Source organism: Seriola dumerili, unplaced genomic scaffold (genome assembly GCF_002260705.1).
Source record: "Seriola dumerili isolate Sdu_G_001 unplaced genomic scaffold, Sdu_1.0 BDQW01000025.1, whole genome shotgun sequence".
NCBI lineage: Eukaryota > Metazoa > Chordata > Actinopteri > Carangiformes > Carangidae > Seriola > Seriola dumerili.
Window position 1 is genome coordinate 8,339,711 of NW_019174280.1, and position 108,487 is coordinate 8,448,197.

General features: G+C 41.7%; 6 protein-coding genes across 11 annotated transcripts; 4 read left to right on the top strand and 2 right to left on the bottom strand.

Moving 5' to 3' along the window:
* Window positions 1–5,392: 5,392 nt before the first annotated feature.
* On the bottom strand, window positions 5,393–6,550 carry LOC111236578 (T-box-containing protein TBX6L-like). The gene has a single exon (XM_022765371.1). It carries the CDS (start codon window positions 6,548–6,550, stop codon window positions 5,393–5,395), a length of 1,158 nt encoding a protein of 385 aa, XP_022621092.1.
* Window positions 6,551–12,654: 6,104 nt separating this feature from the next.
* LOC111236587 (2-oxoglutarate receptor 1-like) lies at window positions 12,655–13,581 on the bottom strand. The gene has a single exon (XM_022765384.1). The coding sequence runs from the start codon at window positions 13,579–13,581 to the stop codon at window positions 12,655–12,657; it is 927 nt and encodes a 308-aa protein (XP_022621105.1).
* Window positions 13,582–26,278: 12,697 nt separating this feature from the next.
* On the top strand, window positions 26,279–37,678 carry LOC111216300 (bromo adjacent homology domain-containing 1 protein-like). The gene is made up of 7 exons (XM_022737787.1): window positions 26,279–26,327; window positions 31,686–33,482; window positions 34,307–34,665; window positions 34,981–35,140; window positions 35,270–35,349; window positions 36,898–36,989; window positions 37,406–37,678. Exons 2-7 carry the CDS (start codon window positions 31,706–31,708, stop codon window positions 37,593–37,595), a joined length of 2,658 nt encoding a protein of 885 aa, XP_022593508.1. The 5' UTR covers window positions 26,279–26,327; window positions 31,686–31,705; the 3' UTR covers window positions 37,596–37,678.
* Window positions 37,679–45,237: 7,559 nt separating this feature from the next.
* LOC111240432 (echinoderm microtubule-associated protein-like 1) lies at window positions 45,238–54,609 on the top strand. 3 transcript variants are annotated; one of them, XM_022770444.1, is made up of 7 exons: window positions 45,238–45,416; window positions 49,676–49,864; window positions 50,516–50,645; window positions 52,513–52,614; window positions 53,150–53,181; window positions 53,407–53,433; window positions 53,714–54,609. In XM_022770444.1, exons 1-7 carry the CDS (start codon window positions 45,257–45,259, stop codon window positions 53,986–53,988), a joined length of 915 nt encoding a protein of 304 aa, XP_022626165.1. In that variant the 5' UTR covers window positions 45,238–45,256; the 3' UTR covers window positions 53,989–54,609. The 3 variants fall into 3 exon arrangements, with proteins under 3 accessions (XP_022626165.1, XP_022626166.1, XP_022626167.1); XM_022770445.1 differs by having other exon boundaries at window positions 53,153–53,181; XM_022770446.1 differs by having other exon boundaries at window positions 52,516–52,614.
* Window positions 54,610–57,499: 2,890 nt separating this feature from the next.
* LOC111238372 (ena/VASP-like protein) lies at window positions 57,500–100,175 on the top strand. 3 transcript variants are annotated; one of them, XM_022767855.1, is made up of 13 exons: window positions 57,500–57,716; window positions 85,931–86,099; window positions 87,831–88,008; window positions 93,921–93,987; window positions 96,359–96,426; window positions 96,608–96,855; window positions 97,028–97,125; window positions 97,330–97,369; window positions 97,607–97,658; window positions 98,171–98,228; window positions 98,320–98,380; window positions 98,602–98,659; window positions 99,514–100,175. In XM_022767855.1, exons 1-13 carry the CDS (start codon window positions 57,712–57,714, stop codon window positions 99,549–99,551), a joined length of 1,140 nt encoding a protein of 379 aa, XP_022623576.1. In that variant the 5' UTR covers window positions 57,500–57,711; the 3' UTR covers window positions 99,552–100,175. The 3 variants fall into 3 exon arrangements, with proteins under 3 accessions (XP_022623576.1, XP_022623560.1, XP_022623569.1); XM_022767839.1 differs by lacking the exon at window positions 57,500–57,716 and adding an exon at window positions 68,319–69,018; XM_022767848.1 differs by lacking the exon at window positions 57,500–57,716 and adding an exon at window positions 68,319–69,018 and having other exon boundaries at window positions 97,333–97,369.
* Window positions 100,176–102,236: 2,061 nt separating this feature from the next.
* LOC111238390 (transcriptional repressor protein YY1-like) lies at window positions 102,237–108,256 on the top strand. Of its 2 annotated transcripts, none has more exons than XM_022767868.1 (5): window positions 102,237–102,952; window positions 104,337–104,499; window positions 105,431–105,491; window positions 105,969–106,127; window positions 107,172–108,256. In XM_022767868.1, the coding sequence occupies exons 1-5, from the start codon at window positions 102,412–102,414 to the stop codon at window positions 107,352–107,354; spliced, it is 1,107 nt and encodes a 368-aa protein (XP_022623589.1). In that variant the 5' UTR covers window positions 102,237–102,411; the 3' UTR covers window positions 107,355–108,256. The 2 variants fall into 2 exon arrangements, with proteins under 2 accessions (XP_022623589.1, XP_022623597.1); XM_022767876.1 differs by having other exon boundaries at window positions 104,349–104,499.
* The last annotated feature ends 231 nt before the right edge of the window (window positions 108,257–108,487 follow it).

The following is a 108,487-nucleotide window of genomic DNA, read 5'->3' on the forward strand; positions in this document are numbered from 1 at the left end:
CTCTGTCAAAGATCAAATGAATTCACTGCCCTACACGGTGAAATCATTATTGGAGAGAAATCGAACAACATACATTGATTATGTAAAAATAACTTAAATCTTACAGTAAACAGGTTGGATCTGTTCCTGCCTCTCCCCCATAGAAATCTGCTTGGTGATCTTGCGTTTGAAGCAGGCGCATCCAAACATGCATTCAGGCCGACGGCAGTGGAGTGGACCTCTGTTCAGATGCTGGAGACTGGAGCACACACAACCCAGTCTGCAGAACTCCTGACCACATTCAGGTCCCCCAACTTTATACTTTAGATACTTGGGAGATTTCAAGACCTGACCAGGCAACGTCTGAATAAAAGGAAAGGAGAAGAGGGACAACACTTCTGATATCCGAATTACTCTCAAAGTATTTTCAATCACAATGGACACAATCCATCATTAATATCAAATGACACTGTACATGATACACAGACACACACAGATTACTTGCACAGTATGTTGCATACCTGTTTTGTCAGGATTACAGATAGAGCCGCTGACAGCCTGTCTGGAGTCAGGTGTGTTCTGCTCACACCCTGGCTCAGGGCTGCAATCTCCATCTGCAACAGTTTGAACTGGACCTTAGTGAGGCCTGTGGGTCTGTGTGCCATCCCTTGGTTCTGCCCATAGTTCATCGCTGGTCTCTGGCCGACCCCTGGCTGGTATGTAGATGATCTGAAGAGAGAGAGGGGAAGAAATTAGCAGATTAGTGTTGTACATTTTTAATTAATCTGTTTGTATCATGTGCTTCTTCATAACCACAAAGCTCATGTTGTCCAGAACTTCCTAGGTGGACTAAAACAAAAATACTGTAGCTGCAGATTTGAAAAAAACCAAAGTCCAAAGCTTATATTTAGTGCAAAGTAGTCTGTGGCCAAACATGCCCCGTCAATTCTGTGTTTTGGTCTGATGTGTGGGTTGTAGTTGAGTGGTAAAACAAGGGGTTATAAGGCTGGGAGAATGAAGCAGGGAAGTTTACATGGAAAGATGTTTTTATTATGTAAAAAGAATGTGCTACTTGAGAAAGACTGGGTTCTTAAAATGCATAATGTGTGAGTCTCTTCAAAGTAAGCATGTTCAAATTGTCCTGCAATCAGTGGCATCATGTCCACATAAAATTCAGACACAAGTGGTAAAATCAAGACATTAACTCTGGTAACCATTTCCCAAAATTACAGATTGGGCCTTTGAAAATAACAAAATACACACAGGAAAAGCAAGGCAATTACAAGAAAAAGTAATATGTGGAAACTAACTGTGCTTAACTAAAAGTGTAAATATTTTTTTTGAGTTGTTATTTGGGATTAAGTTTCCCTTTCCTCTAGCCATTGCTATAATATCTCTGTGCGATTACCAAGAAATATATAATGTGATCAATTATTTACTTTGACTCTTTAAGGAAAAGAACTAAATAAAAAATAAAAAAAACTAGAAAAACTCTGAGGTCTAAAAAGTTGACAATCTAAAAATGAAGATGTTACTAACATGCTCTTGTTTACCTCTGTGAATCAGCATTTTCACCAACTGACATCAGAGCTCCTGGCTGTGTATGTGAAGATGTTGATTGCTGTATGGACTGAACTCCTGCTCGAACAGGTGTTGCAGGGCTGGCCAGAGGAGGAGCCGGTGACGTCAGGGCAGAGTAAAGGAGGGGCTTGTGGGAAAGGGGACATGGTCTGTTGGCCCCCACTGGGAATCTGGAAGCAGCATTTCGGTGCTTAAGTGCACTGTCCAGGGTCTTTACGTAGCTGGAGCTTTTAGCAGGCAGCTGATAGGCCACTGAGCCCTCTGGGTGTGTGGAGAAGGCAGCAGCCCGTTCACTAATTTGCTGAGCTTCGCTTTCCAAGTACTCATCCAACATATTGCTGCAGAAGGCAGATAGGTTCCTTTGTAATCCTTTTGGAGAGGAAGAATAAAGGGACTTTAATTTATCAACAGGGAATAATGAATCAGACACAAATATATTCCACTGGTTTCAGTTCAGTTCAGTTAATCTTTTGGTAATTAGAATGACTATACTAATCCCACTGCATGATAAAAGGGACATTACAGATAGTGCAACAAGATGAGCAAATCTCACCATCACAGTCGGAAGGAGATGCTTCTTTGCTTTTTATGAACTTGTTTTTCCATCCTTTTATTTTTGTCATGTCACTTGTCTTTCCTGTCCTGGACATGAAGGGTAATCTCTTATCTGTGAAGGAAACATACTGTGTCAGCCTCCAGTTTAAGGACACAGCACACTAATACTCACAGTGATGGTTTAAATGTTATTGTAGAAACAGATATGATCACCATTTTATTCTCATTGTTAACGAGAAAACTATTTTCATTGAAGAATACAGTGTATTGACTGGTAGAGGGCGTCAGTAGAATAGGCGGCCCTTCAATGTGGCCGCGGAAGCATTTGTGCTCAAACTGCTGAAAGAACGTGGTCTGAGTGATCGGATCTCAAGTGTGTCCTCAAAACTTAGAGCTGTCCACCATGGATGATAATACCAGGTCTGGCCCACGTGTTTAAAAACACAAGCAGTCCATTTTACAACCATTTCTAGGGCATATTCTTAAACTAAGGACACTTTACAGGCTTGTCTTGTGTCATGCATCTCGAAAGCATACAAGGCTCTAATCTGGCACGACTGACACACTACAGATGAGGCTTGCAGGAAGTAGGTAATTTATTATCTTATGTCTATTGTAATTTATCCTTCTAAATACATAAGGCTATCTTGCAAATGTGCTTATTTTAGGAAAAGAGAGGGGGAGACATAATTCTACTGTGAGAGTTTTAAAAAAAAATTGTTATATAAATATGTAAATAAATACTAAAATAATAAATAAATAAAATCGAAATCCTGATTTCATGGCAAAACACCAGATTTTTTTCTACAAATGCACTCAAGATTACTCGTTTTTTTATTTTATTTTTTAAATCGCCGCTATCCCTATGCACCCTTCTTCCATAGGGATCAGTTTTTGAGCAATGACCCTACAGTTAGGGGTGCAACACTAGTCAAGAAGTTGAGCCTGAGGTTGCGAAGGGGGCACTCTTTGACCCCTACGTCCACAAACAGTAAGAGTTTAGATCAGCGGTCACCAGCCTTTTTGCGCCATGGACCGGTTTCGAAAAGACAAATTTCTCATGGCCCGGTTTGCCCAGGAGGGGGACAATAAACGAAAAAAGTTCAATCTTAGGGTTTATTGCTCATTTCCTTATTTTGACAACACTGCCACAAATTTACAAATTAAAATTACAAATTAAATGTACAAGATTATACCTTCAATAAAGCATGCACAAACTGTCAAAGATCAGTCTAACTTACCGCCAAGAGACAGAGCCGTGGCATCACCTTGATCTGGTAGTTTGATTGGAGGCAGTGGCAGATGAACCCCGAGATACTGCAGGTCAATGGACTTAGTGGGGTCTATGGAGCTCAACTTCAAGCCCACTACAAAGCAAACAAAAAATGAGTCAAAGAGAGATCATATTCACATTACATTACTTGGTATAGCCAACTCAACCACTGTGTGTTTGTATGAACTCACCTTCCTGCAGCACGGGATGGATGACCTGTCTGTGTTTGAGAACTCTGAGGTCCTGCAGCAGGATAGCCTCCAATTGGGCTATCTTCTCCTCAACAGTCTCTGGGATCACCTCCACTGAAACACCACAGAAATGTTTACAAGGTGACATTTGTGTCATTACTAGGCGAGTAAAATAAAACTAAGTTACAACAGAACAATACAGGTTAAACATCCAAAATAAATTAAAATCTCTGCACTGCTTACATGTTTGCGTGAGTTGCTTCTGAGTCTTTGGGGAAACTGGAGACACTGGTGCTGAGCTACTGGCTGGCTTGTTCTTGACATGAACCTCAAGAGCTTCCTGTGTAACAAAAGAACATTACAGTCAACATACTTTATAAGACTTTTACCACAGTGCCCTGAAAGTCATTCTGTTACACAACAAATGCCATTTCAGGAATTCAGTGAAAACTCAACACGCATATCTGAGATGAGATGGATCACTGGAAGAGGTACCACACATGGATTATATGGAAATAAACCCTGTAGAGACATGCTGATATGTGCAGAGCATTCCTTGCAGTAATTTGCAGTGTTATACCTTTGAGGTGAATGACACAAACAGCAGGCCTTCTACATCATCCAGCTCTGGTTGCAAAGCCACAGTCAGTGATGGGCTGTGGACTACCGTGGGAGAGGCAGCAGCAGTTTTCCACTCTTTTCCTCTGGAATTCGCCCAGCGTCTGTTGATCTTCTTCCTTCTTCTGCGGCTCCAAGGTGATGCTCTTGGGGTAGACGTTGAGGAGGTAGGAGTCATGGATATGGCTTTAGGCGTTTTGTTTTCTTCCTTGGGTTCCACAAGTGAACTTTTTTGGACAAGCACAAGCTCACCAAGGGCATGCTTGCCTCTTATACAGGGGACATATGGTTCATCCTTACTGGCAGGGGTAGACATTATCGGCTTCAGGACCAGTCTAGTCTCTTGCACGTTTGAGAGAGGAGCAGGGACGATATGATTCTTCATGCTGTAAGACACATAAAAGGGAATAGTTTATAAGATACTTAACACATAAAAAGTGAAAAGGATTTAATGATGATCTCATTCAAAAATATATTAAATTTGTAATGGCACAGCATGTGGTGATGATATTTTAATAAGCTAATTCCAGCAATTTAATTGACACATATTTCCCTACTTATGTCCATGTACTTATCATTGCATAACATGCTAAAATTTTTATATATGTGCCTCCCAATCCTACACCTCATCCTAAAGTCTCATTTGGGTTCTAAGACAGTAGTAAAACTCCCCACATCGTAATGTAATTCAATACAACAGGCTTGCAATAAATACTGATTTTGGTTATGTGGATATTGAATTGCATAGATGTAATTCTTAGTTTTAGTCAAGACTGTGGTCATGTTTTAGCTGAAATTATTTATTTTTAAATACTTTAAACGGATGTGTTATTTTGTCCACATTCTGTATATATTGTTGCTTCTTTAAGTGACCTGGCAGAATTTATTTATTTACATACATTTTTTCAATTTAATGTTTAAGTTCATGTGATGACTTTGATTATCTTTATTATAAAAGCTTTCCTGACTTATTATTGCGATTTATTAGTTAAGAGAGGTGAATCTGCAAACATTTTTAACACCAATATAACAAAACAAAAATATAACATCAATATGCATAATGAACATATGTTTCAATTGATAATAACAGAAGTTCATTGAATTCAAGCATTCCAACTGGTCTCACATAAAAAATTGTCATCTGTAAGATAGTGTGTTGCAAAGTAACCAAATAAGACAAGAAAACATCCCAAACTTACCTCAGATCAACAGCCCCCTCTTTGCTTTCATTTTGTTCTATAACACAGGACTGAGTGTCTGTCTTGACCAGAGGTCGAGCCTCTGTGGTGACCCTGTTTAGGCGGGGGTTGTTCCCGTCCTCCCTGAAGCCTTTTGCAAACGGATTGTGATTAATTTTGAGCTGCGTGATCCGAAAGTTCTGATAAGTGGTCACAGCCATGAATTCAGTCTGTGGGAAAGTAAAGGTCATGCTCTCTGGTCCCATAACCACCGGCTGATCAGGTGTGGGTACGACCCCATCTGGGACAGGTATCACATGTAGCCTAGGAATGTAGCGATGCATGGAGTGTAGGATTATATGGCCCTCCTGGTCTTGGGTATTATTGGTCAGTTTGAGTTTGTAGAAAGATACCAAGCTACCCATCCAGTCTGAGCCTTTGCAGGATGAGTAATGGTGGGCAAAGGCCCGGACAAGGCCCTGGGCCTGGTGTTCCGCTGGTCCGGTGACCTCCCATTTGGATTTGTTCCAGCGGTACTTGTACTGGTCAGATGGAACTATGGACAGTACCAGACTGTACTGGCGCTCAGGATCTAGGCCAGCCAGGCGATATCGGCAGTAAGGGAACATGCGGCGCCCCTGTTTAGTGAGAATCATCTCAGTTCCACAGCTGTAGAACTGCCTCCACACACTGTTATTCTCCAGAGACACCGTGACGCCTTTGAAGGTCAGTGCAGGAGAAAAGTCATTTTCCAGGTCTGAACTGCCAAATGTGGTAGATGGCAACTCAGACAACAATGGTAGTGATTCTGAAATGTTGACAAGGCTTGTCCCTGTGCATTTTAAGGAGTCTGACGCTGATGCAATGTGTGAGGTAGCTGGGCTTGTTTCAACAGCCCCTTCAAATGTAGTGGGTGATGTTACAGCAGGCTTGGCTGGGCTGGCTTCAGCAGGTGAAGAGAGAGCCGAGCTGCAGTCATTACTTGCCATGGAGACAGCTCTGTTCTCAATCACTGTCTCACCAGTGAAATTAGCTATAGTGGTAGGGAAAGGAGGCGTTGAAGCAGGGATGGTCGTAGGAGGAGCTGAGGAGGGGACGTTAGTCAAGCTCCCCTTCTCATCCTCCACTGCATGGGGTTCCTCCATGGATGTGAGTTCAGAGTCTGTAACCGGCATCATCAACGGCTGCCGCTGTTCCACGTCATTTGATGCCTAACAGAAAATGATACAATAATAACAATAGTGTTATGCAGTACAATGATGTTCAATAGGTACAACATACATCACAGAGATACTGATCTAATCAAACAAGACATAAAAATCACAACCAATCAAAAATGTCGACAAAAGTAAATAGAAACAATTAATGCTTATTCAAGAGCAAACACTGACAGAAAAGAACAGCCACAAGAGAAGAATCAAGAAATGTAAACAATCTCTACAACCTACAATGTGCAGCTCAAATGACAATTTCTTCTAATTATTTTTTGGTCTTTGGTCTTCTTAGTTTTCCGTTAAAACACACATTTACCTAAGGTACACAGGTTCAATACATTATTTGAAAAGAAAAATACACTTCAAGGAGCTACCGAGAGGTTGGCAACTTGCAAATTTACAGCTAGTCGTCACATCAGCAGTGTTGCAGCATTAGTTGCTACAAATGACAGATCTAGGATATACTAATAATGCTAATAAACATGGTCTTAATTTAAGGTGCGACAATATTTTCTGTGAAATCAACGGAAGAAATGAGATGACTTAAGTCAATATCACAGCATTGTTTTTATATCATACAAAATTAAAGGGCATCCAACCATTGGTCTCTCAGGTTGCTGGCTGTGTGAATGTTTTGTAAGCTGAAGAGCACCTGGGCCATATTTCAGGATATCTGATCTGCATGATTCATAGAACAGCTCTTTGTGTCCAACAGGAATTCCAATAAGAATCAAACCATTGCAGAGCAGTTTTAGGATAGGCCATACCCTCCTGAAAAATAAATTAGCTACTAATGGAGAAATGATCATTTATTTACAACCCTGGGCCATATGTGGTCCTTCAAACAGCTGGTGATTACTTGTTCTAACATGTATGGATATGCAAAACATGCGTTTATAAAATATATCTAACCCAGCCGGATATATAAAAAGCCTGCTTTTTCACTGGGATTATGCAAGGAGTTGAGGAAACTTTTTCTAAAATTAGACTTAAAACGTGGCATCATACAAAGAGTAGGATGTTTTGTTGTGATAACATAATCTGTAATAGTACAAAATAATATTTTTTAAAAAGATGAAACCACCCATGCTGAGCCCCTGGAGAAAACACTACACCTCCACCACCTAGAATCATCATTATATCATATGTGAACGATTCTACTTCTGTTATCACATGCACAAAATTACGTCTGTCTTAAGTATTTTTCAGTTCAACAGTTTCTCTAGTCAGTCTGAGAAATGCGGACTTTGCCTTCTTGAAGTGGGCTGCGAGACCCCTTTGGTGTGACTGACCAATAGCCTGTCTGATATCACCTAGTTGAGGACATGGCTGAAATGCTCGGACAGGCCTTTATTTTAAGTACAGATAACTGATTCTAAACGGTCGGTCTGTACATCGTTTGCACCTTTCAAGTCAAATTGAATTCATTTTTGTCGACGACAGAGAACAAGCGAAATAGGTAACCTGTATTCTCGTTGTCCTGCCCCCCGGTTAATTTACTAATCACACAGTCACACCAACACACAGATGCAGATCTAAAAGGTGTTAATCGGCCGAACGACGCCTGAAATGAATTATTACCGGCGTGTTTACGACACAAACTCCCAACTATTCTCCGTGTAACTATTTTCCTCCTAAAATACGAAGCCAAGTCAAGAATTTAAGTTGTTTGACAACAGCTTTCTTCCTCACACACCGCAGAGGAAGGAAGGCCGCCCGCTCCACCACTCACCAAGTTGGAAAAGTTGCAGGTTTCACTAACGCCTCACCTTTCAGTGTCGGTTGAATACCTCGTGGCCTACCAGAGAGAAACAATAATAACGTTCACGGTGAAACTCCAACTGTTGCACGTCGTCGTCGCCGTTGAAAGGGCCTCGCTGAATCCTTCGAACATAAACACAAACTGGCAAATGGAGGCCGAGAGCCACGCCAGTGTGCTCGTATCGACCGACCCGAGCGTGCACGCTGTAGAGCCAAAGCGCATGCACAATATCACCCCCCTTCAATGGCGCGTGATTCCCGGGCCGCGAGGGAAGCGGGAGTCCACCATCCCGAAGATTTTTTTTTTCGTTTGTTCCCACCTCGAGCTGAGTCCGCGCGCCGGTAAGGACAACTCTCAGCAAGTTTGCGTGAATATGTTTCGGATGTGTAAATCCTGCGCTGAGAGCAAAGACCTGAGACTTTCTCTTCCTTCCTTTGTATTTCCTTCACTTCTTTTACCTTGTCGATTACATTTCCATTCTCACCCTCCGTGGAGCACACACACTCTCCTCTCTGCCCCTCTCTCTCACACACACATACACACACATCCGTGCTCTCGGGCTGTGACGTCACACGTTCACCATGGCGGTTGAGCTCCAGTAGCCAATGCGCAAGCTCCCTGCGGAGGATTTTACCGGCCAGCTTTTTCATCATGGTGTCAGTGGCCTGAAAAAAATGACCAAAACACACCGTCGATGAAAAAAAGTTTGTTTGTAACACGGAACCACCAGCGTGGCTTCCTCGTTCAAACTGCACTGAGACTATCAAAACTGACCTGTACTGTCTAAATCAATAACTTACTTTACCTTTTCTACAGTATGATGCAGACAGCGGTGACAACTGTTTCTCTGATAAAGATGGCAGCGAGACGTTGTAGTTACAATAATGGAATATTTGTCCAAATAAAACTCTCTTGCATATTAATTAAACAAAACAGCTATTTCTAAATTATAGTTGTCCTATCGTCATGTTTACACAAATATTGTTGCACAGGAAGTTGGAGCATGGCGATTGTTGGATAGTGGCTATTTACTGGGTTGCTGTTACCTTTTGGTTTTGAAGCCCAAGACTTCAGATGTAGACTTTAAAAGAAAATACTCAGTAAGTTCTGTTTAGCCTAAACGTGGCCCAGCCTTATATCACAGAGATTTCATTAAAAATAGAACATACTGACTGATGTAACTAAATGCCTGCACTGTTATTAATCCACAACAATCCAATCTTTAGCAAATTTATACACCCTCTAATTAAATGTATGGCACAGCGAGTGGCCTGCACTGTGTTTTAAAACATGCACTTTCAAGTAACCGTATCACCCCAAAAATGTTGTCTGTCCTTGCGTGATGTTCTAAATATGGCGAGCAAAACATCTTGCTGGAGACAAAATTAACCAACCAAACAAACCATGACATTCTGACTGCAGCTCGAGCTTGGACTCGACATGAAATGCATTATCATCTCATTTGTTTGTGAGATTTCTTTTAAAAACCATTTGCAGTGTAAGGAAGATGGCTCTGTGTTCACCACAGCTCTGTTGGTGGGAGGGGGTGGGGTTATGGCCAATTGTTTCATGATCTAAATAATTCAATAGGCTAAATAAACCAATAAATGAATAAATGTGGCGAGGATGTATTACAACTGCCAGGTGTGGTTGTAGACATGGATTTAACTCCAAATTACAATTTTGACTGAGTAAGAAATGTCATCTTAGGCGTTTTATATTTCTCACTTGTGACATTAAAATAAACAAACAACACGATTTTTCTTAAAACGTTAGGCTCCAGTGTAGGTTTAATAATCCAGCCTATTCAAATAAAAAGAAGAAATTACTACAATATCAAAAGTACATGTTACTGAGTCAACAAGGCGGGGTCTAACCGGGACTAGGAAGTGGGAAATTGCCCCCATGAACCATCGGTTGTTTTCCACGTGGAGATCTCGTGGTGATGCGCTGCATCCCGTCCCTGCTGGGCTGCCCCTCATCCTCAGTTCGTCCTAGTTGTGTAAATTAATAATAAAACTAATTAAACCAGTGCAGTCAAATTATGAACTAAATGTATCTAGTCGTGAGGGATGGACTCTGAAAGGCTATTACAGTATGCACGTTTCACATAAGACAGTGCGTAATTAATCTGCACAAAGCAACATGTATGTGTAGAATCTCCCATAACATCATTTGAATACGGCTTTAATCCTGCAGGCACTTTTCAACTATCCCAGTGACAGATGAACAGATGGATTGTTATGCATTAAACATAAATGTATTCATAGTGCAATTTAAATATTGTATTTAAAATTGTAGAAAAAACTATCCCAGGAGGTTACAATTGTACTCTTACACACAAATACACACAAATACACACAAATACACACACACACACACACACACACACACACACACACACACACACACACAGCTGCAACACTAGAAAGGGATGGATTTTTATAATACACTTATTGAGTAAAAATTTTAAAATCAAATGCAAATGACTTATTTTTCATATATAGGGATGCTACAATAAAACCAAAAACTAAAATTTTTACCATTTAACCAAACTTAAAGTTTGTTGCCCTCCTCTTGTGACACAATTCTTAAGTGTGTCATCGTCCCCTTTATTCTTAATTTGTAGATTGTGCAAGTTGCATTAAATATCTCTGTAAAGGTACCAGTGCAAGAACTCTTCCTCTTTGTTGTTTTACTTACATAACATACATTACAGTATGTACTGACAGCTACCAAAATGTGATGTCACTGAAGCAAAATGAGCAGTGGCAGCACAGACAATGAGTAGTGCATGGGCTTTGTATGGCCTTTGTGAGTTCTGTCACAACTGTCAAACCAAGTTTAAAATTACCACAAGCAGGCATAATATTTAATCTATCACCACCATTTTAAAACCAGTGTTAGTAAGGAACAGCTTAAGCATTTAGACAGTGGACATGATATATTGGTTAACATGTTGACAGTGATCTATATTTTATCAGAGTTATACTCAAGGCCCAAATTAAGATGTCAAGAAACAGAAAAATAATGACCCACAGTCACATGCAGCACGGGTCTCCTTGGTTTATCAGAGACACTCATGCCTCACTATGACCTCAACAGCTTTTTATTTGGTTTGTAGTGTAATTTCTTGCAGCAAAAGGGCAAAACAGGCTGTTTTAGAGTTTGCTGTAGTGTATGTAGAGTGGTGTAAAGTTCACCTATTTGGTGTAGATATATTTATCACTAACAATTTAAGTGGCACATTTAACCCCGGATTAACAGAGCTTTGACGTGAACCTGCTATCATCCAGATCTCAATAAACCTAACTAAATTTGTCACAAACAGACTCAGTGAGTCACCATGACTCATATGTGGCCTGTGATAATTTTCACTTTCAACAGGAGCCAGAGTCTTTTCACTGAAGTTACGAAGCCTAACCACAGCCTTTATCCTGTTCCTGAGTCATGTCAAAACAGATCAAGGTCAAAGGTCTCAATGCCTGACCTGTCATAGGACAAACCTTTCATGGATGAGAGTGGATGGCAATAAATGATCAGTTGAGTGTTTAGCGGTAGATCTATGCATGCAGCTTCAAGTCTTATCCACAGTTGTAAGGTATCTGTATTTACATTCAAATAAGAGCAGCAGAGGTTAGTGAAAGGTGACTGGGCCAAGTTATGAATCTGCTTTTTGAGGGTGTGTGAAGAACAGCACTGCTTCTTTACTCAGCTTACTGCACTGTAAATACAGGTCGTGCACAAGAGTGTAATATTGTGTAGATAATTGCATTGGAAAAACGAAGGCAATGTGTGAGTCTGCATTTATCAGAGGGAAGCAGAGACTTGTTATGTCTTTAGTGTTTATTTATAGGTTACACTGCAGCACATGAGATTCACTTGCCCTCCTCCCATTGAAAGGCTGTAAGACATGGAAACATTTTGTTTTTCAAGTTATGACAGTCCTTTAATGCTTTTGTCAATCAAAAGAGGCATTTGCTATGTGGCTGATTTAAAATATATATATAAAACTTTTGGACTGAAAACTTTTGTACCAAAGGAACCTTTTCATTTCATATTAGATGGAAATAAAAGTAATACAAAGCTGTAATCTGTTTACTGAAGAGAAAAAGATTACCTGCTCAAAAAAGTGTTAACTTCTGCTTCCTCAAACTAATACAGAACGTTTAGTAATTAAAAAAGCATTTTTATTGATAAACTTAAAAACTTGTTTCTGCTTAATATTTCATCATCAACACAATTTCAAATGATATTTTCTGTTTAAAAATCTGACAAGTCAGGCCCGAAGAAAAGATCTAAATTACCTTTTTATACAGTTCTTGAGATTGAACAGGTTATTCCCTATCCCGTACACATATGGACTGATGGATGTGTAGGAAATTGAGATAAAGAACTCCATTTCAGCCCAAAAAGGAAGGTCAGTGGGGCTGAAACTCAGATGGAAGATCAGGTAGAGAGTCCAGTCTACCTGGAACAACCCCATGGCAGCCAGTACAGCTACCGTGCTTCGCTGAAACCCCAGACCTTTACTCTTCCTGCTGGACTGGCTCGACCCACTCACGTTCACCCCTGGTGTCACAGTCTTCCTCTGGCTCAGCAGCACATTGATGATGAGGCAGCCGGTGGCTGTGACGATGATCAGAGGCAGCAGGTTGCATATCATGAGGAACACATACTTGTAGAAGCGGTTGAGTTTGGGACAATGATTTCTACTACACTGAAAGAAGTCTGGGGGGCAGCCGACTGTGTTTCTTGTGTTGTTTCCCGCTGGGCTTTGCAGGTGCATGACTAAAATGGGGAGACTGAATAGCACGGAGAATATCACACAAACCCCGCTCACCATCAAGGCTGACCTGATGCTGTCCATGCAGATTGGGAGGTTGACCCTCGTACTGGCGTCTCTCAGCTTCTGGTAGCGGAAGATGCTGATGAGGACAGTGAAGAGGATGCTGGTAGTTTCACCAAACACAGTCAGGAACTTGAATGAGCGACACATCCAAGTGTCGGCGATGGAGGAGGAAATCTCATGGATGACAATATCATAGATGTTCACGATGAGAATTTCCTCCAAGTTGGCCGCAGCCAGTCCCAGTAGAAACAATTCAAAGGACTTCACTCTGGAGAACTTGGTCTGAATGGTGGAAAGGATTAGAAATACATTACCCACAAGTCCTATGCAAGAAATGATGACTCTTAAGACCATGAGATTGACAGAAAAATCCTCCATTATTAAAAAGGAGCTAAACCACACAAAAAGTCACATCTGTGTTCTTGTCACAGAAGAAGGAAGAGATATGATTTCCCGTATCACTGACCAGCCAGCCTTGTTATCAAGTTCTCTAAGGTGGCAAGAATCTCGAATGGTGATTGGCTGTGCTCATTATAGAGAAAGCAAAACAAGAGGATGCTGGAAACATCGAAGGGTGGGAGTCATTAAAGTTTTACCTCTGAGCTTTTCGAAGCTTCATCTTGAGACCAGGCACCGTGTCTGGTTTAAAGCAGTGACATGTTTTTCCACTGGCTGACATCAACAAACGTAATTCCTGCAAGAGCAAATTTATATCCTTTGACGCTTGTTCTCCACCCCATTTTTTATTATTTTGTGGTTTGATATTTTGATTTACAATACACAACTGTGACATTCCAACAAATCAACTTAATGACATCTTTGTTAACATCTCCCCTATTACCCATTCATAAGCAGTGAACCCAGGAATGTTTCAGGGAATTAAAAGACATATATTTGATACTATGGAGATAGATGATTGCCTGATTAGAGCAAGAGTGGTAATACAAATAGGTTGACCTTGAGAAAGTCAGCAGTGGTACCATAACTGATGTAAATAGCCAATATACAGTATATATATAGCTCACTGTTATTTACAGGGTGATACTTCCTGTTTTACACAATAGAGTATGAGAGAAGAAGAACTGCACATCTTCGCAAATGTGATCACTTAGGCAAACCAGTATGATGAGGCTTGGATAAAGCACAGTGTGCTTTACTAGCTAATCTCTTTCTCATAAGGACAGCAGATAAGTTAAGCAGTTACTTTTTCATGTAGAGAAATAAAAAAAGAAAAACAACGTGAATGGGTGTGTCAATATGTCTTTGTGTGTGTGTGTGTGTGTGTGTGTGTGTGTGTGTGTGTGTGTGTGTGTGTGTGACTAGTGGACAAACAGAGGAAAAGACGTCAAAGAAAAGGGGCTTGTGGACCCTGCTGTTGACACAGGAACATTTCATGTTCCAGCTTGCCTCCTTTTCTCTTTTCATGCACCGTCTAGTTAGCAGTCGTTCTCTTTAGCCATCCTACATCCTGATTCAGCTTAATTGTGAATCCCACAGTGTGTGTGTGTGTGTGTATGTGTGTGTCTGTGTGTGTGTGTGTGTAATTAAGGATAAGCCTACACTGGCAGTAAATGGGTAAACTAAGTGTTACGTAATGAGCCTGGACAGCTTAGGAAGTTGTAGTCCTTTTTCACCATTCAATAATTATCAATCAGAGACCTGATCAAATTGCATGTACTGGTTCCATTGCTTCATCCCAATAAGGTGGACCATTAATTGATTGCTTTCAAGCGTTTGCTTTATATATGCTGCAGGCTCAGTAGTCTCAACCCCATGCAAAAACCATTGTTATTTCAGTCTAATACCAAGACCTATAGTTGGGGTTTTCCATTATTCACAATCTGTTGTCTTCCTTGTTTTGTAATCACACACTGAACTGTGTTTTTCGTGGAAAACACCAACTACACCCCCTTATTAGACTGAAAAAACAGATTTTTGCTTTAGGTTGGCACAACTTAAAATGATTTTAGGCATTACTACATAAATAAGTCTGCAGCCATGCTAGTGGATCTGTAAGGCTGTACTTAGGCACAGTGGCACTTTGGGATAATGTCAGCATGCGAACATGCTCATAATGACAATGCTAATATGCTGATGTTATATAATGTTTTACTATGCTCACAATTTTATGTTAGCATGTTAGCATGCTAACATTTGACAGCTGAGGTTGATGTTAATGTCATTAGTCTTATAGGTAGTGGGTCATAAACCAAATACTGAACAAATTTAGATGAAAGGTTACAATTTATCCTGAGGGGGACATGATTGTCAGCTCCAAATTTTACGGCTCTCCACTCCATTATCATTGAGACACAAATCCACAAATGTCAACCTCATGCTGGCGCCAGAGGAAAAGTTAGGGCATCACCAAAATATACTTAATCCTCTGGGTACCAGAGTGTTTTCACTTATTTTGCCTGATTACATCCCTTTGCTTGCTGTGCTTTCTATTAGTGTTGGTGCACCTGATAAGGCGGGAGAGTTACGCTTCTATCATTCTCATTGGTTTCACATAGTTTGGTGACCTCATGTAATCCAGCATACGTAGCTCTGCCCACCTTCAACCTGAGCAGCTGTCTAATCAGAACAAGTGAAAACACCTGTGTGAGAGCGCAGAGCCTTTAAAAGTTGCAATAATTTGTTATTTTGGAGATTAATTAATCAGCCCCAACAATATTCAAATATTTCCTGTATGTGCTGTAAAATACAAACAAAGATACCCACTGTTATTCGATTCATCAGAAATCACATTGTAACCTGTGTTTTTCTACAACTGAGGCAGCAGAGGTGGGATGAGTGAGTCCTCACTCACAGCTCCATGGGCTCCCACTCCTGTCCTCAGGTTTGATTGGTTGTGTCACAGTTGATTGTGTTCATGCGTTACATTAAAGACTAATATGGATGAGGGGTTTTAATGTCTTTTAATTTAAAGTGTCACAGTGTGGTGGTAACATCAACTGTCACAAATATATCTCTTTGGGAAAATGTCGCTTTTTTGTCTTTATCTGGTCTTTTTTTCACTGAGGACATTTTTGTTAATTGTTTATGTTGTTATAAACACCTATGGTATGTCTATTATGACAAGTCAGAATATTTGCTGTGAAACAGACCTACATTTCTTAGCTTGGACTTGAGCGATGGCACCTCAGCTACAATGCTGCATAAAATGTTATCAAATGTTAATACGCAGGAGCTGCAGCAATGGAGGAATTCACTTGCCAATCACCTTGTTAAGATGGTATTCAAGAATTATATTGCTTGGTGGAGGAATTACATTTAATTATCAGCTAATGAAAATAATACATGGTTGACTATTGTGGCAAAGTCTCAGCTGTTCCCTTGTCTGATGAGTTAATTAAGAGCACAAGTTTCTCTCTATGAAGTTTATAGAGACACAAAAACAAAATGTGTGACTGATTTGAAAATTCAAGAATGAGGAAATGCATCTTACATTTGCTGTTTCAGACCTCAATATTTTACCGCTCAAAAGCTGTAATTCCACAACAGACTGAACTTTGTTGGCAAAATGAAAATCTTCAGTTCAGATGCATTTTTCAAATCCTTCTTTGATAATAATCAATTTTGATATAACTTGATAATTATAGAAAGATTTGTCAATTCAAAATCTCACAAGCACTGCGGGAGGCCATGTGACACCACCTCTCAACTGGACAGTCTGGATTCAAGCTCCAGCATCAGAAAGCATCTGCATTAAAATGTCTTAGAGCAGATCACTAAATCTCTGCCAGCTGCAGCTTTGCAGCCGAGTTGATGCTCTGACCACTCACAGAACATAAGCAATGGAAAGATTCATTTTCAGTGGGGGTCAATGAAGACATTACATCATTACAATGTGATCACCATCCACAGGCAAACAAGCATGGTCGGATTAAGTAGTTTGCGGGTCTCACTAACCTGTACTTGTACACTACTTGCTGAAAGTGATCTGGTCCCAGGGCGTCTGTGTGGCAGTTTGATAAAAGACAGCTTTATGAACAGATATATTAGATTTTGAAAAAGGACCCTGCAACAAAATGCATGGACATAAGATTAATGCAGGACCCTCCTTTGTTAAATGTGTATATTTATGGTGCATATACCTGGAATTTGGCAATTAATAGAATTATATTTATCTAATTGACCAACAGTGAATCTGGTTGTTTTGGGACCTAACCTGGTAACCTCTGGTCAATGAATTAACCCTTCCATATAAACGTTAATGATTATTACCATATTTGCCTCAGCTAAATATTAACCCACTTTTGAAATGCATAATGCAACAAGCATAAACAGTCAATATCCATGACTTGTTAAAAGCATCCATACATTTCTGGCTTGTTGCTTCAGGGGTAATGTATGTTTACGCAGAAAAATGAATAGAAAATGGCCTCAAGTTTGTTGGAAATATAGCCCCCAAATTTGGGTTTCACTCATAGCTACTTGCAATCCTTGGCATGGGGCCCCTGCAAGCAGCACAGGAGAGGTTTTCTTGGCTAAAACCCCACTTCGAGACACGCTGTATTTGAATACAGGTGCTTCCAGGCTGCATGACAGTCATCACCATGTCCAATTAATGCCACAGCGAATCCCTCCAAGAAAGTTAACGGGGTGGGTCCAATGAGGCAACCCCTGCCTGCAGTTACGCGTGGCTACGCCTTTAAAAGCCTCACCATGTTGCCATCACATGCTTCAGCACAGAAGTGGGATGAGGATGTTCTTGTTGTTGTTATGTAAAACACATTTGTTACTTATATTTCAAAAGGAGCTCGGAGGAGACTTTGCGGAGGATTTCTTCACTTTGCATGGAAGGAGGGGGCCCAGCCCTCCCGTCTGTCAGCGCTGCAGTCAGTCAGTCAGTCAGTCATGTTGTGCTGCTAGTTGTTGTTCAGTAGCAACACACCGACTGGTGCGCAAACTGAAAGCTGCGTTCAGTGTTAATGCCAAGTGACGGATATAAGCGACGTGTGTGCGGGCTACTGACTCTGTCTCCAGCAGCAGCACTCGGGGTTTTCAGCCGTGCTGGCGTTAGAAGAGTGGATGGGCTAGAAAAAAAAAAAAACAGCCTGAGCAAACCCTGCTCGTGTCGGAGAGGAGTGTTACCTCTTCTTGCGAGAACAGAGTTGTTTGCTCCGTCTCTTCTCTCCTCTCGTCGATATTCAAAGGGGTTCCCTCGAGCTGAGTGGTGAAACATCGGCGACGTTCGCGTTTATTTCCTCGAGTTGAGCTGCGTCGGTTAACCAGTCGGACGAGGCTGACTTGCCTTACCTAGCCATTTGGAAAACAAGGTGCCCTGACTGGCTCCTCACACCACTGAAAACCAGACGAGATAGTGCCAGCCACAGAGAGCTACGTTACGGTAAGTGGCCGCTGCTCCACATTATCTTTTCTTTTTTTTTTCTTTTTTTTTATTCAGGCGGAGCAGGGGTTGCGTGGCCAGCTTTCCCCTTTTTGTGAATGTGTTTGTTATTCATGTCTGGGGGACGTTGCAGAGGCAGATAATGGCCATGATCATGAAGGAGATTCCCAGGGAGTGGTACTCTGTCGGACTGGCCGTACAATGTGTGTTATCATAGCCCCCCCCGCCCCCCCTTCTCCTCCACCACCACCACCACCACCACCAGCACCGGCAGCAGCCACCAAAGTGTAATGCCAAAGGGATAATAGTGCTCTGTCCGCGGAATAGACTGAAACAAGGTCAATGATAGGGGACACAGTAGCCCGTGAGCTTACTAATATTATTATTGGCTGAATGGATGCGCTTTGTGTTCACCTGGATATCAGTCCCACTGTGTGTGTGTGTGTGTGTGTGTGTGTGTGTGTGTGTGTGTGTGTGTGTGTGTGTGTGTGTGTGTGTGTGTGTGTAGGCTGTATCTGTGCGCACGCATGAGTGGCTACAAACTTCATGGTAGTGACCGCCTGTGGCATTTCTTGGGGGTATGATCTGCTGTTTGTGTGTGATTCATATTGGGCCTTTAACGGGCCAGCCGCTGTAAACTGAGAGAGGGGATGACAGTTACTCTGCTCAGGTACTAAATGAAGAGGCTTCACAAATGACAAAGCAATTAGCCCACATCACAGTTTGCCAATTAGGTCATAAAGGCAATGAGCTCATAAAGGATGATGCTATTATGACATCATAGATACCCCCAACCCCCATCCCACCCCCTGAGGAATAAGGTTGACAGTAAATGATACTGGGCACATAACACTATTGAGAACTGTGTGAGGGGAAAAGTGGTCAAAGAAGCAGAAGTGCTTTGCTGAAAACAGATTTTTTTTTTTTTCATCAGTTCCTTTTGTCAGAGTGTGTGCAAATAAAACCCAGATCAAAGTAAAACATGCAGTAAAGAGTTCATATGATATCAGTGTAAATATTTAAGCGCTTCTTTCATAGTGGTCTACTAACCTCCACAGTTGATCAGGCTTTGCAGAAGGAGTGCCTGTGTGATGACAGTTTGCACAGATATTTAATCTGACTGGATTGTGGAAAACTCTACTAAAACGGCATAATTATTTAATTCCAAATCCTAAATCTTTATTTGAACTCAGTGCATTGATTATACAATATATAAGCCCTTTTTTTTTTTTAAATGTTTGATCCATCAAAAAAAACATTGTTCAAATATCTGATCAGCAGTGGTGGAAGAAGTATATTTAGATCATTAACTGGCATACCAATACAGCAATGTGAAGATAGTCCTTTTAGAAGTAAAAGTCCTGCATTAAAACTTCTACTTAAGTAAAAGTAGAAAGAAGTATTAATATGCAAACTTTACAAAAAGTAAAAAAAAAATCAAAAGTAAAAGTGCATTCAACTAAAATGGGCCTCAGGACTGACATATGATTATATAAGACATTATTGGATAGTATGATACATCAGTGCTAATAGCATTTTATTCCAGTGGTTACGAGCCTACGGATCAGGTCCCCGCAAAGGGTCACAAGATGAACCTTGGGGGTGGTAAGATGATCAGTTACCTAGAAAGAAGTTCTGCCTCTATTCATTAATTGGATTTAGGATTGAATTGTTTCTTTAATGTGAAATATAGGATAATAAAACCTCTCTGGGCCTCAGACGGTTATTTAAATGAAATCATGTGTGAAGTTTAGAGGGGAGATTTGTCTTTGGTGGAACTGCTGACAATTCATAGACATGCAAAACATGACAAACTAGATGTTGAATTTTTTTTTGGAAAGGATCACAAGCCAAAAACATCTACATTTTGTAAGCCCGTCATATGTTTTTATGTAAAATCTTAATTTGAAAAGCATCTAGTAATTACAACAGTCAAATAAATGTAGCTGAGTAAAAGCTGAAATGTAGCATAGATTGTAGGTACTTGAGTGAATGTTCTTACCATCCTCCACAGCTGATCAGTCGCCAAACTAAATAACAAAAGGCTGGCTTAATGACAGAGGAAGTGTAGATTTTAGTGGTTCAATTAAAGGAGAAGTTCCTCAGCCAGTTAAATGTAGACCTTGCTGTTTCCATATGTTTCATTTAACAATATTAACCAACAGTCACCTTTAGCCTGGATGTAGTCACTATCATAACTGATTGCCACGGGGTTATCCTGCACTGTAAATGTAAAAACTGATCTGCCAGGCCACTCTTTGACACACTAGTTTATTGTAGTTGAACATTAATCTTTTGGAGTTTCCTCAGCAGACTTAGACTTCACCATACAGTGCTCCTTCCACCATATTTCCCTTTTGAGCCAAGAGACTGCACCCCTGCACCTAAACCATCGTAAATATCATAAAACTAAAATATAAAAGTGTTTTAATGACTCACACCTAGACCTGTCATTAAATAGCCATGCAGGACTAATAACTGAGCCATTACTGTAAAGGCAATTCACTGTGAATTAGCAATGGACTTCTGCCAACATACAAATCTAATGCTTAAATCATCAGGGAAAGATGGGCCTTTAGAAACGTTTCTGGATTAGTAGCCTGGTTTGGATATTATAAACATAATATAAACAAAATTATTTTCATTAATTTTATACCAGCGCTGTGTATCATCATTTAATCATTTACAATACTTTGGCCTTAATTTTACTTTCTGCAATGTTCAACAGAAATACCACAGCACTAGTTATTGGGAAGGTGCATTTCTACAAACTGCCAAATTGCTGTCATTTGTCCAGTTATGTGTAATGTACAGTGTAGCGTTATTTAGCTGATATTTTTAACAAAATCATTTCGTTTTTTATCGAGTGATTCAACCTAACACTACTGCATAACACTACTAACTTTACTAATCATTTACTACTAACTAACGTGGTTTTTCCCTCTCCTCTAATGCCACAGAGATACACAGCAAAACACCATTTAAAGTACCTGAAATCTGCGCCTAAAGTCTTCGGTCGTGGACCTATTTGAGTGACTATAAATTTAATTTCATGTGGGTGTTAACACTTAAATATCTTGCGCATCCATGTGTGTTTACATTTGCTGTCACTGGAGCAGCTCCATACAGGAGCGCCTTCCGATGAGAAGCGGGATTAATGTCATGGTTGCTTGGTTTCATTGGAAGAGCTTTGTTTATATTCACTCACTGTCACTGTCCTGAGGAAACCCTGCACCTATATACACCAGGTATGAGTTCAGTTATCTGAAATTAATAACAACTGCTCGACTGTTAATACATTAATGCCTTTTTATTTTACATATTTCACAGTTCATTGTGAGTGTCGGCACTTGGTCTCGTGAATAACGTGAAAATATGTGTGGCACAGTCCTTTTTTAGAGGGCAATATGTTTAATTTCATAATTAACCCATGGTGGCCCTTTAACTATAGAAGCTCTGCCCTGATTATTGAATTAATTTTTAATGCCCTGCCATGCTCTGAGTCCGCAGTAACTGATGCTTTTATGTGTGTGTCAGTTTGAAATGGCAATAAGAAGTGGGACAAACCCTCTCTGCTCTTCTTGTTAGAAACGAGAAAAACATATTCACCACACGCTCTTCTTGTAGTGTGACTGGCCTCTGCTTTCACCAATACATACTAGTGAATAAGAGTTAACAATCACTGTACTTTATATGACTCAACTAAACCATCAGTGCATTACAATCACTAACCTTGCATGAAAGTTTAATGTGTGTTTTTTTTTTATTTTTTATGTTTTTAGGTAGTAAATCAAATAAATCACTATAGAGGATTTCTAATTGAATGTTAAGTGTTTTTGTGAACTGATTTTCTTTTTCAAAATGTTCTGACATATGCTGCATACGCTGGTTTAAAGTACAGTTGTAACAGCTGCTACTTAGTGTCTCTTGTTGTTATAATTTCTACAGTAAATCACCGCATGAGCAAACGAAGGCTCTAAACTATAAATTAAAGTGATATTTCTCGCACAATCAAACAGTGTTTTCAGCATGAAACATTCAGACTCTGCAGACTGGAGAAGTAGCTGCTGAAAATTGTAGTTTCCTTCTCCACAGAGAATAGAGGCTGCGTCAGTGATGATTCACAGTGATTGCAACTGATTCTATCATATCCAAAGTCTGAAAATGTATCCTGAAATCCTTCCAGTGTAAACAGCTTCTCCACTGTCCATCCTCTCTCTTCAGTTTGCTCAATAAGTTCCTCTATAAACAAAAACCAGTCTAACAGCTTTACATTTCTGTTCACCTCTCTTTATCTTCACTAAATGTGACAGTTAACTATCAAACTTTTCTACTCAGCTCTGCTCCATTTTATAAAGGGAAGTACATACAGAAATCCTCCTGGCCCCAAACCTTCTAGTCAAACAAAATGTTGAGTTTAGCCCAGTCTCTGAAATCTTGAATTAATATATGTATATATATAGATATATCTATATATATATAGATATATATATATTGAAAACTGTGAAGACTGGTTGAACAGATCACCTCCACATCCTCACCTTTCAGCACCCCAACTCCCTGCACTGGTGCTGAATATTGTCGTTGGTTGGTAAACCATCTGCTGTAGATATCATTCAATATGAGCATCATTCCTGTGGTTACTGGGAATATGAATGTTAAGAACATGCTGAGCGTAAGGATGTACAGCAGAGGACGTTTCTGTGAACGTGTGCTGCTGCTGCTGCTGCTGCTTTTCAAGTCCACACAGAATGTAGATTTTGGGTTTGAGTGTCAGTTTAAACACAAAATGTTATTTACACTTTCCACTGATAACCCCCTATTTCCCTCCTGTGGACTAATCAATAGCAACAATTTGATTTCTGAGGTTTACAGCTTTAGCAGAGATGTGTTCTCTTATCAAATCTTCATCATCCACAGTTAAAAAATGTAAATTCTTTTTGAAGACAAATAAAATGCGATTCATGTTTAACGTAATAATAGAACTGATTGGATCAGCTTCCCTAAGAAGTGAATGCTATTGATCATTTGACATCGCACAATGTAACAATCACTTGAGTTGCTTTCCCATGGCACAAAAAGGCTCGGCCCGTAACAGGCACCTTTTGAAGAGTTTGAATTGATATAACTGTGTATTCAACTCTTTCACTGAAGTAAGTGTGTAATTCAGCTCTTTCAGCTTTTCTGGCTTTTATCCCAATTTCTTGCCATTTAAAAAAAAAAAAAAAGTCTGAGGTTTGGATTGGGTAGCAGAGTGGCTGCCTACATTGATGGCAGGTTCTGATTCTTGCAGATTACGTAACATCTGATTAAAATAAAATAAAAAAGAGCCTTTCAAACCCTTCTGGAGCCTGAGTGATGAGATAAGAAAACACTAGTCGAAGCTCCTTATAGGCCAGGTGCACTTAAAACAGCTTAATTTGCCATTTTTGTGGTCAAACTGAAAGACAAAATAAAAGTCAGTAACTGGTGAGTTAGAAATATTAGCAGTAAATAAATGATTCCTATTTAATTTTAAAGATATGTTGACTTAATGTGTCGGATCAGTGCCAAACACTGTCAACAGGCAGGATCTGAAATGATGAAGTCTGGCGTACATAGCGAGTGCATTTTAATAAGGTGCAGTAACATAAGGCAGCAGAGCAGGATAAGGGAGCGGCAGTGTGGACATAACTGTAACGGTATGACAAGCAACACCCAGAAGTTTTCTATCCTGGGAGAGACATGTGTTGGTAGGGTGCAGACAATTTAATCAGCGCTGCCACTGCCTCTCTTTTTCTCTGATGAGGGCATGCTTTATGTCAAAACATTAATGGCTGCATCTTATTAAACAAACTGATTATAAACCGTGTGCTCCAGCCCTCTTCACTCCAGATCCTGCCTCATTCTTATTCCGCTGTCAATCGGCACTATACTCTTTCACATGTAATGGATTACATTATCACAAGCCTGAGTAATCTGTCCAGTGCCTCTCCACCCTCAAACTCAGTAAGCAGTGGGGAAAAGAAAGTACTATACTGACTAATTTAAGCTACTTGCACTTTACTTGGGTACATCCATTTCCTGCTGCTTCACACTTCTCTACTACACTTAAGAGGGAAATATTTTATTTTATTTCTTTGACAGCTATAGTTACTAGTTACTTTGCAGAAAAATATACATAGAAAATGAATGGAGGTCCATGTAGCAGTACTTGAGGAAACGGACATCCTGTTCTCTGTATTTATATTAGAAATTTTAGGTTTCAGAAACCTGGGATGAGTTGACTATATTCGAATTTGACTAATTTGACCAAATAAAAATATTCTCACTAGAATTTTGTTAGGAGCATGGAGAAGGCTTTGAAGGAGCATTTAGACTTCTGTGTAATGAAAATGACAGATATGTGTTTAAAAAAGCAATAACTGAATAAGTCAATATGAATAGTCTATATAGAGTAATTACAGAATTTTATACACTATAAAGACAATGAGGAAGTCTCATGATCGCATTATTTACAGAGTATTCTGACCTTATATTGAACCTGATTATATACTACAACCACACATGGTATCTAGGATTAGCACCACTTCCACCAGCTACAACACTTAACTAATGCTTACGTGTCACTGAAATGCTATTTTCATTCACATCAGCAGTTTTATATTTTACTGATAACACGTCTGTATGTTTACTTCAATAAAATTTCGAGGGCATGATTTTTACTTGTAACTTTATAGTGTGATTTTTGCTACTTTTACTTATGTGAAGAGTCTGTGTGTCTCCTCTGCCCCTGTCAGTGTGTGTATTATAGTTGGGCGACATAACACAACAATGCACAATGCAGTTTGTGTGTATTTCCTAGAACTGCTGAGCCATGTTGGTGGTTGAACTTGATCTGTAGCCTAGTTGTTTCATCTGGTTTTCAACTCCAGCTGGCTGTGACCTCCATTTAATGACGAATGTAATACAACATGCATAAATCAGGATGTCAGTTGTTTGTTTTTTTAAAATATACTTTTAAATGAGTTTAACCCTTTAAAGTCTGTCGTCTGTCACAAAGATTGGAGTTTAAGTGAGTTTTGTGCAGGGTTTCTTCCCTTTACATCCAATAACTCACCTGAACTTTGTTAAATGGGGAGCATTTAAAACCCACATGTCACATGCACCACATGGGACCCTGTTGATATCGGTTGTAATGTCTTCCTCCTTGTTCACCCGTCACATGCGTTTCTCCAGACGTGTTTTTACAGGCTGCTGGTAGACTGGTCGTGGTTTGGTCACGACAAATGACAGAGTGAGGCTGTCTGTCTGTCTGTCTGTCGTAGCGGGGGGTGGAGTGAAGGGGAGGGGGGGACAGTAACATCCATCGCCCATGATGTAGCTCCGTGTGTGTTAATGTAGTGGAACCAAGTTACCTCGAATACTGCAAATATTTAGTTTCTTATCCCCGCTTCACAATAAACAGCTGTTTGTCCGTCATTGGAGGACGGGGGTGTCAAGCGAGGCCGGTCCGTATGGCAATTGGTTCAGATTAAGTTTTCTGCAAATCGGTGGAAGCCCAACCAGGAAGAGCAACACACATCTCGCAGGCAGCGCCACCGACCGTCCTCTCTCCACTCCTCCCCAGCTCTCCCAGTTACGGAGCTCTGCCATCGCACCAGTCCGGCTTCACTCCCCCCCCACCCCCCACCCCTCCTCCTCCTCCTCCTCCTCCTCCCCTCCTCCCCTTCACCAGCAGATTTGTTCGACGGTTCCCGGCTGGCAGGAGGAAGCGTGTCGGCGAGTCGTAAGTTACCACCTCGAAATTTTTTGTTGCTATTTCGCCCTGAATGTTTGAAGTTGTTCCGACTGCCCAGCCGTCCAGAGAGGAGCGCAGAACCCATTTTTCGCTTCGTGCACCAGAAGCGATTCGCAGGGGCTGCTGCTACGTGCCATATCCTCCCAGGGCTCAAGTAGGACTATGATCAGAACAGCCACCGTGTCGGTAATGAGGAATCCGTTTAGAAAATGTTAGGCTATCAGGAGGGGTGACTGCCCTTTTTATTTTGCTTGGTGTGTGTATGTGTGTGTGTATTCGGGTAGCCCCCCCCCCTCCCTCTCCAGCCCATATTTAGAGCCTGGCTGGCTACTTCAGATGGGCAAGCTACGTCAAGCTGTACTGTATCCCATCCTACTGTATTCCTCAGCCACTGTGTGTGTAGTATAAATGTATGCATTTAGGTATGCGTGTTTGCGGATGGTGTTGTAGATCGAGCCCAAGGCTGCGGTGCAAGTCTAAGAAGAAAAGAAGGAACAGTGACCTAATGTTTGAAATTCTTGCAGTCTTTTATCTCCTCATGATAAACCTCAACATGCCAGCGCCTCGTGTTCAACCTGCCTGTCACCAGCTGTGACATGGAAAATGTAAATGAAGAGCCCTCTCTCAATCTGATCCCAGCTGGTTATTTATTTTTGATGTGTGTCTTTGAGCCGGTGTGCTGGCTCTACCTGAAAGTTCAAAGCAGAAACACTTAAAAAACCAAGTGGATGGTGTATTAATTACAGGTGTAATATCGGCTGATGACGCGTCCGTGATTGTTGCATGCACAGCCATTGTTACCATGTGATCTGGAGCAGAGTTTGAGCTTTATTCTGCAAGGTGTCTCTCATGTTGCTTATTGGTTGGCTAATGCAGTGTTTCCTGAACATGACTGGCTTGTGACCCTTTCCAATGAGGCACTGTGACCCCTTGTTGTATGAGTTGTGAAAGGTGAAGCCAAAAAGTGATCTGTCCTCGTCAGATATGTCTTGTTTGAAGGATTTTTAGAGGGTCACAAAGGGGAAAATGTTCGGTATTTCACAAGAAAAGGAAACAAATGAGGGACTGTACGAAAATTATTTGCGGAGAGAGGAATCTAAAATAAGAGGGTGCGTTGTGTATTTTAAGTTTTTTGATCAAGGCAGGGTAGGCTATATATTGGGGGATGGAAGGTGTTTCAACTATTTTTCAACGCATAATTATATATATATATATTTAATTCACTCTGGGGTGAAAATATTGCACTGTTAAATTCACAAACAGTTTTGGTGCCCGGGTCTGGTTCACTCATTCAGTGGCTGTTATAGGCCTGACCATTAAGCTGCTTTTAATTCAAAATAATAATAGTGGTTGTATTTTAACTATTTTGTTATGGTTGCCATGGATATATTAGTTTTAGAAATTGAGGGAAGGGGGTCCAAGCAAAATGTCAATGACACTGCGGAAGCTCTTGCTTTTGTTGTAAAATAAAACATTTGATTGAGCTCACCTCATCACCTGAATAACATTGGTACAGTGCCTTAGAGAAAGTTAAAAAAAAAAACATGGTAACGCTTTATTTTAACCCCCGACTTATGAGTTATAAGCAGTACACTTATAACACACTGCAATGTAATTGTAGTCAGATATAAAGACTTTTAAATAGTGTTTATTATTGTAACTACAGCATTCATTACTGGTCTATTAACAGTTAATGAATGTTTGGTAACACTGTATAACACAGTTGTAATCATATATATGATATACAATAGTTGTGAATACCGTTATGAACCGGCCTGTGATTGAATTTTACTCTATAGTTTTGGTGCCATTCTCAGGGTGATAAATCTTTTGTAGGCATTTTATAATAAATAACAATTCCAGGATAAACACTTTAAAATGTGCCGTACATGTGTACAAACAGTTAACAAATGCCTTACAACACACTGTATATTGTTATAATCCAATATATAGCTATCATTTAATTATTATTCATGATAAACACATAGAATGGATTTATCACCCTGAAAATGGAGCTAAAAAAAGTGAAACTATCTACTAGAATTAAAGTCACTCGCAGTGAGTTAAGAAATGCATTTGAAGCCACTGAAGACAGGATTATATTTATAGGCCTAGAACTATGTTTCACTGTGTTAACAAACATTCTCTAACTGTTTATACACCAGTTATGGATGATTTATATGAAGCGTTACTGTTGTTACCAAAACCATAAATAAACACTTAAAACATCTGTTTGCAACACATCTCCGTCGTAGTATCTTTATAAATGTCATAGTGTCTTATAAAACATTATTAATTGTTCATGTAGTGCTCCTCAATGTAAAATAAGGGAATTAAAATGCAGTTTTACCACAAAAATACCCGGTTTTCAGTATCAGATGATCTCTCTCATCTCTTATTGAACTCCTTAGATTTATCTTGACACCATGGGGAGGTCCCAAGCCACCGTTTGGAAACCATTAGGTTAATACATTAAACTTGTGGCCTGTTATCACAAATAGGCCTACATGTTTGTGTACTACTTTCAAAGTGACTTGCAATGTGTTTGTCATATTCACATTTGTGTTTGGAGTGACTGCTTTGTGTTGCGTGACACATTATTGTTTCTGTACGTCTAAACTAAGAGACTTACTAAAATTGAATTGCAATTTTAGAGGAGACAAAAGATAAAAGTAAGAATTGAATTTCAATTGTGTGTCCTGGTGCTGTTGAATCATTATTTAAATCCGTGTGGGTTGCTGTTTTGCTCACATATTCTCCAGAGTCTTTAGAGATCTTGCAAGTCTTATCATAAAAAAGGATCCTGGTGAGCCTGCTGTTTGATGCTCTAAGAGGAACTGATGATCTGTTTTCTAACCAATTAGAGACGGAGCGCAGGGCCATTGATCTTCCTATAAATGTGAAATTACTTCCTGAGGATCACCAGGCCTAACTGTTCTTAAAGAGCCAAATTGCCGTTTGGCAAGAGCGTTGCCACTGAGATAATATCTTACAGGTTATTTCTTTCAGCGTTCCCCCACCTACACTTCCCAGCAGTGACCCAGCTTTGTATCAAGGCTTTTGAAGTGGGGCAGTTTCGAGTAGAAAATATTGTTTGGATGTCAGTGAGCTACTTTAAACCAACATACGAATACAGACTTCGATTGTTAAATATGAAGTGAAAACACCTCTGAATGAATTTTTTTGGTTCCCATCAGGTATTGAATTTCATTCCCAGTCGGCAAGGTCACACTATGAAACTGATTATATCTTGTCTGTGACAGGGCAAAGACGAGATGAGGAATCATGCATCTCCGAGCAGATCAATATCAAAACCAAGTTAGATTGTTGTTTGTTTGTTCGAAGGTATAAAAGCAATTAGTCATATTTTAAATCTTTTTAGTCTTTCTCGAGCTGGATTGTATTAAAGTAATTTGGCATTTTCTGGTTCCTCCCATTTAAGTTTTTGTCCAGTTTATACACAATTATATTCAGGCTCAATAAGAAATCACAACTAATGTGAGGATGCGTCAATTTTCATTAACCCTGGAGCTAAACTTGTATTGGCTATTGCCAGGATCACCCACACATGGGCCGCCTTCACACTGCACAAGCCAAGTCAGACTGGGGCAGACAAAGTCAAACATGTTTGAAAAATCTTTTCGAGCTTCGGTTGTAAATGAGTCGTCAGTTGAGCCAAAATCTCCGTACTTGAATGTGTTCAAACTGCAGAGAAATCTGCATCAGGCGTCTCAGTGCCACATACGGCCTCGCTAGTCTGAACAGATGCCCTGGCCTGTAAATCCTGAAGTACAACTCCAAGTAGAACGAATTAGAAAAGATTAAAAAGCTTCCTATAATAAGACACGGGACGATTGTTTTTTCAGGTGATAGATTGATAGCATTGATATGATCTATATTATAAGGTCAATTGAGAAAAATGTTACAACTTAACAAACTGAAAGAGATAAGAAAACACAAATATGCATGTCAATAGTCTTTAAGGGAGGAATTTCATTAACTGATTATAGCTAATTATGGGAAGTAATCGGCCGGGACAAGAAGCTCATGTGAGTTTGGGAAAAAAAACAAAAACTCAATTTGATTTAGAAAATGAAAGTTGAAAGATATAATTCTATTTGTTGTTTTCTTTGTGGTGCAGAGTTTACTGTATGTACAGTTGTAGATGCAGATCTTAGTCTCGGAGAGATTACCCATCTCATTAGGCAGACAATAAATCTTTATGACCTCCAATGTAAAAATACACAGCTTTACCTTTTTATTCTTTTGTTGTTTATGTTTTTTTTTTTTTTTTTTCTTTATGTGTTTCACAAAAACTCCCAAGCTAGTTGTTTGCTGCTGATTGTAAGCTTAATTGCTAAACGATTTCACAATGAGCTATGGGAATATTTATGTTGTAACATACAGTAGATGAATGAATGAGATTCTCTTCCTCTACGTAACACGGACATTGAGTAATTTGAAGCCATGAAATTAAAGAGCTGAAAATGTCACTAGGTTTAAATAGGCATTTAGTTGGCTTGTTTATATGTCTTATTTTCCTCTGTGGAGTTTAATGTTGTCGTGAAGCCTTTTTGACATTTTCCTTTCAGACTAAACATTTCAGACTAAACAATTGGCCTTAACAAGCTGTTATTTGCATGCTGTGTGCACACTAGGTGATAAGGCAACGAGCGCGGTGAATGAATGACAGAGTGCATCGGTTTCCTCAATGCAACATAAAACACAAACACAAACACAAACACAAACACACACACACACACACACACATATATATATATATATATATATTGAGAGGAAAAGAGAAACAGGTGTGAAGTAGCTGGAGCTATTGATCACGGCTGAATTCGCTCATCAGTAAGCTTCTTCGTGTATTGAATCAGATGTTGCTTAAATCTAAGCTGAAGGCTTATGTAAGATCATCAATGTCTCTGTTGTGGTTGTGTCTTTTTGGTTTTATTTTCTTTGTGCCTCAGTACTTTCCACATCACAGAAAATCTTCCAGCTTTGTCTAGTTTTAAGTCATGTCAACAAAAAAATGTTTGAGATAATGTTAATGGTCCCTGCTTGGTTCTTGATACCGCTGTCTGCTCTGACCGTCAGTCATGCTCTGATCAGTCATTCGGGCCAAATCTGTGGTGCCTGCTGACGTTAACAGCTTCTGTGTGATTTATAAATAACAGAAGGTACAAAAGATGTTGTAAGATGTCGAACATGTGTATTGTTGAGACAGCTTGTTTTGTGATTAACTGTATCAGTGATTGGTTGTTGTTCTCTAGATTGTGAGGACATGGTGAAACTAGGACAAACTAGAGTTTTTACCACTTGTTGGTCTGTTATCTCTAGGTCCTGTGGAGAAGCATGTGATGACTCACGCAAGGCAGAAGGGTTCCCTCAGGCAGAGCCGCAGCAGTGCTGAGTGGTGGGACAACTGTCCTCTTTGGCCACATGGTGGCACTATGGGTGGCGCCTGGCCTGAGCGCTCACTACGATTCGGCAGGACAAAGAAGATAGGTGAGATCATCAAACAAGGCAAAGACATGGCCAAAAAGATGACCCACAAGAGAGGGCGAAAAGAAAAAAAATCCAATCAGAACAGAAAACTTGACCGGCGGCGTGACAAGAAACGGGACAGGAAGTTGTATCCCTTGCGGGGGAGGGCTGGGGGTTCAGGCGAGGAAGGGCTCAGCTGCCATGTCCTCCTCACCCGATTGGAGGAAAGCATCCGTAAAAAGGAGAATCCTGAAGAAAGGGAAGGAAACAACGCACGCCGACATTTATCCCGGAAAGCAAAACCCAAAAAAGGGAAAAGCAATGAGAGAAGAGAGTCAAAGACATCACCAAAAAACAAATCAAAGTCAGTCAGCCCAAGTCATGGTGAGTGTATTCATGTCTCACAACCACGCAAGCGCCGACTAGCCTCTCTCAATGCTGAGGCAGTGAACAGTCTACTGCTTGAAAGAGCGACTGACCCTCAGCCAGCAGCGAAACAGGCCAGGAGGCAGGAAGAACCCACAAATGGAGGGGGTTCCCCGGATGCAGACCCAGCCAGAAGTGGTGTCCCTGGAGGTCTGAAGGCTTCACGTGGCAACATCAGTAAAGTCTCCACGTCTCACAGACTTGAACTGTGCCAAAGCTCTAAGCCAGTCAAGAAGGCCAAAGTCAACCGAGGTGATGAGAGCAGGGGGATGAGTCAGGAGAGTCTGGATGCCCCCGCTCCCAGACGATTGGCTGGACTAAACGCTGCAGCCCTGCTGAAGTTAACCAGCTCCTCTGCTACCAGTAAGCAGAGAGTAAAGGCTGCACCCACAGCTACTATCACATCAGACTGCAAGGCTCCAGCTGCAGTCTCAACCCCAAAACAGCACACCAGAGTCAAACTCAAACACAAGGGGCGATCACAAAAGCAGAAGGGGAAAAAGGCCCCTCCCCTGCACAGTGGCTGCACAGCCTGCAAGAAGAAGGCAGACTTTGAGCCCAAAGTGGAGTGGGAGCCCGGCAGCTGCACCCATAGACTGACCAAACCAGGCTACCAGTCACGCAGCATGCTAGCGTACCCGCTGAAGCAAGTGAAGGAGGAGCAGCTGGAGACCGAACTGAGCCCATACTACTGCTGTCCCCCAGAGGGCTCAGTGGAATACTGCCACCGCTTGGCCTTCTTCCTGGGCCAGCAGCCCTACGGAGAATCAGACGATCAGCCTCTTAACACAGCCATGACCCCTGTGAAGCGCGAGTGCCTCGTAACCTCACCGTCCCTGACACATTCCCACCCGCATACGGCCCTGGCCCTCAGCCCCCACCCCTGCCTCTGCACTGCTGACCACTGCTTCTCCAGCTACTACGTGCACATCGCCCACCCGACACACACTGGAACGACGTCACCAACCCTGGGCTCGCGACCTCTGAACTTTGCCCCTTCCAGTTTGTGCCCTAATCGGATGACTGGCTCCAAGCTGCTGGACCCGCGGGTGTCCCACGCCTCAGGGCTGACTCACCCCGCCTACTGCAACTCTGTGGCTTCGCCCTGTTATGGTGACGCCTGCGGGATTAGTGGCTACACCTACAGAGCCATGCCTCCCGTCACCAGCAGGGGTTGTTCTTTCAGCACAGGATGCACTGGATGTACACACGGCATCAAAACAGGTGAGTGAAAAATAGAGACTTTCAGCTGGAGCAAAGCGTTTAAACCCTCTCAGGGTTTTAATTGGAAAAAAAAAAAGAAGATATAATTCAAATAAAGACAGTAACCGAAGGCCAAAGGAGCTGATGCGAACCCCCCCCCCCCATTGATATCAAGTTCATTGTTATTTTGCTGCTCTGGTTCACTCATCTAAAGCCTTCTGTATAGCTATTATTATGAAAGAAACCCTTATCCCAGTGTTATGCTTGGATCGAGTTATTACTTAAAGAACTTAAGATTCCTTTGTTGTTCAATTTGTGCCTCAAGCTAGTTGTGTGGCCCAGCAAGTGTGAACATTTCTGTTTTTTGTTGTCTGTTTTTGTTGGTATGAGCTTTGAAAGTGTCCATAGCCTGAAGCTCTGACTTAATTACTTCTTGATAAGGAGGCGCATATGTAAAGTTTTCTGTAGCATCAGTGTTATATATATAAAGGGCCTGATGAATAAGATAAGAGAGGCAGGTTGTTTGTAAGCTCATCTGCAGGGGAACCAGGCAATTTTCTCATTTTAAGGTTAGAGTAATGTTTGCTGAACAACAGCACAGGATCACCTACTTCAATTTTACTGTCATGAGCTAACACTAGCCACCATTAGCTACTGGTCATACCAGACCAAGTAAGGCTGCAGCAGCAGAACACCTGGGCGTATTGATTTATGATGAAATCAGCTTTTCATCTCATCTGTAAGACTGTATTATTTCATCTTTCAACATTTACAGTGTCTCACTTTAAGTGTGATTTCCTTGCTGTATTATTTAAAAGTGTTACTTTTACCCTTTACTTTTCCAGAGGGTTACTCCTCCCCTCAGGGTGACCACAGCCCGTCTCTTCTGGTTCCCCCCTCCCTGCCCATCTCCAGCTGCCCTCTATCCAGCGTGCCCACATCCACCCAGACTAAACCCCACCTGCTGACTCCCCTGTCGGGGCGAGACCAGCCCCAGGCCAGGTTAAAGCTGGCCAGGGAATGCCCACAGAGCACCAAGCCCTCCAACGGCTCCCTGTCAATGGGCCGCACACGGCTGCCTCAGAAACAGCCGTCACCTGTGCCAAGCCTCAGCAGCAACAAGCAAAAGAAAGTCAGCCGCAGACGTGCCACCAACGGCTGGCGGCCCGTTGGAATTCCTACAGAGAGGGAGGTCTTCATTGCGGTACGTTATGTGTGAGTGTGTCTGTGTACAGTGAAGATGAGCTGCGGATCAGAGAGCTTCTTGTCTGGTTGTCTCTCTAGTTAGACTTACTCTCTTGTTTACCACTACCTAATAAAACCCTGGTAGTAGAAACCTCAGCGTCCTCGCTGCTGACTGGCAGAAAGGGAAAAAAAAAAAAATCAGCTCTTGGGGGGGAAAAGATAATTGTGTTTTGACCACACAGTTTTGTGTGACAGATTCCTTTTTGTCTTTATAATGAGAATTATATCCGTCCTTGTCGGTGTGTACGTGTGCATGTGTATGTGTCTGTCTCAGGGAGAGGATGAGACGGCCCTCCGGCAGTGTTATGAAGGAGTCGAGAGGGATGGTGAAGTGATTCATGTCAGAGACACCGTGCTGCTACGATCGGGCCCCAGGAAGAAATCCCTTCCATATGTTGCCAAGATATCAGCGCTTTGGGAGGACCCCAAAACAGGTAAAGGAGATGAGGAGGAGGAGATCACTGTAAGATACGATGGATTGTGTGCATGGATGGATGGATAAAGGAACATATGGCCAAGGTTGTTTACCTGTACCTAATGTGTGTCTCAATTTGCTGCCTCAGGAGAGCTGATGATGAGTCTTTTCTGGTACTACCGACCTGAGCACACCCAGGGAGGCCGAGATCCCAGCGCACACTGTGAGGTGAGGCTTGAATGGAACGGGGCAAAGATTTGATTTTTCCCAGTGGTTAAATGACAGTTGTGCAGGAAAACGGTAACGGGCCACTGAAAACCTCTGTGTGTTTGTGTGTGTGTGTGTGTGTGTCTGTGTTCGTGTCCGTGTCCGTGTCCGTGTCCGTTCTCTTAAACACAAATAATTTTAACTGTAATTAAACATTAAACAAATATGTGTTTATTAATTTAATTAACACAAAATGATTTAATTAGTGTTGTCTCAGACTTTTATTGATACCCAAAGGTGCAATATTACAAAAATAACACATTATGAAAAAACTAATCATATAAATAAATAAATAAATACAGTCAAAATATAGAATAAAAACTGGAATAATTGATACATTTTAAAAATTCAGCTCATTATTATGAAATGTTATTTCCTCCTGCTTCCTTTCACAATAGCCGATTATGATGCAAGTTATTTTTATTCAGTTGCTGCAGTTGTGATTTAAAAATACCCTCTTTTTTTTTTACAGCGCCATTTTCCCACAATGGATATTTTATTTCATAATCTCACTGAAGTCTTTGTCAGTCAAGACAAACTGAGGCAGTGATCTAAAATCTACAATAAACCTTTATTGTGAAAAGACTCTGGATAAACAAAACCTTTCATAGTAATAAGCTGAGTTTTGACAGTATCTTGGATTGTATAATATATTCAATATTTTGCTTGTATTTATTGATATGATAACTTAACTCACTCTCCACAGGTGTTTCACAGAAAATATTGGCATTTAAAATTTTAAGCTAACATATCCAGATAGTGGGAGTCCAATTATACTGAACACATAAGAAAAATAAAGACAAATAATAATTTCACTTTCACTGCGTCTTGATAAAGAGTTGGCTTCCTTTCTTCATGTCTAAGATTGTGGTAACATTTCCTCCTGCTGCAGCTGCTTATATAATGTTTTAGAAACAATTTAAAGTTATACCATGTGAAATTCTTAAAACTGTTGTAAAGACATTTAATTCGTTAGGGTCCTGATATGAGTAATGTGCAAGGAGCTGAACAAAACTGGCATCTATGCACAAATATTTGACACCGACTTTCTGCTGGAGACATCATTATCTTTCCCTCAGTAGACCTGGAGCTGTCGATAGCTGGTTAGCGCCTCAGCGTAACCACGACACCAGATGATGATACTTCTGCCACCTCAGTCTCAGTCTAAGAGAGGAGAAAAATTTCACCGTTAGAAAGTGAACACTCTTCGTGTGTCTGTTCACGATGGATGTTTAGAGCATGTCTTGAGCAGAGCAGGATTTCTGTGTGTGTGTGTGTGTGTGTGTGTGTGTGCGCGTGCGCGTGCGTGCGTGCGTGCGTGCGTGCGTGCGTGCGTGCGTGTGTGATGGCACACGCGGTAGAAACACAGGCACAGTCCTATTCTACATGAACAATTACGAGTCCCTCTGTGCTCACAGTCGAAAGGCGTTGTCATTTCTTCAGCCCTCAGCCTCCACAATAGGAAACACTTGTGATGATGTGACATTGTACACCCACTGTTTGTTTCAGAATGAGATTTTTGCCTCTCGGCATCAGGATGAAAATAGTGTGGCCTGCATAGAAGACAGATGCTACGTTCTCCCACTAGCCCAGTACTGTAGGTAAGTACACAAACTCTCACACACACACACACACACACACACACACACACACACTCACACAGAGAAACAGACAACAGCAGTAGTCGTTAGCAGTAAGTCTATTCAGAAGATTTGCTGTCTTTCCTTTTAATTAACACCTCAGCTTCTGAGATATGCGGAAGCCTGTTTTTCTGCCTTTATCACACATCGGTGACACTGCAACTGTAAATTAATTTGAGGGAACACTTGGCCATGAACATTTGCCTAGACATCGTTTGAAAATATCAGTTTCAAGTTCAGTTGCTTGTACTGTTGAAATAACTGTACAGTAGCATAATGCTATATTTAATTTATGCTTGATTTCACAGCAGGTAGTTGAGACTGAGAGTATCACCCTTTTTGATTTTTTTTTTTCCCCCTCCTTTTTCCTTTCCTAGATTTTGTGCCTTGGTGAAGCGGCGTGCCGAAGGCGCCCCACCTGGCAGTGCCAGCATGGTGCCCTGCCGCCCCGACTTCGCCCCCCCTTCCCACCGTTGTGTGCCCATAGACGTCGACCCTGAGCTGGTGTATCTCTGCCGGCACGTCTACGACTTCCGCTACGGACGCATCCTGAAGAACCTGCAGTAGAGGGTGGAGGGGTTACCGCATCTATGAATTAATCATCACGAAGCTCCCCCTCCTGCTCAGCGGGGGAGCTGGAGGACAGAACTCCCCGGTCTTTTCTGCTGGGGACCTCACGATCAGAGGGAAGGGGGCTGATGGGGGTGGGGCTGGTTTTGGCCAGGGACAGATGACGCAAAAAGTGTTTGAGACACATTATGAAGCACAGATCCCTTTAGTCGAGTACAGAAGGGGTTACAATGTGATAGATTAATCCATCTCAGTCAGAGCACCAATATTTCCTGGTTTGGAAGAGTGAGGAAGGAACTTTTTTTGTTCTTCAGCTTGGATTTTTGGACACAACACTCTGAGGTTACATGGAAGTGTGTGTGTGTGTGTGTGTGTGTGTGTGTGTGTGTGTGTGTGTGTGTGTCCCCTTTGCCTGCCGGGAATGATGAACACCAGGCTGAACTGGGCTACCGTCGGGACCGCGTTTCCCCCACAGCATCTTAGCACAACAATCATGTTTGTTCCATTTGTAAGCCAATGGCTCAGGGATGGTCCGTTGCTAAGGTGCTTCCGGGGGAACACAAGCCTGCACTGTCAGCTCAGTGTTAACGGTGTTCAACCAGCCAGGGCGAAGGAGCAGCTAATGGAGAGTGTCGTCTTATTTCTCCTGATTTGAGTTTGTCTCTGTGTGAGCGTGTGTGTGAAAGAGAGAGTGGGAGAGCGAGTGTTGTCAGTGTGGATAAATGGATAAATGTGATGGTTTTTTAGGAGGCTTTCAGGCAATCAAACCAAACAAGCAGCTTTAGAGGAAGCGGGGCTCTCTCTCTCCCCGTCCTCTCTCCTGTGTGCCACAGCGCACTGACACTGACAGAAACATTTTCATCTCTGCGCAAACTAAAATACTGTACCTGAAGTGGGCATGTGAGACAGATCTTTCCTTACCAAACTCAACTCTAGAGCAGGGCTTCTTCAAGGTGGGGTCAGGACACTAAAAATGGTTCTAAACTGATTCTATTAATGAAAACACACACACATGACAAAAGCCCCAGTGGATCTTCAAACTGGGTTTTCATCTCAGCCACAGCCCCAGTTTGAAGAAGCCTTGTTCTAGAGCGGCTCTTTTGAGGGTCCAATGGAGAGAGGTCTCGCTGTGGAGTGGAGACCCTCCTTGGCCTTGTGAAGGCTTACCAAGGGGAGCGCCGTTGTCCATTGATTTTTGTTTGTTTTGTTTTTTTTGTCATATTTTTTTTTACCTTTGCTGTTCCCTGTGACTTGCCTTATGACTTGCAGGTAGAGCTTTAGGCAGCTAGTCTCACCACATATGACTAGGAAGTGGTAGAATGGGTTTACTGTTCTGTACTGAAGTAGGTTTTTGTTGACGATCGACTGACAGCTGTGACATGATCACTGGAGACGCACATTGGAAATGCACAGGTTAGGGCTGCAACTAATGATGGTTTTCATTATCTGTTCATCGTTCTGTCTATAAAGTGTCACAGAATAATGAGAAGTGGCTGATACAGTTTCTTACAGCCCAACGTGACATTTTCGAGTGTCTTGTTTTTAACCAACAGTTCAAAACCCAAAGATAATCTGTTTTTTTCCATCATGAAAAACGTAAAGTCTTCATATTTAACCGGCTGAAAACATCCTTTTTTGGCTTTTTGCATTATAAATGGCTCAAACAATTATTAGATAATCAAAATGGTTGCAGATTAGTTTCCAGTCAGTCGACTACTTTTTGCAGCTCTATACTGGTTAGAAACACAGTGCACTTTTCATGTTGTCAAGCTGCTGCTCACCATGCGTCCTCAAGTGTCGCACCATCTGGGAAATGTCTATTCTACCCGTTTTAATTCTACACCCACACCGACCCCCCCCCAAGACAAACCAAAGGATGTCACACAAGCCAGAGTCCCCGTCTCCTCCCTCACACTTCTTCTTCTCAGCACTTCTGCCCTCGTCTCCTTGTTATATTGCACTAATCCATTACTTAATTACAACAAACATGTTTTTTTTGTTTTTTGTTCTAGCTACTAATATTTTCCCGGGGGGAACATAGTGTGTATGATTTACGTGTTTGTGTTTCGTCGGGAAGGAAACAGTGAAGATGTCATGGCTGCTTTTGTTGTCAGTGCAAACTGTATATTTCTATTCTTTCACCAGTAGAGGAGTCGGCCAGCGTGTTTGTCATGTTACCTGATGCACAACCTGTTGAATCCCATGGAATATATACAGTATATATATATGTATATATACATATATATATATATATATATATATATATATATATATATATATACATATACATATACATACATGGCTAGAGTCATTCCATTTGATTTTTCAATCAGCTGACATACTTATATAAATATACAGTATATATGTATGTATGTATCCACACTGTTAATGTGATAAGATTTCTAAAAGGCATCTGGATGAGGCCTGACTCGCTGTGCGGAAAAACATAGCACCATGTTAGACGTGTATTTGGATTGAAGATAGGAGGGGGGGAGGGGGGCTGCGGGTGGGAATGTGTGGGGGAGGGTGTTTGATACTTAATTGAGTTGTGGTGGGTTTCAAACCGCACTCTTTCATTGCCTTTTAACCTGCAAGTGTTTTACTGTCACTCAGAAAACGAGTAGTGTCGGAGTGTGTGTACCTTTTTTAGAAACATAAAGAGTACCCGATTGCTTTCCTACGCAGCAAACGCCCTGATCTTCAACATTGGATAAGCCGTAAAAGTTTTTAACACTTTAAAGCCATCTTTAACCTTTCCTCTATTTGAGCAGCGGGACTCCTAACCCAGAACACAAAATCAAATCCTGCTCATTGGGTTTTTTTATTTCTATTAATGCCCAGATTCTTCAAAGAGGTAATATATATTCTCCTACTTTACAATTTCTCCTTATTAAGAATATTTTATTATGTCGATTTCCTAAGATGGCATATGCAATATATTTTTAGACTTACTATTTTTGGAAAATGAACTTAACAAATCAAGAAAAGAATATGCATTATTTTTTATTTTGTTTCAAATTAGTTTTAAATCATCACAGCGTTAATTGAGATTTGACCACATGAAAGAAAGAGGAGAATGAGGGGAGGTGATGCCATCGTCTAACCTGAGGTTGTTGGTCATTAGCAGCGAGAAACTCCCTTCCAGGCAATTTCTAATGAAGTGTACATATCTGAATCCAGGAAGCACCGGGCACTCTTTAAACAAGCAGACAGCCAATGCACAGTGTAGTATTTTTGCAAGATCTGTAATAATTATATTTAAAGTAAGAAAAAAAAATATTTAAATGGAGTAAACAATACAATATATTAAGATTTCAATTTAACTTATTTGGAAATACTGTGTCTAATTGATTAACTATATCCTGTTTCTTTGTGCTCCAGGATTGAAATGAGTTCTGTTTATTTGTAACTTATGAGTTTAGAGATTAAATGATTGAGTGGCGGTTGTTGAGATGTAAATGTTGTTTACTTTCTATCATTTAGTTGTCAGGGGGTGGAGTCCAGACCAACGCACACCCTGGCAGACAGGAGAGCAGGAGTGGTCACAGATCGCAGGCAAACACATTGATCAGATTCCCCTTTAAGATACTTAAAAAGTCAAGACTCACCTGAGACCTGTGGGACTTCTAGCTCTCCTGCCCAACCTGACTGACCTTAAGTGTGGCGTCTGGGAGAATGCCATGGCAACATGGTCACCTGAGCTTGTATTGATTCGTCCTATTAGGAGAGAGACAGAGAGGGTAGACCTGAGACAGGACGAGACGTCTCCTCAGGCCCAGAAGACGAGTTTACCTTCTCTAAATTTAGCTCTATATTATAGAGAGTGGCAGGAATAAGGGACTGTGTGAAAATTACTAGGGAGGGTTGGGCAGTCAGAAAAGGTGGTTTGTGTATTTTTAATTTTAGCTCACTGTGAGTAGTGAGGGTGTTATGGCTTTTTCCTGTGCCAGAATTATATTTTTTCCTTTGTTGTTGGGCAATAATCTTGCATTGCTAAAGTCAATTTTTTGTTATTTTTGCCATAAATATATTATTTTGAGGCAGGGTTTTGCCTACTTTTTAGGGTCCAAAGAAAAAATTGATATTCCTTTTTAAATGGAATTGAATTGCCCAAATTAATTTTCATACAGTCCCTTATTTCAGTCATTAAAGCAGCATGGTTTTCTAGTGGGCTGAGTGGAAATTTAGTAATTTTAATATAATTAATGTGTAATCAAATTAAGGATTGACTGAACAGCTTTTTCCTCCAGCCTAGTCAGCTGGCCACCATTGCCTTTCTCCCAGGTGTGCATTGATGGTGTTTGGCCCCTAGAGGGCAGGAATCCTATGAGTGCAGAATGGTCTCACAGCCATATCCCAGCACTGTTCAACAGTTTCCTCCCCGCGTCCTTTTGCCTTGCACTGTTATCTTTTGGCTACAGAGAGAGATGCAGGAACTTCCTGGAGGTTAAGCGAGCTCAGTAAGGAGGTTGCCATGAGTCATCCTCCCAAGTGCTGGCCAGCCCTGCAAAGAGCATGGACTCGATTGAATGTTATTATTAACTTAATTTCCTAGCAGCCTTTGCATGGACACAGTTGCATCCTCCGTTACCATGATAACTGGGCAGGGCCGGCACTCAGGAGAAGGTACCTCCTTGTGTATGTGTGGAGCCCAGGGTGGATGGGGGTCAAACACTGAGTGACCTTTACTGATGCCGCACAGGAAGTGTGTTCACTCCGTGAGTCAAAACACAAGCACCCGACCAACCCATGAGATTCTGCTTTCTGTGTGATCTGTATTGATGCTTATTGTCGACATATATTTTGATATATTTGGAAAGAACGGGGGATATACAGTAAAAAGTCTAGATATTTTTGGAGTAGAAACGCAATGTGTGTAGGCTATAAGATTATTGTCACTTTGTCATTCTCTCTGAAAATCTCTTGGATTTTTTGGAAGAATTATATAACATCCCTACTGATTTAATGTTCCATTGAAAGAATATTTATAAATTTTAAGTCCTTTGTGAAAGTCCTGTCTGTGGGTTTTTATTTCACATGTTTTTAAAGTGACCTGTAAGATTGTTCCAGCATTATCTTCAGTATTTGGACACGATTTAGACAGCAGGTAGCTTTCAATGGTCACCTTAATGTTTCTTTAAATTCCTCACCAACAAGTTAAATTTTCCTTTCAAGGGGCACCTAACTTCAGTGTTTGTACGAACTGTCTTTCTATTCTATATGACATTATGCTGTATTAGAGGGGAACTGTTCTCCCTGCGTGTCTTCAATAGGAAGTCAGTGAATTTCCTTCAGCAACCAGCTGTTATGCAGTACAGTATCCATAGGAGGTCAGCAGTGAGACAGTGTGCAGAGGTCAGGGTCAGACCCTCCGTGACCTCCGCATCTAGGTATTAACCAGGACATACACTGGTCATCTGATCATCTGATAACTTTAACACAAGAGGATGCAGACTTCAACCCTCTCCCATGTTTCCTTCTCCTCACATCCCCTCTGTCAGCAGAGTCATTATCTGTCCGTGGCCTTTATCCCTTGTTCAGGCCTCAAGGCATTAGGAATGTCTAGCACACACACACACACACACACTCTCACACACACCATACAACAGGGCCTTGGTGTATACACAGGGATACCAGCAGCCAGAGAAGATGATTAGTGTCTCATACTAATATAACTAGCTGCACACTTTGACCTCAGAGGTCTGTCAGGTGCACCAGTCTGCTCTAAGACTATTGGCTGTATGTACTTACCTTCTTTATATACAGTCTGCAGGAACCTAAACAGCAGCTTAAAACTGTACATTGTTAATGCAAGTCTGCTGTGCAGTATACTTTGTGTTGTCTTGTGTTGATGCTTCACTGGAATTATGTAGGTGGATATCAAGATTAAGAATTATATATACAGTAAATCTATGTAGACACACAGCCATGTAACAGATTGTAAACAGTATATATAGTGTATGTACAGGGAAGTTACAGATAAATACTACAGATATCAATAGTTAGATTTTGGATAGTAATAATATGCAAAATTCACAGATTATGCTTCTTACACATGAATGCATCACTAATTATAATTGAATGATATAATAAATAATAATAAAACATTCATACTTCAGCACCATGAGTATTTTTAGGTCTCAAGTACATTTTGGTGATAATATCGACTTAACTGTATTTAAAACATATCTTCAGTGCAGGGTTTTAACTTGTTAAGAAGTATTGTCACAGTGTGGTAATACTAGTTTTACTTAACTGAATACCTCCACCACAACATTTACAGAAATGCATACAGACATAACAGGAAGTAAGACTTTACGAGAGGACAGATGAAAGGTGTGAAGAAGGAAATGAAGGGAAAAACATGAGAATGAGAGGAACAGAGAGTCGAAACCTGGTTCAGTTTTTTATTGAACATCCACCATGTCCCATTTACATTTGATCACTGGCTATGGTCAACAGTGCTTCACCATCTTTTATTTCAGCAAATGATTTTGTGAAACGTCAGCTAAAGAATTGTTGTGCAAAGCATTTTTTTTTTTTTTTTTTATATTGCCAGAAAGCTTTGACAGATCAGCAAAGAGAAGCATCTGGTAGAGAAAGAGTCAATCCAATGAATGCAAAATAGACAGAAACCCAGCTTACACTGGGGTAGACCCCGACACACTTGCCTAACTGGCTTTTCATCTGCTCCTGTTGTCTTTCTCTGTTGGTCTAATTACCACGTCCGGCTTATTGTCCTCTTGATGACTGTAATTAATCAAGTTCTGCTCCCTAATCTCTGAATCTCATCATCCTTACAGTACACCAGGGCTGGCCACACCGGATGGTAGCCTGATGTAAGCTCTTTTGGGGAATGTAATTGTGTGCTTGTCTGCAACTTTGTGCGCAACAGCAAATTGCGTGGTCCCACCCTGCTGTGCGCGAGTGTGTGTTTTCTCAGCACACAGGTCAGTAATTGTAACTCATCGCTTTCCTCCTCGAAGCAGTAGCTGTGCGTCTGCAGACAGGAGTTATGCAACTTATCTTTCAGGAAGTTATTGTGAAGCCTTTAATGTGAAAGCGTTTTCCCCTGTCTGAGGCTTCCCTGGCCCCTGGGCCACAGCCTGTGTATGAAGGGGACTGTTGATATTTCATTTTTGAACGTCAAAGAGCTCAGTTAAGAGACGCAACACAACCACAAAGTAATGCAAAACAAACATAAAAGAGACAGGATAGAAACACAAAGAGAGATGAAAAATGACCACAAAGAGACACGAAACGACAATAAGTGATTGCGTTGTTTGCAGTTGTTTTGTGTCTTGATCGGGCTGGGGGTCCTATTTAGGAGGGATTGGGGGCCTTTAACTTGTCTGTACCCAGGGGCCTATTTATTCATAATCCATCCATGTATACAAGACACACACATACAAACAAACAGCGTAGACTCCTACTCTCCTATCGTCTTGTCCTCCCCCTGAGCTTCAGATGGCTTACCAGGTCCTTAATCTGTCCTCTGAGTGACATCACCCTCTCCCTGCACCCTAAACACACTCCTTACAGGACACTGGGCGAGAGGGAGGGAGGGAAAACGACTTTAGGGAAGGTGAATTAGCTCAGCAGTGAAGCGTACGAGACTTAGTAGGAACACAGAGGATCACTCAGACACACTCAGGGCCATGGCAGCGGGCACAACAGAGGGGGACACACACATGGAGGAGCTGGTGGACCAGGGTCTGGGGATGGAGGAGACCGCCCACGACCTGCTGAGGAGGCCTTCACTGAAGGAGAGCTACCACAGCGATTCACTGTTGGCGCCAGACACCGACTTCATGACAGGTAGAAAACTAAGTGACCTGAGATGTTAGAGGGACGGTTCACCCCAAAAAAAAAAGATATTTTCACACTTACCTCTTGTAGTATGTAGGCATGCAGATAGGTTTGTATTTGCTTTCTGCTTTGTGTCTGCTTCACAATGCAATAGAGGTGAATACAGTTTTGTTTGATTTAGTGTGTGGTGCTCAAACCATTGAAAAATGACATTTAATTCAAGTCACGTTTCATTCCCAGAGAGGTTTATCTTAAAACCTGTGCAAATAAAACTCCAAGTAACTGCTAAATACTACTGGGGGCAAGTGACAAAACTGAACTGACCCTTTAAAGTGCTCTCGATGACTCAAGTGCATCTTCACTTGTAACAAACAAAAAGAGATGTACTTTATGCATTTCCCGTCTTTTATTACAAACTGGGTGTTCTCGTTGCTTCTGCTTTCTCATCAGGAAAAAAGAAAATCAACAAGTAAAGTAAGATGAATGCAGCATTCTGCATGTATCACTCCATGCCTGAAATCATCTTAAATCATAAAGTTATTTTAATGTGAAAGTGGTGAAAATGAGTGGCTTAGTGCGGCTGAGGTTGACCTCTTTAACTGAGACTCAAATGGCACAACCGGTGTGTCTCATCAGACTTTATATGACAATTCAATATTAACAAATTGTTCTCTGGGAAGGGTTAACACAGATTGCTACTCACACCATACAAAAAACCCTGGAGAGGCAATTTTTGGTGATAATTCAGTTTTAATTGCGATCATGACAGCCCTTCAAAACCTGTTATAACCTCATAAATAAAGTGAGTAAAAATCTTTTGTCCTCATTGTTGCCTTGTCGACAACACACATTAAGATGCCACTTACACCCGTGCAAGCAAGTCAAATTAAACACTCGTCCTGCATACCTGCCCGATGTATCACATACCGCACAGTCAGATTGTGGGTGTTATGGAATGTGTGTCGGCTGAGGAGATTTAGGGAAATTCCCCGTCCTCGCTGGGATATTAGTATCAGTGGACTAATAAGTGAAGGATTGCTTGTACACATGTGGCCTGTATGTGTCAGCATGCAGGGTGCTGATATGAGCAGACAGATGCTGTGTCTTCATTCAAGAAACACCATCTGCGAGCAGAGATTAAACACTCCGCTGCTGCTGCTGCTCTGTGTTGCACTTATGCCTGAATGTATTTTCATTTTGCCAAGATGCATAATAGGCATTATGAATTCTGAGACATTTAGCACCGCCGTGGCTCTGTGTATATGTGTGAACGTGAGTGTGTGAGTCACGGGCACAGAGATAACCTTAATGCATGTATTTGTATGTGTGTTTACGTTTGCATGACAGGCGTCCAGGGAGCCTGCCTTTTCTTTGTATAGCTGAGTTAGTGCAGAGATTGAGCTTTGGGCTGCTAATTCCCTTTTACAGCATTGGGATTATGTGCTATTCTAATCCCAATCCCATATGGGGTGTATGGAGGAGGCACGAGGATGATGTCACGGCCAGGACAAGAGGAAACACAGAGAATCACAGGCCTTCACAGTCACAACTCACCATGAGAGACAGATTACAGCTGGCTGCATGCTTGAATGATTATACTGAAAGTCTTTGCCCACAGCAGATCACCGCTGTCAGGAGGACGTCCTCGTTTCTCAAAAGATTTACAGCAAGCAGGGAGTGACAAAAATGTATTTTAACACTGAACATCATGCATTTTACAGCAGGTTTTGAGGCTTTATTGACACTAAACTCTATTGAATTTAATTATTAATGATATAACGGTAGATATAATAAAGAATGCTACAATAGTTTTAAATAAATTAGATTTACTTTCATTCTACCGCTTGATGTGAGAAACTGGATGTAACTTCAACCATTTATCCATTACTTTTCAACAATTTCAACTGTATATCCTAGTTAACTTTTAAGATGTTTATCCATTAGTTATAGCTAACTATTTCAATCATTTATTCATTTTTTTGATAATTTTTCAACCGTCTATTACTTTTGACCCACGATTTCAATTGCTTATCCACTCGCTACTTTACTTTAAGTTAACTTTTTCTTGTTTTAGCTATAAGCTTCTTTGCTTTTTGCTATTTCAACTGTTTATCCATTAGGCTACTTTTAGCTAACTATTTCAACTATTAATTTAAACCATGTCATTATTTTTACCTACCTCAACCATTTATTCGTTACTTTAACTATTTCAACTGTTTACCCATCGTTTTCAGTTAACTATTTCAGCCATTTATTCAGTACTTTAGTCAACTTCTTCAAGCTGTTTATCCATTACTTTTAGCTAACTTTTTTCAACCATTTGTTCATTGCTCTTTCAGCCATCTATCCATTAAATTTATCCATAACTTTATTTTAGTCAGTTACTTTTAGTTACTTTTTACTGTGGATATATTGTTAAGCGTATTAATATTTGAATTTAATCAGATGAACTACTCCACAGTCTTTCCACATACGCCTCGGCAACAGGAGAAATGACAAACCTTAGCGTACAAATAACCTCTGGTTGGGAATCAGTATTTTTGTTCAAGTAAAAAAAAAGAAAAGCTGATCCTTTCAGTGTGTTTTTTTTTTAAACCTTAGTGTCCACATTTCTACTACAGTGAAGCATGCACTGGTTTTTATCTGGCCTCCCTATTACAGAGAATGACCTGTGGCCTCTGTAACACTGCGGCTGTGTGAAGATGAAGATGTTTACAACAGCACATCACAAGACCAGGCCTCATTTCAGGTTTATTCCTGCTGTTTCCTCTCTGTGTCTCATCTCTCATAGTGACAGAGGACTTATGGGTGGGGGCGGGGTCAAAGAGGCTCAGTCTGAGGGATTATCATTGCAGTCTGCACACACACACACACACGCACACACACACACACACACACACACACACACACACACACACACACATGGAAGTACACGTGCACAAACAATTTAGGCTGAATTGGACGACTGCTGAGATTTTAAGCATTATCAGCCCCACCCCCACCTTTACACATGCACACACCCTAAGCAAAAGGGCTTTAAGCTCTGTCGTACACATCTCTGTGTCCCAGAGTGAGTCGGACGACCACCGTGGAAATGTGAGAGGATCAAAACATCAGACACCTCATCTCCTGCTGCAGATGACTGGATGCTGTGGACAAAGACAGACAAAATACCAGAAAAGGGCTGATCTGTAGTGTGTGTATCTGTGTGTGTGTGTTTGTATGTGTGTGTGTGTGTTTGCGTGTGACACAAGCGGAGCAAAGTGCCATGAGATCTTAGTGGACAAAAGCCAGTGACTCAAAATCAGATGGAGGGAGAGCCAGCCGATCTTAGAGGAGGAAAAGGGAGCGAGAGAGTGTGCTCACGAGAGGAGAGGAAGAGGAGGAAGACGTCTGGGGCGTCGGTGGAAGGCCCAGCCGCCCAGCAGAGGCACCCTGACGGCTCATCGGCGTCCAGTGTCTTCCACGGTACCCACCTCTGAGCTGTTGTTACTGTTGCTGGTGATGACCAAGGTGTACTGAAAGAGAAACTAATAACAGTGTTTTGCATGTGTGTCCAGCTACCTTTGTTTACATGCTGCTGTGTGATGACAGTGTGGTGTGGATGATCTGCTGTGTCCAGCTGTGCTGTGACCTCATTAGCCTGATTTTAGCTGTACGAGCATGAACAGAGGACGCTATAGAGCTTATTCCTTTCTCTGATTACATTGTAGATAATACCTCAGTTGACGTTCTATGCTACTATTTTGGCTTAGTCATGGAAGCAGTTTTGTTATGTTTTACTCCCTTACCAGTCCGTCTCTTACATTACAGTTTTTTTTTTAGTGAGCAAACAGCTGTCTGACTTTGTGATGTCTTTCATACTGGAAAGATTCTCTCTCATCAAAACTGTGGTTTCAGTATGAGTCAGATACATATTCATTTCTTCCTTATCCCCCCCCCACGGTTATGTATCTAACCGTCACCCTCTGACTGAAGCCTCAGTTGGTTAACAAGGTTTTTCTGATTGTTGCACTTTCTGTGATTTTTGAGAGTGCTCTTTGTTTTGTTCTATGAAATCTGCAAATTTGAATATATTTAGACATTTAGACAAGATTTAGAGTTTGACACGTTCTTTAAACATGTCATCAGTTATGTATTGTTGTTGTCCAGACTGAAACCTGTCACTCTATCTATCTATCTATCTATCTATCTATCTATCTATCTATCTATCTATCTATCTATCTATATATATACCATACACGTCCTGTTTTCTATCATTCCCTCAGATGACCGCAGTTCAGCTGCCAGCGGCCTGGATGTGGCCGACCGGCTGACCTACCTGGAGCAGAGGATGCAGATGCAGGAAGATGAAATCCAGCTGTTGAAGATGGCTCTAGCTGATGTCCTAAAGAGGCTCAACATCTCTGAGGAGCACCAGGCTGCTGCTGCCGGCAGGAAAGCACCGGGTGCTAAAGGTGAACAAAGATCTGTGTGTGGATTATTGTCATTATCCTCGTGGATGTTCATGTGCACAGCAGCTTTTATCTTGTAAACTTGCCCTGTGTATTGATTTCTTTTAGCTTTACTAATGCATTAGCTACAGTAAGCCAATGTTGTAGTGTTCTGTACGTGCATCTAGAACCTGCCTGTGAGCAATAGTACTCTGTAACATTGGATAATCACATATAGTTGTCAGTGTGTCATAGCCAACAGGCATGATGCATTTACTGTGCATCAATACAGAAACAAGACATGATTTATAGTGAAAGGACTGTTATTGCATCATTTGTTTATAATAAACCTTACCGTTATTATTTTATATGTAATTCTGAAGGATGCTCGCTTGTTTACCTTTTGAGGTGATGAGATACAACAAAATGGATTTTATACAGATCACAATTGAACACGTTACTATGTGTCTGTGTGAAGTGTTTGCTCGTAGTGAGGAATCCAGATTTACAGGTAAGATTAAAAAGAAAGAAAGAAAATAGATATAATAATTATATAATTACATCCTTTTACACACCACACACAAGCACATACATTATAATCAGCCTTGTGTGTGTGTGTGTGTGTGTGTGTGTGTGTGTGTGTGTGTGTGTGTGTGTGTGTGTGTGTTCCCACAGCCCGGCCAGTGTCTCTGGCTCTGCCCTCCAGACCGCCCATGGTGATCTCGAGCTCTGCCTCCCTGAAGAAGAGCTCCACGCTGCCCTCCAGCTCCAGTGCCAGGAACTACAGCCCAACACCCCCCCGCAGGTAAAACACTGCTCCTCCGTCCTCAAGCTGGAGGCTTGGTGATCTCATGAGACAGTCTCAGAACCACAAACAAGAGTAATATCTTGTTTGTTTTTTTTAATGCTCTCTGTTTTATCAATAGATTTCAGTTTTTTTTTAAAAAAGCTCGTCATTACTCTTATTGAGAGAAAGCCGTCAAATGATACATGAGCTTTATCTGTATTTGCCCTGATGAGCAAAACGCTTGAATTGTCTCATTCCTGCGAGCTCTGACAGGGCAATGAGAAAGCTACTGCATACAGTTTGTGTGTTTTACTGTAATGAAGCAGCTGCCAATGAAGCTTCACCCACCGATCTCAGTTCCCATCATCGTATGTGCAAAACCAGGACACTGCACATGGATGATCAACAATTATTTCAACAATTATTCTAACACTTAATTTCAAAGCAATAAAGCAGCAAACCATTTTCTTGCACATCTCTTCCTCTCAATTACCTTTCAAATGACCCTGCCATTATATAGCATTAGTCCAAGGCCACGGTAGGTTCTCACTGTGGTACCTTAATGTGCTGCTGCTATATCTGGGGTACGCTGCTATAATTGCACAGAGAGAGGTAAATCTCCATTCACTTAAGAATGTCCGTTCAGTATGAAGTGAGAAGCACCGTCATCATTAGCAACACTGGTTCATTTCCCTCCACTCTTATTTCACCTTTTCCCTCCAATAAATAATCTAATTTTACCTTCTGTCCTCTCTTTTTCTCCCTCTCTCTCTCTCTCTCTTCTCTCTCTCTCTCTCTCAACTTTAAGTAGCCACATCTGTTTTCATTCATTGTCTTGTATATGTATTCATTTTCTAAACGTTCTTTATTTTAAACAAGTCGGGCTGAATTCCAAGAAAATGTATTTAAATTGATGCGTAACACGTTTAGATTTCTACATCTGAAATACTACAGCTGTAAAATTACAACAGCATCTCAGATTTTACAGTCGTTTTCCACTCAGTTTGTGTGATGAAGAACTGTATCTCAACACCTTGATGATGGATTATGTACTCAGCGGATTTTCAAAGACCCCCAAGAAATACAATTACACAAAACATATTGTTAAGTGGAATGGGACTTTTACAGAAAACTGGTGAAGCAGCAATGGAAGTAAACAAAAGACCATTTTTGAATTTTCCAAGCAACTGAATACTTAATATTTAATACTGCAATTTAAAAAACACTGAACAAATAACATATAACACGGAAATATTTATGTGGTTTTAATTCATATCTTTGAAATTTCCACAGGAATACATAAACAGTATTATAGCCTACACAGTACGTACAGTAAATTGGAAATTGCACAAATTACACAACTTGAGATTAACTGGAAATTCCAATTTCAAAGTAAAACATTTAAACTCTATAAATGTGGAGATTTTGAGGTTCACGCTGAATATTCAGAAATGATTAAACTTCACATTGAAGTATTCAGTTACTTACAAAATTTTCTTCAAGTTTTTCTTCGCTTTACATAAAATAAAGTAGAATTTTAAAGCCACGTAGGACAACTAAAATCAAAGGCACCACCAAGAGGCAGTGAGGGAAACATCTTTAATCTAATTCAAGTTTGAACTGCCTCAATTAACATGAGTCCTATCATATTATATCAGTAAAATGCAGCCCCTTAAACATCAAATCTGAATTTCTTCATCTTTGTGGCTGAAGGTTTGGACATTTTTGTCATTTCCTGTGCAGGGTTCAGGGACCTTTCTCTGTTGCAGCTCTAGTTTGCGGTTTAGACTGTCAAGCTGGGTGCGTTTTGAATAAAAATTGAAAAAGAAAGAGACATAAAAACCAAAGAGCCAAGATCTTAGAGTATTTGTTCTTTTCTTTCCAGCAGCGTAAAGAGCCCACCAGGTAGTGTGAAGGACAGTCCATGTAAGACTGCCAGAAGCCGACCCACTTCTGCAGCGTCAACATGTAAAAAACCTCAGGAAGGGTAAGAAGCTGTTCTTATTTCTAAATGTCCAAACACAAGACTTGACTTAGAGGTCCCATGAAAGGAAAAGTGCCTTTTCTGTGCTGATATCTTGTCGTCTGTCATTATACTGCCAAATATATTTCTAAGCTGCTGTTTCACAACATTGTCTCACCACTTAAACCTCCGAGTCCTTCCCTTTTCTCTTTCTGTTACTGTAAATGTTTTTTTTGTTTTTTTTTCCATGTACACTTCTTCCAAGCCTGGGTGTACTGCACATACATTTTTCCATTGATTTTGTGCTGACTCAGTTATTCCTGGCCGATCAAGTTGCAATCATATCTCTCAAATCAAATCAAGGTTATTTTCAACCCCAACATCCTGCTGTGATGTGAATAGGACCTTTAACTGTTTAGTCAACTTGAAACTGACACATGCGAATGCAGAGCCCTGCTACAATACTATTGTTTCTTCTGCTGAAATCGTTTTCAGATTCACTGACTCTCTCTTCCTGTGTCACTGCATCTCTGTTTCTGTCTCTGTCTCTTTATAACAGCAGCAAGTCAAAGGAGGCTGCAGTAAGTGTAGGTAAGAGAGCACTTTCTCTGTTTCCCTGCAGTGGTGTTTTTTTTCTCCCCCTCCTGTATCTGGCAGCAATCAGCCTCATAACAGGAACGTGAAACAGCTGCTGACTAAGCCTTTATGAAAGAGAAATAAGTAGAGAGATCGAGCTAAAGACTGACGTGACGGTGGTTTTTTTTGCTACATATAAAGTAATGTCAACTCTCCCTTTTTTGTGCTATTTTCGTGCAGGGACAAGACGTGTGACACACTGCAAAGGTAGGATTCGCCCCTGACAGGACAGGAAACACTTTAGTGAATTATTCTTTACATCTATAATATCATGTGAAGTTGAGAACTTTGTTTTTGAGTTGTTATTTTATGTTCATCCTTCATTTTGTCACATCTCACCATGACTTGTGTGCCCCCCCCCCCCTCTCTCTTTTTTTTTTTTTGTCTTTTTTTACTCCTTCTCTTCAAATGTCCACACTATCTGCCCTCTGGCCTCCGCTCCATCTGTTCACTCACCCTCCTCACCTCATTTCACCACTTCACTTAGTGACTATGCAGATCTATCTGAGCCCCCACGCAAGAAAGACTGGGTCTTCTGAGACCGCCAAATCAGCATCTGCGGTGCCTGCCAACAGCAGGCTCACAGCCGCACCCAACAACCCCCAGGCGAAGGCGGGCAGCAAGCCAGAGACGAGGAGGACAACCCCAACCTTCACCTTAAACCTGCAGAAAACCACAACCAGCCAGAACACACCGCAGGACACATCCAGCTACAAGAGCCCCCTCAAGTCGCCCAGCCAGTACTTTCAGATTTGTTACTGAGGCAAAAGGGATAAAGTTTACTAAACCCAAACTAAAGGCCTCAATCAACCACTTGAACAGAGAGACTTTCTACCACCGTTGAAAAAACAAGAAACTGATTTTAAATTGTGGATGAATGCACTTCTTAAACTGCAGGGATGACGTGATTTTCCTCGGTAGGTCGTCCTGACAACACGAGCACTTCCAGCTTTGTGAAACATTTCCATTAACAAGTCCGAGTAATTCAATTTGTCAGTGCAGTGTTTAATGGCGTGGTTGTTTATTCTAAGGATAGTATGAAAGCTTTAATGCGGTCTTAGAGGCTGCAGTGTAGTCGTAGATCCTTTTCTCACGTGCTTGTAGCTACCTGCTTATTATTTAAATGAACACCTGTGTTTGCTGTCAACATGCTCTTCGTCAAGTCTTCACTCTGTCTGACAGTGCGGATGTGTGTCTGTAGTCGTCTTTGAGCACTGACTGTGTGATGTCGATGAGTGTGTGTCGCAGAGTCTTGTCTCCACGCCAGTTTGCTGTGATGTTTCCAGTTTTGTAGTTGATGTTCCACCTTAGCTGATAGACAGGATGCAGCGGAATCAGCCAAGAGGTTCATTCTGGTTCAGGAAAAGCAATAAACAACTGTGTTCTGACCACGAGTGATGTGATGGATTTTTCTTTATTATACCGATAAGTGTGTGTGTGAGGGGCTGCACTTTGGCAGTAGTTGGTATCAGTTAAATTAAAGAGTTGACCAGACTAAATGAAGAGTCCCATCATGATACATTATGTGCTTCATTTTCCTGCTTTAGTTATGACTAATGAGCCCCTTTACTTTACTTTAACAAAGTGACTGCAGGGCACAATTTGGACACTTTGATGAGCAGTAAAATCATGTCATGTGCCATGAGCTTCTCAGGTGGATACACAGTCAAATGACAATGGAGGAAATACTAAAGCTGTGACTGGTACATTTTCCACCGCCACTATGAATAACACTCCACTAGATGAACTTTCGAGGATTTGAATGAAGCTCAGGTCAAGAGCTGCCTATATGTTCAGGTTCATCAGTCCCTTTGCTGTTCTGGGGTTGTTCCAATGATACACCCGTTCAGACTGGACAGAGTAAGGTGCGTCGCAGTGGGCGAAAAAAAACATAAACCCTGAGCATGCAGGAACAGTTTTAGCCTTGTTTGGAAATATTATAAAATTCATATCTATCAGTGTGACTTTTCATAAACCTGTGTGAGGCGCGATGAGGTGTGTAAGCTCCATGTATGCACAGCCTCAGCACCCTCCTGTGGAGATAGAAGCCAGAGACCCAAACAGGGATTGGAAGAAACAGTGAAAGGTAACATCATGTATTAAAGATGCACCAGTGGGTCCAGATCTACTACATGAAATGAAAGTTCCCTTTAAACAAGTGATGGACTTTTACCTACGCACCAACATGTGGCCAGTATGACCTCAAGTCTTTGCTCACCATGTGAAAGACAGAAGAAATACTTGTGCTCTTTGGGAGTTAGGAGGACCTCTGCTGGTGAGAGGGAGGAAATGCTACAGATTTGTGCTTAATGATTGAGATAATCCTGCGTTACTATAACATGGTGCCATTGGGTGTGTCACAACTGTGTATATAATTAAGAACAATACAAAAAAACATAAATTCAAATATATTTTATTATATTAAATCTCTTCTTGGTAGTGTTTTTGTTTTGTGCCAGCTTTTAACAAAGCAAAAAAACACACTAGGCTTGCATGGTTTTCATGAGGATTAAAAGGATTTTAATGTCTGAATCAGTGTTATGCAATCCACAGGAAGTGATGTGCAGGGGAAACTTTTTGGATTGTTTTAAATGTGATGTGTATTCTCTAGCTCATACATAATCAGTATTTCACTTCTTGCAAAAATAGCTTTTGAATTATGTAAAAAAAAGTTGATGGAAAGGGGGAGACACGACAGGAATGTTGATATAACACTGATTTTGAAGGTAAAAAAAGACGACAAAACCAACACCCCTAAAAGAAACTCACGTTGATCCTGATTGATTAATGTACAGTACAAGAGGGCAAGCCGACCAGCTGTGACAAGTTAATGACATAACAATTTGATATATAAAAATTATTCTCTGCTGTCCTCCATATACACTGATGGAGAGATAAACACTTAATTCCATCACAGCGTAAAAAACCATTATGTTAGTCTTGACAGTTGGGATGCAAACACACACATCTGTAACTGCATTTGTAACCCACAGACTAGTCTGCTGAGGAGGAGAGAGCGGAGCCTAAGTCATGTCCTCAGAGGAGTTTTAACTGAGTCCGTCTGTCCTCCACGTGAGGAAACAGCAGCTGGCTGTCGCAGACACAGACAGATGTTATAGCTGGTCGGGGCCTCTCTGCTGACAGGTGTGTGTGTGCCACATACACTTTGTCATTTCATACTGCATATGGTATCACTCCATGACTTTTTTCATGTTATGTTATTGTGTACAACAGCTTGTGGTAATGTTGCACAGGCTCTGCCATCAGTCAGATCCATCAGTCAGAGAGCTAAGAGGGGAATGTCACAGAGGTCAAAACACAAAACAGGAAGTGATGACACGGAAGAAGATAAAAGATGTTTTGATATAAACTCAGTACATTCCCATATTATGGAAGCATTACACTTATTTTACTGTAACTAGTGTCTGCAATAAAAAACATTTGCCTTTGAGTCACGTTTTCAATTTATTCCAGATATTTGGTAAAACACACACACACACACACATACACACACACACACACACATACACACACACACACACACATACACACACACACACACACATACACACACACACACACACATACACACACACACACACACATACACACACACACACACACATACACACACACACACACACCAATAATAATATAGTTCTGTCTCTGCAGGGTCTTAAAGGCTTAAAGTATTTGTAGTAATCATGGTATTTTATATCCAATCACATCACTGATATTCCTATGAAACTCTTTAATGTTGTGCAATGCAATAAAATAATTCTGACCCATGTTTTGTTCTGGAAACGAAAAAAAGATTTTCTTTTTTTCTTTTTTTTTGACCGAACTTTTTTTTTCTTTTTTTTTTTTTTCTCAAAGAAGTCGGTGTGCGTTTGTTTTCTACACCTGCCTGCACGGTAGCTGCATCACCAGACCGAGGGCGCTACCGTGCAGCAAAACCACACAGACTTGAATATTTCAGCAGCCTGGCCCCCGCCACACACACACACACACACAGACACACACACACACACACACACCCACCCCCCACCCCTCTCTCCCTCTCTCCATCCAGCCTCCCAGTGGTTGAAGGGAGGAAAAGATGGCACCTCAGAAGCCGCTGTCAGATACTCCGCCCGGCTTCTCGTCCTGCGGACAGCGGCGTGCTGCGCTTTGAAATGGCCTCAACCGAACCACCAGCCGCCTGACAAACACCGGGGAACAATTATATATTTTGTAAAAGACAGACCTGAAAACTGTGGGCATCCGTGTAGCATTTTCCACACCCTGTCGCCTTTTCCACCCTCAACATCTGCCCATCCAGCCGGCTGCAGGCTTCGCTGGCAGCATTGCTGTTTTTTATTAAAACACCCAAAGCCGCTGCTGCTGGATCTGGATCCTTTTTTTATACTCGAACTGAACTCAAGGGCAAAGCAGTGAGCAGACAGACAACATTATCCATCTCATTCAGACGGACAGGAGAGGAAGATGAGGTAAGCAGAAGCACGCGTTGCTCTTTAGCTGCACAAAAAGCGCAGACTGCTGTGATTCTACTGCGCATTACTCTGGGATATTAAAGGTAAACATCGACATAAGCCAGAACATCCTATTAACAGACATGCTGTTCGTTTAATGGGCGCAGCTTGGTCCAGAGGCCTGTGATGGACATGTTACCGCAGCACAAAAGGTGTATCACAGGAACACGCGCTTCTATTGACCGGCAGGTCACCTGTTGGGCGACAGATTATACACCTTTAAGAGGAGCTGGTCTCAGAGCAGCATGTTCACATTCCCACAGATGCTAACGCAGAGCGAGCAGGCTTTGATATGAAACCATCTAACATCTCTGACTCCAGCTCCTCTCTGATGTGTCACGTGGAGGTTGTCTGCAGAGAGAACGACGTGTTGTCATGGAAACCAGACTATGCTTATACTAATTGGGATAAGCATTACTATCCTTCACTGCGACAGAGATCTGATCACTGGTTTTACACAGCAATCACATGCCTTTATTCTACTTAAACACACCTCTGTGTGTGCAGCACGCGCGCGCATGTACGCTCACACACACCTTCCCAGCTGCGAACCAATCAGCTGCTAGTGTTCATTATGGCATCCAGACACAGCTGTGTCAGGGATGCAAGCACTGGGTTTACTGGCTAACTGTGAGAGCCTATCAGGTGAGATGTTACTGCCAGGGCCCAGCCGTGCAGCCAGTCAGCTGCAAGCCTGCTGCTACACAGGGTGGGTGGGGCACCAGCGTTTGGCACAGGTTCACCATGAACAGGAGGAATCCTGAGCCCACTCTAATTGCTGCTGGCACTGAAGTCTGTGTGTGAGAGTATGTGTGAGTGAGTGTGCCCCAAGGTCAGAGTGGGATTTTGCCACCAGGGTGCCTGTAGGTCAGTGTCTGTTTTAACAGTTAAACCTCCCCCCTCAGTGTCTCACTGTTTTCCTCTGTGCTGCTTCCATCTCCTCTGTCTTCTCAGCTCTATTTTATACCGATGGTACCACACACACTTTTATGTGACTTGACATGCTCTTGCGTAAGGCTCTCTGTAGTCATGTATGTTAATACTGCAGTCTGCTGAATGGAAGATGGTGAATTAGACAAAGTGCCCAGTGACTTTTACCATTTATCATCATTTTGGTCTGGCAGATCGTCACGTCAAGCACACCACAAGTTTGCAATGCCACTGTTAATTAAGCTTCATAAACAGGCAGTGAAATTTTTTTCCAGAGATTTAATAGATTTCTTTTTTTTCTGGGGCGTTCTTGCTCCTTTACTACAGGCCACGATCTCATCAACACGGCACAAACGCACTGACTGGGAGATGTACTCATACCTGTGTGGATCCAGTTCATATAGATCCATAAAACAATGCCAGTCAAAGAAGAGAATCTGTGTTTTGATCTGAACTACCCTGACAAGCTGTCTGCTGATACACTTGCTTTTTTAGTTTCTGTCTGACGGCCGTTTAAACACACAGCTGTGTTATTTACGATGAGTGATTCTGTGCTTTGCGGAGGTGCTCTGTAGGTGGCAACATAGACTGTGACTCACCACAACAAGCCAGCACCTCGTACAGTTTGTTGCAGCTCAGCTGGAATCAACTGACTGTGTCTCTGGTTGCGAGTGCACGTTTTTTTTTTTTTTCGCTTATACATTTGTACCTGCATCGGTCTCAGAGTTTGTTGTGGCTTAAAGTAAAATGGTAAAATGGAGTGTGTGTGACAGTGTCAAACGGCTGATCTCGTAGTGTGTGTGTGTCTTTGCTGCAATCCTGCTATAGTATGCATGTTAGTGGGACACAAACTGTTGTTTTGTGATGTGATCTAATGAGCATTGGCCTCGGTGCTGTGAGCTGCTGTTCAAGCATACATTAGTCAAGGTCAGATACACTGCAGTATCCAGGCAAGGAATCTAGGAAAACTAAGTTATTTTGAAGTGTTTTTAAAGGACCCAGGTCATTGCTAGGGTTTGGATGTAATATCAGCATAAAGTATATATATCCAATCACATCATGTATAGTTTATTATAAGTATTTCCTAGAATGAAGATCAAGTTTTAAATTGTTTAGTTTTAAACAACAAGTTTTAAAGTGTAATATTTCTCATACGACACTCTGGCTTTGCAGAATAGTCTCCTCCGCTAAATAGGAAATTAACAGCCATATTTCATATATACTCTAATGTCAGTGTTTGAATTTGGTTTTAAAATCAACCAACTGCAATGCTTGACAGATTTTGATATCTAATCCCATCTGGTGTTTTCTTTTTTTTCGATTTCGGAGAGAGTCTAAAGCAGCGCTGTTACTGTATCTGCTTCTCATTTATCAAGATTAGTTGTATCTGTTTCAATTATCCCCAGCTGTGGAGACGTGGAGGGTGATGTAGGTCTCTGGGGGAAAGTCTTGGTTGGTGATTCTTGTCAGGGATTCGTTTTGAGGGACTGATCCCTGACTTGATGGAGCCTGTCTGTCTGATTCCTCTTCTGGAGGCTGGACATTTTATCTTCACAGCTTCCTTCTCCACCATCTATCCCTCTCCCCCACTGGATGGTTAATAGGCTGTTGTCCATGTTAATCCTCTGGTCTGACACAATGGCAGCTCTTGGATTTATAATGATGCACTTGTTTGTTGCTCAATACAGACACTGTCTTGACCTCTTGACTGCTCATGCTTAATTGCAGACCTCAGCGCTGTAATGGGACTACACAGACCTGATAACAACAGTCTTTTTGTGAACACAAAGATCTAAAATTGGTTGACTATAGATCACTGGACAAAATGGCACATGTCCATTTCTAGTGATGGGAATGTTAATTGACTGGTTGGTTGGTGAAATATCTCAAAATCTATTCGCTAAATGTTCCCGTTAGGATGAACTGTAATAACTTAGAAGTGAGAGGTTTTCAAGGTGGGAGTCGGGCCTCACCAGGGGGGCTCCAAACAGTTCCGGGGGGGGGGGGGGGGCTCAGTAAATGAAAGGGAAAAAATATTACAAATTATTACGTTATCAAAAACACAGCAGCAAGTACAAGTGCTACTCTGTTGTTCTCAGGTGAGGCCTCGTGTGGCTGTTATCTACATGTTAACTGGCGCATAACTAAACGATTTCTTTGTACATTTACTTGTGGCTGACCCACCGCTCTCATGAAGTCTGACAGCAGGATTAATGTGCGGTCCTGCCTGCAGCCCACCTCCCCCGTTTGCGTGGACTGGAGTGTTTCATTATGCTCTGCAAGTGATGTGCGGGCTCCATCGATCCAACATCATCACCGCTGCCTGATGTGTATTGACAGGAGCAGTTGGTGGAATGTGTGTGACCCATATGAATACCGACATTAGTAGTAACTGTGCGCTGTGTTCATGCAGGACAAAGGGGAACACGCGGAGGTGAGCTCGTGCTCACCAACAGGCGGTCTCATGCAAATGTGAAAGTGAATGCACGAGTGCCCCGTGAGTGGGTTTTAAGATGAGGAGAGGCTTCAAAGAGGTTGCTGGTGTGAGAGGATGATGTGTATTTCCAAAATACACTGAAACTGTAGACCAGTATTCAGTGTATCTGGTGCCTGATGTGAAATAAATCATGGAAACGTCATGGTTTATGTCCTGCTGTACACGAGTGGCAGCGGAGGTCAGATTTCTCTCAGTGCGTCGTTCTCAGAGCACAGATGTGCACTTTGAAGTTGCACAGGTGTGTGCTCTTGATTACACCCTCCTATAAAGTTACAACCTTAAAGTTGAGGTATTTTTACATGTTGTTCCAGAGATGTTGGAAATTCTGACTAACTCTGAACCGCAGGTATTGAGGACACAGTCATCTCACGTTCCCTCGACATGATAAACGCTGTTCTGCTTTTTAAGACATTTATGATCCTAGAAATAAGTACCACCATCTGGTGAATATTTAAAGCTGCTATCATAAATATTTTTGCATGAGTGTGTATGTGAAAGGACCCTCACATAACTATCCCCTGATCCTCCTCAGATCCTCCTACAGAGCAATGTAGCATCTTTGTTACTGACACTGTCACCAATCTCATCATCGTCATTTCCAAACACTGACATGCAGCTGCTTCCAGCTCTGATAAACGCTACCTGCTGCAAAAAAACGGCAGACAGACTAAGTTAGCGATAGCTGGTGAAGACAGTGGAGCGTTTAGCAGCTGAAGAGCCTGATGTTTCTCTCGTGAGTTTGTAGAGACCAGAACAGAGCTAAAAGAGAGAGCGATAATGTGGCTCTGTATGCATCTGTTAGCATGTTAGCCGTTTCAAGTGAAATGACAAGTGACAACATGTGAGTGTTTAAATATATCAGTTTGAAATGCGGTTCGTATTATTTATTTACAAGTTAATGCTTAGCTCTTTGCCATTATGACAAACATAGACTACCACCATTGATTATTGATCACTAGCTTTATTCACTACTACTATTAATAATACTAATAATGTTAGATAATTTTGACGGGTGATGCACTAATTTACACTTAATCAAAAGCTAGTATTGATAATATATAACTAATGCTGCACAGATAGATTACAGATTTGTGTAAATAATGAGAAATTGGTTTATATGAACATATTTGCGCAGATACAAAACGTTCACAGTGAATGTATCTGAGGAACTTGTTTCCTGCATGATTAACTTTTTCTTGATGGTGTCTAGGCAACTCACGGCACTTAATGTTAATATAAAGGAGGTTAGTTAAATACTCTGAAGCTGATGTGAACCTCTGGCCAGCTGTGCTGCCCTGTGATTTGTACACCCATCATCCACCCCTACCACCTCCCTCTGACTTGTGTGCCACACCGGACTGGAAAACATGTAGCCACTGAACATAAACCAGGCGGCAAGGCGGGCTTCAGTCCTGTAGTCTCTCTACAGAACTGCGATGCCTTTATTGCCTGTCATCAATTATCGCATTCATTTTGCTCTTGCCAGTTCCTCTGTAAACCAAGCTTCCAGAGAAAGATTTTGTTAATGGGGCAGGAACGAGAATAAACAGACATGTGTGACAGTGAACGCTGAAAGTTCAGTTCAAGTCGCTGGCTGATCGCTGTTTAGTTTCTCTGTTTGCTCAGGGAAAATTAATTGACCTCCAGTGACTTGTATGTAGTTATATGTTGCAGAAGCTGTAGCGCACACATTGTACCATGATGCTGCAGCCACGGCACATCTGTGAGTAATAACAGCCACGTTTTGTCATAACACAGTCCGACACACGCAACACAAAATGGAGAAGGATGTTGCACACTATGATACATCCAGTGTCAGGTGCGAGGTCACATGTCTTGTCTCTGTTGTGAATCTGTATAATAACACAGTGCATTCTGGGTGACAACAGTGTGGCTCATGAGTCATAATTATGCACATTGAGGCATCAGGAGGCAGAGCGACGAGGCTGATCTACACAGACGCGCGCGTGTGTTTAAGAGAGACAGAGGTAATCAAATCTTTGTGAATGAGAGGGAAATCGCTCGCTCTTCCTTTCCCCCGCTCTGTCTCCCTTCCCCCTCTGTATCTCCTGCCAGCTCCCATTGGTGTGTGGCGTAATTAAAATGATCGGTTCATGTGAGTCAGACGGTGTGCGCATGCTGCCTCCGTGTGTGTGTGTGTGCGCTCGCATTTGTTTGCAGCTGAAATTCAATCCCCAGGCCTGTGAGGATGAGCCAGTGTGAGTTAACAAAGAGGACAGGAAACGTCAGAGATCTTTAAACTCCTATCTGTCACACCTCTCACACTCATTTAATCCCCTTTCTTCTCCCCCTCACTTTACCTCGTATAGCGTGACTGCATACAGGTGGATTGTGGGTGTTTGTGGGGATGAGGGGGGAGTGGGGAGTCAGATTGGATTATACAGAACTACATGTGACTGGATAGCAAGAAAAACGTACAGAGTAATCTGTATGTACTTTGACAGTGACACATTTTTGTTGTTTTGTCTCTCCACTGGAGACATTGGATTAGAACATTGACAATGAGGTCAAAGTGCCACGACTGAGCTTTAATTTGACTGTGTTTACATCCACAGCGGTGAACTGTGTAGGAATCGTAGCTGTTTTTAACCATGGACTCTTTATTTAGCAAACCAGCTAAACGACTGGCTGCTCAAGTGCTTCTTGGGGCTTCGTGGGTGTGTGTCATGTTGTCATGACGTCAAGGTCACGGGGTCATTTGTGTCGATGCGGGTAAAACATGATGTCATGAGGCTGAAATATCAGAGCAAATTAGAAACATTACTGAAAAAGTGTGTGTGTTGAAGTCAATTAATCAACTTGGGCTCAGCGTAGTAGCAAGAAATGACCTGGAATGACCTGGAAAACCACAGAAGACAAGTGCAGTGGATAAAAGAGGAGCAGTTGAACTTTCCAGCAGGTAAAGAACAACCTCCAGAAAGAAACTGAAGATGTATAAATATCAAGACTCTTAATTTCTTAAGACAGATTTTAAAGGAAGTTGGTATTAAATGTGTGTATTATATATACTGTGTGTCTGTGTGTGTGTGTGTGTGTGTGGGGGGGGGGGGGGTTGCATATTATGTGCACATACCACACATCGTCATCCATGCAAGTGTCCACTCGGTGACAGTGCCTTCATGTGGTGTGTGTGTCAGTGTGTGTCAGTGTGTGTCAGTGTGTGAATCATAGGTAACAGACATGTAACTATGTCAGCATGAAGTTAAATTCACTGTGGAGCAGATGCAGATGTTTCATAGCAAACTTTTTGCTGGACAACTGCACATCCTCACACTCAGGCAGAATTAAATACACCAAGAGGTGGCCTGATACATACAATTAATGAGGTGGGAGACAGAGGCAAATAATGCAGGCACCTACCAACCAGTCAGACACTAGTATTTTCAGAAGCCATAAATCTTGAACATGATGTTGGACATGATCTGCACAATTTACTTTGGCTTTATAATAAAGATACATTTGATTTGAGTGAAAGCAGTCTTAAGTGAAGGTAGCCTAGTGCTCACCAGAGTACACACAGGAGTACATGTCATTAGCTTTGCGTATCCTCTGACAACATCTGCTTTTGTTCATTCTGCAGTCTGAGATCTCTGCGGTGTTGCATCACCTGTAAAGTCGAATATGAACTGCATTGGACTGGATTGTGCCGTTGTGCTGTGCTTATAAATGCTTCTTAAAAGTGACTACACAGCAGCTTCCAGTGAGTCATGTGTTTGAGTTTGGCCATGTAAAGGAGCTGAAACTCAAAACCCTCCTAGCTTTACAGCCTGTAGCTGCATGTGTGCACATTTTCTCTACACTCGCTCATCAGCATCGTTCCCTTTGCTTTGGGTGATTCACCCATTTCATTCCCCCCAAAGCTCTGTCACACACACACCCCCCCCCCTTCTATTTTGTCCTCCCTGCCTCACTCCATCTCTCTCTCTCACACACACACACACACACACACACACACACACACACACACACACACACACCTTCACTCAGTCATGCTGTGTGACCGACAGAAGGCCATACCTCCTGCTGTATGCTAATAGCCAGGTTGATACTCATTCTGCTGCCTTCTCCCTCGCTTTCTCTCTCTCTCTCTCTTTCTCTTTTACACACACACACACACACACACACACACACACACACACACACACACACAGTCAATAGAAACGGAGGTGTGTGGCTTTGAGGATTAGCATAGGTCTAACCTGTGAGAGAGAGAGAGAGAGAGAGAGAGAGAGAGAGAGGGGTGGGGGATGGGTGTACTGTAAGTGTAAGTGGAGGCTGGATGTCCTTTCATCCTTTCACCCTCTCCTCTTTTCTGTCTCCATCTTTATCTCTCCACTGTTTCCCTCCCCCACATTCTTGCCCTTACCCTGACACTCTCTCTCTCTCTCTCTCTCTCTCTCTCTCTCTCTCTCTCCATCCAGCTTATCCATTCCACTCAGAGGCATTTAACTCTCTCTACCTGTCTGTCCATCTGTCCTCTCCTCTATCCCCTTCCCCTCTCTTCCCCCACCCTCATCTCTTTACTGTAAAACCATTCTTCTTCTCTCCCCCATCTGTGACCCCTGATCTGTCATTCTGCTGCTTTTTTTTCCTCCTCTAGTTTTTCTTGTGCTTTCTGCTCGGTGACACAATTTCCCCTCTGCTCAGGAGACACAGACTCACATCGTCCATCGTGACATGTAGAATACGATGGTAAACAAGTCCTTCACAGTTTTTTTCTGCCTTTTCACAGAGAGAAAGTATTCATGCGTTCGCTTCAATGGAAATCGTCCACTGTGCTGCTACTGTTTCAAAGTTAGTCACTGAGGAGTTTAGGACATAAGACTGCTGCCCATGGCATGCTGCAGATTCAGTGAGAAAGCATGTCATTAATTGATTTCACTGTCCTGTGCACAATCTGTGTGGACACACACTGGGCACGGCAATAGTTCACGTAGTGTGTAAACCCATATAAAACCTCACAATATACTCACACATGGAAAAAAAAACGTCCTTTCAACAAGTGATTCTGTCTCACATTCAACTTTTGACTCTTATTTTACAGAAAACAAGACAAAATGCTGCCAGTACGGGTCGAGTGAGAGTCGTTTATGTTGTAGAGTCTCTTGTGTCATGAATTTTCCAGAGACAGATGCTGGCAGAGAAACTGACACACATGCCACGGATTTTACATTTCTGAAAAGACTTGATTCACATCAGAAACTGATTAAATCATCTCACTGCTTCGGCAGATTTGTTTTGGCTTGTATTAAGAAAATTAAATTTTGGGTCTCAGTTGGAGACTAGATGCTTAATTACAGAAATCAGATTATAAAACATCTGCCCAGTGATGGTCTGACCTGAAAGACTTCTGGTCTCAGCAACTGAAATGAGTGTTGAGATGCAACAGTTGTGTATCGTATTGTGTGTAGTATGTCATAGTGGAAGACAAACAAAAAAAAACTAAAAGACAAAGGCAGAATAACGTTTTATTTTGAAGTTCATGAGGAGTGCCACTCAGCCTGTGAAAACAGACGTTTAACCTACATGAAGCTTTGGAGGAGCTTATAGGAAATAACCCTGGTGATGTCATTAAGGTCATTCTGGCCTGTACCACAACCAAGAGCCTTTTTCTAAACGGGAGGCATGGAGTTAGTAAGACAGAGGCGTTTACCAGGTAATGGAAGTCTAACAGTAGATGCTTTTGAGTTGCATTATGGGAAATATATGATTTTGGAGCTTTGTTAAACGTGACTCTTGCAAGCCTCCAAAGTGCAATACTGAATTTCTGGAGTACCTCTCTAATTCTGCGCAGACATTGCTGTGGAGCCGTAATGAAGCCTCATTCCTGCGAGAAGGCTACATGATGCAACTTATTGTAAGCAGACATTTGCAACTTGAAGTAAATATGTTTTTCCGGGGTCTTACAAATATGAGAACTAATTTCACACGGATGTAAGAGGAATAAGGATGAAATGTTATTAGCACAAAGATTTGTGACCAAACACTGGCAAGTAAACTTCACTGAATTGCTGTCAAATTGCCATGTTCCCTGCCGTCCACACCGATTACAGAGCAAACCATGTCATGCAACAGTTCTATAGTTAGTCCAATCAATCAAATTGGCTGCTGGCAAAACACAGCAGGGCAGATGTGGGTGTTGAGAGCGGGGTGAACTGTACTAGAAAGAGACCACGGCTGGGATATTTTCCTGGGATGTCGGAGGATGTACAGTAAATATGGGAAGGATTTATTGGTTGCTGGCAAGCCGCTGTGATGTGGAAGCTACCCAGAAGATTAGTGTTATGGCCACACACACCACTTATATCACATTTAATCTACATGCGTTGGCTAGATGGAGCAGGGGAATATTAAAGGGGCAAACATTGGCATTACACACTCAAATTTGGTTGCTCATTATTGTCTGACCCATGTCACACTGATGCATTATTTCATTTAATTTCATTCAGTTTTACAGCTTATGCACATGTACATGTATCATCATGTGTGTGGTTTACATTCATTGTGTTCACAGCCAATTGAACCGGGTTTCAACAGAAGGTTGTATTGCCCTCTCTCTCCACCTGTGTCCCTTTCTGTTAATGAACATCCAGTATAAGCTGTCAGATCAGTGTGTGTTTGTGCGTGTGTGTGTGTGTGTGTGTGTGTGTGTTTGAGAGAGACTGTGTTGCATCCAGAGCTTCACCCAAGCTTGGCATGCCACCTCAAATCATATGCGAGAAAAGACGGGAACCATCAGATGAATTAAAATCTGTTGCTCCTCCTCCTCGCCTCTCTTCCCTCTCTCCATGTGGGCTTACGCATCCTCGCCTCGGCCAATCCTGCAGCCTGGCGCGGAGAGCGGGAGGCGGCGGGGCGAGGGTGGGGTAGAGGAGGAGGAAGAGAGAGCGGTGAGATGGAGGAGGAGGAGGAGGGGCAGGACCAGCAGCCTCTGGGGCTGGCGGCCCATCGCTCTTGTCACAGCTGGGAGGGGAGGAAGGGAGGGATGGAGGGAGGAGGAGGGAAGGGGGGGGGGTGAGAGGGAGGAGGTAATCCAATGAGACACAGAGAGGAGAGGCAGTGCGAGGGCAACGCCTCACAGCACCGGGAATCTCTCTCTATCTCCATCTCTCTCTCTTTCCCCCCTTCCTCTGTCTCTGAAGCGTAAAAACCAAAGGACTCTTATCTCCCATTCAGTCTCCTCTGTATGTGGCTGAGGGATACTCTCACATTTTTAAGCCTCTCTTTCTCCCACAGTTCAAATTTCTTTGTCAATTTTTAACTAATTTTGCATCTCTACTTTCTCAAGGATGAATTTTTGACTGAAAAACCAGGATTATTTTTGGTGTTTCCTGATTCTTTAGGAGGCGGCATCTTTTACTGAAGTCATCTTTGTTCTTGTGCTCACAGCTGCTGAGTGTACAGTGGCTGCTAGTGGGGAAATAGGTTAGTGTGCCTGTGTGTGCCCGGGCAGCAGAGGTGATTGAATGTTGAGTGCACGGAGGAGACGAAGAGGAGGGGGATGCCTTCCTGGCGGTAGCACTCTGTAGCCCTGCAACAATTTGGGGAGAAGGTGACTGGGGATGCTTCCGGTGAACTCCGACCTTTAGTCAAACTGTCAGCGACGAAGAAAAAGACAAAGGAAAAAGCAACTGACACAACAAATACAGACATTTGTTCCATTTTATTTTTAGCCGCGGAGCAGGGCTGACCTGTGTGTCCGCTGCGTGTGGACACCATGGACATCAACCTTCAGTCGCACCGATTTTACTTCCCCCAGATCTACTGTGCTGAACCGGGGGCACAGCCGCAGCTCACTGAGTTTAAAGTCAGGTAAGCCTCCAAGGGCGGGAAAGGTGTTTATGATGGATCCGCCAATATATAAGAGATCCATCGCTCATTCCTGAATGGAGGAGCCGTCCAGGTCTTATGTCTCCATTTGCTTTTGTCAGTATCAGGTGTCTTTTAGATCCACCCAAAATGTAGCTAGAGCTTCATGGTTGTCCAGCAGATCCCCAGCTGCTGCATATGAAGCGTTTCTGTGTATGATGAGTGCTGCTGTGAGCGGCTGGTTGCCCTTGCAGGGGGATGGGGCTGCATGCTAATGTGTTAGCTAGCTGTGCAGAAAAGTGTTAGGCTCCTGGGAGAAGCAGAGGGCATTGATGGCCTATGAAGGAGCTTGCCAAGTTTGGATGGAGGGGGTAACAGTGCCGCAGTTGTGTTATATTTGCATCCAGGGCCCTGTGGCCGCTGTAGCCCTCTTGTTGGCTGCCTCTGTGGCTCTTTTGTTCTCTGTGTTTGCATCTCTCTCTCTTTCTTTTTCTGCCACTCTTCCTCTCCAATCAAAAAAAAGTGCTCAGGGTGGCTTGTTGAATCCACAGCCGACGCCTGCCGTCATGGTCGCAGAGCGCTCAAAGACGCATGCTCAGATATGCAACAGCTTCCCTGCTCTTTGTCTTGTTGAGGTGTAATTGTGCAGAATGGAGCTGTTGCATTCAGGCGTGTAAGAAGTCAGACCTGATGCTGCGTGACGTCCACACAAGAAAATGTTTGTTTTCTCACGTAAATGAAGCACATGTTATTATTTTTGCCATATGTCTTGTATCCATCACCATCCATCCATCCATCCATCTCTGCATCCATAGCTGTAGATTTCCTTGTAATCTGGTGTGCGATACATTTGACGATTCCTCCTCTAACAGCTCTGATTAGTGCAGCTTTAAGGGACTCAGCTAGAGTTTTGCCACACTAAGCAGCTTTTTAGTTTGGCCGATGCTCTGGGCTGGAGCAGCTTTATGGGGCTACAGCGTGTCACTATCGCGGCCTGGCCGAGCTTCCCGATGGCGCCACGGGAGTCTGAGTCCGTTCACAGCGGGGCAGCATCACCAGGGGAAAGAGAGAGAACACAGTGAAACCGTGTACCCAATTCTTAAATTATCTGTATTACAAAATAAGGGGAAAACGAAATAGAGCTGCAGCTTTGCTCACTTCATTTAAGTTACCCTGGGGAATTACTTCATTTATCATCTTGTCACCTCTAGTGTGGTTCCATACATGTCATGCCTGCTCTCTTTAACCCATGTTAGTGTTTCGGTTTTTGGCCAGAAGGCTTATTTTCCCTGTTTAAAGGCTAATAAACAGTTAAAGCGGTTCGATCCGCTGCTGCCTCACCTCAGTGGCTTTCTATGAAATGACCGCATCAGCAAACATCAGAAAATGTCAGCAAATATCAGTGTTTGATGTGTGTGTGTGTGTGTGTGTGTGTATGTGTGTCGACTGCAGCTTTAATGGAAAAAAAAACAACTAAAAAACTACAGTCTCGCACGTTTCCGGCTGTGCCTCACACCTCTCTTCTTGGCTGCGAGAGGGACACATAAGGGCGGCACACACATACACACACAAACCCTGCATGCATTCATAGAGATTAAAAAGGTTTCAAGTGTGATGTGTTTTCACAAAACCAATTCAAGCCCTTAAGCAATATTAAATTTCCACAAATCAGATTTTATGCAATGAATACTCACTTTAACAGGCAGAGAGAATTTTTTGCACACACATAAACAAACAGGCTGCTGTATCTGTTCCTCTGCAGAGTAATCACTTTTCATATTTTTCCTAAATGTTAAAGTTCAGCACACTGTGAACAGGAAATGGATACAGCTACGCAGCAGCATAATCCATATTATTAACAAGGCGAGTTTATTAGAGCTGGCGTGAGAGGGAAGGAGACGAAGAGAGATTGGAGATAGAAAAATGAGAAACCAAGCGAGACAGAGAGGAAGAGAGAGGGAGAGGAGGGAAATTGGATGAGAGGGAGAGAAAATACAAGACCAGGGGAGAGAGGGGGGATGGTGAGAAAAGCAAAGCTAAGCAAAAGGAAAAGAGAGTGAATTGTAAATGTGAGAAGGAAACGGTCAGATGGATGGATGTGGAATTAGAGGAGAAAAGAGGAGCTGGTGTGATTGTGGAAAAAAAAAAGAAATGAAAATATGTTTGAACATGGTTTTGGCGTGGCACACGCCTTGGAAAAACCTTTTGCGAGGGATGCTGGGATATTAGAGACAGCCTGGGCTCCATGGTGACCGAGGTAGACTTAGCCACAGTATAGCCAGATAACCATGACAACCAGCTCTGGCCTATCCATGAGAGCACACATACACAAAGAGTACATGTATGCACAGAGATGCACACATACAAAAAACAAATAGACAGAGAGAGAAAGAGGCCTGCTGCTTCAGTGCCTCCTCAGGCTGCAAGCAGAAGCCCAGCCTGCTTGGTAAAGTGTTGTGTGTGTGTGTGTGTGAGACTGTATGAAAAAAAAAAGTTTTTAAAGCAGGTCATAATTTCAGTTTAATGGTCTATATGTCAATTTTCAGCTGCTTGTTAGTGAGCAAAGCAGCCTATTTTGTTGGACATGTGTTTTAATTTTTATTGGCAAAAACTAAAACTTTAAAAAATTACTAAAATATTTCAAATGCTTCTGTCTGTGTCAAACAGAGAGAGAGAAAAAAAGTTTACTAAATCTGAATGCCAAATAATTAAAAAAAAAATTGTTTATTTATTTATTTATTTTATATTTTTTATTTTAACCAATGTTAACATTGGCAATAATACCATTAGTGATGTGGCTGTGCTGAAGCTAGCTATCAGGTAGCTGCCATCAGCCATTAGCTATTAGCCACTCTTCCCGTCAGGTGTGATCCACCGCTGGAACTTCAATCGACATAGCAATAGATAATGTAACAAGCAAGATTTTAGCTAAATCAACTACTATTAACCACAAACGTTAGCCTAAAGAAGACAATGTTAGCCTTTGTGAACGCTGTGTGTGGAGTGTTGCTACAACAGATGCCAGCTGTCGCACTTCACAAATAATAATGGAAACAACACAAAGTTAACAAGTGAAACTCAGAGTGCAGTGTACAGATCCAGATGCCTGTCTTTGAGGTGCTTAGATAAGTTTGAGGTGTTTCCTCCTTTCATATGAAATGCTCTGTGACACTGTTTGCATACTGGCTTTTGGTTGCCTATAACTCGTCCCTGTTGATCAGCGTCAAATACAAAATATCTCTATACACGAATCTCGCAGTTTTTTTTCCTCGCAGAAGTCATACGGCGCCTGCGGTCTCCTTCTCTTTGAGTTTGATTTCAGACGACGACACAAATTATGTAACATTTCAGAATATTGGCATTAACTTGGCGCTGAAGTATTGGTTCTCATGACATATCTCCTCACAAGTAAAGACAGGAGCATTATGAAGTTGCAGCTGCGAAATTGCTTCGAGGTCAGGGTGGGTTTTTGGGTCAGAAAGGTATTAAATCGTGACAAGAGAGATTGTTCTTTGTTTTCCATTTCCTATTGGTAGTAATATTTGGTTTCATTTAACCGTGACAGTCAGTTTTCCCAAACCTTATGTTTTTTTGTTTTTTTTTAACACTAACCACAATTTTTTGCTAACCTTAGCAAACTAGTTTTAGGTTTACACCTAAGTAAACCTTAACCATAGCACTGGAAGATTAGAAGATGCTCAAATTAATCATTTATTTAACAACACTGGCATGGCCCTGCTGATAGCGCTGTCAAATCATATTTTTTGAATTAGTAGTAATAGTTTTAGAAGACAGTGACAAACCTTGACTGTAGACCTTTTTTTCACTGCAAACATTTTTGACTCGTCAGAGAAGGAGAAGCACAGGTGAAACAAATTTTTGTTAACGATGGGCCCAGTCATGACGGCGAGCCAGCATGAACAACCGGGACACTGGAAGTAGCTCACTTAAATGGAATGCAGTCGTTAATGTTTATCAATTACACCTGTGCTGTTGCTGCTGTGACATGCTGAAATGTGAAAACTGGCCGACTTTGTTGTTCAGTTTAGAGAAACGTGTTGTGTTCAGCTAGAAAGTCACAGGTCATTTTTCATCAGCTTACCTCAACATGGCCTGTGTGTAACAACAAGGAGATACGATTCTTCTTGAAAAGAAAGGATGTGAATAGAGGATGGTTGCTTTTTTTTCCCTAGTGTCTGATTAAATCACGATATCTTTGGATTTTCTGACCTCCCCACCCCCACTTCAAAAAAAAAAAAAAAGGATTTCAGTTGTACTGGCCGATTCTCCCCTCAGCTCACCCACTTCATTCACCTTGAAAGGCTTTGACTTAAATCCTAGAGCTGCTGTAATGTAAGTTATTGCTTGAGGATTATGTCTTGGGTTGATGCAAGGGCTTTCTGTTTTTCAGGATTCCCAGAGGAGACCAAATGTCTGTGCTATTCCCTCAGCGGAGTGTGGTCTGACAGATTAGAGATGGTGTCCACTGCACTCGCATGTCAAACATAAGAAAGCACTACTGGAAATTTGTAAAATATTCTGGGTCATTGAATCCGCTGACTGATCATTTGTGGCACAAATAGGATGACCGCATGTCCACAATCGGTCTGTGTGTTTTTCAGAGAAGGATGAGACTGCCAATTACAGATGCTTGTGAGTGTGTGAGATATGCAGACTATCTATCAGGTCCTGCTGTGGTCTGCAATAGAGAGCACTTAACCTAATGGCCTTCAGCAAACGCTCAGCTGTAAAATGGATCACATGTGAACATGTCTGCGTTGTGTGCGCTTGTGTTTGTGTGTGTGTTTGTGTGTGAGGCTCTACAGTAAGTAGCAGCAGTTAAATGGCATCATGGGGGAGAGAGAGCGCAGCCTCAGGGCATCTCCGCAGCTTCCGTTTTCTCCTTCCCTCCACTCTATCCTTCTTCACTTTCTTCTTCCACGGACGAGGAAGTGTTTCTTTTAGGCAGTCTGAGTGTTAATGCTCCAGTTACGCTCTCACCTACTGTCTTCCCTCAGCTGGGAAACTTCTTCCCCTCTACCAAATGGAGACGCATGCATTTTTTAAATCCACCCCCGCTCTTCCCTGTACTCCATATCTTCTGTATCTCTCTGCCTCCTCTGTCTTCGTTTCTTTTTTCTCCTCTCCCATCTTGCTCTCCATAGTTCATCCCTCTTTTCCTTGCTGTCTCTCTTCCGCTCAGCATGGGGTCTGAACGTCTTTGCCCAACCGTTTGATTCGTAGGCTCGTGCCTGGGCTGACTGGGAGAATGACTGACATCCCTACATGCATGCACACACATTCGGCAGTGGAGGTCAACAAAGTTTGAGTCCTCTAATATGTTTACAGTAGCACTCAGCTGCAGTTGGAGGTAGATGAGGACGGCCCGAGGCTCTAGACTTGGTATTAAACATTCCAGCAAACGCTCGTTAAGCCAAGATCAAGATTCCCACGAAGAGCAAACTAGACTGGAATGTCTTGGCTACTTGCTGGATTTGAAACCTTTAATACCGCACATGGAAAAGAAATTAAAATGTTTTTTAAAGGAATAGTTTGCGTATTTGCTTTCTTGGTGAAAACAAATATGTAGCTGGAGGCAGCAGCAGGTAAGCTTAGCTCAGCATAAAAACTGAAAACATCTACCAGCACCTGTAATGCTCACTAATTAACACGTTTTATCTTGTGGTGCTTTTTGTTATAATTGGACAGAAACAAGCCTAGTGGTATCCCCTTGCTTCCTGTCTTTATGCTAAGCTAAGCTAAGCGGTTGCTGACTATAGCTTTATATTGAATGGACAGACTGGTCGAGTGGTATGTATCTTCTCATCTGACTCTCAACAAGAGAGCGAATAACTCTATTTCCCAAAATGTCAAACTATTCCTTTAAGGTGATCCTCATGCACTTGCAGGACCCAGATCTGATCTGCATGCACCTTATCAAATCTCAGTTGTGTGTCAGGTTGCACTCAGTTCACCACAGATTAACTTGTTTGTTTAATGCTGCAGTCAACTCATCAGGGATCTATTGACCATGTGTTGTCTCAGCCGATACTTATGTTATGTCAGAGGATTTGTCCGTCTTTGCAGAGACATAAAGGACCATCCCAAGACTAAATCCTCCAACGCTGAGGCTCCCAGTTATTTTCCACTCTCTCTGCTCCCTCTCTGATATAAGCCAAGTGAGGTCAGACACAGACAGTCCTCTCTTTAATTTCTATTGTTCCGCTTGTCATCCTCTCCTAGTGATGGGAGGATGCAATGTGATGTAATGACAACAGTTAAAAGTAAGCTTGCCAGCTTGATTTTAGACCTTTTGTCCCAGCCGTTTTACTGATGTGACAACACGCCTTCAGGAGTTTTTAAATTTTGCACATGTGGCTCAAAACCATAATTGACATCCTCTAACAAAACTCTAACACACCACTTAAACTCTAATCTCAAGGCAAGATTTTCTCATGCATCATTCTTAATAATGCATGCAGGTTTTGGCCAAACATAAAAGTTCAGAGCACCTGATCTCACATTAAAACCTCTTGCTTCAGCCCTCCCTAGCCAGATTTCCCCACCGCTGTGCTGCCTTTTCAGAGGTCTCAGCATTAGCGCTCGGAGTTGAGGAAACTCTTAAATGCTTTATGTGATCATGTGGAGCAGCAGTAAAAGAAACCTCATCCTTGCACTCTCTTCACGGGCTTTCAGCTGGAATTAAACCATAAATTCAGACCTGTTTTATGAGACCAGAAGGTGGCTTTATTCCTTGTGCCTGTACCACATGACCTCTGTGGACTGTAAGAGACGTTTAAAGCTTTATTAGTGGTTTGAAAAGAGAACAACAAAACCCCCAAAGCAAGCCAACATGTACATTAGACACAGCAAAGAGTCATAAATATCCTTTATGGTCTGCAGAATCTGTAGTGTCTGTCTTCGAGGCGACGGGACCGCGGTTAGGACTCATATGATATTTCATAGCAGTACATACACTGTCTTACACACACTCCTCTGGATGCATACACCCGTGCTAATGCATGGTTGTAGCCTCATGAGACAGTTATTTGATGATCCGAGGAGAGACAGGCCATTGTGTAGTGTTGTTGCAGAGACAGTGGGGCCTGTAATTAAAGAGCAGACTGTCTCAGGGCTTATGTTGCTGTTTTTTATTTATATCTCACTGCTCATTCATCTTTTCTTCACAGCCATATTTTCTAGGCCAAGCGAATATTCCACTCCAGTTGTCATGCCAACAGATTAGCGTGTTCTTGCGTGGTCTCAGCGGTCGGCAGTAGCATCTAGGTGTGTGTGTTTGTGTGCATGTGATGTCCCGTGTGTGTGTGTGTGTGTGTGTGTGTGTGTGTGTGTGTGTGTGTGTATATGTGTGCTTGTGTGCATCTTCTCTACAGGGTCTCCAGGCTCTGGCATGCATTCAAATACACACAAGTTGAGTACACTCAAGTGCATGCATACACACGCACACCCTCACAGACACACACTGTCTGATTAGCATGGTTCTGAATTAGTCTTGTAGCAGGCTTCACATCACATAGTGGTGTACAGCATTAAAAATAAATATAGAAATTAATACTGTACTTCACACATATTTTCTGCTAAAGGTTTCAAAGTCTTGATTTGTAATGGTGGGTGAGATTATGGCGACATAGATGTGTTTTCCTTATTTTCCCAAGCATACCATAGATTTTCCCACCTTCCAACTCTGTCTTCGGATGATGGAAGGACCAGGAAGTGCTTGTTGGAAGCTCAGAGATTTCAGTATTAGTTGCCCAACAGCACTGAATTCACAAGCTCAATTAACCAAATAAACCCAAGTATTGTACAAATGTATATTTTGTCTGCATGATGGCACTAGATGAGAAGTCTGGGGCCTCTAAAGTCGCCAGAATTTATCCTCTAGGGACCTTGAGTATTTAAGTACCAACTTTTATGGAAGTGTGTCCAATAGTTGCCAAGAGATGTCACTTAAAACCTCCGTCACTCACGGTGCCAATCCATCAAGCTATTTCACTGAATAAATGAAAGCTTTGATCTGCCAGTGGAGCCACAGAAAAATGTCAAAGTGAGCAGGATTTATCTACAAAGACCTTGAATACCTGTACCAAATTATATGGCAGCCAAACCAATAGCTGGCAAGATATTTCGCTCTTTCGCGGTGGCACTAGAGGAAGAATCAGGGGATCTCCAAAGTCATTAGACTTCAATGTCTGAACCACATTTCATGGCAATCCATCCAAATGTTGTTGTTTAGATATTTTGCCTGGACCGAAGTGGAGGACACGTTGCTCTGCCTCTAAGCGTGGCTAAAAACAGAAATAAATGCAATCTGTGATTCATGGGCTGAAACATGCAAACACACTGGCATGTTTCTCTATGTTGCTATTTTTTGGCTACATTTTATTGACAGGAAATGTCCCCAACTGTGCCAGTGGTCTAAAACAGTGCACAGTCTGCTAGATTAGCTTGCGCAATAGCCTGCAAAATGCCTGCAAAAATTGGGCCAGAGAGAGATGATTTAAAACTCTGAGTCCACAGAGATGAAGTTTAAAAACCGCTGTTCTATTTTGGTTCTAATGTGCAGTGTCATATTCAACAATAATACTATTACAGAGTCACGGTACAGCTTTCCCATCTTCTCTGTTGGGTCACAAAAATTGTCTGTCCTTAACTATAACATTTTCGCAAGCACAAAGTGAGTGACTATGATTTCCACACCAACTTGTAACCTAATTCAGCCAGGGTTAGTTATTTTTAGACTTTTCCTTTGCAAGCTGAGCAGTTTGGGTCGTTTTATAACTGTTTGTATTAGAGCCGACAGCCTGCTTGAAAGTCTGCTGTCAGTGCAGGCCCATTTTTCTCTCTTCTGAGTCTTCTGTCTCTTTTTAGTCTCCCTACTTCATTTTTTTTTCCACCTCCCCCCCCGTTCACCACCAAAACCTCAAATACGCAAGCAAGCAAGCTGCTTATGTAACTGGCCTCCAAACCAGCCTGACAGTTTACTTTCTGCGAGACAATTTTTCACAGATACATGCATAAACATGCTTCCACACATAAATACACAGTGATTTATACCATGGGACAGAAACATGCACTCACACACACACACACACACACACAATGTAATGCTCTATTTCAACTCCCCTCTTACACAAATAAATTGAGGCATTCTTTTGGAAAGTAGAAAGAGTCAAGCTAGAATCTCATTTGCAGGTTCTATTGAAGATAGAGGGTCATATTAATGTGTTCGCATCAAATACACAGGCATTACTACTGGATCAGAATTATGTTTCATTTATATGTTTTATTTCAGGCACATACTTTTTACCACCACACATTGTCTTCTGTTACACACATGATGGTTTTTCATCAACTCAATCTTCATTAATCACAGTGCAAGAAAATGAGTGGTCAGCTGGCCGCAAATCATCCCTACTGGCCCACAGGGGATGTGCTGCAGTTGCATTCGTGTGTGAATATTAGACTACGCAATTAATAATGTGTAAAAAAACTGCCATAATTACATATTAGTGGTCATATAATGCTCTTTAATTTCTTCAATTTTTTAACCATTTGCTGGCAGTCTCAACTGTCTCAACTGATCCTGCTGTTAAAATTGAAAAACAATTTTTTGCAAATCCCACAAAATCCACCATTTGCTGTGTTAACCCTGGTCGTAGCAAAAAGTGACACATCAAAATCCTGGCTGGCGAGCTAAATGTTTTACATGCTATCCAGCTGGGATGAGGTAGTGCTAAGTCACAAAAGATCCCCAAGTTTGTTTCTATTTTTCTTCCTTACTATTTACTATTTTCAGAGCTTTACTCTGAGTCAGTTAACAAGCTAATACTTGTTAATACTTGTTTGCTAAAGTTTTTTAAGGACAATACAAGTTGGTGATTATAACTGAAACAGAGGAGTTTCTGCTAAAAATGGAACATCTTAGAAAATACTGTAACTTATTTGCTCTCTTAAAAACATTTTTTAAGGCTGTGCTGTTGAGTTCTCCTTGTCCTTGTAGAATTTTTCATGCACAGAGAATACATTTGCATGTCAAAACTTTTTGATCATTTTACAAAGTTTCAGGAGAACAAGCTCCCTGTACGTTTTTGCAGAGCAAACACAGCTGACATCCAACACAGCGAGCTCTAGTTTCACAGAAGCTGCAGTAGCAGCAGCAACTGGGACAAACTCTGTCACTGATCGTGCATCTTTCCTGAAGTTGCAATTGACAGTAGATGAGTGTTTAGAGACTCAGATGGGAGCAGAAATTAATGTCATTTAACCAAAGTGGCTCCTCATCGTGCCAACTGGCCCCTGTGGTTGGATTGCAGTGGCGATTTAGCTCAATTTATCCCATTTTCTGTGAAAGCTGTGGTTTAGCTCAGGCTCAGTCTCATTGCTAATGTAGCTTTGCCCTGGCAAGCTTATAAATGTTTAAGGTGTCAGCTGCTCTTTTTGCTTTATGCAGCTTTGATGTTTCATGCAGATGATGCTCACGTGTGTAGAAAAGAACACACACACACACACACACACAGACACACTAACTTGTATGCATATACAAGACGTTTTTGGCCAGTTTGCAGGCAAAGGATTCTCCATCATTTTCCCCCTGTCTAGGAAAACAGAGCATTTTGTAAAGGAGTTAGACAAAAAGACAAACAGTTTGTGGTGACAATTGTTCTGCCAGCTAACTCTCGGGATTTGGCCGTTCCCTCTAAGCAGCTGGCTGCGGGACACAAAGGCACTTTCTGTGATCTGCACTCCTCCTCTTTTATTACTACTGAACCATAAATACAAAAAAATCTTTACTACTTCAAGGTACACAGTGATCAAGTAAATCAGGGATGGAAAAAAAGGGCTGAATATTGTTAAATCTTAAATTGATTTTCTGTCATCATACACCTGGAGGGACAGTATAAACTGTTAATATTCTTTAATAATATTCTTTAAAATCTGTTGAAGGGAACAAGAGAGATGGGAATGAAGTCAGCTCAGGCTCATAGTGTGCACAGTGTTAGCCGGGACTGTTGGAGCTATCTAATCTTACTAAATAATGGAGCTGATTCTCTTGCTCAAGATTGCTGCTGCAGCGTGTAGTGACTGTACTGAGGGGGGACTGTTGTTTTTGTAAATGAGAAGCAACAAATCTCAGAGAAGAATCTAATATTTGGTTTGCAAATGAAATGAAAGTTTGTGTGAGAGTCAGATTGGATCTAACTCTCTCGTTTTTATGATCCCACAGATGCATGTGCATATTTTATGTCTGTTTGAGTGGCAAGCTGAGCGATATCTGATAGTGGACTGAAAATCTTCAGTGATGACTGAGCGCAGTCAATTACAGTATGCATATGTGCCATTTCACTACACTTCACCGAAGAGCCTCACACTTGCTACTGCCTGTAGATCAAGTCTTGTCATGCGTCACATGTGGAGAGTGTGTGTTTTAACAGGCGTTATGTTTAAGTGCATCTGTTTACTTTTTTTACCACTATATTTCAAATCCATGGCCTGGCGTCCTCGTTTATCTGTAATTATAGTTGTGTTGAGTCACAAAACATTTTTCCTGATCACCTGTCATTTCTGACAAAAGGGCAAATTTACTCCAGCTCTGTTGCTTAGATTTCTCATGTTGTTTTCGGTGTGTCCGTCTCTCTTGTTTTTGGTGCGTCGTCGGGAGGTTTGTTTTGTATTAACATCTTGTTCTGGATTCAGCAGAATCGCTGCTCAAGCTAATCCGCTAAATGATCAGTTTAGGATATTTTGATCTCCTTTTTGACAGTCACTGCTGCCCACTGGCAAGTTTCCATTCAGGGACAATATTGTCTGTCAGCTTGTGTTTGCTTGTGTTCATGTTTTTAAAAAAAACAAATGTATTTTCTAAGTCATCATAAACTGAAGAAACTGATGAGGAGAGTTTGTTTGAGGCAAATGGTTGATAGAGTTTGATGAAAGTTTTGTTATTATGCTCTTTTGCATCTTTTTATGTCCTTAGCAAAGAGCCTCTTTGTGATTGAAGCTTTGTTTGGTCTTTTAAATCACTGCTGAGCTGGAAAATCGGGCATTTTTGTCTTTAACGTCTCGACATCACAACGTCTCGTCTTGTTTCGTGTAGTTTTTTTGTACTTCACTTACGTTATCTCTACTCACTTCAGCACTGTCAAGCCAAAGACAAATTTCCAGTGTGCACAATAAAAGTTCCTCTTTGTGTTTCTGTTTCATCAACATGATTCGCGCTGCCAAGAGATAAGAGCCCAAACACGGCAGTATCAGTCACACACTGCTGGTTTCTGTGGGTTCACTGTGTCAACAGATCCGTCACAGGCACCGAGTGTGTTGCCTTTGTTGTACATGAAGATGAAGTCCATCCAACTACAATGCACAGCACTTTTAACAGTCGCCGGTCTGATTGTTGGTGAAAGACCAGTTTGCTGCACTGACTGCAGAATCTACTTTAAACAGATTTATGCAGATAAAAAACATTTATGCAGAAACAAAGGTTTGACTTTCAGGCCGTTAAAGGTGAATTCACACACCAGCTACAGTAGAAATGATGCATGTGTGATCCGCCTTGTGCAAAAATCATTTTCTCAATCATAACATCCACTGGTCAAAGTAATTAGTTTTGATCCTGAGCCACCTATGTTTTGTTGACCTTTGCATTCCTCATTCACCCTGTGTAGATCAAGAATATGAATCTACACTGTGAATATACCCACATTTGCATGCAGCAATCTGTGTGTGTGTGTGTGTGTTTCTATTTCAGGGCAAATTCTTCTTTGTTGTTAGCGCACCGCTGCCTTGAGCACGGAGGCCCCAGAAAGTGGAGCAGCACAATAGCTTTGATGTTGTGATGTCTGCAGGGTGGTGTAAGAGCTGCAGCCTGCCTGCTGTGTGGACGGAGACTGAGACGTATACAAGACCCTCTGACAGCACAGATTAGTGTAAGAGTGTGTAAGACAGCCCAGGATTGACGTGTGAAAACACTCACTGCTACACACACTGACAGGAGTGGGTTCACACACAGAGAGAGAGAGAGAGAGAGAGCAGCGCAGATGCACATGAGAGAATGGAGTGACAGTCATATACTTTTCTATATAATGTTCACTTAACAAAGGCTCATTACTGACTCAGAGCTGCTGATACTAGACTGACCTTGTGGCTGGTGCTGATTCATAGAAAACACACAGAAAACCGTTCAGAGAGTCAAACACCCACTCAAGTTTTCAATGACATTCTGAATAGATAAGTACTTTATTTATTTTTTTTTGTCCCAGACAAAAATCCAGTCGACACAACAGCAATATAATAAAGAAATAAATGTGAGAATTACTGTTTTGCAAAATGCCATTACGAAGCAGTTATTGTGTTAGATTCAAATTCCACCTCTTTCTGTTTTTTGGCAATTCATCAGCAGAGGAGAGGATCAAAGTGCTAATTATGTTTCCTGCTTCAGGGGATTGAATGTGTATATTTCCCACCACATTTCTCTCTCCTCTTTTTTCTCTACCTGTGTGATTCAAAAGCGTGTCCCTCCGCTGTGACGGCTCGTGGCGGTTGTGCTGTTCATCTCGTATCAGAGGAGTGACGCTAGCAGTGGTAAATTTAGTGCAGGCAGACAGGAAGTTTGGCACCAGAAATAGAGAGGGGAACTGAACGCCTTGACGCTGCCGGTTAGACTGAATGAATGTGACTGGTCCAGGTGTGAGCAGACTTATATCCTCATGAGCGATGAAGGAACTGTGGTGAAATGATGATGATTGCAATCTGACACGTGTGGGAGAGGAAAACTGAGAAAGAAAAAAAAAACTTAAAATGATGGAAGGAGTTTGGGGTGAAACAGCATCACATTAACCATGAGATGATCTCTGACCCAGAGGAGAACAACTTAATGAGCCCGTGTTTTTTTGTGCATTTTGAAGATGCAATAATTGTTTGTTTTTTTTTTCAACCTTGCAAACATTCAGCAGGGTGGATGAATAATTCATATGTTTATCATTACAGATCCTCATTAATCTGAACCTTATAGACACACTAACCTATTAACTCAACATGTTTGATGCTGAAAAGCCAATGTAAAACCTATTAATAGCGATCGTATAATTATCATTCTGTGATGAAGTCACTTAAACTACAAATCAGGCCTGTACAGGACACTCAAGGATACATGTGAGGAGGGGACTCAGAGATTGTACTGTGTGTGCTGTTTGAGTTTAATAGTAAATAGTGAGACTGAAAATATTATTTTTCTGTTCAGAGCAAGTTCATCACAGGCAGCAGCTGCAGAACTGAACATCAGAGTCGAAAAGAGCTGCTCGTGCATACAGTTGCTCAATAGCCTGTGGGTGTAGTCTTTATTGTCTGCGAGGTTATGTTGTGATGTTGTGAGTTATCGAGGGATGAGATTATATTTGATCCTTGACTGAAAAATAGCAGTTTCAGGCTGTCCAGTCAGAACATGGAGGGCAGGGGCAGACACTTGTATATGACTGCCCTGCATCAATCATCCTGCTCTGTGATTGGACCATTTCTGTGGAAGTGACTGGAGGAGATGATTCCTGAGCAGCTCTCTGAGATTTCTCTCTCCGTCTGCCCCTGTCAGCTTCAATTTACTGTAGCACCAACTGGTCATGAGCAGACCAAGTAGGATGGCATTTAAAGTGTGTGTCTGTGTCCCGCACTTGCATATGTCCCGTGCATGAGTGTGTGCTGTCAAGGTAAATTCAGAGGCATCTGATTTATTCATTCGCTGCGGAGCAATTGTTAATTTTTCAACGAGTGTAGCGTGGACCGATCTACACTGCTGTAGGTTCCTACATTTGTGCACATGTGCACGTAAGAGTGTGTGTGTGTCCCATAACTGTCAGTCAGAAAAAAACAGTTTTTTTTTTTTTGTTGTTGCCTCAGCTCCTTCACAGCTTCTCTCTCTTTCTCTCTCTCTCTCTTTTCTCTCCACCACTCCATCTCCTTCTCCCTGTCTCCTCCGTTTTTCCTGCTCAAGTCTCTTTTAGCACAAGACCCTCATTTATTCATGCTTCTGGGCCTTCGATGCCATTTTCAGCAAGTTGCCAAGAATTCCTTTTTAAAAATTAACAGAGTTGACAAGTTAAAGAAAATAAATTAAACACAGTTGCCCTGCTGGTGCTCGAGCTGATTTCAAATGTGTGCACATCAAAACCACTAATGCAAGATAACGTGTACGACACAACCTGAGGGAAAGTTATTTCTACCTCTTTCTTTAAATGCATTTGTTGGGTTTGAATGAATACTGGTCCTATACGTTTCAGCTGCTTCCTACTGCTTTCCTAAGCAAGCTAGTATTCTTTATCCTAATGTTAGTCTGGTGCTTCTTTTCAAGAATACTTATCTTCAGAGAGGATAAATGTGTTGCTGTACGATGCTGTGTGTGCACCAATAGCACACACTCGTGCATAGTGAACATTCCTTATACTTTATCTTAAGTTTCTATGTCCCATTTTTCACACAGCTGGATGGCAAAATCGAAAATATCGGTGCATTAAAATCTCTGTCCCTCTTAAAGGAATAGTTTGTCATTTTCACACACTCGCAAATAGACAGAACACAAGCAAATTCAATTTGACAACACATGTGCAACCAAATACACAAATGCGCTGCAAGTAGCACAAATGACAACAGAAGTGTTTCCGGGGGACACCAGAAAAGCGATGGACCTGGCTGGGACGTCCTTGTTGTTCAGTGCTTTGTGACTTTTGAAGTTAAAAACAAAAAAAACAAAAAAAATGATGCATCATAATACATCCATGCAAGTGCTTCCCAGCTGGGTTCATCACTGTAGGTATCACTCTTCTCATCCCTTAGCAAAAAGGCAGATAAGCATATTCCCCAAAATGTCAAATTACTGCTGTCACAGTATCCTTCAAATATCATTCATGTGTTTGCAGCACTACTGTCTCTCACTGTACGTTATGCCGCATCTTAAAAACCAGGAATTTTCCCTTTTTCCCTCTTTTCTCTCCTTCTCTGACGCAGCTCTTTCACTTGGCCTCAGGGTTTGATCCACTAATTTTAGCTTGGCAAAGAGGCAAAGACACAGATGGGACTCTTCTTGTTATTCTCATTTGCAAGTCAAAATTGTTTCTCTGTTCCTCCCCTGTGTTTTTCCTCATCATCCCTCATCCCTCCTTGCACCTTGATTTTCTATCCCCCCCCCCCCCCCCCCCCCACTCTGCAGAGATTCTGAATGTGCCTTTTGTCTGTAAAACACATGGTAAAGGTCATGAAACTCCCCGTAATGTAATGTAGTGTGTGTGTGTGTGTGTGTGTGTGTGTGTGTGTGTGTGTGTAGCAGGAGATGCATGGGCTGTGATTATGCAGTCATATGGACAAGCAAGCAGACCCAACACTGGAGGCCACACACACACACACACACACACACACACACACACACACACGCGCACACACACACACATTGCGATCGCCTCTCATTAAGAACATAAACAGATGCTGGACAAGCTCTTGATTACATTTGGATTAGACCATTAGCGTAACACAGGATTAGAAGACTGAGTTGTTGCCCTGTTCACTGTAATTATCTCACTTACATCCTCAGACAAATATACAGCATTCAGTTTTATTCTTAGAGGAAATTTTGACCCTAAAAACACTTATCAGGAAACTCTATTGGCGGTAACAGCTGACCGGTGTGCTTTCTTTCTCAGACAAACGAGGAAGCAGAGAGGATTATACCTTTATTAGACTGGACAAGTCAGTGATTTTAGAAACATGCTGAACATTATAAATTGATGGTATCAAACAGCATAAGAATACCCAAGGGTGGATTTTCCTTAAATCACTTGTTTCACACACAGTCTCTCCATAATGAACTCTCTCTCTCTCTCTCTCTCTCTTCTCTCTCTGTCTCTTCCACTCCCAGTGAGCAGAGTATCTGCCAGGCGCGGGCCTCGGTCATGGTCTACGATGACACCAGTAAGAAGTGGGTGCCCATCAAGCCCGGACAGCAGGGATTCAGCCGCATCAACATCTACCACAACACTGCCAACAACACGTTCAGAGTGGTGGGCGTCAAACTGCAGGACCAGCAGGTAACGGCCATGACGCACCGGCTGCGGTGTGAGAAAAGTGAAGACAGGGTGTTACTAGTTTCTGCCGTTCAGTCACTAGAGAGAGAGAGATTTCATTGTTCTGCACGAGGGTTGCAGCACGGGGTTTTAGATTGTGATTGTGTGTTTCCTTTTGAAGTAACATGCATGAAAAAAAAACGAGAGACAACGGTGACTGTTTAAAGCCGATACTTGTGCATGTGTGAACGATGTCTTCTGCTTCCTGGCTGTCAAAGGGCTCTGTGTGGTCCTAGTTTCTTTACATCGTACCAAAAGGTGCGCAGACTTACAACCTGTCATCATGTCATCACCCTCGAGGTTCGAGGGGACAAAAATTTTGGTCCCCACGGGGAGAGACAACATTTTTAAGGGTTAAGACTTGATTTTAGGGTCAGGGTTAGGTTAGTGTGTGTGTGTGTGTGTGTGTGTGTGTGTGTGTGTGTGTGTGTGTGTGTGTCTGTGTGTGTGCATGTGTGTGTGTGTGGAGCCTAATGTTTCATTAAAGGTCTTTAGTAGCACTAATCCTTCTCCGCTGTGACTTGACTGGAATCTTCTTCCCGTCTGTCAGTCTCCTAAAGCAGCGTCTCGCTCAGCTCTCCTCCATGTGTGTTTATGTGTGTAGAGATAAGACACAGGACACACAGTAAAATTGGGTTTATCAGACACAATAACAATCAAAAACAGAATCAAACTGCCAACAACAAACATGCAACCATAAAATTAATGGAGTTGTCTATTTGCACCAGGGTGAAAATAATCACATGGCAGCTATTCAGGTATTTACAGCTGTATGGGACGCCCAGTGGATCCCTAAGCACCTTGTTTTTTTGTGGCATTAACAAATGGTGTACAGGACGGCACAAATTGTTGCAATGTGCTTTTTAATAAGCGCCATATGTTTATTACTTGGAACCAATAGCCAACCCAGGTGCAAATAGCATGTGCCTACTGGAATCTGAGTGAACTGATGTTGGATTCTTCAACAAGGCAGAAATACACTCACTCATTAAAACAATCATCTAATTATTATCTAAAAAACCTTGAGTTCAAACACAGAACACATATTCACATAACAAAATACAAATACTTATTAACTGTAAAAAATATATACATTGAAATTAAAATGAGACATTTGGGCAAATACACACAAAGTCCTCAGAAAGTAAGAAGTATAATAAAGAATATTATGTAATTATTTTTTTATATACAGTATATATATATATATATATATATATATTTAGTACATTCTCCAAAAGGAGGCCGTTGCTTCAAAAAGTTGAGTATGAAAATAAAAAAAAAAGAGCAGCTGTGGCAAAAAACATGGCGAGCAGTATATTCTTCACAACAGTGTTTGTTGCATATTATAGCTCTTGATGTAAGCTACATAAAACTTGTGCCAGGTGACAAATCCAAAGCTTTTTACCAGCTGTTCTACCCATGATTGCTGCTACAAAAATGTTTTGTTTTTCATCTTTACAGTGGGACTGATGACAAAACCCAAATCTTTAAATCCACACAAACACACAGTGATTAATTCTGTGGCATTTAAAGGTCTTTCTCTCCCAGTAACACAACCAGAGAGTAGGGATCATGTCTGTATTCACCACCCCCCCCCCCCCCCCCCCACCCTGCAGATAAAGAAGGTTTATAGAATTTCTTTAATAAAATGCAGCGCTTTCTCTCATCTACTCTCCCCTTCTTCCTCTCCCGTAGGTAGTCATTAACTACTCCATAGTGAAGGGCCTCAAGTACAACCAGGCCACGCCGACCTTCCACCAGTGGCGGGACGCCAGGCAGGTCTATGGCCTCAACTTCGCCAGCAAGGAGGAGGCCACCACCTTCTCCAACGCCATGCTCTTCGCCCTCAACGTCCTCAGCGCTCAGGATGGAGGTATGTTTTCCCTCAGTTCATTTCACACACATTTCCTGCACAAATGAGCACATATGGAAAACTTCTTAGGAAAGCCAATTATGGACAATTTCCTTATTTGAGGAGGCACTCACACACTCGTTATTACCTTTTACCTTCCTGACCCTTAACTCCCTCCTGGAGTATCAGATCGGCTCCTAGCACTCATATGGTCGATTCAAAAAGCAGACTGAACACAGCTTGGGAAGTTTCATGTCAGCAGATAAAGTGCTTGTCATCATTCACATGACGGTCATATTTGGGGCAGGAGAACAAGTAGAGATGGCCTCAAATTACTGTAAAAGACATTGTGGGTGCAGCAGTTTATAAATGTAGGCAAATATTAATACGGTGCATATCAATAATGTAGTAAAATATTTGAGTGCAGCAGGCCATGGATGGATGTATGATCATTTAGACGGCTGATGCTCTGTCAGACATCTTGTCTTACAGTGTAGCCAACAGTTTCCTACCTCCCTCATGCCAGGATGAAATAAATGTATTTTTCATCTTAAACTGATAAAGTCTTTTTCCCCAACCATCCCCGGGTTGTTGGGGGGGGGGGGGGGGGGCTTTACTCCACAGCAATCTCTCAACTATCTTGTATTGTGTTCTCAACTATTTTTAGTAGTAGTAGTCTGCAAATACATGAAAGATTTTTTTTTAAAGCCTAAAGATAATTAAATTAAAATAAACGGACAGTAACTCCCTGGTCTTATAATGTGGGTTATTTACAATATGACAACATTGAAGTTATTCAGTTATTTATTTAGGTTTTTATTGTTCTTTATATCTATTTTTGAAAATTCGACTAATGTGAACATTTGGAATTGAAAAAAAATGTTTCGATTTTGTATATTTTTTGGTTGGTGTCAGATTATCTATTACATAATTGCGATGAACGCTGATTGGAGGGGCCCCAACAGACTCTAGAATCGCCACTGAACCAACCAACCCGGTACTTGTGCTGCCGGCTGAATCCCTGTTTGGACATGATGGCTCACATATCTCAGGAATGGAGAAAGTGTTGCAGCTAACCATAGACAGACAGAATGCTTTCTTGTAGTGGTTGCAAGTGTTTAGGATTCAAACATCTTGCCTCCAGATCTGATGATGATGATGATGATGATGATGATGAGGAGGAGGATTATGTGACAAACCCACTGATTTCCAATGTGAAACAGTCATTTAGATTTTTTTGAAAGCATAAATCTTTGTCAAATCTGAATATGATCCTATAATTTGAATGAAAATCTGTCTGCAGGGAGTTTCTTTGTTGCATTTCATCCCTTCATTTCCTGTCACCTCTCTATCGTCTCCTATCAACCGTGCTCATGAGTCTTAGAATATAGATCAGCTTCATCTTGACACCTAGTCCCCTCTACTGGGCACTTTGGGATATAAGTCATGACGCAGCATCCACAGCAAATGGTATCTGAATACATATGCTCACCTACAGTTTTAGCAGCAAGGTTTTTAGACTGACTGTCAAAGTGAAATAAAAAAAAAAGAAGATAAAGGTGCACTGCATCCAGTCACATCTACGATTCTTTAATCTACCACAGAACTTTGACAAAAGCACAGGTGTAACTAATAAGGTGGTATTGCAATCTTATCCTCTAGCTCTGTGTGTGTGTGTGTGTGTGTGTGTGTGTGTGTGTGTGTGTGTGTGTGTGTATTTCAAAAAGAGAGAGACAGACTAAATATAAATTAGAGAGTGACAGAAGTAGAGACTGAAAGACAGAGTGAGTATCCCAGCTTGCCAGTCATTACTTCAGCAGCAGCAGCAGCGTGTCTCCCCCTGCAGCCCCCCTCAAGCCTCTTAATTAGAATGAGTCATTGAGAAGATCTCCCCCGGGTGCCGTGCTAGAGAGCAGATCTTTTCATCTGCCTAATAACACGGGAGGGGGAACAAAGAGGCTCGAGTGACAGCAGCCAAACACAAGTGCACATCTACACAAGAACAGGATACACACACTTGACAGATAGATAGACTGATAGCCTCAATGTTACCGGCTCGCTGCAACACACCAGTGACTCCAGCTGCATGAATCTGCGCACATAGGGGTATTTGCACATGTGACACACACCCACTGCAGAAAACACATGCACCATGTGTGTGTGTGTGAAAGAGAGACACGGTTGGCGTGTTGCTTCCTATTTTCACTTCCCCGCATGGTAAAGAACATGGTTTCAGCACAGCCGTGTGTACATCTGGTGTACTCCTTGTAAAGCAAAGATCAGGATGATGCGTTGGTCCTTGCTCTCTGATAAGCAAGTGTGACGACACCCTCTAGTGGTAAGGAGGTCACAGCCTGACCTTTGTCCTCAGTACAATACTGAGATTGTGGTACAAGTAATGGGCAATAAATTCACATACCAGTGTTTGGGATTATGCCCGTGTTTTCATACTGGGATAGCCGCAAACACAATTTGTGAAAAGGCCTATTTCTTTTTAAAGTCATTAATTGAGTCAATATATTGAAAATGTCCTGGTGGCAGCCTCACAAAGAGCATCACTGTCTGTTTTCTATTTCATATCAATCCGTATTAAGTATTGGGAGATTTTGTGGCTGACAATTATGCTGAGTAAGCAATTTTAAGACCAAATTCAGTGTTTTAGTAACGTGTGATGGCCATACAGTTTTGAGTGAATGAAACAATTTATAGATTGAATATTTGCTGATGGAAACAGTGTTTGACACAAATGTCCATTTGGTAGTAGTTCAGGAGCTTTTGATCATGTCACACAGTCCCTCCCAGCAGGTGGAGTTGTCTTGAAAATAGGCTCAGTCTGAACCAGGGATACATGTGGATCAGCTTGCTGTAATATCTGTGTGTGTGTGTGTGTGTGTAAGTTGCATGAGGCTGTGCCGCCTACAGACAAACCCGACCTTTTGAAACATTAACCATGATGCTCGCTGCGCTGCTGCCGCCTGAAGGTATGGATTACAAGAAGATGACAGATGATACTGTGGCTGGGTGCAGGAGGGGAGAAGGGCAGGTGAGGAGAGAGCGGTAGAGGGGGAGGTGATGGAGGGGTAGGAAGAGGAGGAAGAGGAAGAGGAAGGGTAGCCGTAGGCGAGAGATGGTCAGCAGGGAGTGGGTCTGTCAGTGTCTCTGTGTCTGTTACGGACGGTTCCTCTTCTTCAGCATGTCATGTAGGTAGTAAAGCTGTGTGTGTGTGTGTGTGTGTGTGTGTGTGTGTGTGTGTGTCTGAACCTCTGCGTGACTATCCTTATTTAAATTTATGTGTGTGTGTGTGTCTGTGCGTGTGTGCACTTGGTACTTAAATGGTTGCTGTGTCCATTACTATGAGTGTACTACTTTGTACTACTGATTGGACAGTTAGTGCTGCCATCAGCAGGTGTTATAATTTCACACTACACTATATAACACTACAGTCTATCTACATGAGTAGAAGTAAAAAGTAATCCATTTTTCAAAACCGCTTTTTAAAACTTTTTAGACGTGATCTTTATGACTTTCAAAAGTCTGACAGGACGGAGTTTACATGTACATATTTTTAAGTTAAACTACACCTCTGGTCTTTGATGGCTGACAGTGACTCCACAGTCTCTGATCACTTAATGCTAAATATTAATTCTGATGAATTACACTGTGGCTTAGGTAAAAGGAAAATTGCTGACTCCAAATCTGTAAATATAGTTACTTTACTTGGTGTTTTTGGATAGAACAGGCATTTTGAGCTTTGAGACCTTGTGAAGCTTATTTCCTACATCTTCTTGGCATTTTATGGATTAAATGATTTACCCTCTCAGACCCTGTGCCAATGGTAATCATCAAACCAATATTGGTCTCAACCAATAAAAATATACTGTTTTAAAATCTGACTTTGGCTTAGTAACGAAGTTCCAAAAACTTGTTTAAAACAAATTTGAACATATAGAGTAAGTTGCAATTGAACAGAGTAACGACATGATAACAGACCAGTATGAAAGACAGACAAAAGGATTGACCGACATACACTAAACTTTATATGCTCTGTGGGATTTAAAGTCTGCTTAGAAGGTACCAGAGCCTTAATTGGCCTTAAATTGACTGTTGATACATGACATATATGAAAAATCCCCTTGGAAACAAAAAGGTCTGTAACTATTATAGTGGACATGACCATGTGATGAATACATGCACTGACATAAAAACTTTATCCAGTTTCATTCCTACACTTAAATTCTTATTAGTGAAAAGATCAGGCCTGATAGCAGTTCACTGATAAAATAATAATCATTATTTGCCCTGTGTGACACAAATAATGACATGGAAACAAACTTGTAATTCGTTTGCATGCCTGTTGTGTCGGTGCGATCGTGTGTGTATATACGTGTGTGTGTGTGTGTGTGTGGGATGAGGTATCTGATAGTAGGCATGAGTCAGGTCTTTTGTAGTTCTGGGTTATTTTGGGGTTTCTGTTACTTGATCAATGGCAGCCATTAGCACCATCGGCTCGCCAGAGAGTCACTTCCATTAGAGATGTGGGCAGTGGAGAGTATCGCCAGTGAGTATTGACCCTGAAAAGGGCCTGACTGTGTAAAGCAGCAAAACTGTAATGTAAGGGACACCTTTCATTAGACAGGAGGGTTACAGGGTCTTTGGCAGGCGACCCAAATGAAAGACATTTTGTACTCTTTGACAACAACTCTCCATTAGCAACAGAATAAAAGTCTTTTCACAGCAAGCTTTCGCCTTTGTTCCTATAACTTTAAAAAGGTTTAAGACTTCATCACATTTTTCAATTCCTAAAAAAAGGCTGATGCCAAGACACAAATGCGAGCGTAAATTCTGAACCTTTCTTCTGAAGTTGTTGTCAGGAGGAACATTGGAGATTAATATCGTCCCAGGTGAGTTCAGTGATGTGAAAACACTCGCTGATTCACTCTGATTTGATTGAACTCCCTGAGCTGACGTTCTCTTGTCCTCATCGCGTCTTTAATTAATTACGCCCTATCTGGCTCTCCATCTGCAGGTCTCAATCGTGATGTTAAACAGATTACATCACGAATGCCTTGTAGCTCATGTCACATCATAAGCAAGAGGGGGAGATACTAGAGACAGCCACATCTCTGATCATGAGCCTCCTCTCCTGCGATTTCTGTACATCAATAAACTGACTTCAGGTCTTTTAACATAAAATTGCTGGTTTTGCATTTTTGTGCTACTAGAGTATTTTCAAAAAAATGTCACGGCTTTGCCTGAAAGGTATGGTGAAAAAAATGGACAAAAATCTCTCCTGCCTGTGAACTTTGACCCCAAGAACACATGTTACAGAAGCTGATTTTTGTGTGTGTGTGTGTGTGTGTGTGTGTGTGTGTGTGTGTGTGTGTGTGTGTGTGTGTGTGTGTGTGTGTGTGTGTGTGTGTGTGCTTGTTTTCAGTTTGGCATTTAGGTGAATTTAACATGTTAAAATAGACGGATACCCAGACAACAGTGTGTGTGCATGTGTGTGTGAGATGGGCGTATTGTTTTCACACAGCGTTGAGAGTCAAATGGAGCATCATGTATCCCTAGCAGAGCATTGTGGGTAACAGCAGTAAACAGAGGAGCAGTGTGGCAGCAGGGCTAAGCACCTCTGTTTTATGAGCAGTAGCACTGGATTATATTCTGCTTGCCTTCGACATTAACAGTGGATGAATCAATTTATGTTCATTTACCTAGAGTGAGGGATTAATATGCTTTTCATTCCACATTACTCATTACAGAGGAAAGAGGACATAATGATCAACCGCTATTTAATTCCCTGTCATTTGGTGGTTAATTGTCTTGACTGGCACTAATATTAATTAACATTACACAGCTGGTAATGGATTATTGAGGCCAGCTTCACTTTATCTGTGTGTCTTTTTCTCTCTCTCTTCTTGTATTTGCATCTCAAGGTCCAGCTGTCCAGCGCCAAGTCCAGAATGGACCGACTTCAGATGAGATAGAAGCTCAGAGAGCGAGGTAAAATTTATTAACTGAGAACATACTGCTGAAATGGTTTGCGTACTCTGCAACATTAAACCTGTATTAACTGCCTCCTGCTTGGCGGCGGCAGAAACCAGCTGTAAACACAACGCTGTTTGCGAACGGTTGCTAATTTAATTTGGACCGACATTACCGTTCATTTGAAGTCCAATATTCATTGTCCTTTTCGCTCTGTTTTGCTCTCCATCATGTGAAATTACCAAAACTGTTCTCACTGTGGCAGAACATTGTGTGTTCCTGTAGGATCCCATCATCCATAACAAGAAGCTGGTTGAAACAGCAGGTATTCAGGGCCTTTTAAATAAGAAGAGGAGTCCTGGAGGGAAGGCAATGCAACAAAAGCACAGGAGCACATTCAGAGTGACACTCCAAAGACTGAGCTTTTGAAAAAGATAAAGGCTTTCCTGCTATATTTAGAGCTTCCCACCAGTGACATTTACGGTCTGCTTCCAAAAGGTTTACTGCTGAGCCCTCTTGCATTTCAGAGCAGGTACGGCGGCTCATTCAGGACATTTTACTGAATTATCTCCAAACCAGTGGTTGGACTTTAAGTGAACTCAGTCTGAACGGTGGTGTGGTTAGCGTTCAAGGTAGAGAGTGCTCTCCCATGTGTCTGACAACCTGCCACACAAGAGAGAATATGAACTGTAACAACTGAGATCAGTAAACAAATGCCCTTAGTGACTTTTATTCCTGTTCTGTTTCTTCCCTCTCCTCCCATGAGCACCCCTCTGTCTCCCCCACAGGACTGACTCCCATGGGGGCCAGAGAAAGACAGTGAGCTTTTAAAAAAAACAACTCGTACACAAGAAGGTCTTTTTTTTCTGAATCATGGCGGCAGATTGACGAATCCAAAATAATGAATGAGTAGTATTTAAAATGACGCTTGAGGCAATTTCCATGGCTTACTAAGCGGCCTGCATTTCTTCCACTGTGGCTACTATTCCTTTTTCCCCTTCAGAGACAGACTCAGGCACAACTAGGTCTTTGTTGCTGTTTTTAAACCTATTTCAGCGCAGCTTTGCTTCATCCAAATACCAAATGCCAGGGCTTAAGAGAACAAATATGATGGGAGTTACGTCTCTATCTGATCCCATGTCTGCTAAACTGTACCTCAGGCACAAAGGATTACAGCTTTGATTGTGAGGGGAGATTGTGTGTTTATGTGTGTGGGTTTTTGGGTTTGTGTGTGTGTATGTGTGTGTATGTGTGTGCACGTGTGTTAGAGGACGCAAATTAATTTGACTGAGCTCTCTCCAGTGGTAGCGAGGCAGTATTGCTCAGCAGCTCCGCTCCTGCTGTGTGCGCTGCTGTCACGTCGGGGAGGTTGCTGGCTCAGCACTTCGACACACAGCTGGAAAATTCCACTTCCTCTCCATGAGCTGTCTCCTCTCTCTCTCTCTCTGTCTCTCTCTCTGTCTCTCTCCTGAGCCGTGACATACATATGGTTCTCACATCAAAGACAGAGATGTGAGGGAAGACGTGGACGGGTCGATGGGAGAGGTGAGGTGGAGAGAGGAGATGGACGGAGATGAAGGAGAGAGTGCGTTTGGACAGACGAGGAGGAAGACGTGTACTCCATGCTGTGGTGGTAAAAGGGAAACTGTGCAGCAATGTCAAAACATTATTCAAGATGAGTAGACACTGACATCAAGTCATGTAAAGTCTACAAACAACAAGTCAACCTGCAGCACAGTGACGGAAACAAAGAAAGTCATCCCACCTGCCACAGTTAAGATGCAATTTTGCTCAAAATAATGAAGCCATGGAAACTAAAGTTGCTCTTAAACCTAAGCAACATTTCAAAAAATTACCCATTTTTTCTTTTCAGCTGGAGGAGACAAAACAGCATCAGAATTTAGCATCTTCCAGCTCTGCGTCTTTTCGGTTTTTACAGCCCACAACTTTACTGTATAGTTTCTGTCTCACTGCTCTCATGAGCATCATTTCCAAAAGGCAGATGTTTTCAGTAGAATAACTCATAAATCTCACTGTACGACACCTGACCAAACTACAGAGGGACAAAGCTAGCGAGTATCTGGTGAACATGAACAAGCATATTTGTTGTTTGCAACAAGGACGTTTGGGGACAACTGACCATAAAATATTTCCACTTTTTTAACATAACATGTGCACAATGGCTCGGTTGATTGCTGGATTTGAAATCTTTTGAAATCACCATGCTTTGGGTCTGCTGATGTTTGAAGATTCCTCGTGAGGACTTCTCTCCGGCTGCCACTGTGAGATCGTTGGCTGAACTGTTCCTTCGGGTCAATAAAATGACACAGATAAGACGTGGCATTTGTGATATTAAGTGACCAGCTGTGTTTCCTTCCTGTCCCTTTAGGCAGATGATGGAGCAGCAGCAGCAGATGCAGGCACACATGGAGCGGGAGCGACGGTCCTCCAACTCAGGTATTCACATGAAGGGCGCCGCTCGACTGACATTTATATAGTGAAATTGTTTTTCTCATTCAAAATAAAACCTGTTTCCGTCATCATCTAAGTGCATCTGGACCCAAATCCTCATGAGCACAGGTCCATATAAAACTGAGTGGGTTTTTCTACGTCTTCACATGTCACGCTTTCCCTCCAGGTTCTCCTTTCCAAGGCCACCCTGCCGTGCTCTCTGTGGCCCCACCAGTAGTACCTCCCCCAATGAACATGGGTGGCCCTCCTCCCCCTCCGCCACCGCCGGGACCTCCGCCACCCTCAGCAGGGGCACCCCAACCTCCTCTCCCGCCGCCGCTACCCATGGGTGGAGGGAGTCACGCGGATGAGCCCCCCGCACCAACAGGACTCGCCGCTATGATCGCTGGAGCCAAACTGCGCCGTGTTCAAAGAGTGAGACCCCGGTTTATCTCTGTGGCTTTGATGTTTTGATGAAAATGCCCCAAGTCACTCAGGGTATAAGTGGATTATTTCTACCAAACCTGACTGACGTACTTGAAAAGTTTTCTATTTGTACATATCAGAAAGTAACAAGTAACTCTGGACTCTCCCCTCCTCTCTCCAGCCTGAGGACAGCTCTTCAAGCGCCAAAAACGATGCCAACCGAACAAGCGGAGGCAGCGGGGGACTGATGGAGGAGATGAACGCTCTGTTGGCACGAAGGTCAGAGCAAAGAACTGAGAAAATCACAAAACCATTTTACACCGATATCCTGCAGCCACATTTGACAATAATTGGTCATTGAAGTCTTTAATCAATGTGCGGTTCAAGATTAATTTGTGATTATTACACTCATTAAAACTATTGACAATCATGGATTTCGATGAAGTGCCTTGTTCTTATTTGAGGTTTCTTCTTTCCCCCCAGAAGGAAAGCAGCATCAGAGAAGCCAGACGACAGCCAAAATGTGAGTGAATGGAAAACAGTGATGGTTTGTAATTCATGAGGCTAGTCCTCGCTGTCTTTGTCAGAGAATCAGATTTTCTTTTAAACTCTGTTGTTTTGAGCAGGTGGGATTAATAAATGCTACATAACATGCCTCAAATGACAGTGTCCATGATTTGGATGATAATAATAATACTACTACCTTTGATGGTGGTTGGGGTACAGATGCTTATTGAATGATTCCCGTCTCTCTCTTTAGGACGACCCAAATTCTCCGTCACCCAGCACCCGGGGAGGACAGAATGCCACAGGTGGGGGAAGACTGAGGACAGGAAATATATTACAGCAATGCAAAGTTTTGTGTAATATTCTGTAGGTGGTGCGTGCATCTTCTGTCGTCTCAGTAAAGTCAAACATATTAGAAATTGACACGCAGACACACATGCAAGTCGCAGCCGAAGAGCACATCGTTTTTCACATTTAACAGCAGCAGCAGGCTTATTTGGACTGTATGTACTAAATGTACTGTGTGTATTATCGGAGTTGCATTGTTACTGAACAGGGATGACGATTCTCCATGATACAGTGTAATGGAAGTATTATTGAGCGGTAGATTGCTCAGCCGAGTTTCCACATTGGTGATTAAATCTAGACACCAATTTCTCTACCAACAGCAGAGTCACAAATGTAACCCGGCCCTGATGTAAATATGTATGCATGTATCCCTTTCCAGCCTGGCTAAATGTTGTCAGTTTGTCCTCCTGTCTATCTGAGGTTGTCAGTAAATCCCATCTGATCTGTGATGCTCCTTTTTGTGGTCTAGATGGTGCAAAGAAGCCGTGGGACCGAGCTAACTCTGCAGACAGGTCAATGGTTTCAAGGTGAGAGCTGGATGTACCACAGCTTGTTGGATATGTCTGTGAAACAGGATAACAGCAGTGAATCTAATGGAGAATGTTTTTTATTATGCAGGGTACGACCTGTGGGGAGCGGCAGTGACACAGACTCGTTAGACCTCGATAGAATGAAACAGGTAAAAAATAAATAAATAAATAAATAAAAATTTAAAAACTAACTCGCCAAAATGGGCTTTTAATCTTCCTCTTATTTTTATGTGACCACTTTGCTGTCAAAAATCATTTCCCAAAAGCTAATATGGATAGGAAGAAACAGATTGTATTTTTCCACAGTAAATAAAGAAATGTGTGATGCATTATGAACACATATGTTATTTATTTGTTTGTGCTTCACCAGGAAATCTTGGAAGAGGTGTTCCGTGAATTGCACAAAGTGAAGGATGAAATCATTGATGGTATGTTTAATTTTTTCCTGAAACACTAAAGCGGGGTAATCAATCAACATTTAGGAACGCAGTCTCTGTCCTAATTTACACTAATGAATGTTTAATTGGAAAACCATCCAGTGGGACGGTGAGCATTAGGTAGTTATGTGGAGTTGTGACCACTAGGTTGCACTAGAATCCCAGAAAACTGAATTCTGTCATTTCATCAAAGCCTACAATACATAGAGGAGCAGCAAAAGCATCTTTAGATAGATGATGAATCAGCACTGACAGACATGAACAATATGAATACCTTGACTTGTTACACTGTTAGTGAATATTATTATCACCTGATTAGGTAAAAATTTGCCAAACAACTCACGTGAATGTTTGTCACATTGCCAACCAGTCATTTGTATAACATTTTGAAAAAGTTAATAGATAATGTAGCCAAATAGATTCTCCAAATATGATAAGATTAACTTGCATGTAGCTAAAACCTCCTGAATAATGTCATCTTCATTTCTTAGGTCATTACATGAACATATTATCATATAATAATATGACTGTACAACAATATTATAGTAACAAATGGTGATAGAATACAAGATAATACAATCATTGAATACAGATTATATTATAGTCACTGCAACACATACATATTATAATAAATTAGAAAATAACCATGTTAATTGAATAAATATTGCAATGTTGACTAGTTAAAAATATGTTAAACAGCACATTATAGAAATGTTTATTACATTGTCAACCAATGTGCTATAGAGTGGGGGGGTTGTATTTTTTTGTGTTTATTATTTATAATACTTCTATTCCCATCTATTTATAACACATCTATCCTGTTCCTATGTTTTCTCTCGTTACAGCCATTAGACATGAACTCAGTCGAGTTAGCACGACATAATCTTTCAGAGCCACTCCTCGACATGAACCACCTTTTTGAACCATTGCCCCTGCAGCAGCTGCTGTGGCCCTGAAGAGGAGGAGAAGGAGGAGGAAGAGAGGTCAGGAACGGAGGCCCAAACTGTGACATCAACTCATCCTGTTCAGCTGTGGTGTTGAAGCAATGCAGCAACGTTGATCTAACACCTCAGACATGTCTGTGTAACATTTGGTTTGTTTGTGTGGGGACAAAGATGTGAATGGGGCACACTTCTCGCACTGATTACTCTGATTTCTTAACATTTCCTGTCTGTTTGTTAGCCCAGTTCGCCCCTCTGTCCTCGGCCTAAAGGAAAATGGATAAAATTCATATGATTTTATTTGTTTTGCTTTTTTCACAGGTTTGTTTTAAACATTTTTTTATTATTACTATCATTTTCATTATTACTACTATCATTTTTATGATTGTCAATGTAATGTTAATATGAATAGTAGTAGTGTAGTGAGTACAATGGTAATAATGAGGAAATGATAATGAGAATATGATAGTAAGGATAATGTTGGTAATTATTATTGCACATTATTTTATGTCAGCCTTTTGTATTTTATATTGGTTCTTTTCATTTGGTTTCATTTTAGATACACTTGCGAGCACATCCAATTTTTTTTTTCTCATCATTTGACTTGGAACATTTTTTAAAAAAAGGTTTTTTATCCTTTTCGCCAACACAGCTATGTGTGGAACCATGGCAGAAAAAAACAGGCTCAGACCTGAAACCAAGGGTGGAATAAACTTCTTTGGATATTGCAATCGTATAAACAAAAAAAGAAAAAAAAATTAAATAATACACCAGAGTATTTGTGATCATGTTGTTAATAAAATGTTTATTGGCTGCAAGGATATGGTGAAGTATTGTTCATTTTATTCTCTTCTTTTATGACAAAGTGCTTCCTGGTTTGACAAAAGAAAAAGAAACGCACTACGTTTAAAATGAATTCAAATAAAACTGTGAACAATGTCTTGGATAAATGAGGCCATTTCCTTCCTTTTGTGTTTGTTTGGTGCTATTTTGATGCCTGTCTGGTGCTTTTGTCTGACTGCAATTTCTCTCTCTTTTCAGTTACATTTTTTTTTAACACAAAAACCTGTTTTTATTGAGTAGGTGCCATAAATTGCAGCTAGTGCAGCACAAGTGTGAAACATCTGAGCTGTTTCTGTGCAGCCTTATTGTGTTATCAGAGTGTGGCACACGGTGTAGGATGCTGTCATACTAAACTACCCTGCAAGAATATTTGCTAAATAGATGCAAAAGATAAACCCCAAAAATCTGTTGATGTATTTATTGAGTATTAATTAGCCCAAATTATTTGTCATAGTTATCTGTAAATTCCTTATGAACTGGTTATAATACCAAACAGATTCAGCCATAGGTGTGGGGCCTGTTCATAAAACGCTGCAGGCTTCACTGTTAGTGAAAACAAACCCACACAAAACCTAGAAATGACTTTTAGGTTTGATAGAAAAACAGAGAATGTCACTTGCAGGGTTGCTGTTGCTGTTTACAAATATTTATAGGCCTATAGTTCAAAGTGGGGTGGCATTAAAAGCAGAATCCACACTGACTTGGAGACAGGGTAGAAAACTGCTGCAGCACTGTTTTTCGTACAGAGCTCATGGCCACACCCTAATCAGTGATGTCACAGCAGGTGTTTGTTTGCTGGCAATGGCAGAACACCTACTGTAACATTACTGGTTGGGATGTGCAGCAGCAGTGCAGCAACATTTTCTACCACTACCAGATTCAGCATTGAGTAACTATTTACAAGGACAACACTGAGTAATATACTTCTACACAGGAAGCAAAATATGAGAAAAACTTCAATAAATGAGTGGAGGGATACAATACGTACAGGGCATGAGGGGTCACTGAGAAGATTGATGAGTGCGAGAATGATGTAAACCATACTGTATGCTATGGCTTTCACAGTCACCAGATCTCAACCCAACTGACCACTTGAGGGAGATTTTGGACTGATGTGTTAGACAGCACTCTCCACCACCATCATCAAAATACCAACTGAGGGAATATCTTTTTGAGAAATGTGTCCCATCCGTTCAGTAGAGCTCCACGGACTTTATGACAAGGAGAATTGTAGCTCTTCTGGTGACTATTTCATGTTTGTTTTTGCTTTAATATGTCACATGTTGAAGTCACATGACATATAACTAATAATAAAAGCTGAAAATAAATTTTGTGTCTTTGGTGAAAAATGTTCTACAGTAGGTTTCAGGATGTAGATGCTGGACAATCAAAAAGTCCAATCAGGACCAATAAAATCAATCAATCAAGACCAATCAATAAGGTCAGTTTAACCCCTATCTATTATATAATTTTGGGCTCTGGTCATTTGTGATTGATATTGGCTATTTTGGACATTTTATGGACAAAATTGTTGTTCGATTAATTGAAAACATAATGTATAGGTCCTATATATCAATAGTCAAACAGTTAGCGCCTTAATTCCTAATAGAAAACACTCGTTCACTTCATTGACTTTTATTATGTTATTTACCCGTTAAATGACAGATGAGTACTTTTAGGACAAAAATAATTAAACCTCATGTGTGCAGTTTTACCCCAACCCCAAATGCCACTAGAAATATTATGATAACTGGGTTTACCAAAGTCTCGCGATGTTTCTGTATGAGAGTCCATAGTGGCGACGAGAACTGGCGTGGGCCGGAGTGAAGAGTTGTTATCGAAGAAGAGGGAGAACAGACAGAGGCAGGAGCAGAGCAGGGGGTGTGTGAGTCTGTTTGTGAGGTCCCAATAGGAGCACAACACGGCGTGAATGAGAGAGGCAAGCTGGCGGAATTCAACATGGCATCCGGAGATACGCTGTACATTGAGACAGACGGCTCGGAGATGCCGGCCGAGATCGTGGAGCTCCACGAGATAGAGGTGGAAACGATACCGGTGGAGACTATCGAGACCACGGTGGTCGGCGGGGATGACGACGACGACGACGGGCAGCCCATGATCGCGCTCCAGCCGCTGGTCACGGACGACCCCAGCTCGATCCACCACCACCAGGAGGTGATCCTGGTCCAGACCCGGGAGGAGGTGGTCGGCGGGGATGACTCGGACCTGCACACGGACGGCGGCGGCGGGTTTGAGGACCAGATCCTCATCCCGGTACCGGCTCCGGGGGTGGAGGACGAGTATATTGAGCAGACTTTGGTGACTGTGGCTGGGAAGAGCTCAGTGGGTCGGGTGAAACGGGGAGGCGGCACTGGTGGGAAGAAAGCGGGCAAAAAGAGCTACCTAAGCGGCGCGGAGGCTGGTGGAAGAAAATGGGAACAGAAGCAGGTGCAAATAAAGACACTGGAGGGGGAGTTTTCTGTTACAATGTGGGCATCGGGTAAGTAACGTTAGCCCAGCAGAGTCTGTCAGCTCCGTTGTTAGCCGTTGCATGAGGCCTCGTTGCCAGGGCGTTGTCCTACTGCACCAGACTAGTTCCTGGAGTGGTCCGTCGCACCGCCGTGAAAAGCGACAAATAATGCAAGTTTTCGATGCAAAACCCTACTGCATCACATCGAGATGTTTTTGTTTTGAAGGGAGGCCATGTTTTAGGTGTTGCTGGGCGCCGCCATATTCCCCGAGAATAGTAAGTATGGCGGCGGCCCCGAAAAAATGGCGATAGTCGCGGCCAGGCAGAGATGGCGGCGGTGCTTGGGGGAGAGACAGACAGCTGGGTTTGGGATATCTGCAGGCCGCAAAACAGTGGCGCACTTACCGCACAACAGCAGTTTATGTAGCGCCGGAGAATTGTGCAAAGTATGTGAAAGTTTAATATGCGTGAAAATTTGAGTCGGGTTCTGTTTAGCCAGTAAATGATTTAGCAGTTAGCTCTGGCTGCTGTTGGTGGTAGTTAACCAGACAGCTTTGCGTCCGCATTACGCTAGCTATCTCTGTACAGTGTGAAGGCACTGTGTACACAGTAATATTGGCCAGAGGGTAATCCATCATTACTATAAGAGGGCTTAATTAGGAAACCTATAGCTTATGTTTCCTGGGGTTGCTCTTTATTTCACCGCCAAATTGGAAAAAGCTGGTTAACCTATTCTTTACTTGTAATAAACCAGTTCATTTTGATTTTGAGAGAACACAGCTACGATCTGTAACTATTTTTAGTGCTCTCTGCTGGTTGGCAGAGAGTAGGGGGTCATCTTAATACATGAGTCGATCATTAGTGCAAAATTATCAGCAAGTTAAAAATGATTAGTTATTGTATTTGTTGTAGACCTATTTAAGTTTTTTTTCATATTATTTGATACATTGCACGTTTGCCATGTTCTTTTGTTATCTCAGTCAAGGCATGAAGTTTTTTGTGTAGCATTTGTGTTTGTGTTCGTGCAAAGTAATTCAAAGCGATTTACATAATGTATTACATTAAATTAAAAACAGCATACAGGTAACATTTTAATTATGTATTATTGGCACCAAAATTGGTAATAATCATTTGTTTTCTAAATTTTTACACATTAGGCCTACAGTCCAAATTACAAAGTAAAAACTGCAACATCGTCAGCAATAGGGAGCGAACTACAAGTAAATATCTCACACTTGATGTGTGAAAATAGGTCATCTTTTTATTCATGTTATTCCAATGTAATTATGCAACAATAATGTGACTCCAAATATATCCAGAGGAGAGGCAGCTGCGGATGTTTTCAGCTCCCTCAGGCTTGCAGCTAGGGAAATACCACTTTGTTATCGGTTCAGTCTCTGTAATGTGTTTCTAGATGACAATAAAGACATTGACCATGAGTCGGTGGTGGAGGAGCAGATCGTCGGGGAGAACTCCCCTCCAGATTACTCCGAGTACATGACAGGGAAGAAGTTGCCCCCTGGTGGCATCCCGGGGATCGACCTATCAGACCCCAAACAGCTGGCTGAATTTGCCAGGTAAGTGTGTGTTGGGGTCTCTGCATCACTTGTTCCAAGAAAGTAAACACGTTTGTTTCCTTAGAAAAATGACTGCTCGTGGACAACAGTGATGAATTTGCTAAATAGATGATGTTAATAAACCAGGTGGTGAAATATAGTGTTACAAAAATGGCTCTGACACAGCAATCAGATATCTTGTTATTAGAATCTGTCAGACAAAAACAAAAAAAAAACATTATTGCATTTATTGAAATTAAGTGTCTTTGTTTTTTCTGTTTAAATATTTGAAATTAAAAGGCCACTTGCTAAAACAATACATAAATAATTAGAATAAGAAGATCACAGATAAGAATGAATTAAATAACTGGTTAATTAAACCTTAAGCACAAGGTGTGAGCAAGCTGTGTGTGTGGTATTTATTGGGGAAGGTATATCATTGATATGTCTAAACAGAGGTGTCTAAAGGCTCCTCTTCCGTTGTAATGTGTTATAAAATTATGAATAACTGTAAATCACAAAATGTGTATGTGGTGCTTCTGCCCACACATGCCTGTTTAGCAACTTCCAGTTATATTCATTATTGATTATTCATGTAATTACTTTGTGGTTTAATCGTTTAGTGTTTAAAATGTTGATGAATGATGATTAAAATTGTTGCAGATTAGTCCACAACATGTGTCAGTATTTAGTTGCCTTGTAAGTGCAAGGAGGAATCGTTTCACTGTGTTTTTCGTTTACTGTAAACGTGTCATCTGGGGTGAAATGTCAAGCAGGGATATTTGTACTACAGACAGGCTCTTACTGATGCCAGTTATTGATTAACTGAGAAAATCAACATTAAAACTGGACTAGCAGTTGACATGGGCCTCTGTGTTAAAGGGATGGCCTTGAGCAATTTGTCTATTTTTGTTTGTTAAAACCACTGACTATGTTCTTTTTTGCTTAACAGAATGAAGCCCAGGAAAGTCAAAGAGGACGATGCTCCCCGGACGATAGCTTGCCCTCATAAAGTAAGTCTGACACGCTGTCCTCAAAGGAACCTGGTCCCTAGTTAATTGCTCCTGATAGGGTTAATCGTCTGTGTAATTGGAAGAGAAAAAAAAGGTTATTAAGAAGTAAAGAGAGCACTTGAGTGTATTGATTTCCATGTACTTGCAAGAACAATCAGGCTTTATCTGAACTCTTCATGTTTAGTAAAGGGTTTTACTTTCTCTATGAGCCGTCTGCTGTTAGTGTATGAAGCTGTTAACAGTACATTACCACTTCAGGGAAGAATAAAGCAGCTCCAATTCTCTTCAGGGTTTAAACCTGATAAAGGTTAAAGTGATACAAAATAATGAGGACACTTGACATTTAGATGTGTATACATAGAAAAAGAAAACCCTTCAGTGCATCACTTCAGAGTTTACAACCCTGCTGCAAACATTACATTATTTGGTCATCTTTGCTGTTTGTCAACTTTGTGCTGCGCTTGCTTTGGTCCCCAGGGCTGCACAAAGATGTTCAGGGATAACTCAGCCATGAGGAAGCATCTCCACACCCACGGACCCCGTGTTCACGTCTGCGCCGAATGCGGCAAGGCCTTTGTTGAGAGCTCCAAACTCAAACGTCACCAACTTGTTCACACAGGGGAGAAACCCTTCCAGGTCGGCATCTGGACTAACATCACACTTCCCTACGCACAGACACTTGTACTATTTTTACATTTTAAGCACATAAGCTCATCACACTTTGAAGTCAAATTCAAGTTAAGGGGAATGGGATAATAAGTAATTGCTCACTTGTAGGGTTCAACATGAACACCCACCAAGTACCAAATGCAGTAAATCTGCAGTAAAGCTTTGTCCTTGGATGATAAACCACTGGCTGTAACATTTCAAGACTTTGCATGAACTCAAAGTTTGAGACTGTGTCCCTGAAATTCTCTCATTATTTGAATTTACTCCCTGTAATTGCTGACATATGTCAATCAAGATGAAATATTTTGGCTGGTATTTTTGACAGGTAAATCACTTCATTCATCACCTTAATTACTGTTGCCATGGCAGGCGAGCTCTCTGCTCTGGCACGTGTGCAGTTTATAGTGATAACAGCTGCAGATTTATCATCAAAACTCCTAGTAATTTTTGAAATAATAGGCCAGAGATAGACCAGCTGCATGTCCCAGGTAAAGAGTCAGTATCTCCACCAGCTGATGGCAAAAGGGACACTCTACTGTTCTTGTATTGCAGTCTAGAACTAGTCGGTCCTAGTATTATAGTTATGATAAGGAAAATGGTAAGATGAGACTGTTATCTTGTTCAAACATAACCCTGTTTGGCTGCTTAGGTCTGTTGTTTATATTTTCAAACATCATGTTTTCACTTTTAACATCAGAAGAAAAAAAGGCTTTTGGATGAGGACTAACTGATGTGTTTGGCAGACATAATGTTATTTTGGGTAGCGCTGGCTGGGGTTGCTGGAGTGTAAACTTTCCAGAATAGATACAGAGCAAGACAGATCTGCTAATGTTAGCCTATGCTTTGATGGCATCTAGGACTGGCTTCCACAAAGTAGGGAAAAACTGCACACCTGTTTTTAATGTAACCCATAACTCCACATTGCTAGTAGTTGATTAGGGGAGAGGTTTAACAAAGTCAGAAGTCACACACGGTGAAAACTAACCCCCCTGTTCCTCTCATTTCTTTCAGTGTACCTTTGAAGGCTGTGGGAAAAGGTTTTCTCTGGACTTCAACCTGCGCACACACGTGCGGATCCACACTGGAGACCGACCCTACGTCTGCCCTTTCGACGGCTGCAATAAGAAGTTCGCCCAGTCAACCAACTTAAAGTCTCACATTCTCACACACGCCAAAGCCAAAAATAACCAATGAGATCCCGTCCACCTGCGTCAAGCCACACAGACGAAAAAAAGAGCATCCTAGCGGCACACGTGAAACCTCTTTTGAAGACGGAATGAAAAGCTTGAGACTTACTGATTTATATGAAAAAGAATCTGACAGATTAAAAGACTTTAAAAACACTGAAATTCAGCTAGTTTTCCTGCGTCCCCTTTCTTCTGCTGTCATATTGGATGAGGAACACAGTGACTATTCCCCAAAGCCCCGGCCAACACAGTCCCTTTGTTTCTCCAGTGGCACTCAGCTGCCAGAAGATGGAACCCATGGACACATCAGAGACTTATTTTTACCAGAGTGAGCAGAGAAGCAGCAATCTATTAGTATTTTTATTTTCTCGCATAGCTTTTATTTTCCTCAAGTGTGCATATTGTACACTTGACTCAGGCTATGTTTAGTAAAATTATGATTTTTTTTTTTTCCTCTTGCATTATGAGATCGTACCTACTAAAGGCCTCAGCCTTGTTTGACCTGTTTCACATGTATGAGAAGTTTAAAAACAGCTGTATGTTTGCATTTCCATACCCTCTTTGGTTGTATTTTTCTCTAACCACAAAATAACCTTGTATACTTGTATTGTATGGCTGTATTAAATTACGTAGACATAGATAGAGGTGTGATTTAAAGTGTTAACCAATTAAACTTTTAGTCATGAGTTGCTTTATATTTTCTATGAACTGTCTTTACACAGATGAATGAGTAATATAAACTTACTCACAGCCTGTCTCGGTTAAAGTATCTGGAGCGTACATTGAATTGACTGCGAGACCATCACTTTCTTTGTTAGAATGTAATGTACAGACGTCAACCATTAACTTCCTTTGTTGATATTTACACCCATGTATCTCAACTGCCCACAATAAAATGGGTCATTCCAACCCTGTCGAAATACACTATAAGTTTTTACTAAGAGGATCTTTTTGACTGGCCAGTGATACTGTCCATCTTGGAAACAAGATGCAGCAGTAAGTGTTGCCCAAAAATGCTCTTGTTCTCGCATCATCCTTTATGATGCGAGAAAAAGTGAACAACTTTGTGTCTTGAACTGATAAAATAAGGAATTTAAAGACATCACATTGGGTTAACCATACTTTTCAGTTTTATGCTAT

Excerpts from the sequence above, each read along its gene's own strand:
- LOC111216300 (XM_022737787.1), top strand. The coding sequence starts at position 31,706 with ATGACTCACGCAAGGCAGAAGGGTTCCCTCAGGCAGAGCCGCAGCAGT. Across the intron at positions 35,141-35,269 it reads TTGGGAGGACCCCAAAACAG|GAGAGCTGATGATGAGTCTT; the intron begins GTAAAGGAGATG and ends TTGCTGCCTCAG. Across the intron at positions 36,990-37,405 it reads CCACTAGCCCAGTACTGTAG|ATTTTGTGCCTTGGTGAAGC; the intron begins GTAAGTACACAA and ends TTCCTTTCCTAG.
- LOC111236578 (XM_022765371.1), bottom strand. The coding sequence starts at position 6,550 with ATGCCGGTTACAGACTCTGAACTCACATCCATGGAGGAACCCCATGCA.
- LOC111238372 (XM_022767839.1), top strand. The coding sequence starts at position 68,924 with ATGGACATCAACCTTCAGTCGCACCGATTTTACTTCCCCCAGATCTAC. Across the intron at positions 96,427-96,607 it reads GCGACGGTCCTCCAACTCAG|GTTCTCCTTTCCAAGGCCAC; the intron begins GTATTCACATGA and ends CTTTCCCTCCAG. Across the intron at positions 98,660-99,513 it reads GAAGGATGAAATCATTGATG|CCATTAGACATGAACTCAGT; the intron begins GTATGTTTAATT and ends CTCTCGTTACAG.
- LOC111240432 (XM_022770444.1), top strand. The coding sequence starts at position 45,257 with ATGGCAGCGGGCACAACAGAGGGGGACACACACATGGAGGAGCTGGTG. Across the intron at positions 53,182-53,406 it reads GGAGGCTGCAGTAAGTGTAG|GGACAAGACGTGTGACACAC; the intron begins GTAAGAGAGCAC and ends ATTTTCGTGCAG. Across the intron at positions 53,434-53,713 it reads ACGTGTGACACACTGCAAAG|TGACTATGCAGATCTATCTG; the intron begins GTAGGATTCGCC and ends CACTTCACTTAG.
- LOC111236587 (XM_022765384.1), bottom strand. The coding sequence starts at position 13,581 with ATGGAGGATTTTTCTGTCAATCTCATGGTCTTAAGAGTCATCATTTCT.
- LOC111238390 (XM_022767868.1), top strand. The coding sequence starts at position 102,412 with ATGGCATCCGGAGATACGCTGTACATTGAGACAGACGGCTCGGAGATG. Across the intron at positions 102,953-104,336 it reads TGTTACAATGTGGGCATCGG|ATGACAATAAAGACATTGAC; the intron begins GTAAGTAACGTT and ends ATGTGTTTCTAG. Across the intron at positions 106,128-107,171 it reads CAGGGGAGAAACCCTTCCAG|TGTACCTTTGAAGGCTGTGG; the intron begins GTCGGCATCTGG and ends CATTTCTTTCAG.